General features: G+C 38.5%; 1 protein-coding gene and 1 long non-coding RNA gene across 2 annotated transcripts; one reads left to right on the forward strand and one right to left on the reverse strand.

Moving 5' to 3' along the window:
* The first annotated feature begins 15,993 nt into the window (after positions 1-15,993).
* susd2.S (sushi domain containing 2 S homeolog) lies at positions 15,994-92,159 on the forward strand. Its single transcript, XM_041580402.1, has 27 exons — positions 15,994-16,161; positions 34,341-34,545; positions 36,981-37,132; positions 38,555-38,722; positions 40,139-40,313; positions 40,690-40,894; positions 41,705-41,790; positions 44,461-44,729; positions 44,844-44,978; positions 45,404-45,631; positions 50,834-51,082; positions 53,269-53,523; positions 53,836-54,012; positions 54,425-54,629; positions 56,522-56,673; positions 58,366-58,533; positions 59,988-60,162; positions 62,275-62,476; positions 65,068-65,153; positions 66,111-66,379; positions 67,707-67,850; positions 68,789-68,944; positions 69,226-69,474; positions 70,085-70,354; positions 71,224-71,400; positions 89,885-89,981; positions 91,945-92,159. Exons 1-27 carry the CDS (start codon positions 16,044-16,046, stop codon positions 91,994-91,996), a joined length of 4,824 nt encoding a protein of 1,607 aa, XP_041436336.1. The 5' UTR covers positions 15,994-16,043; the 3' UTR covers positions 91,997-92,159.
* On the reverse strand, positions 44,985-120,314 carry LOC121399500. Its single transcript, XR_005965085.1, has 3 exons — positions 120,147-120,314; positions 101,056-101,102; positions 44,985-45,576 (listed from the first exon to the last, which is right to left on the reverse strand). It is a non-coding gene; the product is annotated as an uncharacterized LOC121399500 (long non-coding RNA).
* Positions 120,315-144,179: the final 23,865 nt, after the last annotated feature.

Raw genomic sequence — 144,179 nt, forward strand, 5'->3', positions numbered from 1 at the left:
CTTTTTAAGTGGCTTCTGTGACGTTAGATATCCCAAACCCATAACAAAGCCCAAGGTCCGGGTCACGGCTCACTGTTCTGCCTATAACAACAGTGCCGGATTTCAATGTGCGGCGCCCCTAGGCCGCGCGGTCCAACCAGGCGGCCGCGCGGTCCTAGTGCCCACCTCACCTCCCCTTCCCAGCACGCACGCGTCCCCATAGTGCGGCTGGGCGGCATGCCGCCCCTATTTTTTGCCGCCCTAGGCCCGGGCCTATGCGGCCTTGCCGCAAATCCGGGCCTGTATAACAACCACCTTTCGCTTCGGGAGGAGCCCTCCACTACTCGGATGCTGCCAGGTCTTGGTGTGAGGGGACCAAGGAAAGAGTACTGGGCAAGCAAGGGAACTGTACATGCAACAGAGATTAGAAGCGTGGTCACAGGACAGGTAAGTAATAGATCTGGTAACAGATTTTTGAAAATCATAGCGGTCATTTTTTAAAACACACATCTTCACACACAACGTCATCTTCAGTATGAAAAACTGCATCAATTTTCGACTTTCACAATGTTTTTGTGAATTTTCTGCAAATTTTTCGCCGTTTCGGCGAGGCAAAACGGGAGAAATTCGCCCATCACTAAGCAGGATATGTTTTTATCACCTTTATGCACTGGGCTGTGCAAGAAGATGGTAAGACAAGCTGTTAGAAAGTGTGTTATTTTGATGCTTATTCGCGAATTAACTTTATTTTGTAAAATTTAAAAAAAAAAAACAAATATGAAAATATTGTAAAAGCTTTATCTTTTGGAAATAAGAATATGGTTGAAAAAAATTGTTGCTCGTTAAAAAACCTCGCCCATAGACATATTTGGCGAATTTCAAATTAACGAAAAAGCAAAATGGGTCAGATTAGCCCATCACTAAAGAACATTAATAAATATAGTAGGGAAATTCTATACCATTTATGAACTAATCATATTTATCTTCATTCAATATTCCTGTCTCAAAAACTGTCACTCTCTGTCAACTGACACTCCTTTGGGTGGTGGCAGACGTGGCTACTGGGGGAGATTAGTTGCCCAGCAACAAATCTCCTCTTCTTCAGGTGACTAATCTCCCCTAAATGCCTTTCCGCCAGCTAGAATATAAATCGCCATCCGGATCGCTTGCTCTCCAAAGTCACCTGAAGTTTCCTGGTGAGGCAACTCAGGCATCTTCGGAAAACTAAGCGTTCCGAGTGCCATCCCGCCGCGATTTATATTCAAATAATCAAAATATTATTGACTCCTGTGGGGTGCCCTTTGCCCAAATACATTCTGTATACAAAAATATCCCTAGTACAAAGAACGAATATCTCTCAGGGTACATAAGTATTTGCGACCAGATACACAGTTAAAAAATAGACAAAAAACCTACTGTATTTCTGCTGAAGAATAAGAACAAAATCTGCTTTGTGCAATAAAGGACACAAGCTCTATTCTGTAAATTTTAACAAGCAATCCGTCTCACAAATGTATAACATCTATTTATAAAATGAAGTTATGTGTTACGTTATTTACAGAAAGCATTATGTAAAAAACATACTAACTGGCGCATACCAAGCTAGAGTTTAACAACACAATAGATGTCCATGTCTAATAGATGTAACAGAAAACAATAAATTCGCAAAACTGTTGCGAAAATTCGCCAGCTTCAAAAAAAATGGACGCCGGCGTAAAAAATGAGACGCCGGCGCCCTATCACGAATTATTAACCATTTTGCAAATTCCGTGTCAAATCTCGTTTTTGACGCCGGCGCCGTTTCTCGAATTTTTCACTGGTTTTTTTTTCGGCGAAACGGCCCAAATTCGCCCATCACTAATCATTATTCTATCATTAAATTATGCAGTAATACAATATATCCATTTTCACACTAAAGTGTATTGAACTTTAATCATAGAACAATAATGACTTTCAAGTTGCAGTGGATTTAACAAAGAACTAATCACAGGTTTGTTATATGAGCAGGTGGTGGGTTAGTAGCTGATTAATACATACAATATTGCAGAATCTGTGCTTATTAGAAGGTGGTGCTCTATCCGGGAATCTTGCTACAGTCCTTGGTATCCACAATCAATATAATTATAAAGAACGGATGGCACACACAATAGCATTCGTGCTAAAAGGTGGGAATTAGTGGAGATCTCAAATAAATTCCCACCTTTTAGCACGGATGCTATTGTGTGTGCCATCCATTCTTTATAATTACATTGATAGTAGCTGATTAACAATTAAAATCTAAGACAGTTTCATATGCAAAGTTGCTGTTGATAATGCTTTCCTCCTGTAATAACTGTACTTATATGTCATACTTGTTAAAGCAAGACTTGGAAAGACTGTGCATACATCTTTTTGGCTCTTGATGTGGATTTGAGCAGTGGGGATGCTGACTGAGCACACAACATGGAGCAAAAGGAACAGCTTAGTGGAAGGTGAGTTTAGAGCGGTCCTTTTGGTTTGAGTGAGGCCTTTTCAATTGTGGTGATATAATCAAAACTCTTGAAAATAGTTGATGAGTTATTTAATTTTACAGAAGATTCTGCTGCTGAGGTTTATTCACTTACAATGAGGAAAATTCTGAGCAGAGAAAGAAAGGGCCATAATATACCCCTTACATCTGAACCCATTGATTAGGGATCCTTGACTGGTCTTAGTACCAGATAAAGGACAAAACATGCATCATGGATCTTAATCCCTTATCTGGACCCAAGCATTCTGTATAAAAGATCCTATACCTGTAATTCTGTTTAAATTCTCAATTGAAATTCTCAACTCAATACACAAATCAGCTGCCATGAAACATGCAGAAATATTATGCGATGTGTATGTAAGTGTTTTGTATTTATTTACACTCACTAGAGGGCAGTAGTAAAATAGTTCAGTGTATTAGGTTTATTGCCTGAGCATAATATAGCTGCGATGTTTTAGCCATGATTTTTCCATGTCCTAGAATAATTAGAAAACTAATTAAGCTTTACAACAGAACACAGATTATGATAATATAAAGAGATGTGTATAGATACCATTGTTAAAATGATAAAAAACAAAATTCCATTGTTAAAATGGTAAAATTTCTTACAAATGTCTGGAAAAATAAACAAATTGCAGCTTGCATAAGGCCTTTATAGTACAACATTGTAAATACATTTAATATTTTCATTAATATATAGTGATGGGCGAATTTGCGCCGTTTTGCTTGGCGGAAAAATTAGCGAATTTCGCGTGAAATTCGCGAAACGGTGAAAAATTCGTGAAACTGCACCGGCGTCTCATTTTTGATGCCGGCGCCCATTTTTTGACGCCGGCGCCCGTTTTTATGAAAAAAACATTTTTTGACGCCGGCGAATTTTTGCCGCAAATTTTCGCGGGCGTTTCGTGAATTTATTCGTTGGCGGCTAATAGCACAAATTCGCCGCAAATTCGCCCATCACTATTAATATATACATCCATTCCTGGGCCCGTCTCCTTTTCTAAAAGTCACTGTAAGGATACTATCATACAAGCCACAGCTGGTGCACATATCCCGACTGTATCATCAGATCCCAAATTTCCCAGGCCAAAAGGACCAACCAGAAACTTAAATGTAACCCTGCACATAAATCAGTGGATGGTCTTCAGCAATAGGCAGTGTGTCCTCTTTCATTCCAGATTCAGAAGAGGTTGCAGCAAGAGGTACAAGTTTCTTGGATGCTTATCTTGAAGGAACTGATGCTACTGAAAATGCTGCAAACAGTGTGCACAGCAAGTTAAGCAAGGAGACAGATGAAAAGCCTTTCTCCTGAATATAAGTACCATCATGGATATCTCGCTAGGGTTTTTGAGCTGGCCATAGATGCCAAGATTTATTTAGACAGTGTGACCAACATGTCACTTTGCGGGAAACAGTTTAGACCTACTATCATATCACGAAAATGAAAATTGAATATAAGCTTCATGATACTGAAATAAGAAACTTCCTAAATACAATCAGTTGTCTCTTCATTCTCTCAATTCGTGCATTTGTTGGGTGTCAGATATTCATTGACAGTTAGATCCAATATATCTTATAGGGGGACTCCCTTTCCTAGCAGATGTATTAAAGCTCACTCAAATAACTGATTCCAGTATCTAACAAAATAACTGCCTTTTGCACAAATTCTGCATGTAGAGAGACACGGTGTCTGGTGATTATAATTGAGTGAGCTCTAATGCATCTTCTAGGCAAAAAGAGCCCCCCCAATAAGATATGGATGCCTGGTCAGTAGAACATTACTTTGTGCTTTGTAGCTCTCTTTGTTTCCACTGATTGGTTGCCAGGCACAGTGGCGTAACTAGACCCCTATGGGCCCTGGGCCCCCTACCCCCCCACGCATTGGGCTAGAATACAGCATTACTGGGTTGGGACAGCAAGTAGTAGGGCGAGGATTAGCATTGCAGTCACTCGGTCAGCTCTATGTCCTGTTCTGTAAAGAGGGACTTGGTGGCATTGCGCAGAGGAGCCATGCACCTTCTACATAGATGCGCTGAATGGGGACAGCCATGTTACCGGCACTGCTTCAGCTGCGAAAGTGACAAGCAGCATCAATGCTGCACAGCGTCATAGGCACCATCTCTTCCTACTATGCCTGCTATCCCACAGTCACAATCCCTTCCCAGAGACTATTATCCCACTGCTACTATAGATACCATATCTCCCTACTATACCTGCTATCACACAGTCACACTCCCTTCCCAGAGACTATTATCCCACTGTTACTATAGGTACCATCTCTCCCTACTATACCTGCTATCCCACAGTCACAATCCCTTCCCAGAGACTATTATCCCACTGCTACTATAGGCACCATATCTCCCTACTATACCTGCTATCACACAGTCACACTCCCTTCCCAGAGACTATTATCCACTGTTACTATAGGCACCATATCTCCCTACTATACCTGCTATCGCACAGCCACAGCTCCTTCCCAGAGACTATTATCCCACATTTTACACTGAACTATTCCTTTAAAACAATGTCATTTAACAAAGCAGTTACAATGTTAGGTGAAAAATATGTCATAATGCAATAATTTTACCCCTATATCCCCTTCTCTGTTTATAGTTAAAGTCCCTATTTAAGGCCTAAAAATTGGTCTTGCAGGTTCCTCCTTTGTAATAACATGGTTTTTAGTATCAGACAATTCATACATTGTGTAATATTTTGTTTTAATCTTTTGAGGGGAATGGCAGGAAAAGTTTGGTCATCATCATTTCACTCAAACTCGTCATAAACTAGGGGCATGCCATCTCTGGCATAATGTGTTAAGTGATGCCACTTTAGGCCAGCCAATCATTGTGCTAGTTTTATCATTTCCTTGAGTAGTGATAGAACCAACAATAATCTTATAATATCCAACTGAGGCTAATAAGATATTGATCAAGAAGGATATCATTTTGGCTAGATACATGAGCAAATAGACTGTCAACTCAGCCCAGGGTAGCTGCACCTGCAATAGATATATAAGACTAAATAACTGCTATGACTTTCTGGTACATTTTTACAGTGCTAGTAATAGAACCCTGTGCCTAGCCGTATCTGCATGAGTACTAAAGTAATTTATGGTCTCAGTAATTGGGTCAAATTATGAGCTAAGCATACATGGCTAACTTTGTACTCCACTTTGAATCGATTTATTTTATTTTGGGCCAGAAGAGAGCCTGACAATTGCTGGACTGGAAACACGCTTTGTTAGGGACTCACGTTGTTTTTCAAATAATTCAATTTAATTTAGTGCCTATCCATATAGGCAAATGTGTGTGCTTTGTTTTGCCCCATATCTAAAGATATGAATCACTATAAATAGAAGCCTTACACAAATCGTAAATCGCCTATCATACATCATGCCTCATATATTGCAACAGCCATGTTACTGTTTTAACAGGAGACGTCAAGTAAATATTCCGAAATATCATTCACAGGACAAGATGCAAAACTTCCACCAGGATCTGGAGAAGATGAGGAATGCTTATCACTATACACCATAACAGCTCAATTTTCCAGTTCAAAAAATCTCGCTTTGACTTATTGCAGAATCAACCCTGTTTTAATCTGGAACTTACAAAGCTGACTGTGTGGTCACTGGCCCAAGCAGATTGACTGTGAGGCTAAACTGAATGGTAATACAAATAGTTTTTGTATTACTTAGGGGCAGATTTATCAAGGGTCGAAGTGAATTCGAGGGAATTTTCGAAGTAAAAAAATTTGAAGTAATTTTTTGGATACTTCAACCATCGAATAGGATACTACGACTTCGAATTTACTTCGACTTCGATTCAAAGTAAAAATCGTTTGACTATTGACCATTCGTTAATCAAAGTACTTTCTCTTTAAAAAAACTTAAACTTCAATACTTCCCCAACTTAAACCTGCCAAATTGCTGTTTAGCCTATGGGGGACCTCCTGTGTGTTTTGCTAAGTTTTTTTAAGTCGAAGGATTTTTTGGGAAAATCGTACGATCGTACGATAAAATCGTTCGTATCGTTCGATTCGAAGTACGATCATACGATCGTACTACATTCGGAATACGATCGTGCGATGTATAAAATCCTCCAACTTCAAATTCGAATGTCAGAGGATTCTATTTGATGGTCGAATTTCGAAGTTTATTCTACTTCGAAATTCAACCCTTGATAAATCTGCCCCTAAATGTTCATGTCCATAGTTGCATGTATTTTTATAGTGAATGTCAACTCACTATAAAAATAAAGCAGACAGCAAAACAAAAAAAATACAATGGAAACTGCATCATAATAGTAAATTTAGTTACTAATTCATGATATTGATATTGTATTTTAATATTTATTCGAAATATACCATGTAGAGCTGTGCTGAAAACTCTGTAGCCCCACATTAAGTACAGTATATGCACTGCAACATCACCTTTACATAGGTACACTTGTACAGGTATGGCACCTGTTATCCAGAATGCTCGGGACCTGGGGTTTTCTGGAAAATGGATCTTTCCATGATTTGGATCTTCATACCCAAGTCATGCTTCCAATAAGGATTAATTATATCTTAGCTGAGATCAAGTACAATGTACTGTTTTATTATTACAGAGAAAAGGGAAATCATTTTTAAACATTTTAATTATTTGATTATAATGGAGTCTATGGGAGACGACCATTCTGTAATTCAGCACTTTCTGGAAAATGGGTTTCCGGAAACCATATCCCTTACCTTGTCAGTGATTGTGCTTACATTTCAGTGTACTTCTTATAAAGATATCACGCTCACACCTGCCTGCCAGCTAGTTTGTTATAATGTGTTATAAAAAAAGAATAGAATCACAGTGTTAATTCTAGTGACCTTTCCATGATTGAATATTCCTATTACACCAAATGGAAAAATAAATAAATAAATGATCTCCATGACAAGAACTGTCTAGATAAATAGATTCTGGAATGGAATTAAATTGAGCTTTGTAGTCTATGAAAAGTAGAAAAGGTAAGGCAAAATGGGATGAAAATGAAAGGCAGCATGAATGGTGGGAGGAATGGCAGAGGAGTGGGAGAAATGGGATGCAATTACCATCAGGAGAAACATATAGTGAAAATGGTAGCATGTAAGGTGTTAGCAAATGTTCTTTTCTGTATTTACACACAGTATGTATTTTTGGTGAACATAAGTTGGAACCTACAGTATTTGTGTGCGTGACCAATCAAAGCTTGTATAATTGACAGGTTGCCCCACACAAAGACTCAGTATCAGTAACCTCAGTCGGATATGACAGAATTAGATATTAAACAATTATTTATTTTATCACCAACTTTAGTGAATTGCTAAACTATTATATAATTTTTGCATTGTTTTTTTTTTGTTTTTTTTATAAATATTTTCTTATTATAGATCTTCCTCTTTAGGTTTGTAGTTTTGATGTCTAGGAATCCACAAGACGTGATGAAGAATCCTAAGATTCACATTATTATGGACAAACTTGAGAAGTTAGAAGAGAAGCTATTTGTCAGAATACGACCCAATGCTTTCTTGAGATATTTGTATGGTCTTTGCACGTGGGGAACTGTGTTCTCCAGATATCAGTGTAACTATTGAGTTGATTATTTTATCTAATAATTCCCCTTGTGTTTTTTTTTACTCATATCCCATAATGTAAGTGCCAGGGGTGGAGGGGCAGTGAGGGGCAGTGAGACTTGTGGAAGGGTCCAAGGCTTTGAACAGGGTTTTGTTCTTCATTAATATGGACAAGAAGAGACGTGGTTGGCTCATTTTGACTTTACAGTCCAGTTATTGATCACTTTAAAATTATATTGATATGTTCCCATAATTGGTAGGTATAAGTCAATATTTAATTAATCGAGGTCTGCAGTGTTCTCTTTTAATAAAACTTCCCAGAAGCCCCTGCCGGCTCAGTGGAATTTAAGCTGCTTTTTTGGTCATGCTGCTTTAACACAAATATATGGAGTACATATTTGAGTCTGAAAAGTAAACTTCAAAGCAGCTTGAGTGCCCTGACTTTAAAAGTTCTGGTTTATAGAATAAGTGCATTGTATAAGTTGTGCGTGCCTACAGCCAATATGATTATGTAAGTTGGGGCATGTTTTATGCATACTATAACTGTCTTTATAACTCTATTGTCACTAAAGGTGAGATTTTATTGCCTGGTCCCCCTGTTCCCCATTTCCACTTGTTATTTTCTTAATTTTAATTGCACCATAAACCTGCCATTGCCTGTAATGTAATAAGTTTGCAGTACAAGGTAGCTTTCTTCTTTGCTTGGCTCTTACCACTGGAGCACAAACACACATTGTCAGCGAGAGTTATGGGAAGGAAGTAGATGGTTTATTACATATTGCTAGTGCATTCCTAAATTTAATAAATGACTGCAAACCAAAACACATTCTCTGGACTGGCAAGTGTACATATAACTGCCAGTTGTAATGGAAAAACACTTTATATACCTGCTGCCTATAGCCCTAAAGCTGTCGCTGTGCTACAACTACAGACACATCATCCAGAAACTTATAGAAAATGTTGCTTAAATGACTGCACTTGCAATTGCAATTGTGTTTAATTTAAACAATGTGGCTCAGTAATGAGCATTTATTAGGTTTCCTTGATTTCTCATTGATCTGATAGAAAACTCTTACAAAGCTTTATTGCCAGGACTTTGTTGGAGCTCAAAGTAAGACAATTGCTACTCAACAGCCCACCACAATATTCAAACCATTGGGCTTGGTACTGAGTTGATTATTGTGTAAGGAGCACCAGGTAAGGTAGGTAGGCCTATGAACAAACACAGAGGATAGTTTGCACCGTCTTTTTCAGGTTGTCATCATCACATGTTTTGGTGCCAACGTCTACAAACATCTACAAAGACACCAGCATAATCTCATTATGTGTAAAGTTGCCGGGCTGTCCAAGTACATCTGCAGAACCTTCCATTTTTTGGAAGTTGCTGCCAAAAGTTTGTTTGTAATACCTTTCTAAAAATGCCTCATACGCTGAGCTGTCATAAGCACTGATTTCAACTAGGCAGCACAGTTTTCAGACAAGTCCTCAGAGGCTCCAAGCTATGCACATTACCAAAAATACACGGTTAAGACACATCTTTCATTCTCTGTAGCATGCATGCATTTGCTTTTGCAATACAGGTATAAGACCTGTTATCTGGAAACCCGTTATCCAGAAAGCTTCTGAATTACAGAAAGGCCTTCTCACACAGATTCCATTTTATCCAAATAATCCAAATTTTTCCTTTTTCTCTGTCATAATAAAACAGTCCCTTGTACATGATCAATACTAACATATAAATACTCCTTATTGGAAGCTGAACCAGTTTACCAGGGTTTATTTAGGGGCAGATTTACCTAGGGTCGTATATCGAGGGTTAATTAACCCTTAATATTCGACTGCCAAATTGAAATCCTTCGACTTCAAATATCGAAGGATTTAGCGATATTCCTATGATCGAACGATCGAAGGAATAATCGTTCGATCGAACGATTAAATCCTTCGAATCGAACGATTCGAAGGATTTTAATCCATCGATCGAAGGATATTCCTTCGATCAGAAAATTGTTAGGAAGCCTATGGGGACCTTCCCCATAGGCTTACATTGGCCTCGGTAGGTTTTAGGTGGCGAACTAGGGGGTCGAAGAATTTTTTAAAGAGACAGTACTTCGACTATGGAATGGTCGAACAGTTGAATGATTTTTAGTTCGAATCGTTCGATTCAAAGTTGAACGTCGTAGTCGAAGGTCGAAGTAGCCAATTCGATGGACGAAGTAGCCAAAAAAAACTATTTTTCCCCTATTCCTTCACTCGAACTAAGTAAATGGGCCCCATAATGTTCAAATCAATTTCGCGTAGACTTAAGGTATGAAGATCCATATTATGGAAAGATCCCTTATCTGGAAAACCCCAGGTTCGGAGCATTCTGGATAACATGTGCCATACCTGTATATGCATATGCTCTTATGGCTAGTGGATCTTGAATTTTGTTATCCAGGCAGTGAGAAATATTTGATGCAGCCCATGTTTCACCATCTGTTTGGCTTTTATAATATATAAAATAGGACCAAAACATAATGGTTTGTAATCAGTTATCAAATACAATACACAGTTAAGACTCACCAACTTATTAAAGAGAAATGAGCCTTCAAACTTACACAGATTCATGTTTATTTACAGTTTAATTATAAACTCCTGATTGTTTTCTCCTTGGCATCACGCAGCAGCCTAGAAACTATGATTCACAGCTCAGATTAAAACTCAGGTTGATTTCTTTAGTGATTTTTATGAAGACTTTTTAGTACACACAAATGTTGTGCTTAAACACATTGATTAATAGCAGCAAGAATAAACATTAAAAGCAGGAAAACAGTTGAAATAGTTTCTCACATACAATAAAAAAAGCAGGAGTGGTTATTTGGGGCAATTTGCCTTTCTAATATACAATATTGGAAGGCATATTTAATGGCTTGTGTGCTTGCACTATAAATAGCAAACTGGTCCATTAACTTGAAATGTCAAAATAGCTTATTTTCTATTTTATTATGTTATATAACTTAGTTCTGAGAAATCCGTTAAAAAGCAAACAATGAAACTGTCTGGTTGATTTGTCTGATGCTTCTTTTAGTTGAGTTCCCACTCAGCAATTTCTTTGCCAGGTCTGCTCAGATGCTGAAAGTTGCAATTGTCAACACACAAAACTGTCAATTGTGGCATTTTAAAAAGAAATTTAGACAAGAAAAAACAGGTTCTATGATTTTCCTTAAAGTAAAAAGAAGTTTCCTAAATGGCTATTCTTTGTGCCATCCACAAAATGTCCTCTTCCCGTATGTGTTGTAGGTTTATTCAGAAAGCAGTTAAGGTAAAGATATTGTCTCAGGCAGGCCCGGATTTGTGGAAAGGCCACCTAGGCCCGGGCCTAGGGTGGCAGGATTTTAGGGGGGCGGCATGCTGCCCAACTACACCCACATTGATAAAAAAACACTGGGAAAGTGCTGGAGATACAGTAATTTTTTACATTTCCCGTGCACCAATCCCCATTGCTCCAGTCCAGATGATGAAAATTTGCACGATTAAAGGGGAGGGGACAGGGGCGATGAACGGCAGTGGGCCTAGGGTCGACCACTATATAAATCCGGCTCTGGTCTCAGGTGGCAGATTTTAAGGATTGGCATTGGCAAATATTATTATCCTATACTTATACATAGACTGGTCATCATTCACAGTCCTTGCCTTAGTGGAGCTCTACCATGAAAATATATTATACAAAGAGGGAGAAGTCCTGTGCCTATAACAAAACCATATGTAACATCCATAAGACCGCAGCACACTGGCAAAGTAAATCCGTTGTGCTTTGATAAAGGGTCCTGTGAGACTCGAAACGTTGCCATTTTTGTCTACTTAAGAAATGAGCCAATAAAACTCACAAAGCACAATGGATTTACTTTGATTTACTTTGTGTGCTGAGGTCTTATGGATGTTACATATGATGTACTAACCTGCGGCAGAGTGGGTAATTGACTGCTGAACACCTGGTCCCAAGGGATAAGACACAGAGGTAGAGCACTTCACTATCGTGTGGTGTAGCAAAACTATAGCCTCATTATTTAAGGAGAACTAACCCCTAAAAATTAATATAACTAAACAATCTATATTTATATAGTGAACTTATTGAACCAGCAGGTTCAGCATCTCTATAGTAGTAATGATCCAGGCCTTCAAATTTGTTCCTGGAGCAGGGGAGTAACTTTAGAGGAAGCAGACCCTGAGGCTGCAGGGGGCGCAGGAGGTATAGGGGCCCCATGAGGCCATAATTCATATATAGTTTCAATAATTATTGGTAAAACAAGTCAACCTGTATGCATTTTGAGGCCTGAAAAATAATTTGCTGTGGGGCCTTGTAATATATAGTTAAGCCACTGTCCTGAAGTTTCCAATATCGAATTTTGCTAGGAAAGTCTGCGACATATACATGCTCAGTGGGCTCTGATCAGCTGTTGAGAAGCTAAACTTGGGGTCATCACAAATCATCAAGCAGAAAATGTATCATATAAGCTGATGCTACATGGCTGATTATTAAATTCTAATGCTAATTGTGCTTTTTATGAGCTGCAACGTACCAATAATTATTTACTAATCAGCCTTATATTGTGACATTTTTATTGTATGTATTCAGTATCCTGATAGTATCCTATCCCTAAGCTCAGTAAGTGACAGCAGCACAGAGCATGTACAGTGAATCAGCAGAAAAGAAGATGGGGAGCTACAGGGGCATCTTTGGAGTCATATATCTTCGCTGCTAAAGGGCTGTTGCATTGGGCTGGTACAGAAACCCAAAACCTATAATTTTTCTGCCCTACGTCTTTGGTTAAGCTTTAGTTCTCCTTTAGCATGTCTCTTAAGAAAAATAATATGATGATAAACCCAGGTTATATTTCCCCTTTAATATGAGGCTCCCCCTCAGACTAGACCTTATTTAATTTATGTGGAAAGATGACACAAGGGAAATACCTATGGGTAAGGGCACACCTGGCGATTTGGGGAGATTTAGTCGGCTGGCAAATAATCGCTTCTTCTTTGGGGCAACTAATCTCCCCAAACGGCTTCCCCATGTCTTCCGCCGGCTATTATGAAAAAACACCTGTGGCATGGCACACAGGGCGCTTCGTATTCCGAAGTCGCCCGAAGTTTCTTCGTGAGGCAAAGTCCCCCAAGGAAGAGATGATTAATCTCCCCGAATCGCCCGGTGTGCCCTTACCCTAAAGATTTTACTCTGAAACTCTCAGTGCCATGTGTGCTCTTGACTCTTACCTTTTGATTGAAAGACTGAGGAGGAGTTGCTATTTTATGTAAAAGTACAATTTTATTCTTAGCATGTAGTAGTATACTAGGTCTAGGCTGAAAGACTAGGCTGATAGTGGGAAGTTATGTTTGCTTTCAAGATACAATTACTGTATGGTTATCTATAATACGCATCACATACTGTGCTCTTTGTTATCCAGTTTGTGAGGGAAAACCTGATACAGATGCCCTTGGAGGATTATACAGCCTGGCTTAATGCACAACTTGCCGGTTCATCTACTGGCCGAGTCCAGAGTGCACCTCCCGGCAGATGATTGCTCCCTGTTACCTTGTTCTGCTGTCACAGTCAAAGAATGAACCTGGGACCTGATGGAAGTTACTCTTATTCTCTTCATACTTACATTGGTTTACATTCCTGTTCTGTAGAGTTATTATAGAATAACTATAAATATGTCCTGTTTTTCATCTAATTTTACTTTTTTGTGCTTTTTTTACCTGCAGCATTGTATTTACATTATTTATATTCCATATTATATCAAACTGGAACACTTCAAACTCACAGATCATCCTCAAAAAATCTGTACTGATAAACTGGCATAGTGTAGCTTTTAGAATAAGCACAAGTATCTTTTATCCAAATAAATCTGTGTATTTATATTTTTGGCTTGCTGTTATTCTATTTATATAATGCATTGTACTTAATTACATGGTAGATGAAGCACATAAATGTAACTGATATTTACAGACTGCAAGGATGGTCCCTCGGAAGAGGCAAAGCAGAGGATGGGGGCCCAGCTGAACGCCAGTCTGGGTGAGATTGGCGGCTAAATTGTGTTTGATTCCTAGATATTCAATGAAATCCAGGATATTATTTGGGGATAAGCAGTTTATTTAGCCTACCTATTGATACCTGTAACTATGCAAACATTCAGTATTCACAAATGCCCCAGCAAAGTCTTGAATGGTGGACTGACACTGAACAGGGCATAACATTAGCTGGAGAAGGGTTTGAAGAGATCAAGGCAAGCCTGATCAAGTATTTCTTTGGTCTAAAAGGTCCACATTGGTAGATTAAATCTGCCAGTGTATGAGTCACCTTTACTCAAGATGTCTTACAAGGTCTCAAGAATAAATAAGTAGCTTTTAGCAGTTTAGTTGATCTCTATGAAAACTTTGAACAATACAAGTTCATTGGACACCCTGGCTGATATGGCCACAGACCTCTCTGTTTTTATTGCCTGAAATAATTTTTAACTACAGCTCCCATAATCCCTTCTTAAACGGCTTCAGTCTCCTTTCAGTTTGTTATCCTTTGCAGATAATATTTGTTTGCAGATAATGTCCATGTTGTATGGCAGTCCAAATGAAATATCCATAAGCAGACAATTGAACTAAAAATAAACTGGAATCCAGGATAAACAAGATGATTTGTTAAAACTTCTGTTTATTTAAATACAAAAGTATCTAGTCCTTTATCAGGGAACACCCTATGTTCCTTCTAGCGACAGCACAAATATCCGCATGTTGTATATTAACATATTAATATATTATTTGCCAAACTCCCTGAAGTTTTATTCTTATATTACCCTTCTTTGGGCCAGTTATTACATCAATGAAACTTTTACTTATCTGCAGTGATCAGTAAAAAAGATAGTTCTTAGAATTCTGTTTCCTTATCTAGTTCTCAGTGTTGAAAAGAATGGCAGATATACTGTATGTGTTTTAGCTTAGGAAGATGAGACACCCATACACCCAGGCAGGCATTTGTATGTATCTATACATTTTTTTTTTATAGAGCTCTAATCAGGCCTGGACTGGCAATCTGTGGATTCTGGTAAATGCAAGATGGGCTGCTGTAAGATGCTTAAGATGATAGGCTGAAAAAGAGCGTAAATTTTTTTGGGGGTAACCGGCTTCCCCCCTAAATTTCCTTACATTTGGCACATAAACTATACACTGGGCTTATGTGTAGGGCAACAACTTTATTTTATTAAGGTTTTCCGGGCTTTTGTAGTGTAATGTATTTGCTGCAACATATACGTCCATTGAACTTTCCGCCGTATGCAAATTAGGCGTTGTAACACTAGTGCAACTGCGCCAGCGTTCGGCGCCCTGGACACCACTTCGGATTTTAGTGAATTAGCGTTGTCCTGGCGAATCTATACCTGGCGAAGTGTTGAGCTGTTAGCGAAGCCGTCACTGGCGAATTTTGGGAGGTTAGTGAATTTGCCCCATAGTGTTTAAAAAAAATGCAGTGTACATGGGCCATCGCACAATGTCAAATGCAGTTTTAATTATTTAAAACTTTGTTTTTAATAACCCAATCTTAGAATGATGTATGTTCCTGTATTGGTAATACTTTTACCCATTAATAGATAAATTCCAACTGCTGCATGGAACCAGGGACAAGAATGAGGAGAAGGAACGGCAGCAGAGTTTGTTTGTAGTGTCTGGCTTACAGTGTCTATTGTGATTTGCTTCTTGCTTGTAGTAGTACAAAACCTGGAACTTTTCAAGAGTTAGTTCTTGTCAGTTCTGTAGTACTTTACAGCTGACTGGGGCCACTTCTCTGCAGGCAGGATCTGCAGCACAAAGGGAAGGCTCTGCTTGCTCCTCCTTATCTGTGTGCACAGGGGCTGACAGTGTATGTGTGTGTGTGTATGTGTGTGTGTGTGTGAGGCAGTAACAGCTGGGAGAGTCCCAGTGTGTCTCCTGGCAGGACAGAAAGAATATGTGTCACACTGGCACTCGCTCACATTGTAGCAGACAGCAGGCACCAGGCACCATGCCTGCATTACTTCTCATCTACATTGGCCTCCTTACACTCACTCTCATGCCCGGGGTCTCAGGTAAGTCTACACAGTCCACATTATCCCAATGTGATTAATGAAGCTGACCAACTCTTTGCCTCCAGGCTGGCTGGTGTGAACTTCTCCCATGCCCAACCATAAAACATATTTTCATTTAGCTATTGGCAAGGTTGATGAGCTTAAATATTTAATTTATGACAGCTCAAAGGTTTTGAATCTGTCCTTTCTGCTGAAGCAAACTTCCAGGAGTGCGGAGAGCTTTATAGAAATAATGCTGGGGACTGCAGCTGCCTGGAATGACTACCTCTAAAACTTGTAATGGACTGTTTTAAAATGTGGCCATTTGTTGCACTAGTGAAAGTACTGTCTCTAGAACAATGTGATTTGTAGGCTTTATCTGGGAATGAATGTTGATTTAAATGGAAAATATGTACAGTAGTTACAGCAGAGAAGTAAATCTTTTTGGTAATGTTTTGGTGAAATAAAAAATGAATTATATTCAGAAAATTAAATAAAATTAAAAATCTAGAGAGAAAAAGTATTTTACAAAAACTATTGTTCATTACATTTAAGGAAAGCAGTTTGAGAGTGGTAACAGCACCTCCTCTGATGAAGCGCCTAATAGCGTGAAATGTGTCAGGAGGTAGTGGCTGACATGGGGTAGGAAGACTGGGGGGAGACGCTGCATTGTGGTGTGTTAGGCTAAAATGCTATGTTTGGATATATTAATGTGAATTTTTACTATGGATGAATTGCACAAATAAATGCTATAAGTGAGACACTGTGCATATCTTTAATTTATAAAGAGTGGAAACAGTACACTATATTGAAAATTATGCTCACATTACTGTCATAGGTTGGTTGCCTACTTCATGCACTACTATATGATCCACCTGAGTTGCTGTGATGATATTAATATGCATTGGTTTGATTGCTAGAATGGACTGAGTGCTGGGCTGGTTACTACCAGGACCATTGGACATACATAAGAGTGGCCTAGCAAATCATGATGCACTTACAGTACATCAGCAATCCTTATATATGCAGTACTTTGGTTCAACGCATTCTGGTTTGTTTTGGAAGCCCAGATTTAAGGTGGCCATAGACAAAGATCGCCAATTTTCCTGCGATCCGACAAGTCCATCAAATTACCGTGAGGTTAATGGGCACCGAATGATCGTGCATCTAATCATTTTCGTCCGACATCAGTCAGAAAATTGATCAGCCAGGTTAGAAAATTTCCATCAGTCACAGGGAAATGTATCCATTGTCAGCCAAGCAGGCAGCTACCCACAGTTTTTCTAGCTTCAACTAGATGATATCACTTCCAATGAATTTGAACCTTGCTGCAGTGGTGCATGATGGGGAATGAAATGCTGCTTGCTGTCAACACACCACATGTAAACTGTAAGGCAAGCTTTAAATCTCTGACTTTTAACCATCTCCACAATGCTTTAAATTGAAGCAGAACATGTTAGTTGGATCAGTGTCGGAATGGCCCACCGGGATACCAGGAAAAGTCCCGGTGGGCCCAGGTGTCAGTGGGCCCTCATGCTGCTAGACATTTGGCCTATTTCATGGCCATTCCCTGAGAACAAAGTGGTTAAATAGATGGAATAACATATTATAGTATGTAAAGAAAAGAGAATAGTAGAGGAAGAATAATAGTACTAAGAGTGGGCCCCTTGTCTAAGATTAATTGGTGGGCCCGTGGTCAAAGGTTTTCAGGCAGGCCCCTGGTGTCCCAGTCCGACACTGAGTTGGATGATGATTTTGCACCTCAGTTTTGCCACAGGTTTGCAGTTGGATTGAGTTCATAGGCTTAGTGGGACATTTGAGCCAGTATAGTGTTTCCTTGTATTTGGAATAATTGTGTTTGGAAATAGATTTTATCTAAGGTTTGTAGTTTATTCTAAAAGACTGAGGTTGTCTCTTTTAGTATCGGGCCAAGTCAGGAATCATCTCCAACTGCGTAAGGGCAAATTGGTGTTGAGACCCGGGTTTTTTTCTAACTAATGCACAACGCGGGGAGGTAGAGGGGGACAATGCCAGAAAGTTTAGGGAGGTGAGTTCTCCTTTAATTTTAAATGATACTCACTACCTTTTGATGAAAAGCAGCCCCACGGGATCATGCTACTATTATAAGCACACTTCACTCTAGGTTTTGTGCTACATCACAGCTGTGACACTATTGTGCTTTTTATCAAATTCCTTATGTTTTTGTTTTATATAATGACTTATTTTGTACCACCCTCCTATACAGGCCTGTATAATTATAATGACAAAGTATTATTGATCCATAACTACAGTGAAGTGGTGGCAGCATTGTATGGTGGAGCTGCTTTTCATCAGCAGAGACTGGGCACCAATAACCATTTCAGTGTTTTAAACAGCTGAGCCTTTTGGCTATTGATTTAGTGGTGCTCAAGGAATGCTGATGTCCCTTTGTTTATGAAGCACTCCATATATACAGTATTTGTATAGCTCTAAGATCTAGAGCAGTTACTTGTCAGACTGTTTCAGTTCAGGCACTCATTGAAGGTCTTTTTGGTCAGGGTCCCCCTTAGTTCATAACAAGGTTAGAGATATAGAATCTTTGAAAAGCAGTCAGCACATCGATTATCTCTCCTGTAGAGAATTGGTGCATGTTCCTCAGTGGCCACTTTCCACTGATATCACGACAACCTTTGTTTGCAGAACAGCACCAGATTGTAAAACTTTATGTTTAAAAAGCCTTTATTTCAGCTTTGGGCATCACTGCAGCGCGGTGATGCCCAAAGCTGAAATAAAGGCTTTTTAAACATAAAGTTTTACAATCTGGTGCTGTTCTGCAAACAAAGGTTAGAGATATAGACATATAGAGATAACTTATATGTTAATATAATAATGGCACCTGAAGCTGTTAATTTATTGCAGTAAAAAGCTGTGGTACCAAATCTTAGCTTGTAACCACCAAAATTGTTATGTCATTCAGTTATTTCCAGTTCAGTGGAACATTTACTGTAATGCTGCAGTGCAACCTTCAGCAAAATTAAAATAAAAAATGTAGCTTTCAATTAATTTGCATATAACAAACCAACATGGTGGTTAGAGTCTGGTACTAGTGATGTGTAGGTCAGGAGTAATTTAACCTGTATGTTAACTTAGCCCACAAAACCTTTTCCTGCATTCTACATTAACTTGCAAAATATTGGCAGTGTAGGACCCGCATCTTTCTGTTCTGTAAGCTTCTTTTACTCACATATCTGGATCCAAGAAAGGGAATCTTCAGGGGTGATGAAAGTACTTCCCCAGTCCAACCAGCTCCCAACCTTCCCTGCAATGGTCACCCAAATTTCTACCTGAACCAGTCTAACCTGTGGGTAAACCTAAAGGTCCCACAGATTTCAGGTCATCACTAGCCAGTATCTAGGACATCCTATACATATTGAGCTAAACACATTGGTTGTAAGCCAGAATATCACACATAGCATTAATACTAATCTTTCCATTATTGAGCTGCTTATACTGTATGCTTGGTGCTACTGTATAATAATATGAAGAGGATGAAATTGATTAGTAAGTAAGTAAAACGCTATACCTGTGCTACTACTTTAATAGGAATTCGGTACGCTGTAGGGAATGCAGGTCTCAACATGTTTAAGGAATTGAAACAAAAGATCTTGCTGTCTAGGAGCAAGGCAAAGTTTTCTCTAAGGGAACTTTAGCCCCACACTCTTGATGTATTTCTTGACTGCAGGTTATGTTGTATACATGTCAGGATCATATAGCCTATTTGGAACAGAAGCAGCTACTGTCTATGGATGTGCTTCTGTTGCCCCAAACACTGCAGTGTGATGTTTATAAGACACCAAATACATGCAGTTTATGGGTATTCTTTCCTGCCTATCCCTAAATGGTACCCTACCCAAGCCTTTATAGATATGCAAATTATATTAAAGTGATTGGGTCAAATACACTCACCTAGTTCTGAATGGACAAGTAATTAGGCTCAGTTTTAAAATACCAATGCTTTAAAGGAGAAGGAAAGGTAAATTTCATACACTACCTCCCTCTATAGTACTCACATTGTTGTCCTTAATCGCTATATTTTCTCCTCACCAATGCGCATACAAAAGCAGAAAATGATGGTCGATCTTCTGCTCTGCTGTAGAACTGTAGAACGCAGCGGCCATCTTGCTAAATGATTTGAGACAGCAATGCGCATGCGCGAAAAAACTTCCCCTGAGCGCGTCACATGACGTAGCAGCGTTCATTAGCAATAGCGGCACGAGCGCGCCATCTGGGGAGAAAGGCTGCGCCTCTGACATGCGCATTAAACTATAATTGATCCCAACGCGCCTCAAGGCTGCCTCGGGCAGCAGGGAGGAAGCTGCATTGAAAATTAGTGACGTCACCCGAGTCCACTGCTAGATTCTCTGCAAAGCGCTGTTCCTTCTTCTAGACACCACGGAGAAAGCATTAATTAAGCTTTGTAAGTTATGAATGCACCAGTCTTATTATAGAAATCTACTTAAGTTTAACCTTTCCTTCTCCTTTAAGGGGTTGTTCACCTTTGAGATAACTTTTAGTATGTAGAGAGTGATATTCCGAGACAATTTGCAATTGGTTTTTATTGTTGAAGGTTTTTGAGTTATTTACCTTTTTATTCAGCAGCTCTTCAATTTGCATCTTAAGCAATTTGGTAACAAGGGTCCAAATTACCCTAGCAACCATGCATTGATTTGAATAAGGGACTGGAATATGAATAGGAGAGGCCTGGATAGAAGGATCAGTAATAAAACGTAATAAAACAATACATTTGTACCCTTACAGAGCATTTGTTTTTTAGAAGGGAGTCAGCGACACCCATTTGATCGCTGCCAAGAGTCAGAAGAAAACGGCAAATAACTATAAAACTATAAAAAAATAAAAAAATTAAAACCAATTGAAAAGTTGCTTAGAATTGGCCATTCTATAACATAATAAAAGTTACCTTAATGTTGAAACTAACAAAAGCACAGAATTGGGTGAAATAGGCCATATCTCTTTCCCATGGAACAATGTTTTGTCGACTGTCTGGTGTAGGGTGCATTTGGAAGTTTCACGTTTTCCAATATAAAATTGTAACATCACAACACATCTAATATCTCAAGATTATGAAGTAAATGTGATAAAAGTTGCAACGTCTGCCCACTTCTGGTAACCCATAGCATCAAATCTTTGTTTTAAACAGGTGACCAGTAAATTGCACCTGCCGATTGGTTGCACTAGAGTATTAAACTAATAGTAAACTTTGCACCTTTTATTACGTCTGCCTAAGTTTCAATCAAACGATCCTCATTCACATCTATACACCAGTATTGGACTGGCCCACCGGGATACCAGGAAAACTCCCGGAGGGCCCAGATATCAGTGGGTCTTATTGCTTCTAACCATTTGGCCTATTTCATGGTCCTTCCCTATTTCTTTATGGGAAAAAGGCTTAATAATGGAGGAATAGTAGATATAAAAGACTAGGAGAATAAAGAGGTTGAGTGAGGAGAAGAGAAATAATAATTTGGAAACTGGGCCCATGGTGTAAGATTTTCTGGTAGGCCCCTGGCATCCCTGTCCAACAGTGCTATATACTAATATAGTATCCTATATCCCCTAACTCATCATTATCTATTTTTACATCCACATCTGTTGTCTCAAATAAGTGCCAAAATCATAAAAATTCACTACGTTGTACTCGTGAGCATAAAAATGGGTTTCAATAGCTGATGAAGAGACCTCTCTTTTAAATAGAACAAAGGTCCTAAAGTGACAGTAGTCAGCACTGAAGGGCATGATATTTAACCTAATATGACTTGCAATATGTGGGCTGAGTCACCTACTGTCTCACCGATTCTCCTACAGGATGATCAGATGGATGTAGGTGAGATGTCAAATTTCATAGATTTGAACAAATTAAGAAAGTTGACTGGATCCTTTAGTCCAGTATTCTTTGAGCTTTGCTTGCTTGGTCCTTCAGAGGTTGATTGCTGAAACTGATAATCAGATATGTATTCCAGTGGTTGTCAGACTTTCATTTTTTGTTCAAGATCCATTGGAGGTCCAGTCTTTGGTCAGTGGTTAGCATATAAAAAAATATATCAGTTATTTAATCATAGTTCCAAGAATATCTAGAAGAGCAAACTTCACCTTAATTCTTCAAGTTGGGCATTCAGGTATATCTAGGAAGTAACTAGTAACTAGTACTAGTGGTCGGCATTAAACAAGTAACAACAGCATTATTATGCTTACTGAAAGCTCTCCTCATTTTTCTTTACTAAAAACTATATCTTCACAGTTTGGGAAGTACTGCTCCAGAATATTACTTTCTCTTACAATGAGTGTACTAAGGTGTAGGTAGGGCTGCCAACTGTTCTGGAAAAAAAAATACCGGCCTTCCTATATATTTATCTTTTTTATAAATAACATTGGGATCGGCCATCATTTTTACCGGCCAGGTGGCAACCCTAGGTGTAGGTGTTGACCAGTGTTCAAGTAAATTGTACTTCAGCAATACTTGGTTAAGCACTGGAACCAGGAATGTATAATTTTCATGTGGTAGAAATCCCCAAACTATTGTTTGTGAGCCCCGTCCTTGTGCAGCTGCTGATGTCACTACCCTCTGATATAATGGCATCTGTGTTCAAAGCATAATGTTTAACAGTGAAAACCTATTGAACACTAAGGGATACATGCATCTTTAGAGATCTGCTACTTTATGACTATGTTAAATGAAATTACTGCACGGGGAGTATTTTAGCCACTTAACGGTAAACGCTCAAAAGTCTAAATACTGTATGTCTAACAATGAAAGAGCACAAAGAAGGCTTTGTATTACAAGACCAGTGATCATTGTGCGTTTGCCAATGCTCATAAATGGCTCAGTGGAATATATGTATACACAGCTATTCTGTGCAAGCAAATCTGTTCTGTCCCATTTAGTAACAGGACAAATTCCATATTCTTAAAGGTAAATCTAAAGTTATGGCATGCTTGTTTACCAACATTAAAAACATTCTCCAGACTATTTTTTTCCTCTTTGCCCCACATGAATCTCTTTATTAGTCTGCAAAGCAGAGATACTAATTGATTATATTATACCCACACTTTATGATCATTTCATAATGAACGATTCATGATTAATTTATGACTGAATCCATCTCTGCCCAAGAGATAATGACATTGTGAAAAATACATATTGTAATTAACAGTACAGCACTAGATGTATTTCAAGAATGAAAAGGGAATGTTTAAAAAGGGAAATATTGGGTCAGCTGTATCCTGTGTATGACATTTAACTGCGTATGACATTTCTGCAACTACATTTAAAGAATGTGGCCAGTGCAAGGTGCATAGAATGTGAGTGTAAGCTCTTGGAACATCAACTGCTCAGTTTGGATGACAAAAATACTTGCTGCAACGAGTCAAATATACTTACGCTTTCAGTATTTAATTAATTTACCGAATGCAATAAAAATTTGCAACACTTTTATATCTTTTATATTTTATATGATTTCTAAATGTTGTGCATATTCTTTTCTTTTTATCAAAGATGTGGGCTCACTGCTTGTACTTCACAGTAAAGCTAACAAGGGAACAAACTGATTTTCTTTTTACACATGAGTTATGTAAAACTGTTTCAAATGTTTATTTAATACAAAATGGTTTATCTTAAATCGGTGATCAGGAATATTTATCATTACCTCCCTTTTCAGTTCTGTTAGTCTCACCCATGGACTGAAGATGGCAAAAAGTATTAGGAACCTTGTTGGAGAAGCAAACACTCAAGGCTCATGTGACTGAAGCAGCTTGCAATGTTTAAACTTGCAAATTGTGTAAATATGTGGCACGTGGTATTTAGCAAAGAAAAGAAGATTGGCAAAGAGATGGAAATGGGTATGGGAGGGAAGTCAGGTTACTAGAAAGGAAAAGGAGGGGGAACGTTTTAGAGGAAAAACTGTCCAAATGGCTAATTGTATGCTAATTTGCCATGGTAAATGGCTGGCAAAGTAGTAAATGGATTCATGATTGATACAGAAGGTATGAGATAACCGGTGATTGGGCTAACAAGAAAAGACAATTGTTCAAAAGGGAACAGGGCAATACAACTGTGCAAATATGTGATGGGAGTCTAGTAAAGAGACAAAGGGTTTGAGCTACAAGGGTTCTAGTGGCACAGATATATATGAATAAAAAGAATATGTTCCAGGGTTCCCTTGTGTGACTAGACACACTGCCCTCAATTTGGAATAGCAGGAAGGGCACACAGAGTGCGAGGAGAAGCGTTTGACACTTTTACTGAAAAGTACGCAACAACTGCAGGTGATTTAGCACAACCGCAACTGGGCTTGTGTACAGTTGCTTTCAGGTTGCAACTGCAGATATTCTGCTTATCTAGCCAGTGCTGATGGTTCAGGGTCAAGTTATGTATATTTTGGTTGGAGTGTGTGTAAAAAGCTGGCCATAGATGCAAAGATTTGATCGTACAAATATCTCAACATTTTTCGTGAGATGGTGATCAGCCGTTCAGTTGATCGGACAGTTTAGAAAATTTCTGTCGGCTACCGATAATATCTCTGCATGTATTGTCGATCTGACGATATCAGTGGGAGACTGTCACCAGCTTTTGTCAGACATAACTTTCATACGATTGCTGTTAGGGGCAGAACATCATCTGATCTTTCACTACTTTATTTGATCTGAATGGTTAGTGGCAGGACAGGAGATAGCACTGAATGATCCGATATGAAGGTAAATCTGCACGTCTATTGCCACCTTAAGACAGAAAGGAATTTCTTAACTTTCTCTTAGTGACCAAGGTGGAAATCAGTTGTCAGAGAGTGAAACTATAAACAGAGATACAGGGAACTCTTGTGCATTCCAATATCATGATAAATATGTATAAGGGTAATGCTCTGGAGTGCCAAAGATTGGCGAGAGGTCACGTACTCTAATGGGGAAAATCTAAATTACCTAATTATGCAACATATTCAGCTTTGTTTACAGAGCAGGAAAGTCCATTCTGTGATCCAGACAATTATTCGAGTTTCATGTTGGATGTACCTTGAACTTCTGAGACAGTGTTTTTATCATTTTTATCATACATATTACACAGTCACACAGTTAACAGTCACTTCCCACAGTGAATACTGGTTATAAATCAGTCCCATTAGAAATTGTTCCTTTAGCAAATCAAACAAGAAGCGTTCTGTCATTGACATGAAATAAAGATGTATTTCGGTGACTGAGCCACCCCATAAAACAGAGCAATTACTTTATATTAGTAAATGATACAGCTATAGTACATATATAATCTACTACAAACACCTGGCACCAAAGGGCCCAGCTTCATTTGTTCAGTGTTAACTATACTGACACCCACCATGTAGTATTCCTGTAAATATCCTGTAAGGGGCTTAGGCCTGTTTTATTTATTTAGCAGATAACATTATGTAAAGTATACAAGTCTTATTACTAGGCAATTACTATTAAAGCTTACACTGCAATTCAAGAGGGATTAGTTTGTGTGTGTTAAGGATTACTATGAAGAGAAAGGAGGGGAAGGTGTGAATCATTCAGGTGAGAACTGATATTGTGCATTTCTGCCATCAAAGTGCATATTGTTGCATTTATCAACATTGAATCTCATTTGCCAGCTTGCTGCCTCTTATATTCTTCACGAGTCACCCATATTTATACTCCAGTGCGGATGGTCAGTGCTCAGTTCAGGAGACAGCCATCTTTGTCAATTTCCCAGGCCACCAACTATTATATTCCTATGCATGAAGAAAATAGCATGTCCTTAATCGAAATGTAAAGCTCACCTACCCTGTGCATTATCTGAGCTGTGTTTTTTAGGTTAGTAAGATAATGCTTGTGTCTCTTACTTTTCAAAATGATTTTAATTACATATTTACTTTCTTAATAATACTTGAGTACATGCTACTCTATGCTCAAAATCTTGGAAAAAGAGCCAAGTTGGTTTGGGATGAGATTGAAATATAGTTATACAGTATATTAGGCAGCAAACTGGCAAATGAGGTTCAATGTTGATAAATGCAACGTTATGCACTTTGATGCACTTTTTATGCAGCCTTTTTTAAGTTTTTGAGAAGGATCTTGGGATTTTTGTGGATAACAAGCTGTTTACTTTTAGGCAGTGACATGCAGTAGCTACTAAAACAAATAAAATACTGCATACATTTTTCTTATTTCTACTAGGGATAGGTTAATTAATTTTAAAGTTCTCCACCTCTATTACTTTTCACCCCTCAAATTGCATAATATATTCCCCGACAAATCTCCAGCATGTCCCAGATGCCAAGACCAATCCGCAGATTTTTTACATATTTTGTGGTCCTGCCCCAAGATTGCTCGATTTTGGCGTGCGGTGGTTAAATGTATGAGTGATGACTTGGAGCTGCCTCAAGTCCTCTTTACTGAAGCCTGTCTTTTGGGAGTAGTGGGGGATATGGTTCCACAAAATCACGTTAGAATTTTGTATCGTACTTTGCTGTTCTATGCTAAAAAAGCCATCATACTTCATTGGCTTCAGCCTGCACCTCCCTCAGTCCAGTATTGGATTGCCTTGGTTAACCGCACCTTACCACTTATTAAACTCACTTATGAAGCGCGTGGCTCCTCAACTAAATTTGAGAAAATCTGGGAGAGATGGCTTGAGGTATATCCTAACCCTAATGTTCAGTGATTGCTTTGTTTCAAACCTGTCCTTGATGACCGTACTGTTTTATTGTAATGCCTGCTGACATATATTGTGTGGACTGTATATTTTTGATCACACGTGTCTATTTGATATGTACTGATATGTCAATTTGCCTTTTGCTGAATAAAAGAAAACTTTAAAAAAAAAAAAATACTGCATACATTTTAGACATGAAAACATAATTTTGCCTTTTTATAGATCTCTGGTTAGACCTCACCTTGAGTATGGAGTGTATATATGCTGAGCTTCAATTCTTATGAAGACCAGTAATGAGTTGGAGAGAGTGGAAATAAAAGTAATGGGCAAATTAAACTATGAGGAAAGAATGTTAAATTTGGGGTTATTTTCTCTGGAGAAAGGGTGCTTGAGATGGGACATGCTAAATATGCTAAACATGCTAAATCAGAGGTTGAACTTGGTAGACCTTTGTAGTTTTTTTCAACCTAAATTAACTATGTAACTATATGATGGAGTTTAGTGTTGTTGGAATATTGTAGGTATTGTATTTTCAACTATTAAAATGTACTGAAACTACTCTAGGGCTGGAATTATTTTTTTCTATTTGCTTTAAAGAACAACTTTGACTCAAATTATTTAAAAAAATACACTGTAAGCACTTTTCAAACGTAGATTAATTTGTTTTATTCCAAGATATTAGCAGAAGTAAGTAATTCTTTAATTATAAGCATTGTATGACTTGGGGAGGGTCAGACATGACCTTTTGGGACTATGCAATAAAAGGACAAACTGTCCTAGGTCAAGTACCCTATAAAACTAAACAACATTTTGAATTATGAAAGTAAACAATCAGACTAGTAAATGGTGGCTCAAAACTGGAAGAAATGCACAAGAGACCTAAACCGGTGTGGTAAAAGGAATCATCTGGTACATTTTCTTAACCATTTTATAGATTAGACTTGGAATTTATTTGCAAGTTATTTTACATAGGCGTAACTGACAATACCTAGAAATGAGACAAATGGCAAACAGTGAAAGCTCTGAAGGCTTTGGCTGAGTTTCTAAGTGTTTTTGTTTTCCAAATTAACTGAGGGCAAAGTAACTTTGCACTTAAAGGTTTCCTGATCTGATGAATGAAAGTTCTTTTCAGAGCAAACAGAACAAACTGTCTGTGGAATGAGTATGTCTTCGTTTATTTAAGACTTAATCAAAAAAACTGGCAAAGATTTCAAGCAGGAGCTTTCATGCCTGGGGTCAGAAAACCCGGCAAATTGTATTATAAAGGAAGAACCTGCTGTAGCATAAACTAAAAATATCCTATAATACCCACATTTTAATTAGAGTGGGCCTTTAGGCAAAGGTGACTGTTAACCAGTCACTCTGCCAAAGTAACATCATAAAAGCATACTATGCTGAATTCTTTTCAAGTGCTTGAGGCCAAAAAACAGCTGTAACAAAATGTTCAGGGACTTCCAATTTAAATGCATGAAAGCTGCACGAGTTGTTTGTGGTGTTGTTTTAAGCTGGATAAAATGTACCTGGCATAGTGTCATCAGGAAGATAGAAGGAACTTCATCATAGATACTAGATGCATTCATACCTACTAACATTTCAAAATTGCCATAAAGTACCACTCTTGCATCTAAAGGTGGTCATAGACTCAAAGATCCGCTCGTTTGGCGACATCGCCAAATGAGCGGATCTTTCCCCGATATGCCACTAACGGCATGGCTATATCGGGGGTAATTCTAACGTTCGGCCGTACGGCCGAACGATCGAATTACGATGCGACAAGGGGCTCCGATGGGTCGGTCGGGTAAAAATCCAACCTTCCCAATCGATATCGTGGCCAGATATCGATCGGGAAGACCCGTCGGAAGCCCCCATACACGGGCAGATAAGCTGTCAAATTGGTCCAAACGACCGATATCGGCAGCTTTATCTGCCCGTGTATGGCCACCTTAAGACCTCATAAGAGTCCTACTTTCCCTTACAGTGTATGGGAACCAATATCTGGCCGAAAATTTAACATATGTCACTCTTTGGATGGCCTGCATTATCTTCATTATTATCTAATTACTGTCCCCAAGGCTCAAGGTGAACATATTGGGAAAGACAGGCTGATTTGGCAACCTCACCAAACAAGTTAGTATTGAGGTGTTTGGCCAATTAGATATTTGCTTTTGTTTTCTTCAGATGGCCATACACTTACAGAAACACTTCTGATCAAGCCAATGATCAGATGACACTGGAGGCCTACAAACCTGCCTGATATTGAAAATGGTCTTGTTTTTTGGAAACCATTCAGTTGGTACATAATAAGGGTCTCTATATAGTATGGGGACATACAAGCATTGTTTTTCTATTTCTTTGTTGGGAACTACTGGAAACAGAATTCTTCAAGATTCTGGTAGAGGTTGATCTTGGTTTCATCATCATGTTTTTCCAGAACTGTGCTGGCTTTTTTTAGATGTTTTTTAGCAAAGACCAATCTAGCCTTTCTATTCTTGATGCTTATGAGTGGCTTTCACCTTGCAGTGCACCCTCTGTATTTACTTTCATGCAGTCTTTTCTTTATGGTAGACTTGGATATCGATACGCCTACCTCCTGGAGAGTGTTGTTCACTTGTTTGGCTGTTGTGAAGGGGTTTCTCTTCACCATGGAAATGATTCTGCGATCATCCACCACTATTGTCTTCCATGGACGTCCAGGTCTTTTTGCGTTGCTGAGTTGGCCAGTGGTTTCTTTCTTTCTCAGGATGTACCAAAACATAGATTTTGCCACTCCTAATATTGTAGCAATTTCTCTGATGTTTTTTTTTTTTTGTTTTTTGCAGCTTAAGGATGGCTTGTTTCACCTGCATGGAGAGCTCCTTTGACTGCATGTTGTCTGTTCACAGCAAAATCTTCCACATGCAAGCAACCACCCCTCAAATCAACTTCAGGGTTTTTATCAGCTTTATTGATAATGACATAATGAAGGAATTGCCCACACCTGCCCATGAAATAGCATTTGAGTCAATTGTTCAATTACTTTTGAGCCCCTGAAATTAAGTGATTGTGTTAAAAAAAGGCTTTAGTTCCTCAAATTTTTATGTAATCTTTTTGTTTAACCCACTGAATTAAAGCTGAAAGTCTGCAGTTCAGCTGCATCTGATTTGTTTCATTGAAAATTCATTGTGGTAATGTACAGAACCAAAATTCGAAAAAAGTTTTCTCTGTCTAAATATTTATGGACTTACCTGTATCTGCCAGATAATGGTTGGTCAGTCCTTAGACAGGTCCCCATAATAGGCTAATATGCTGCTAAGTTGGTCTGGAAGAGCTGAGTTGGCAGCTTTTATTGTCCCATGAAGTTGCCTCACGAGTAAAATGAAGCGCAGTGAGTGTTGTGCCGCAGGCGATTTTTTAATCTAGCAGGCGGAAGACAGGGGGAAGCAGTTCAGGGAGATAAGTCGCCGCAAAGAAGAGGCGAGTAGTCAGCCGGCGACTAAATCTCCCCGAATCTCCCAGTATGACCTTACCCTTAGACTGTTTAAAGTCAACTGCCAATTGGTTGCTTTTAGTGACTGCACTTGTGTACTTATTACCTATATTACCTATACCTATATGAGCCCTTTAGGCACATTTTGCATGTCCTGGAAATAACACAAGACATTAGCAAAAAGGAACATCAGATTCTGATAAGGGAAAATTATCAAACTTGGCATGAAAAATAGTATTCACCAAAAAGTGAATGTGGCATTGTAAACTTCTGTGTGTAAGGAAGTAGCGAGCAGCACTCATACAGTGGTACTGTAAAAATATATATAGTAATTTATGTAAAGTTGGCCTCTGTCCAGTCGCAATTTATTACCCATAGAAGCAAATTGCTATCCAACTTCACACATACATTATATATTTACATTCTCCATTATCACTACCCCACTAAATTATCAAGTCATAGTGAAGTGCTTTACTCGCAGGTACAGAAACAGCTGGAAACGTGCCCCATTAAGGCTGGACAGATATGCCGAATGCTTTTCTTCAGCTGCTGAGACCTATAACATTTTGAGAAGCCATGGGTAGTGATTGCGGCAGCTCCAGATAACTATAATTGTGTGCTAATGAAATGTGTACCCTATTCATAAAGTGGCCCAGTGCTTAATTTCACATCATTAACCATGGCTCATGCTATAAACCCCATAGCATTGAAAATAAACCAGCAATTTCAGGCTTTTGTACCTTGGATACACAGTGCAATAAACAGACATTTAGCCATTGGAGAAAGCAAGTAATTGTTTAACAGACTCCTTACAACTTGAGTGCTTTCAGAAATGCTGTTTAAATTACTAAACCGGAAATTCAGCTCTTCTAGTGCAGAGAGCACAATTGCGTTTCACTGCACTAATGTTGTGGCCCCCCTGGAACTGCTTTTTTGCAAAAAAGGGAAGCGAGGGGGGGGGCGCATTGCAGGATCCGCCTCAGGTGGCAAGAAGCAAAGAATGGCCCCTCTTGGGAACAGAGGACCCAAACTGCAACACAACAGGAACATGTGCATTCGTATACATAGTGTGTGTGTTGTGTATATCTAGGAATATCTGGGAAAGTTTGCACCTGCAAACTGACACATTTGTCAGAAGGCTTGTGCAAATACCTAGGACTGAAAGTTTCAGTTACAATATGCACTCTGTAAGCTGTGTTCATATGCCTCTGCAAATAGATTTTTCTGGTAAAAACAGCAATGAGAGGTGAAACACACCCTAATATGCTTAATAAACCGCACAACTAAATGAAGTAATTTAGAGTAATTGTACATCTCTATTGTGTACAAGTAGCACTAAATAAATCCACATATTATATCCACAGACATTTATTGCCGTGCCCTATTTATTTAAAGAGAATATTTTAAATAATAAAATATTTAGTAAAAGATGCATATTACACGCATTTATAAGGATGGTCTCTATCCCATATCTTTGAAAGTTGACTGCACCGTTACCCTGTACCGCTTTTTGGTGGCTGGTATTTATTACAGTGCTTCTATGAATTAGAATACTCTGCACCATGCATCTAATGCAGCAAATAGGTACAACAGGCAAATCACAGAGAGGAACTCAATTAGACAAATATACTGTATGTCAATGGATGAAAATTCGATGGGCACAATTCTTCACTCACTTTTCACCCAGTGATGCACTAAATGAGCACTAAGGTGTCACTGCTAGAAGTACAGTGATCAACACAGCTGACACTTCCATTAGGAATCGTAAAAAGCAGGGACATAGGCTTTTCCATTTTCTACTGGTATCTAGTGATTGGCGAATTTGCCCCGTTTTGCTTCGCCATGAAATTCAAAGTTAATGCCGACGCCCATTAAAGTCAATGGGTGTCCCTTTTATCATAAAAACGGAATCGTCGCCCATCACTACTGGTAACGTCTATGATACAAACATACAGTTATTAGCAAAGGGAACACACTGGTGACTCCTACTGATTCCCCAGGCACGAATTTGCAGCAAATTTCCATATTTCGCTGCCGGTGAATAAAGTTGCGAAACTGCTACAAAATTTTGGCAACGTAAAAAAAAAATCTGTACTCATGTCGGAATAGTCGCTCGCATCAAAACTGCTGCATGTCAACACTATTCGGATGCCCATTGACTTTAACGCAGGCGTCAAAATTGCTGCGTGTGTCAATGTTGCCGCAAATTGACTCAGACGTCATAATTCGTGTTTCCTGAATTTTTCGCCGTTTCACAAATTTCCCGGAAAATTCACCAATTTTTCGGCAAAGCAAAACGGGACAAATTATCCCATCAATCTGTGCACATTCTCACTACTATTATTAGCAGTGATCAAAATATTTTGTGTGCCATAATGCTGAAAACCCCCACCAGGAGGAATGTTCTGCCTTTGTGCTTTCTGCTAATACAGGTTTTTTACATCATAGCAATATACTGTAAAAAGGTAATTGTAGGGGTTGGACTTTATATGATGAATAAGAATACAGCTCCCTGACCAGACGTTCCTGTTTCGTGGAGATTAATAGGATAGGGCAATACACCACTCTGCTGTCATTTGTAATAGTAAGCTTATGGTCTGACAGTTTATACATTGTACTGTACAGTTTTCTGTGTTCATTGCCTCTGGCAGCAGCCTGGCAAAACAATAACATATAAAAAATAGACAATATAATTCATCATGCAATAGTTGTTGAAATATCTAAGACAATAAGAATTGACTTCCAGTTGGATGTCCTGCTCCCCAACCACTGACAAGCATTCAGGTTTATAAATCTTTTCATTTGTTACTACCTATTTATACTACAATGTTAAAAAATTGTATGTTGCCAGTAGACATGTAGGGGCTGATTCACTAAGGGTCGAATATCGAGGGTTAATTAACCCTCGATATTCGACTGGGAATTGAAATCCTTCGACTTCGAATATCGAAGTCGAAGGATTTTGCGCAAATAGTGCGATCGTACGATCAAAGGATTATTCCTTCGATCGAACGATTAAATCCTTCAATCGAACGATTCGAAGGATTTAAATCCAACGATCGAAGGAATATCCTTAAAAAGTTAGGCAAGCCTATGGGGACCTTTTAGATGGTGAACTAGGGGGTCGAAGACTTTTTTAAAGAGACAATACTTCGACTATCGAATGGTCGAATAGTCGAACGATTTTTAGTTTGAATCCTTTGATTCGAAGTCGTAGTCGTAGTCGAAGGTCGAAGTAGCCCATTCGATGGTCGAAGTAGCCCAAAAAACCTTCGAAATTCAACGTTTTTTTACTTCGAATCCTTCACTCGAAGTTAGTGAATCGGCCCCGTATTGTGTTTAAATTAACAAATTGCTTTATTAGAAACACCCCATTGATCGGCACCCAATAAAAAAAAGAATTGGATTTGTATGCTAAAGCAGAATTATCAAATGGGATGACGTGTTACATGTAAGGGTTTGAGAAATGTACCACTTTGTTAAAATATACTCCCGACAGTTGTGAATTTCTAACCTTCAAACTGCTTAGAATTCCATAGGAATTTTAATAAATCTGCAAACATGTACTGGTATCGTGTACAGGTTATCCAAAATGCTCTGGACATGGGGTTTTCCAGATAATGGATCTTTCTGTAATTTGGATCTTCATACCTTCAGTCTACTAGAAAATCATGTAAACATGAAATAAACCGAATAGGCTGGTTCTGCTTCCAATAAGGATTAAGTATTTCTTAGTTTGGATCAAGTACAAGGTAGTGTTTTATTCTGCAGTGAAAATCATTTTTTAAAATGTGGATTATTTGGATAAAATGGGTCTATGGGAGATGGACTTTCCGTATTCCGAAGCTTTCTGGATAATGGGTTTCTGGATAACAGATCCCATATATGTATTGTAATTGTTCCATGATATCAATTATTCTTTGCTGTATCCATTGCTGTACCTACTACTTTATATTCTGCTACTAAACACTACATAATGTCTTTCATAGGAGAGTTTCCAATGACTGAATGCCAGCCTGATATTTTGTTTTTTCCTAGGAGCGTCGGAGTCGTGTAGCTCACAGTGTGGGGAGAGACTACAATCCTGTTCCTGTCACACAACCTGTGAGAACCTGGGAACCTGTTGTACAGATTTCCACCAGTTCTGCATCAGCATCAACCCACATTCTGGAACCTTAATGGGAGGCAAAGATTTCAGCATTCTTAATGTGACGTTTAGTCCCAACTCGAGCGTGATCTGCAGGTTTGTTCCTGATTGTGTGCCATTGTATGTATTTAATATTATTAAATGGTTGTATTAGGCAGCAAAACTGAGGAAGAAAGTTATGGCACATATAGAGGTGGTTTTATGTTAACCTCACTACAGCTTGCCATAAAATTGTCTCAGAAATCATTTTTAGCATTATGTCCTGCTTACTTTTTCAACCTGTGTGAATATGCTCTTGTTTGCTGGCCAATTAGACTTATAGGAAACTGACTCAAATGGGGGAATGTAACTGAAAAATATTCGCAATGAGAAAAGTTATACCTTTGTGCAAACAAGTTTTCCTATGCGTGAATTTAATATAGCTTTTGCGAACCCGGAATCTGTTTAGCGATCACTTCCAACACTAGAAGAAGGTTTGTGAATTTTATAGTTTGCCACAGTGCACAGTGAATGTAATAAAACATTTTACTGAAAAACTTGTTACGTTTGCTCCAAAAGATTACGGCACCTTCAAGCACTTCTTAAAAGTGCGCAATTAAAATTTGCAATGTGCAATACAAATTTGCAATGCAATAACAGTTTAAGGGAGAGTATTTGTGAATACTCGTCCAAAATAATGAACGCGGACTCCGCCGGATAAAGTTAAATCCACGTGCGAACCAATGTATTAAAATAAATCCATCTTTATTGTGTAATATTTCAAAATAACGGGCAGGGGAAGACAAGGTCACTTGTCGTCACGAAATGCATCGAGCAATCTTCCCCTGCCCGCTATTTTTAAATATTACACAATAAAGATTGATTTATTTTAATCCAGTTTGCACATGGATTTAACTTTATCCGGTGGAGTCTGTGATTATCATTTTGGATTGTTGTTTGCCGTGGCCAGAGCAGATCCTGTGGACGCACCGGTGGGTGATTGCCTGGGTGCACTCACTGCTCCTATCTTGCAACGCTTTCCTTCTCCCCCTATTTGTGAATGCTCACCCTGGTGGTCTAGCAGGCCATCAGGGATGCCCACCGCGTTGATCCTCTCCTTCTTCTTGCTGACTTCTCTATGGCGCGTGTGGCGTGCACTTCCGGGTTTTTGTGCATCTTGAATATTTAAAGGAGCTCTGTGCACAAACTCATGGCCCGTTGTAAGATTAAGAGAGGAGCCAAGGAAGAGTTCTGGACTGGCAAAGGGGCACGATCATTATCAAGTTTTTTGGACGGAAGGCACAGTTCTTGAAACAGACAAAAGCATCGTCAGACAGGCCGGGTCGGTGCTGGCAGAGTTCAAGCAAGGTCAGACAGGCCGGGTCGGTGCAGGCAGCAGTCAAGGATAGTCAGACAGGCAAGGGTCAATACCGGTAGAATCGTCCGGCAGGCAAGAGTCAGGATATCAGAGTTCAGGATAGTCAGGCAGGCAAGGGTCAATATTGGCAGAGTACAGAATAATCAGACAGGCAGGGATCAAAACCAGGAATTAAACAGTAAATACACACTCCCAGGACACTAGCAAGTAGACCTTACAATAAACCATGAGTTTGTGCACAGAGCCCCTTTAAATATTCAAAATCCGTGCCACTGCAATGATTGTGATGCACAAAAACCCGGAAGTGCGTGCCGCACACGCCATAGTTAAGCCAGCAAGAAGAAGGAGAGGATCAACACGGTGGCACTGCTAGACCACCAGGGTGACCCTTCACAGTATTACATTGTAAAATGAGAATTTTTATCCTTATTTGTGTAAATTGTTTTGCAACTTTTATTACATTCCCCAATAGTCTCTTTGTAAAGTGAAGCAAACTTTAAAGTTACAAAAGGAAATGCTGGTCAACTCTCTTTCTGTATCTCTCTGTATTTGTTTGAAACTGTGAGTATGTTTATACAGATCACTGACCAAAAGGGTTGGAGTGCAAAATACCTGGGACCTGGGATAGGGGGTCTTTCTGTAATTTGGATCACAATACCTTAACCCAACTAAAAGTAATTTAATCATTAATTAAACCTAATAGGATTGTTTTGCCTCCAAAATTACTCCAATTATTTGAGTATAAGGTACTATTTTTTATTACAGAGAAAGATTAAATAATTTTTTTTTAAAATATTTGAATAAAATGAGAGATTGCCTTCCTGTTATTCAGAACTTTTAACAGATCCCATACCAGTACATTATTTTTACTACACACAGGTTTCTTGTGTGGGGTACAGACAGCTGAAAGTGGGGGGAGCTTGGTGTCACAGAGTTGATAAATAGTATTTAGAACTGAACATTTCATGCCTGTCAGTTACGGCTACATTCTTGAAGATGGACAGGATCTCAGCGTTGCCCATCAATGTCTAAAAGAGGTATAAGGCTAAATTTAGATTACCCAAACATACCATAAAGCATTTCAGAGGCTTTGGTTGTCAATTGCGTCCATACGGTAGGGCTGTGTATCTGGAGGAAATAGATCTGGAATTCTGACTGGCATTGCTATCCACAGATTCAACAATGAGACAAATACAGAAGGTTACATAGATGACACTGGCATTGCTCACTGCATTTCCCCTCTGCTGCTGGAGACAGGGCGCATCTCCTTAGATGTTTCCCTGGATGGAGGCAACACTTTTACAAGATCAGGAACATGGTTAGCGGGTAAGTTAAATGGAATACAAGGATCCAACTTTAAACAGCAGATATTTCTGAGATCTATCCATTCTAATGTTGTAGATTTTGGACAGGATATTATCCCAAGATAACTAATACAATTGCCTTTTCTCAGTTTACTATAAATTATTGGAGAGGGTAATCAGATTTCCTGTGCTATAAACCATTTTAATTCAATTATTAATTAAGTTATGTCTAATCTGACTTGATGCTACATTTCTGGATATGAAAAACCTCCTAACTTCAGATACTAAGGCTAATGTCATATGAAACATTCTGATCACTATTATACTCACCTTCCCCAAACATCAATTGAAACAATGTGGGATTGTCACAGACTCAGTATTATTGCCTGATGTATGTGCTGGTGTTGCTGATTCAGATGGCTTATAATTTCCCCTTTAATATAAGGCTATACTGAGCATCAATATAGTATCATAAATTATGCCCGTATGCGTTTCAAATATAAAAACATTTAAATGTTAAAAACGGATACATACATTCAAGTACAGGCAGCAGAAGCACAGGAAATATTATTTAGTCTTATAGATATTGCTTGCACTAAAAAGTGCCGAAAAATGACATTCAACTCTATTTCATTTTACATTTCCACATGCCTCCATGGTTCTTCAAAACCATTGTGGTAGAGGAGAAGGCAGGTAATTATCTTAACCTTTTGCCACATAATCACCTGCAAAATTAACTCCTCCTTACCCATACACCTGAGACATAACCACTGGGAAAAGGGAGAGGCTCATTTGTACAGAGCTCTTTATCTAATGAAGCAAGGGTATAAATAAAACAACAAATAATTAGAACTTTATAAAGACAAAAAAGATGAAAAAAGGAAGAAAGCATATCTTGTTTTTTTAAAAAAAAAGGCAAGACATATTTTCAATGCACACAAACACACTGCCCTTTAAAAATGCCAGTGTTGCAAAAACAATACCAAAAATAAAAGTTGTGAACTCTAAGGGGGTTATTTATCAAAGTCCGATTTCTTCTGGTCAGACTTTTAAAGGGGAAAACCACCAATTTTTCGTAGATAAAAAAAAAAATCTATTTTTCGAGGTTCATGTTGAAGTCAATGTTAGATGTCTCATTTATATCCTGATCTGCGCTGGGTTTCATCCAATAACCTGAAGATTTTGTCGTTTTCGGGCATCAAATCCAAAAAGTCAGAAGTTTTGGACGTCAAATCTGAAAAAGTCGCAGGTTTCAGGTGTCAGTTCGTATGGAAATGGGGTCAAAAAATGTTGCTGTAAATGTTCAAATAAAACTAGAGAAATTGTGTTCATAATGTATATGTTACAGAAGCAAGATGTTTGCTCAAGTCACACAGTTTGAGAACTGAATTAGAGTGATCCAGCAAAACCAGAGAGCATTGTACTGCTTTTGTTTTTTGTTCAGTTCATCACAGCAAAGCATCTGTGGCTGAAAAGAGTGTGCAGCTTGAACCCAAGAAATGGCAGTATTACGGAACCCCTGGATACAATGGAACTCTGGCCTTGACCTGGAATGCTAAAACTCTTCCTTCTGAGAACATCAGTATAGAGATCTGGGGCTACAATGAAACAGGTGGGAAGACAATGATGGGGTTCTGTGAGTACTATAGCCCCATTCCCAGATATTCAGATCATTGCCCTTCTGTAATAAAGATGAGCCACAAACTTACCTCCCTGGGTAGAAATTTTGCAATGCCTCAGTCTAATCAATAATTAGAATAGGATCCTGTTTGCAGTTCCATTACATCTCATACTGCTGTTATTAATAACACAGAATCTTTTGCAACCTTTAATATTTCTCGCTCCATTTGTATGTAACAGATCAGCCTTGCTCACTACCTGACTTTTGTCACCCTAACCGCAGCTTTTTGGGGTCACCCTTGGGAGTGCAAATGAAGCCCCAGGCAGCTATTACATGGGGAGGAGCAGGACCTGAATGCAAGGGAAAAACTGCCATTTAGCAAAGCAGTGCAGTCCTGTGCCATGCCCACAGATATACTGATGAACTTAGTGCCTGGGCAAAGGCCAAAAATAAAAAGGACAATGCTATAAGTATACTTCAAAGTTCAATTATAAGACAATAGAAATAAATATCTTATAAAAGAAATTGGACCAACTACCAAAAAGGACCTTTATATTTCAAAATATAATATATAATAACAGTAATAAAAATGACTGGATTGCATAGTAAAACACTTCAATACTTGAAAATGTTCCTGTCTATATCTCTGGGGCCAATACAGCCACCACATCTGCTGCTGTATTACATAATTCGGCTACAAGGCAAGTTCTTAAGGAGAGCCCTGTATTAGTTCTAACTAGGTTGAAAGCAGAAGTGCTGTTGAAAAGAAAGTTAAATCAAGAGTTAAACAGAGTTGCTCAGTGCCAGGGTTATGTGTGCCCTAACTCAGGTAATATCCTGGGGCTCTCCTAAAAATGGAAGTGCAAATAATATTGTATAAAGAACAGGTTGGCATAGGTTGGACTGTTTGAGCTGTTCCATCAGGCGCTTAGGGAGAGAAGCTGTGTGGTTTTGTAGCGATGAGTTGGAGAGAGAAGTTTTGCTGGTATTGCGAGATGCAGTGCTGATGCTAATAGGGATGTTATATGAGAAAAATCATTTTAATCCATTATGGCAGAGGGTGATGAAGCAGAGAGGTAATACTGTTTCAATACAAGGGGTAGAAGCAGAATGTTTGTTATCTGCACTTGATGAATGAATAAGTACCTTGCACAATACATTCGCCCACATGGTTGTGACTTCCATCTTTAAATAGGCAGCTGTTTAGAGACCCAGAAAGTACAACAGCTCAGGTTTTTTTTTTTAATAATATAAATGAAAACTCAGTTTTAAAACTCAATTACAAAGAATGCAGCTGTTCATACTCCACAGAACAGTAAATGATCATTTGTCCTAAATCTTGGGGTATAAACACATATTTTAGGCATTAATTGCTATCTTGCTTCATTATTGCTTCATTATTGCCAGGGACTCCATACAGTGACACCTGGGGGGCGGACTGGACATATCTCTACACACTGGACCTCACTTATCCCAACAATGGCAGCTTCATTTTCACCCCATCTCCTGCCAAAGCGCCATATAACCAGTGGGACGTGGGGATGCTGAGGATCATTGCAAGTGATAAATCTCAAGGAAAGAGGTACTAACTTTAAATTATAAAAATAGAAGTGTACTGTAGGTGTTATGTGCTCAAAAAATACATGTGAAGTAGGATAAAATTCTATGGACTAGTAACATATTTACTTCTCACTATTAAGTATACAGATTTCAGAATTCTTTGCATGTTATATTTATCTTATGCTTAGTAATAAATCATTATTAGATTAATGAAAATTCTATGTCTTACATATTCAGGAAAAAAAAAAGATTCTGGCTGGTATAGACCAAAAGAAGCAGCTGATTTGCAGAGATTCCATATATGTGAAGATATTATTGACAATTTTATCTTAATTCCTTGTGTCGGATCCAAATGTTTGAATCTTGCAGTGCCACTTATTTCAGTGTTTTTGTACCAGGAATGTGCACGCCATCTGGAGTCCTGTACATGCCTTAGCCTGGCACCTAGAAGAAAGTTTCAGAAATGATTCTGCTGCCTGGGCATATGGCAAGTGTATAAACTGGCGAGATGCTGAGATCCATACTCTACCCAACTTCCTGAAAGAGACCCCAGACTGCCCTTGTACTCTGGATCAGGCCAGAGCGGATACTGGTAGATTCCATGTGAGTAACTAGTGGGAGGCCTTATTGTATGAGCACTTGAGTAGGTCGGTATTTCATTAACTAACTGTAGAAAACATTTCTAAATAGCTGTTATGTGTGAAATACAAAACAACATTAATTCCATCATTTAAGGACCATTATGCACAACGTTTCAGGTATGTGGGCTTACTCTACTGTTTCCAAGCACTTTACTGAAGTAATAAAACAGTACTTTGTACTTGATGGTAACTAAGCTGCATAAATCTATATTGGTAGCAAAATAATCCTATTGGGCTTTTCAAGGTTTTAGTGGCTCCAAAATAAAAACATATGGTGAATTACTGTATGTACCAACATCGCACCTGCTGGACAATTTATCTGCTGTCATCCTGTTGGGGGAATGTGTAAGAAGGAACAAATAGAACTATTCCAATGTTGTTGTGTTTACGGAAGACATGAGAAAAGTTCTCTTTCTTTTGACACATTGTGGCAACTGGATCACAGTTGGAATACTGGCCAGCAGGCAGTGCTGTTGGAACACAATTCTTTATGTTAGCAGTTTAAAAACATTTTTGCTAATATTGTTGAATTACGTTTTACAGGTTTAATTTGTTTTGAGGGCTTATAATTCCTTTAATTACAAGAAAGTGTATTATCTTTGAATGTGTTCCTGTCCTGAGTCCTCTGGTACCTTTGTCAAAAGTTACCAACAAAGTCTGCTCCATTTGTACAACAACAGTGCATTATTTTGTCCTATGCATTGCTCTGGGATAAGAGTAGGATAAGCAGAAAAAATGATTGGCACTATTCTGAGATTTCTCATCCTTTCAGACGGATTATGGATGCGACATAGAAAAAGGCAGTGTGTGCACATATCACCCAGGGGCAGTCCACTGTGTACGGAGCATCCAGGCAAGGTGAGAAATAGACTCAAGCACTGCTTAGCATTATATTGATTCTGAAATAAAAAAATTATTAAACTTTCAAATACCAATCTGTGGAAACTTTATGGAGGAGTGATATCAAAGTGTTGGTAGTGCCCTTCCTTTCTGCCTGACACTTACATAACACTTGCAGTCTAAGGGTGAAAAGCTCTGCATGAAGGTCATTGCAAAGGAACTAAAGTTCTCTAGTTATCTAAAGTGCACTAGTAGGGATTTTTTCACTGAGTTTCGCCGTGAAAATTATGCCCACAGACTCCAATGGGTGAAAAACTGTGTTGTGCATAAAATAAAAATTTGTCCCCTATGACTTTAATGCTAGTGATGGACGAATTTATTTGCCAGGAGCAAATTCGCTGTGAATTTTCGAGTTTCGCCGCCTGCAAATAAATTCTCGAAATTGCAGTGAAAATTCAACATTTTTTTTATGCCGGCAACAAGTCTGATCCCGGCGACAATTCTGATGCCGGCGACAATTAATAGGTGCCCATTGACTTTAATGCAAGTCGTAATTGTTGACAGCATCCGAATTGTCGCAGGCGTCAAAAAATGTTGACGCCAGTGGCAAAATTTGCGTTTCACAGCTGAAAACTCACGCATTTTTTTGAGAAACATGGGAAATTTGCCCATCACTATTTAATGCATTTGGCAAGCAGTTTTGCGAATTTTCAGCAAAGCAAAACGGGTCAGATTTGCCTATTCACTAGTAATTTAGGTACATAGTCAGGGAAGTCATTTTAGCCAATCAATGTAAAGTTAAATTAATCAGTTTTATCATACAGAATGAGTACAGCTGGGCTGAAAGTTCTGGGAGAGAGTATACGCGAGATAAGAGATCATTCAGTGGAATATTGAATGATCTAATAAGAGTCTAGATTTTACTTTCATCATATCATGCTCTAATTGACTCAATGTATACATATCTATAGTAAGTTGTGTTCCCAAATGAGAAATCCAGCTTGATTGAGCTACTCCAGCCAAAGTTCTTGTGTTAAAAAGTTTTCTTGCCCTTTACAATATGGATATGCAGGACTTCAGAACTCAAGCTAAAGGCCTATGTGAGATGGCCTAATGTATATATTTATATATGGTTAAAGTGTTTGTTCACATTCCAAACACTTTTTTTCACCAGAAATATAGACATTTTTCAATTGCTTTCCATCTATTCTTTTTTCTTTACAGTTTTTCCAAGTTTAAATGAAGTTTAAATGTTCCTGTCTCTGGTGTTTCAGTCTGGCAGTTTAGTAATCCAGGTGCAGATTCGATTCTGAACTGTAAAATTTGCTACATTTGTTGATACTTTTCTCAGCAGAATCTGTGGAATATGAGCAACAATTGTATCAACTATAACAGCTGCTTTTAATGAAACTGAGAGATTCTGTTTAGCAGAATTACCAATACTAACTGTAGATTTTAAGATTACAAGTCTTGGATATTCAAGACACACTTTATTCTGTCATGACTCGGGTGCACTTAGTCACATGACTGAGTGCACCTAGGAAACTAAGAACATGTCTACATTTCAGAATTAAACTTAAAAAAATATCTTTGCTCTTTTGAAAAATGGATTCAATGCAGGATTCTGCTGGAGGAGTGCTATTAACCAATGCATTTTGGAAAAAATTCCCATGACAGAATCCCTTTAAAATCATTAACAGAATCTGCCATTACAACATCACCTTGCAGGATATCAGAGCACTAGTCACCTGAGGGCACCTTGGAAACTAAGAATATGAATAGCTCCATGTCAGATTTCAGAATTAAACATAAAAAAATCAGTTTGTTCTTTTGAAAAATGGATTTCAATGCAGGATTCTGCTGAATTAGTGCTACTAACTATATGTATTTTGTAAAAACATGTTTTTTCCGCGACAGAATCCCTTTAAAGTCATTAACAGAATCTGCCATCACAACCTCTATAGTTACACAGATTGTTGTCCACAAATATTCCCAGATCTTCAATTCAGGATACTCCTAACACACTACCTGTGTATAACTCACATTTATGTTATTTCTACCAAAGTACACAACCTAGCACCAGTTTGCTGCCCAGATGTACTAAGGGTAATTACTGGGCCGTAGCCAAATATGTGAGTGTATTTATTGTAAATGTAATACATTTTTGCCTTTTAAATTTGAGTGTGCTGTCCCTATATTTAACTTTTGTTTGATTCTTTCTTGGAGACTTTATTTGGGCGGTCTTCAGGGGACAAGCACCTCGCTATTAAATTGAAATTGGGTGTGCGCTTTCTAAAAAACTAATTTGTACTAAGGGTAATGTCTTCCATTCAGCCTTCAGTACAGCTCTGAGGTTACTTTAGCAATAATCTGTAGGTTTCTTTTAAAAAAAAAACCCATAACATTAAAACTAAAGACCATCAGAAATGTAAACATTTAGACTACTTTTAAAAACACAATATTAAAAGTTAATTTTAGTTTAACCATTTGTTTTGCTCATCATTACGGCATGATCTAGCATCTCAACCTTTGAAACTGTAGATGTTACTTTAAGCTTTAGCGTGGAGCTGTAGTTCTGGAACATCATAACACATGTACAGTTTATGCCCTGTTGCAAGGAGGCCATGGAAATGTATTTTTAAAAAGACAGGACTAAAAGTCTGCATTTTTTCTCTACTCTTCTTGCAGCCCTCAGTTTGCTTCAGGGCAGCAGTGCTGCTATGATTCTGATGGCGCTCAGGTCCTCACTTTTGACTCTATAGGGGGCAGCACACCTGATCGTGGACATGACTGGGGTTCCCCACCATACAGAAAACCCCCCAGAGTACCAGGTTTTTCTCATTGGATTTATGATGTGATTACTTTTTATTACTGCTGCCTATGGTCTGACAACTGTCAATTCTACATGGATTTAAGACCATCCAGTGATTGCCGCACGTACACGCCTCCAAAGGCTGGTATGTAATCATTTCTGGTTTTTAGCATTGTCATTTGGGAATGGTTTCATTATTTGTGTAACATACTTACAAAATATCAGCAAAATATATTTTTGACCAACTTTTCCTAAACAGCCTCTGGATTTGGTGATCCCCACTTTGCTACATTCGATGGGTCCACATACACATTCAATGGAAAAGGAGAGTACACACTTGTGTCTTCTCCTCACAAGTCATTATCCATTCAGGTTCGGACAAAGGCTTTAATAGGTAAATTTGTAATTGCTTTCAATAAATACCAATTTTTCTTCTGCGAAACGGCTCTAGAGAAAGGTAAAAAAAAAACACTTGAATCCTCTCCAATACTGTATCTTCTCTCATCAGAGGTGGACAATTTTCTTGCCTGACTTCAAGATGGCAAGTAGAATAGTCTCTAGACCCACTTCTACTATGTTTTCTAATCCATTCTCTAGATCATAATTTTGAATAAAATCCCTAAACACACTTTTAAATAACGTTCCCACTACAAATATCACATTATGGGTTAGAAATACTGTATATTCTAACAAGGCCAAATGCCATTTATTTCAGACATTATCATTTGCACCCAATGTAGAAAGCCAAATTGTGAAATATATACCAAGAAAATGTCTTTTATTGATTCGTCTTCCTTCTCAACACTGGATTTGTTTCAGTTACTAAACCTTCTGCTGGTAACTTTGGCCAAGTAAGTGGGATAATTCATGATGATAGAGCCACCAGTTCAGAGATAAATGTAGCCAGCATCTGTTCAGTGGCTATGCAAGAAGATGACTCAGATGTTATTGAGGTGCGTCTGAAAGATGGATCCACACACGAGCTGGAGACTCTGTTGAATCAAGAAGTGATAGGTTTTGAGGAGCAGATCTGGATGGACTTAAGCGGTAAGCAGTGTAATCTTTTTTAGTAAAAATTTTGAAGTTAAAATGTTGAAAACAAAAACCACTTTCTGCTAGCCCTGCCTAAAACCAGTTGCCATGGGCAAACCTTTTATGTTACATGGTGCTCTGCCCAGGCCTGTGAACAAGCATGAAGGGTCTTAGTTTAATTACTAACAATTTCCCACCTCTAAAATATACATTGATTATCTGGTAAATTTACTTGACAATCATTGATTATTTTAAACTAAGATTCTTCATGTACGTGTGGTCAGAGACTACCTAGTCTCACAAGTAGGTACAAACCATTTAGATAAATGACCATTGTATTTCAAAGCTTATAAATACAAACATTCGAGGTAAGCATGCGTTGTTGGCTAGATAGAAATAACTATCCTATGGCATTACATTTATATTGTGGTGTTGTCAGACATTACTATTTTAAAGAATTAGTTAATATATACAGTATGGCTGAGGTGTACTTCTTCAGATTTCATTTTCGAACCTCCCCATTTCCAAAACTGACCAATATTCACAGTACACAGATATATGTTCGTTAGGGCACCATATGCAGTGGCGTAACTACCGGGGGAGCACCCCCTCAGGGCCACCCAGCAGCTCACGCGCCACTGACTCTGGCTGAATTCTGGGAGGTTCCGGGCGTACGGAGGGGGGCGGTTGGGGGCGGCTGCACGTCCCGCCCCCTCTAATTACGTTACTGACCATATGTGTTCCATTAATCATACAAAACAACACAAGAAATAACCCACAGGAAATGGCGTCATCAATGATGATGCCATATCCTGTGGGTTATGTCCTGCGTTACCCTTTAATAATTTGTAATGTTGTACAACTGAATGTGATCTTGTCACCCTATGCTTGAGAAAGGACAGGGTTCTCTGAAACATTGCTTTATGGGCTTTGTGATTTTTAATCTACTTTTTTGCATTTAATACTGTGAGTGCTGTGTAATTTTTTTAATATTTTTGATATTATTATTATTGTGCGGCTACTTTGTTTTTGATATATATACCTTGAGAAAGGCCTTAGGGTAGGCCGAAACGTCAGGCATTAGCCATTTTATTAATAAATATTTTTGATATTTTAAAGACCTGAGCGAGCTGATATGTGTATATATATATATATACATCATGATAAATGGACCCACACTCCTTTCCTTGAGAAAGGTCCGAATGGGGACCGAAACGTTGGATATGCATTTGCGAATAAAACACAACACGATTTTCACGAAAAAACCTTGGAGTGCGGGTCCATTTATCATGATGTATCATTAAGCTTTTGACCAAGGCACCCACTTCCATTAAATCCGGTAAGAGTGCGTTCACCTATATGGACATTAAATATATATATATATATATATATAAATCCAAATGTTGCGACACGCACTCCGATTATTAACAATGATTTTTATTTATACATCATAAGAAAAGGCATCAACGTTTCGGTCCACGGTCTAGGACCATTATCAAGATGCATATACTCGTATTACAAACACAAAACAAAGACAACATTTATAAAGATTTAAAATTCCCGCCCTCATGGTGACATCACACTTCCTTTTAGACAAATTTAACCCTTTGGATGTATAGGGTAAATGGATAGGAGGAAAATGGTTTAAAGAAACCACTAGAGCACATAAATAAGTTACTTAAGAAATATATTTTATCGTTTTGGAAGAAAACAGCTATAGGAGCAGTATTCATTTAGACCCTTTGGAGATATTGTATCCAATGTTTTTATCCAATATGTTTCGCGCTGGAGTAAAAGACGAGAGCGATCCCCTCCACGTTTAGGTAAGGGGACATGATCAATGGCTGTGAATTTGAAAGTCGGCAGTCGATGCCCAACCTCCAAAAAGTGCTTTGCCACCGGTTTAGTGGTGGTTTGATCGCGAAACGCCACTTTGATCGCCGACCTATGGGCATCCATACGGAGCCGTAACATTTGGTCTGTTTTGCCAACATATGACAGTCCACATGGACATGTGATCAGATATATCACATGTGTGGTAGTGCATGTAATGTGGTGACGTATCTGGTATCTGTGTCCAGTATGAGGGTGCACGAAGCTAGTTGCTGGTGACATGGATCTGCAAGATAGACATGTGGGGCACTTGAAACATCCTGGTTTTTGTGTAGATAACCACATAGCAGTGGTCTGTTTAGTACTATAGCAATATACTGGGTCGTTTAGAACTAATAGATCCCGGAGGTTTCGACCCCGTCTAAAACCCAACATAGGCGGCTTGGGACAGAGGCGTCCCAGTGATTCATCAGCTGTAATAATTTTCCAGTTACTTTTGACTGCATGCTTAATGGGAAATGAAAAGTTATTAAAACATGTGGACAAAATCAATGAGCTTTTTTTATCAGTCATGTCTATATGTGATTCCGACAACTTAAACCTAGCTCTTCGAAGTGCATTATCCAATGTCTTGTTGTCATAACCACGTTCTCTGAAGCGCTCCCTCATTTGTGTCAATTGTAATTCACATGTGACAGGATTCGAGTTATTCCTTAATACTCTACAAAATTGAGACACTGGTAAGGAGCGCTTCAGAGATGGTACATGACAACTTGTAGCATGAAGGAGGGTGTTGCGGTCTGTGGGTTTGCGGAAAAGAGAATATTCAATTGTGTCCCCCAAAAGATTTAAATGCAAATCCAAAAATTGTAATTGGCTTCCACAATTGGCTGTGAATTTAATATGTTGCGAGGTTATGTTTATTTCATTAACCATTTGATCAAAACTACACTTGTCACCCTTCCAAATTAGTATGATGTCATCGATGAACCGTTTGTACATCATAATATTCTCACCGTATTTAGATAATATATGTTGTTTCTCAAATTGGTACATGAATAAATTAGCGTATGAGGGCGCCATCGGCGCCCCCATTGCGGTCCCCGATATCTGTTGGTAATAGTCGGTTTCAAATCGGAAGTAATTAAAAGTCAAACACATTTGTAGTAATTCTATTACAAAGTGAATCGGTGGGCCGATGTAATTAACATGATCAATGAGTGACTTTTCGATAGCCATCAAACCCAGGTTATGTGGGATGCTGGTGTAAAGACTCACTACGTCTATTGTGGCTAAGACTTTTGGGACATCATTGGTCAGATGTACATCAGATAAAATCCGAATGAAGTGTGGGGTATCACGTAAATATGATGTGGTAGATTGAACAATGGGTTGCAGCAAATTATCCAAGTAAATACCCAAGGGGTGCAGTAAACCATCCCTGGCCGAAACTATCGGTCGCCCTGGTGGCGCAATAAGACTCTTGTGAACCTTGGGTAGAGAGTACAAGACCGGACATATTGGGTGGTCTTGGGTAAGGTAATCACATAAAGATTTAGTAATCCACCCATTAATTAGTGCCATATTTAACAATGAGTCAATTTTAGCCTTAAACGTCCAAACAGGATCGCCCGAAAGTTTCTTGTATATAGTTGTATCAGCCAATTGTCCCAATACTTCCATTTGGTAATCTTTATAGTTAAGCAGGACTATACCACCTCCTTTGTCCGCAGGGCGGATTACAAGTGAGGAATCTCCACGTAATGTATCAATTGCACTCTGCTCACTTTTAGACAGATTGCTATGTGAAGCGGTTTTATTTTGAGTCAGTGAATCCACCTCTTTATCCATCGCTTTTTTAAAAAGCTTAATGGCCGGATTTTGTGTGGGGGGACAAAAGTCACTCTTTAATTTCAAAGTTTCCCCAGGTGTGGAGGTAGATAAGGCATCGTTATTATATTTCCCCATTCCAAAATGATCCCTCAGATTTAATTTGCGTGTAAAGCGGAACATATCTATATCCCATTTAAATCTGTCAAATTTAGTAGTAGGTACGAAAGTCAAACCTTTGTGTAGAACCGCTGATTCCGCATCGGTGAGGGTGTGGGACGATAGATTAAAGATTGGGGTGGTCACTGTTTCCGAGGCCTTCCTCTTTTTACCCCTTCTTGTGGGATACCTTTTCCTCGTGTGCTTACTGGAGGTAGAGGCGGTCTGGTGTCTTGTGTGCCTTTTTCTAAAAAATCCACTCGTGTATTTGTAGCAATCTCTGATGTTGGATCACGTTGATTACCATGCACAATGTCGTCTGGCTCAGACTCGCCGGAGCTTGTATCTACTGTGAGGAGTGATTTGTTGTATGGACGGCGTTCCCTCCAGCGGCGTGTGTTTGATTTATAGCTTTGTATCTTTTCTCCACTTAACCATCGATAAACCTTGTGATTGGAGTAGTCGACTTTTACTCCAGCGCGAAACATATTGGATAAAAACATTGGATACAATATCTCCAAAGGGTCTAAATGAATACTGCTCCTATAGCTGTTTTCTTCCAAAACGATAAAATATATTTCTTAAGTAACTTATTTATGTGCTCTAGTGGTTTCTTTAAACCATTTTCCTCCTATCCATTTACCCTATACATCCAAAGGGTTAAATTTGTCTAAAAGGAAGTGTGATGTCACCATGAGGGCGGGAATTTTAAATCTTTATAAATGTTGTCTTTGTTTTGTGTTTGTAATACGAGTATATGCATCTTGATAATGGTCCTAGACCGTGGACCGAAACGTTGATGCCTTTTCTTATGATGTATAAATAAAAATCATTGTTAATAATCGGAGTGCGTGTCGCAACATTTGGATTTAGATTACCTCAACATTGACACGGCACCCGGCAATTGCTTTAACCAGATGAGCGAGTGCGGACGCCAGGGACAGAGTATATATATATATATATATATATATATATATATATATATATATATATATATATATATATATATATATATATATATATATATACTTCATATACAGTCTCCCAAACACTACATAAAGTACAGCAAAAGACTTACTTTCAGCTAAATTAGGTGATCAAGGTTAAACTAGTAAGGCATAGGACACCACACTATTTATACCATAACCCTGTTTGCATTTATTGTAATTCATTTGGTGACTGTGAGGGTTAGAATCTCTCATTTTGGTCTTTTGGCAATGCTGTCTATGTAGCATGTGCATAACTCGTGTTGTAGGAAGGCTTTTAGTATATTTTAGTATATTTTTGGCTCCTTATCCTAACCCCTTTGGTTCATCTGTTTTTTCACATAGTAGATTATTGGAAATGGGAGGAGTGGTGTTGAATATAAACATATTTGATCTGTTTCCAATGCAGGAGTTTTTGTATACTCTGCTATCAACTCAAATGTCACTGTAATGTTCCCTTCTGGAGCCGGAGTAGAAGTAAGAAGGCAAGAAGGTTTCTTGAGTATAAATGTTCTTCTTCCTGATGATTTCATTAACCAAACACAAGGACTTCTGGGACAGATGAACAACAATCCAGCAGATGATTTCACTTTCAGGAATGGCACATCCTTACCACCTAATGCCACACCAGAGGACCTATTCCAGTTGGGTGCTGACTGTAAGTAAACAATATGGCATGTTAAACTGCTAGCTCAAAAATAAAGCAAAACAGAGCAAAGAGAGTATCTTTGGGATCTAGAGCAAAGTGACGGCCACAGCCACAGGAAAAACTTAAAACAGAAACCCTTATTTCTCACAAAGATTCAGAATGCCAAAAGACTTGCATATATTCAGTAGACTTGAACTCATCTTAAAATTACAGTTTAATATTTGGTATTATGTAGCCATTCATAATCTGAGACAAGCTCCAGTTCTTTTTATATTGTATTAATGTTTTGATTATTTGCCCTTTTATTCTGATTTCTAAACAGAAATAAAATCCTGAGCAACCAAAATCCTGAGCAGCCTGGCATCTATCTGACTATATACAGTACCATGGGTCTGGTTTAGGTAGCATCCTTCCTGGATACACTGGGAGACACCTTAACTTAAAGGCTTCTTTCACATGGATCAATTTGATTAGATTAGATGTAGTAAGAAGCTGAGGTGGCTAATTAATCATGGACCTTGACTGGAACTAGTGCTTATTGTCTGGTATAGAGTGTCAATAGAAGTAACACAGTTACACAGACCCCTGGACAAACTGTAAAGTCTCTTAGGGGTGCAAAAGTACAATGTGTGGAATCATGGCACTGCATTAGATGTGCAGCCTTATGACAATGTCAGAGACAGTAGTTTCCCATGCTAGTGATTAATTTGAGCTGAATTTCCTGGTTTCATCAAAACATTTTGGATGCTAGTTGGAAAAGTCACTTGCATCAAAACCGTAGCGCGTCAACATTATTCAAACAACCATTGACTTTAACGCTCATTTCAAAAATGATGTGAGCGCCAGAGTTGACGTGGGCGTCAAAATGCACGTTTCGTGAATATTTCAGCAAACGGGACAAATTTGCCCATCACTTTTTATTAACATGTATTTATATAGCGCCAACATATTGCGTAGCACTGTGCTATCTCATACCAGTGGGCTACAGGTTACTTGTAAAGCAGGTGCCATATACTGGGATGGATGGTACATCAACATACTGTACACTATTTAGGAGCACAGTGGAAAGTCCAATAGCTATGTGAACTTACAATAGTAAATACATGTGAAACCACAAGGCCTTAGGAGTTTGTGGCAAAGGGGACATGCAATTGCTATAGGGAATGAGATTTTTTTATTTGGCCAGTCTGATCTAAACTGTTCAGTCTGTAGAAGATTCCAGGGTTGGGTGCTGCTACTGCTGGTCACTGGAGCATTTGGGTTTAGCTGTGGTGATTAAACCTGAGCAGTAACTTTTACCTGTATTACAGCACATTCTGCTGTGCTATAGGTTGCAAAACAGCATATTGGCCATATTTATAGGCCCTAATGGTAAATGAAGAATAGGGTTTGATTCTTTATGCAAACCACCAGGGCAGCTACAGGGTTAAACATGGCATTCTAGGTGGTCCTTCACAGGGCCCATTCCAGCTCTGGACTGTAAGGAGGTCAGTCATAGCCAATACTGCTGGGCCAATAGGAAACAAGTATTTTCAACTTAGCATGTAGGATCCAGCCACAGCTCTAAAAAGTATGTTGGCAGTGGTGTAACTATAGAGAAAGCAGACCTCGTAGATGTGAAGTTCTGCTTCATCTATAGCTGAAAAGAAAACCTACAATACCTCCCCAGCCACTCTCTTACATGTTCTGGGACCCTTTGCTGGTGCTCAGTAGGAAGCCTGAATGTTAGCTAGCTGCAGAAACAAATTTTATCATTTTCATTCAATTTGCTGCAAACATTTGGAGTTAAAGTATATGGGTATAATTTTAACAGATACCAGTGTAAAAACATTTTCTGCAGAGTAAAAATGTTCACAATATTTTTTCCACTTATCTCAAAATAGTCTAGGTGCTATTATAGAAATGCCAGTGCTTGCAAGTCGTGGCTGGAGAAGAGCTGACATTTGCTTAATAATTGCTACATTATTTCACATAGTGCAGAAAAGAAAACGTATTGCTTCAAATTACTTCTTTTTAAGCAAAATTTTATTTTTATTTTAAGGTTGTCTATTAATATAAAGAACAGTAATTGTATTCTCCATTTTGTTAATTTTTTTTCTACCAACGTCTGCCTCATTCAGAAATTGGTGCTTAAATCATTTATATATTTTAAAAATATATATATATATATATATATTTGTTGTGTTTTGTTTCAGGGGCAGTAACAAATGAGAGCTCACTCTTTACCTATGATTCACAGGAACTGATAAATAACTATCAGGTCAAGCATGACTTTACTTTCCTGCCTACATTTTCATTTGAAGAAAATCCAAGTGAGCCTCTTCTGGAATTGTGTGGTGATGATGAGTTCTGCAGGTTTGATGGCCTTGCCACTAACAATCTCAATGTTGCAAATGCTACAAAGATATCTTTTCTCAGCCATTCAAATTTGGTGAAGAGTCTTACACCAGGTAATAAAGAAACAGGCAGGTAGTCTACATGAATACTCTTTGTTTTAATTTGCTGTGTTGCAATGACCCAGCCATTTATGTTTTGCTTTGCCTTTTTGCTGACGATCACTGGCTGACAGGGCACAATATGGAACAGGGGTTAAAAACATATGGTTATCTCTGTAAAACACGTTACATACAAATTGTGCTAAAGTGATCATTTTCAATAGGTTCCCACTGTACTGTATTATATAAGACTCTGTTTACCCTAAGGTCCTGCTTGTTATGCAGTATTATAGAAAGAAGCTAACTCCATATTTTTCTTTTTATAAGTGGTCTCCTGTGGTTGGCTAGCTCCTCCAGAAAATGGGATAAAGATTGGCACCACCTACCTAGCTGGGTCTGTCATTGAGTTTAACTGTAATTCAGGGTTAATTTTGAATGGTACCAAGCTGAGGACATGTCTGCCTGATGGGACTTGGTCAGGTGATTCAGTTCAGTGTCTTGAAGGTATGAAAGCCTTTTATTTTCTTTGCATCTTCGTTATGATTTGTTAAAAAAAAGAGTAAGAGGATGTATTGTCGATATTATTTGATATTGGTGATTGTTCAAATGGGCTTGTTTCAATAAATATATAAATAAATAAATAAATAAATAAATAAACATTATATTATGTAATATATTATATTATGGATATGTTATGTATTTTTGAAGACTGATATACCGACAAAGGTGCTAAACAACAACCAACAACCAATAGATTTTCATGCTACAATTTAGAAAATGAAAGCAAATATCGGATTGGTTGCTAATGGTAACTGCACTGGTCCTGTTTAGTCAATCAGCCGCACTGTCCTCTAATGCAGCTAAAAAAAATGACATTCTATTGATGTTCACGAGCATGCATATTTTATTCATCCAGGATTCAAGGATTCTTGTTCAAGTCAGTGTGGGGTGATCCTGCAGGAATGTTCATGCCATGTGACCTGTGAGAATCTTGGAACTTGCTGTCCAGATTATCGCACCTTCTGTATCCGCATTGCACCTGAGTCTGGCCTGCTAATGGGTGGCCGAGACTTTATGATTTTAAATGTTACCTTTAACAGAAGTTCTGAGGTAAAATGCAGGTATATGTCATATTACATTCATTTATATCAAAATCAGTAGATTTAAGAACCCTCATAGAACTGTTATCTTTGGATCTATGAAATGATGTCCTGTAACAAATGCGTTGATAACTAAAACACGTGCAGCAAATCAGTTATGTTCATTGCATCAAGCAAAATTCAAATTTTCCTCCACGATGATAGAGGTTTGCCTTTAAATTTCCAGTTTTCTAACAAAAGCTATAAGGCTAGTGCCAGACGGGGCTGATTATCAGCTGATCCGCTCGTCTCTCTGCCTGCTCCTGTGTCTTCCCAGAACAGCAGCAGATTTCAGTGTAAAATGCATAGGTATATGCTACGTATTAAACATCCACTCACTAGGTCTTATACCAGGCCAATGCAGTGCTAGTGAGTGCACACACAGGAGCCTGAATGCTGAGTATTACATGTGACACTTGCCTAAAGGTGATGCCAAACGAGCGGATCTTTCCCCGATATGCCATTAATGAGCATGGCTATATCGGAGGTAATCTGAACGTTCGGCCATATGGCCGAACGATCCGATTACGATGTGCAATGGGCTCCGGCGGGATCGGTCTGGTCAAAATCAAACCTGTCCGATCGACCAAACGACCGACCTCCACCGGACGCAAGATGTCAGCACTCTCCAAACATGATCCGAAAATCGTACGAATCCTCGATTCGTACGACAGGATCTGTGCGTCTATGGCCAGCTTTAAGGCATAGACAAGTGTGGCGATTTTTAAAACAAATTATGTTGACTGATTGCCATACCACAAACTTCACACCATTCATTGCAGTGTCTTGTCTATTAATCTGTCGCCACTTGTGTCTTCAGCCTTAAAAGAGAATGAAAGTGTTCTTGCACTTGGGGTGCCAAATGTTAGGCACCCCAAGTGATTCTATTGACTTACCTGAAACCCCAGGCCAGCAGAAAACTGCACCGGCCAGGGGTTATACCAGTGAGCACCACGGAGCGATCCTCTTCCATCTTCCCCTTTCTTTGCACGGCTGTACATGCGCAGTAGAGTGAAAAGCTGAACTTTAACTAAAAAGTTGGCTATTTCGTTCTACTGCGCATGCGTCTGCCCTCGGGAAATTGAAAGAAAGAAGAATCCGGGAGAGGATCGCTCTGTGGTGCTCGCTGGAATAACCCCGGGCTGGTGCAGTTTTCTGCTGATAGGAGCACCGGCACTGGGGTTTCAGGTAAGTCAATAAAATCACTTGGGGGTGCCTAACATTTGGCACCCCCAAGTGCAAATAGACTTTCCTTCTCTGAAGGCAAGTGCTATATATTCTAAAGGAAGCAAATCTCTATTTTCATAAAGCATTTTCTATTGTGGGGCTTTGCTTAAAGCAGGCAAGAGTCAGGACAGGGATGCCAATTTTCTGTGTAAACAAGATTTTCTCTGCTCTTTATTATCCACAAAGCAGGTTTCAAACAACACAGAGTAATAAACAAAAGTTAATTAAGCAGACTCATCAATTTGACATAAAAAGGACCCTCACTCCTGTGTATCTTAATAAGGCTTTCTCCACCCCAACCAAAGTAATTCACAGTACATTAGTGCCTTAGCTACAGTAGTTTGCTCTGCAGCAGCTTTTCAGAGAGACACACAGACTGAGAAACCAGACTTCCCCGAGAATGAGCCAGCTGAGACTAATTGTACCTAGCCTGGAACCCCTTTACCATTATAAGTGAGAAATCTCTGAGCAATGTATACCCCATTCACTTTCCCAGTCAGTGGCTTACACTATGCATCTGCTGCTTTCAATATTTACCTCAGGGGATCGGTCTGCCCATGGCTGAGTACTGCCACAGAAGTTCACAAAAAATTCATGATTTCTATTCTATCTATCTTAATACTACAAACTTGACTCTGCTGTCACAGGTTCAGAAGTGAAATAGTCACAGATGGGTATGTGGATGAAGCTGGGCTTGCCCACTGTATCTCACCGCTCCTTTTAGAGACTGGCCGTATTACCTTTGAGATGTCTGCAGATGGAGGCCACAGCTATCCATTTTCTGGCACATGGCTTTCAGGTAATTTTAATAATGAAATGTTCTGCATGCACAAGCTGTTATCATTTGTTTCATTTTAGTGTAATGTAAATAATGAGTTGTGTGTAGTAATAGATGACTCATTTAATTGTGTGGTATAATTAATCTAATATAACAATATTTTATTTCTACATAGAAATTTGCCTCCAGCAAAATCTAGAAGTGACAGTCCTGAATGACAGGTTGATATCTGCTCTTGGCTTTTTGCAAACACTGACAGATGGACAGGACTGTTATTCCCGTCCTGTTGTTTTCTGTTGAATGGTAGCGGAGGGCAAAACCCCAATGTGATATTGCCCTTATGTCTGCAGATTGTAGATATATAAAGAAGAGCATCCCAGGCTACTGTTGGTGATTCCTATGATTATCAGTTGAAAGTGATCTACATTCTGCATCAATCGACTGTTCTTCAGTATATCTGAGAAAGTATATATTTATTTATATGCACAGGGCCCACCAGGATACCATGATGATGGGCCTGGAGCCATTGGCAGGGAGGTGGTTGTAGGTGTGTAGCAGGGATAAATGTATACAGCAGCCATAATGTTTGGAGGAGGAGGTGGCAGCTACATTGGTGACAGTGGGAGGGTAGGCGGCGGCTAGTGATGAGCAAATTTATTTAACAGCCATAGAATTGTGCAGAAATTCCGAATTTAGCCTTGAGCAATTTTTTTCACTAAACTGCAGGAAAATTTGACGCAAAAAAAGGCCAAGAAGAAAAACGCCTATTGACATTAATGCATTTGGAGAAAAAAGTCGCTATAAGAAAAAACGTACATTGGCCTTACTGCATTAAGACAAAAAAGTCGTCGTAAGAAAAAAATGCCCATTGACTTTAATGCATTAGGGCAAAAAAGTCACCATAAGAAAGAAAGGCCATTGACTTTAATGCATTAGGGCAAAAAAGTCACCATAAGAAAGAAAGGCCATTGACTTTAATGCATTAGGGCAAAAAAGTCACCATAAGAAAAAAAGGCCATTGACTTTAATGCATTAGGGCAAAAAAGTCACCATAAGAAAAAAACCCCCATTGACTTTAATGCATTAGGGCAGAAAAGTCACCATAAGAAAAAACACCCATTAACTTTAATGCATTTGGACAAAAAAGTCACCATAAGAAAAAAAGCCCATTGACTTTAATGCATTAGGGCAGAAAAGTCACCATAAGAAAAAACAACCATTGACTTTAAGGGTGGCGGCACAAGTGGTGATTCTTGGGATATTAGTCGTCCAGCAACAAATCTCCTCTTCTTTGTGCGACTAATCTCCCCGCTTTAGATTCACATTCATTGACTAATAAATTAGGACAAAAAAAGTTGCAAAAAGAAAAAACGGCCATTAATAATCCATTTGGAGCTAGAAAAATTGTTGCACTCGAAATTTCACAGTTTCACAGATATTTGCGCAGTTTAGTGAATTTTTTGGGCTGACAGATTCGCTCATCACTAGTGGTGGCTGGAGGGGTGGGATCTGGAAGTTGGGTTCTCTAGTGGGCCCCCGGTACCCAAATCAAATACTGTTTCTTTAGCATTACACATGAGTACTGCCATGATTTCAGGAAAGCTGATTCAATCTGTTGTGTTCATTTTAAATGTTTTCATTAAATTGCTAATTTAATATATTTCATTAACTAATGAAATCCTGCACAATGTTTTGTCTTAATTTTTAACATAGTGCACCCTGGAAAGGTTATGGAATCTGAAAAATGTACCTTGGTGAATGAAACAAAATGGCAATATTATGGCACCCCAAATACTGACGGAACATTGACTGTACAATGGGATCCAGACACTTTTGAAAATGATGCTCTCAACATTGAAATCTGGGGATATGAAGAAACAGGTAATGCTACTCAGAATATACATGTTCAATATGTTTCTTTTGTATAAGATGTGTGAAAGTCATTAAATAAAATTTGAAACCACAAGAGATATATACTACATGCATAGCAGTGTGCAAAGTGCACCAGGTATACAGAGATGCATAATGCAAACTTCTTTTGCCATGATTTTTTGCAACCCCAACAAGCATATAGATCAGCAGGCTCCATCCCATCCCTCCACAACAAGACATGGAGTCTCCAGTTATCAAGTTCTTCATCATGATTTGGCCAGTGGACTGGGGGGGGGGTTCTGTTGTCCATAAGTTTTATATCATTGGCCGGCATGTCAGTCATTTATGTTAATTGTACACATCACAAAGATGGACAGCGGTTGCCAGTGGAGGCTGACAGTTGTCAGTTGAGGAAGGCAAAATACCTACCTCAAAATTGCTACAGAACTGTTTCTCCATCTCATGAGCTAATATTATCTAAATCTGTACAAATTTATTGTATGGCTATAATTCCAAAACCATTTACAGAAGCAGTCAATATACAATGGTATATTTACCCTTGAAGCTCAAATTCTAGTATCCCAACACCTTGCTTCCATCCAAAGCAATCAATCCATAAATCCAATGTGTGGGTGTAGATACAATGAAGCGCAGAATTACTGCTGCAAAAAGTGCCTTTATTCAGAAACACTTGACACTTCAGTGTTTCTGAATAAAGGCACTTTTTGCAGTGCCCCAGCAAAGCACTGTCTTATATAGGCTCACTGCTGGACTTGGCTCCATCTGCTGACTACAGCATAGCTTAACTATTTACATTATAAAAATGAACTCTTTATTTCTACCCCTCTACAGACATTTTACCTGCTTTAGAATTTCTCCTGTTAATCTTGCAAGACCCTACCCAACATTTACCACACTAGCAATGAAACGTTTTAATTCAAAAGTTAAAGTGTCTGCAATTTGGGCTTTTGGTCATCTTTTTGTAGACAATTTGATTATATGCAATGCATTGTCTACTGTACAGGGGGAAACTCAAGCAACATATTAATAGACCTATTCTCAGACAAAATATAGTAGAGCACTATAAGAATTTTGTATACACTTTTGAAGACTATACCCGGCCTTTAAGCTTCATAGTGACTCCAACAATAAAATGGCACAGGTTTCTCTATTTTTAGTGGACTGTGAGCCTAAGTTTAACATGGTAGTGACCACCAACTGACATTAAATAGAACAGTGACCCTTAAGGTTAAAACTGTGACACCCAGCATTAAATGGAGGTTTTCCCAATAAAGATGCATGGACCTTTTACAACAATGGGACATGGACCTGCAGCTCCATATAATCCAATTTTAATACAAATATATAATTTTTTCTTGTATGTTTATAATTACACATTACTAAATGATTATGGCATAAATTATAAGAGCTAATGATGCTTTCAAATCTATTCACTGTACCAGGAAACCCTTATTCTAACTCCTGGATTGGCTCTTGGAAATATCTATACTCACTAATTCGGGAGTACCCCAATAATGGGTCGTTCACCTTCTACCCTCAGCCGTCCAAACCAGAACATAGTGTGTTTGAGTTTGGAAGCCTAAGACTTACACCAAGTCAGTATGAAGAAGGACAGTGGTAAGTTTTGCTTTCTCCCTGACCATACTGTATAAATTACTGGGGCGGGAAAGTGAAAGAAACAGGGTTATAGAGATATTAGAGAGGGCAGTACGCACTTGCTCCTTCTGTCAGACCATTTAATATGAGATAAATAGATACACTTTGTGTTTCAATCACTCACTGAACTTTATTTTTAATTTAAATATTAAAAGGCCTATTTAGCTGAAGGAATGATGAAAATGTTTTTTTGTGAAGTCCTATTCATTGACCGTATGTTGCACAACAGTGTATACTGTCCCTTTAAAACCACTGTGCCCACTGAACAATCTTACATAGTTACATAGTTACATAGTTAAATCGGGTTGAAAAAAGACAAAGTCCATCAAGTTCAACCCCTCCAAATGAAAACCCAGCATCCATACACACACCCCTCCATACTTTCACATGAATTCTATATACCCATACCTATACTAACTATAGAGTTTAGTATCACAATAGCCTTTGATATTATGTCTGTCCAAAAAATCATCCAAGCCATTCTTAAAGGCATCACAACTGAATCAGCCATCACAACTGACTGTGAAGAACCACCTACGTTGCTTCAAATGAAAGTTCTTTTCTTCTAGTCTAAAGGGGTGGCCTCTGGTACGGTGATCCACTTTATGGGTAAAAAGGTCCCCTGCTATTTGTCTATAATGTCCTCTAATGTACTTGTAAAGTGTAATCATGTCCCCTCGCAAGCGCCTTTTTTCCAGAGAAAACAACCCCAACCTTGACAGTCTACCCTCATAATTTAACTCTTCCATCCCTCTAACCAGTTTAGTTGCACTTAGTCTCTGCACTCTCTCCAGCTCATTTATATCCCTCTTAAGGACTGGAGTCCAAAACTGCACTGCATACTCCAGATGAGGCCTTACCAGGGACCTATAAAGAGGCATAATTATGTTTTAATCCCTTGAGTTAATGGCCTTTTTATGCATGAGAGAAATTTATTTTCTTTAGTAGCCACAGAATGACACTGCCCAGAATTAGACAACTTGTTATCTACAAAGACCCCTAGATCCTTCTCATTTAAGGAAACTCCCAACACACTGCCATTTAGTGTATAACTTGCAACCTCATTTTCCAGTTTGCTGCCCAGTTTCCCAACTTAGACAAATCACTGTGCAAAGTGGCAGCATCCTGCATGGAACCTATAGTTCTGCACAATTTAGTATCATCTGCAAAAATAGAAACAGTACTTTCAATGCCCACCTCCAGGTCATTAATAAACAAGTTGAAAAGCAAGGGACCCAGTACAGAGCCCTGCGGTACTCCACTGACAACACTGGTCCAATTAGAAAATGTTCCATTTACCACCACTCTTTGTAGTCTATCTTTTAGCCAGTTCTCTATCCAGGTACAAATACTATGTTCCAGGCCAACATTCCTTAATTTAACCAGTAACCTTCTGTGTGGCACTGTATCAAATGCTTTAGCAAAGTCTAAGTAAATCACATCCACTGCCACCGTAGAATCCCTACTTACCTTCTCATTAAAATAAGGTTACGATGACTGTGGGTGATGGACAGGTTGGCTGTACAAGCAAGTTTTATTATTTTTCTAACCTGCTAAATTATTTGGTCCCACTCAGTTAATAATAATGGCCTCATTAAAGGAACAGTAACACCAAAAAATGTAGCAATGAAGTAATACAAATATAATAGTGTTGCCCTGCACTGGTAAAAGCTGTGTGTTTGCTTCAGAAACACGACTATAGTTTTATATAAATAAGTTGCTGTGTAGCTATGGGGGCAGCTATTCAATCTGAAAAGAAGGAGAAAGGGCACAGAATACACAGCAGATAACAGTTAAGCTCTGTCAAATACAATGGTGTTTTATCGGCTGTGTATCCTGTGCCTTTTCTCCATTTTTTCAGCTTGAATGGCTGCCCCCATGGCTACACAGCAGCTTGCTTTTATATTTCTAAAGCAAACACATACCTTTTACCAGTGCAGACAGATCAACAGTACATTATATTTTAATTAGTTTGATACACTGTTACTGTTCCTTTAAGTTCTGGTTATATAGTGTATGTGTTTGTGTGTACTGCTTGCCAATTTATGCTGCTCAATGCTTCCTTCTGACTAGGAATGTCCATTCACTGTGGAGTGTGGACCATGCCATGGCCTGGCATCTTGATGAAGACTTCCGCAGGGACTCCAACGCATGGGCACAAGACAAATGTTTTAATTGGCACCAAAGTGAGAAGAATCTTCCTGATTTTCTCTCTGAGATTATCGATTGCCCCTGCACATTGGCACAATCCAGAGCAGACACCGGCAGATTCCATGTACGTTGAGTAGATGATTTGATACATTCAGACCCAGCATTGAAATCAAAGTGTGGCAACATCAATATCCAGTCCAGGTGCTTGATATTGTCATGAGTGCTCCTTCATAAATGCCTTTAAATACACCCCACTTTTTAACATGAATTCACTCAGCTGGACTTATGTAGAAAAGGTGTATAAACACTCTCTGAACTTTTATATGACCTTTTATATGAGCTTTGTCTCCTGAGGCTGCTCTCTTCATGGAGCACCAGATATTTGATCCGACAACTTGGGGGGCACAAGTGCTAGTAATGGGTGTGCTCTTGCAGGTCTCTCAGGTCTTAGAACCTGTCACTTCACAACAGAACAAGGAAAGGGAGGGCATAGACCACTCTGCATGTGAGTGTGGGTGGGAACTGATGCCTGCAGTACAAACAGACCATTCTGGTTTACTTTCAGTCTATGAAATTGGGTATCTCTGATATTCTAGTAGTTTTTATGTACATTTTCTACATAAGCCCAACTAACTGAGCTCCTGGCAAATTTGGGGTATATTCCTTCTTTAAGTAGTACTTGCATGAAAATGCCTATATTAACATAACAATGAGTATTCATTGTAATAAATGATATCAGCCAAGTCAGAATGTTCCAAAATAAAAAAATATCAAGAATAGAAAGAATTTGAGGGAAGCTGAGGAAAATATTTCTTATAAATACAACTATAAACTGTTGTTTATTTTTATAGAGTACAACAGCTCCTAGCACTGTTAGAAGGACCTGTACAGTACATACAATTACACAGAGATATAAATGATACAACCTTGCCATTCTTCAGCAGAGAAAATGGGTTTTCCTTGCACTTCTCTAAATCATGTACACAAGCTGATAAACCGCTCTTGGAGGTAGCATGCTAGTGATTACTTTTTGAAATGGAACTGATTTATTTTAAAGGCTAACTGCAATGGAGTAGAGGTTATAGAACAGTACTCAACCAATTGAAACTGTGCTTGCCATAAAGCAGCCATTTGAGGAAAGCAACTGCCAACTTGAACATGTTCTCCTTCATTCTCCTCACATGTGCGATAACCCTTATGCCAGACCATGATTTGTCCATCCAAGAATGTGAAGAGCATTCGGCCATCGCTGTGTATGGATAGTTGTACAGTATCTTCTTAGCCTTTATTATATTCTGTCAAGTACACTGGGTCAGCCATGGCATTGCCACCTTTAGTCATTCGATTTATTAGCAAGCCGTACAACTGCAAAGTAGACAGCAGAGATACATATCCATTTGCCTATAAAGTTCATGTAGGCATGTAACTCAAATACTATGCTGTTACCATTTTACAAAGGCTAATATCAATAAAAGTTTTGTCAGTTTTGGCAGGAATGCTTAATATTCAGCATTTCCTATTACCAATTAAAGGAGAACTCTAAAAATGAATATGGTTAAAAATGCCATATTTTACAGTATATACTGAACTTATTGCCCCAGCGTAAAGTTTCAGCTTGTCAATAGCAGCAATGATCCAGGACTTCAAACTTGTCACAGGGGGTCACCATCTTGGAAAGTGTCTGTGACACTCACATGCTCAGTGGGCTCTGAGCAGCTGTTGAGAAGCTAAGCTTAGGGGTCGTCACAAATTATCAAGCAGAAAATTATGTTTGTCTGTTATATAAGCTGATGCCACAGGGCTGATTATTAAATTCTGAAATTGCACTGATTTCTGTGCTGCCATGTAGTAATTAAATGTATTAATTACTAATCAGTCGGATACTGTGACATTTATATTCTATATAATACACAAAAGCCATCAGTAACGGAACTAGGTGGGGGCGGGCCCTGTTGCGGGCCATGCAGCCGGGCCTGCCCCCACCCTCCTCCGTGTGATTTTTCTCTGCGGCTGCAGCTGTATCCAGCCGGCTGCAGCGCGCGTAATCTGCACCCCCTGCTCCCTCGGTAGTTACACCCCTGAAAGCCATGAATATCTTGTAAATTATATCCTAATAAACGGTGAGTTCTGATGTCATCATTTACAAACGGTGAGTTCTGATGTCATTTCTGTCACATGACTCACTGAAACTTGTGTATTATAATAAATCAAGTACCCCCAGTTGCGAAATATGAGGATATTAGAAGTTACCTTCGGCCTCGTGTTTTTATATGGTCATGAAACGCCTCGGTAACTTATAATATCCTTATAATTTACAAGAGGGGGTACTTTATTCACTATATATACCCTGTACAATATATTGTGAGTTGGTCCCTAAGCCCAGTAAGGGACAGCAGCACAGAGCATGTTCATCGAATCAGCAGAAAAGAAGATGGGGAGCTACTGGGGCATCTTTGGAGACACAGATCTTCACTGCTAAAGGGCTGTGGTTGCCTTGGGCTTGTACAGAAGCCCAAAACATAATGTACAACATTTCTACCTACTTCTTTAGTTAGGCTTTAGTTCTCCTTTAAGATGGAAGTATACCAATGAGGAAATATAGTATAAGTTTTAGGTCTAGTAACTTATGGCTGCTGCCTGCTGATTTGTTGCTATTTGTTACTGCTGCAAAGTTTGTGATTATTAATACATGATCCTGTGTGTTTTGATTTGCAGCCAGACTACGGATGTGATATTGCTTCGGGTAGCGTGTGCACATACCATCCTGGAGCTGTTCACTGCGTAAGAGGGATCTATGGCAGGTAACACTGTTTTAACTGTAGACTTTAGGCAAAGGTTATTTTATCCACCTGTTTGTTAAATCTTTGAACTCATTATTCATTCATTGTATCTAAAATACAACATTTGTTCTCTGGGTTACCACAAAGTCTTTTTATATCCAACAATGGACCTATATAAATAAATTCAGGGCCATTCATTTATAGATCTGATATTCTGGAACTGAGCCCAGCCCTCCTTGTAGTTGGTTGCATGAATGAAAGTTTTAATTAAAATTTACTTAAATGTCACAGAAGTGAGTGATTCATGAAAGAGACATTTAACAAGGTAAGTATTCTGTAACAACAGCCTGTGCTCCTTGTGTAGGCGGGAATGTTAGTGTACTGTATGTCTGGGGGAAAGGCTAAGCCTTTGCTGTAGAGCTGCATTTATTTATAATAATGTATTAGTGGCATGTAATTACTTGGCCATGTACACTATCTGCTTTGTGTTGTTACAATATTAACATTGTGTTGATGATGTGAAAGGCTACATATGTTCATTACTGTTCTTTTTAAGGTCATAACAGGTACATTATTGCCTGTAAGGTTGGTGGTGATATGGGGGCAGCAGAGATTGCCACAAGTAGTTTTCATCTGATTACTAAGTAAAGTGCTGACAGTAGCCCACAGCTCAAGACTATTGCTGGAGGTTTAATAGCTCTTTAATATGATCAAAGAGCTCTGTTGCTTTTAGTAAGATGTAAGAACAGTGAGGGAAAATGCTGGCTGCTGGCTCTATGGTTTGGCACCCCAGCTCCTATTTCACTTGGCCTGCTAGATACAAATATCACATCGTTTTGAAAATGAAAACAAGTCTAGGGCATAAAATGTCAATAAAGGCTACTGATGCTGGTACTGTGAACAATAATAAAATATTAGGAAGGCTGCAACATCACATATCATTGTGTTAAAGCTCTATATTTCTCTGTTTTTTCCCAGTCCTCTATATGCAGCAGGGCAACAGTGCTGTTATGATTCCAGGGGCTTTCAGGTCCTTACAAGTGATTCTGTAGGGGGCAGTACTCCTGATAGAGGCCATGACTGGGGATCTCCCCCATACAGAAAACCCCCGAGAGTTCCAGGCTTCTCTCATTGGTTGTATGATGTCATAAGCTTCTACTACTGCTGCCTGTGGTCAGATAATTGTCAGAAGTACCTAGAGCTCAGACCATCCAGTGACTGCCGCACCTACAAGCCACCCAAAGTTGGTATGTAAATATTATGCAGGGTACTGTGCACAAACTGTACTAGTCTGGGATATTTAGGAATGGAGAGTGAAAACCAGTCTGAAATGTATTATGCAGAGTGCTTGGGACCTTGCGTTTTGAGAATCCTTTTGTAATTTAGATCCGCACACATTAATTCTGCTAAAAATGATTAAATAATCCCAATAAGATTTGTTTTGCCACCAATATGGATTCGTGCATCTTAGCTAGCATCAAGGACAAGGTACTGTTTTCATTTTACAGAGAAAAAAAAAGGAAATTGTTTCTTAAAACTCAAACTATTGGCTTAAAATGGACACTGTAGGTAGGGTTGCCGCCTGGCCAGTATTTTACCGGCCTGGCCGGTAACAATGATAGTTGATCCCAATGTTATTAATAGGGAAAAAAGATAAATATATAGAAAGGTCGGTATTTTTTTCCAGAAAAGGTGGCAACCCTAACTGTGGGAGATGGCCTTCCCGTCATTCAGAGCTTTCTGGAAAATGGGTTTCCGGATAAGGGATCCCATACCTGTACTTGCATGTACCTGTAAACTGTGCTTCACCTAGACAATGCCACTGAGCCTTTCCTCTCTAAGTATAAGGGCATCCACACACGGTCCAAAAAGCATACGAATTGGATCTTTGCGTCCATGACCAGCTTTATAGCCCATTTACTCTCCTCATGCTGTATTTGTCTGTGCATGAACTGCCTGCTGTTTGCAGTACAATAGCGCCATCTGGTGAGGATATGACAAACTGTATTGTGATCTATTATGTACATAGATTTGTAATCCAATATATTGTTATGTATTTATAAAGCCCAACCTATTCCACAGGGCTGTACATGGTGTTTACATCATACAAATTACATACTGATACGTGAGGAAATAAAAGAGCCTTGATCATTATAGTTTCTCATTTATTTTATAATCTAGATGACTACTATAAAGTCAAAATAAACAGCTTTTGTATAATAATATAACCTCTAAAAAGCTAAAATATTTTTTGTAACATTCCGAAATCAGTTTGTAAAAGTTCTAATTGTTCTATTCAACAGTATTTGTTTGGCTCAACTCATAATCTCCTGTATCAGCCTGTATTTGTATATAATCAATGTGTATGCTGTATACATACCTTCTATTCCAGATTCTTCCAGAAAATATTCCGGCGCTTTATGAATACTTATAATTAATAATAATACATATAATGAATAAAACTAAAGCCAAAATGTCAGCTGTCAACTTTTCTGACATGTTTAAATCTATATATTTGCCTGTCTCTATTTATAACACTGAGATTTTTTTTTGTACCTTAATCCTCTGGTCTAGCTTCTGCTTTTGGGGATCCTCACTTTATAACCTTTGATGGTGCCAATTTTACTTTCAAGGGTAGAGGAGAGTATATTCTGGTCACATCTCTGCACAACTCGCTCAACATTCAGGGCCGAACACAGTCTGCACTTCTTTCAAATGGTACGTAACACACATTACTTCTCAGCACCGTCTTCCTATTCATGGGTGCATTGTGACAAGTGCCATTCTGGTTTAGGAAACAATGTAGGCAAAGCTATACTGCTTGCATCCGAGCACAGCTGAGCTCTCTCTTCAGGGGAGGGACTGGATCCTTAAATGCAATGGTTTAGTGCCCTCATCTCAGGTGGGTGTCAAAAGGGATCTTGAGACAAAATCACATAATAATTGCTAAATAAGTAATAATATGTAACCAAACATAAAAGTAGATGTGACTTATTAACAGAAACAGTAGTTGCATCACTCCTGGTGTGTGGTATCAATAACAGCATTAGCATCCAATGCAGTTGGACAGTTATGGCCATGGATACAAAAGGCTAAGGGAACCCTAAAATTACCACTATGTCTAGGCTGCAAGTAATTCCAGTTTTCCTATGTATCCATGTGTGTAATTACATGCAGTTCATCCAAGTAGAATCGGTGGCCGCATACAAATTTCTAAAGAGCACAACATACATTCAGGTACATTTGTGTATAGTGCAAAAGTACTCAAGTTTGTGTCCATTTTAGCACTTTGTATTTGCAAATAAACTCTGGAAAGTCCACATGCAATCTGGAAAGTCCAGTGCAGTGTAAATCCAGGTACACAGCATGTTGGTCATAAGATTGCCTTGAATCTATGAGTGGGTGTACATGAGCCAATAAGCCATTGGTAATTACACTTTGTTGCATCCGTATCTCTCTCTCAGTCCTGGGGCATCTGTATCTCCCTGCCAAAACTGTTCAGTCTTTATAATGCTGCAATCTATTCATGTCGTTAGTTCTTCACCAGTGCAAGCTGCATCGCATAGGGAAACATTCACAGAATTAGAGACTGTGTGCATTTATAGATTCCTGGAAAAGTACTTAATAATATTAGTGAAAACACTATTCTCTTGCAGGATCCTCTGTGCCAGTAACAGGGTTTTCCTCCATTGCCATGGGAGAGGGGGAGTCCGATGTGATCGAGGTGCGCCTAGCAGAATCTTCAGAAAAACTAGAGGTTCTTCTAAATAGTGAAGTGATCCACTTTGATCGAAGCTGGATAGATCTCAAAGGTGAGTTCTAAAACTATATGAATGCATGGTAGAAGTGGCATTACAGCTAGTACTCTGCCTTGTAGACCACCTTCTGCATGGCAAATTCCAGGAAGGCCTATACTGAATTCCATACAGTACCAGAATAACTATAGACTAGATAACTCAAGTAAATCACAAGGTATATGCACACTGCTGCTACCAATTAATGCTGTTTCTATGATGAATGTGATTGGCATTGAGATGCTACTAGGCACAATACTGTTGGCACATCATCACCTTGTTCTTTATTTCATATTTAGGAGTATTTATGTTTTCTGGAGTAAACCAGAACGTAACAGTGATGTTTCCATCTGGTGCTGGAGTAGAAGTGAGAGGAAAGGGGAGCTTCCTCGGTGTCACTGTGCTCCTTCCTGAGGAGTTCATGAACCAAACCCAAGGTCTTCTGGGTGTCATGAACGGCAATCCCACAGATGATTTCACCTTTAGGAATGGTACTGCACTGTCCCCCAGTGCTACCCCACAGGAGCTTTTCCAGCTTGGCACTGACTGTAAGTCACTTATTACTGTTACAGGAATAGTAATAATAATAATAAGGGATCCTAACAGACATTAAAAAAATGAAGTGAAACTGACCCCTTCTGCACTCTAGGCTGGAGCTGTTACAAGGCTCAAAATGTTACTTTAGCCAATTAGAGCTTCTTTTTGCCACTAACATTGCAATGGGATACACAGCAAAGCCAAGAAAGTCAAAAGAGTGTTGGGGTTCAGCACCAGAGACATAATCCCAGACTACAGGACGGAGAAATTATCTATTATCTAAATGTATAAGTAGAAATGTATTAGTATCACTTTACATGACAAATGTAATGAGAGTTTTTGGTTAACAAATACAAGTAAACTAAAAAAAAAAATTCAGAATAATGGCATTAAGGAAATATTAATCCAAATTATTTTGGATTTTATATATTATAAACTGATCTGACTCATTAGACACTTGCAACATCTCCTACAGCTGGTTATTGTTATTGTTATTGTTTGCACTAATATACAGAAACACAAGGCACATCCCAATAGCACCTAACAACATCAAAGATAAAAGTAGAAGAAGATTACTCTTCACTATTATGGCTATTTGATTTTATGGTTATTTTTTCTCAGGGGCAGTAACCAAAAATAGCTCTCTCTTCACCTATGACTCAACGTTTTTGATCAAAAACTATCAAGAAAAACCACATGATCCAGATTTTGTGCCGATCTTTTTTGTGACCGAAGATCCTACTGATCCATTGAAAGAGCCAGTGGACAAGCTGTGTGGTTCTGATGCATTCTGCAGGTTTGACGCCCTCACTACAAGAGACCTCTCAGTTGGGAATGCTACCAAATTATCCCATGACAGTCACAAGGACTTTGTGAAAAGCCTGCAGGCAGGTGAGTCAATAGCAGAGGTCAGGGTGGTTACAGCTGGAAAGAGAAAGAAACAAGAAAGTAATCCTTAAGCAGATAGAGTCTTGTAGGTGACACAAACCATTAGCCTTAAGTTTATATTATTATAGTAAATTTACTACTGGGTGCTAGCAAGCTTGTTCTTTGACATTAAAGATTGGATTAATTTCAGCCTTTATCCCGCAGTAAGAACATACTCTGACATTTATTTACTCACAGTTGGCACATGAATGTTTGACCTCCAACTGTAGCATAATAAAAACAAGACACGATAACATTGCCGCTTATTAAGTTTCTGCTTTAGCCGTAGGGCAGAACAGGGATACACACAAGGCCACTGAAATCAAAGCTACATTGTAAGTGATATTTGAAACTAAACCTCCCTATAACTGAAACACATTAAGATGTATTTCCTGGATGGTTTTTAAAGTACAGGAAAGACACAGTGCAAAACTATTCTGCTGCATTGGATAAAGTGGACTTTATTGTGTTATTAGGCAGCTCACAGTGTGGCTTTCAAGTGGCAATAGCAAAGGATTTGAGGTGTACTGTTTTGTGCCTTCTACTGTATAAAAATAAGCAGCTTGCTATAGGATTCATTGCTACATGTGTTATAGGGGTCGCATATCCTCTTCTTCATTTTTGAGAGATTAGCTTTACTTCAACATCACTGTGTTGTGGCAAAGCACTATAATAGGATAGGCCTTTGTCTGCAATAACTTTTGGTTGAAGCATCTGACAAACCATCATCCAGCGAAAGCAGCTTTAAAACATAAAATACCTGTTTTATGGGGTGAAAATATCACAGCCAGCACATTCCCTTTAAGCTGAATATGCTTTTCTTTTATTGCAAGTGGTCTCTTGCGGGTGGATTGGACCTCCATCAAATGGAAAGAAAGAAGGAACTAGTTACCTAGAAGGCTCAGAGGTGACATTCTCCTGTAACAGAGGATATATGATATCTGGATCATCAACAAGGACCTGCCAGCCAGATGGGACCTGGAGTGGTCAGCTCAGTCAATGTGTAGCCGGTATGTTCAATATTTCTCATCCTCTTTTCTTATTGCTTTTTCACAACTAGTAAAAGGCGGCACTGCTACTTTTCTTAGCTAAATAAAAATGGCTATGGATAACGAGCACTTTGCAATAATATATCTAATGGCATTTCCTGGGAACAACAAAGCAATTATCACATATTACCATGGAAATCCTTTTCAGGGCAGACTGCAATCTATGATACAAGCACTGAACTATCACCATAACGCTAGTTTGTTTTATCCTTTTTTTTGTAATCCTGCTTCTTCTCAAATAGTTATTTTTACAAGCATTTGTGGCAATCTATGTAAACAATATCAGTTTATAGTGGTGCACACTTGAACTATGGGCAGAAAAAGTGGTGGGTTGTTTACTGGTGTCCATGTTGATGGCTTAAAAGCATACCTATCAGTACCAATATTCACCCAAATATCCATTTTCCTAGCACAGAGGGAAGCTTTAGTGGCATAAAGAAGATGAATGAAAAGCAGGTAATTCAACCATGAGCCTCACTAGCAGAGCTGAATTTCTGTGTTAAAAAACGGAAATTTGGCTCTTAAAGTTACCAGAGGCAGCTTTTTGCTGCCCCTGCTATCTGGCTGCTCCATGCCGCCTTAGACAAGTTTCGTACCTTGTACAAAATTGGGGGGTTGTGGAAGCACTCATAAGGCTAAATCAAAGTATATTTAAGTATAATGGAAGTGCTACTTACAATGCACTTCCCTGGGCCCCTGTCTCATAAGCAATTCAGTATAAATGCAAGTGCATGTGTTTACAAAAACAGGGGTTTTTTAGTTACAAAGTTATGATCATAAAGTTGAAAAGCCACCATACCACGTCAAGGTAAACCCCATATGGCGGTCCCTAACTTGTTTATTCTCAGGTCATAATATAAAAAGACAATTCTCTGCATAATAGCATTACCTGTATTCAGTGTTTGTGGAACATTGGTTTCAATCTGGAGCCTAGATCCTCCCCCGCCAGTTAAGGCTTTTAAGAGAGAGAGATTGCCCAAACCAACGCCCATATTTAAAAGCATAGGACCACCATTAGTATATAGGGGTGGGTATGGGGTGCTATTAAAAACCACATGAAGCTAAGCCACAGCTTCAGGCTAATACAATGTACAAAATTGGGGGGTTGTGGAAGCACTCATAAGGCTAAATCAAAGTATATTTAAGTATAATGGAAGTTTCGTACCTTGCCTCATTGCAAGAATGGCCCTGGGTCATTGGTGAAATTCTTTAGGGCTAATTGAGAAAAACAATTGAAGCTGAGTTTAAGTCATGTCAAAATCAGGTGTCATACTTGCAGTTGTGTAACCAAAAATATTTGAGATTTTCCATCTTCTATGAATTTTTATACCTCCAAGGCTCTTGGTTTTGTGCATAGAAATAGTGATGGTGTGTGTGTGTGTATATATATATATATATATATATATAAATATATATATATATATATATATATATATATATATATATATATATATATATATATATATATATATAGTGGTGTGAAAAACTATTTGCCCCCTTCCTGATTTCTTATTCTTTTGCATGTTTGTCACACTTAAATGTTTCTGCTCATCAAAAACCGTTAACTATTAGTCAAAGATAACATAATTGAACACAAAATGCAGTTTTTAAATGAAGGTTTACGTTATTAAGGGAGAAAAAAAACTCCAAATCTACATGGGCCTGTGTGAAAAAGTGATTGCCCCCCTTGTTAAAAAATAACTTAACTGTGGTTTATCACACCTGAGTTCAATTTCAAAGGTTATAACGCCATTTCTAAAGCTTTGGGACTCCAGCGAACCACAGTGAGAGCCATTATCCACAAATGGCAAAAACATGGAACAGTGGTGAACCTTCCCAGGAGTGGCCGGCCGACCAAAATTACCCCAAGAGCGCAGAGACCACTCATCCGAGAGGCCACAAAAGACCCCAGGACAACATCCAAAGAACTGCAGGCCTCACTTGCCTCAATTAAGGTCAGTGTTCACGACTCCACCATAAGAAAGAGACTGGGCAAAAACGGCCTGCATGGCAGATTTCCAAGGCGCAAACCACTTTTAAGCAAAAAGAACATTAAGGCTCGTCTCAATTTTGCTAAAAAACATCTCAATGATTGCCAAGACTTTTGGGAAAATACCTTGTGAACCGACGAGACAAAAGTTGAACTTTTTGGAAGGTGCGCGTCCCGTTACATCTGGTGTAAAAGTAACACAGCATTTCAAAAAAGAACATCATACCAACAGTAAAATATGGTGGTGGTAGTGTGATGGTCTGGGGTTGTTTTGCTGCTTCAGGACCTGGAAGACTTGCTGTGATAGATGGAACCATGAATTCTACTGTCTACCAAAAAATCCTGAAGGAGAATGTCCGGCCATCTGTTCGTCAACTCAAGCTGAAGCGATCTTGGGTGCTGCAGCAGGACAATGACCCAAAACACACCAGCAAATCCACCTCTGAATGGCTGAAGAAAAACAAAATGAAGACTTTGGAGTGGCCTAGTCAAAGTCCTGACCTGAATCCTATTGAAATGTTGTGGCATGACCTTAAAAAGGCGGTTCATGCTAGAAAACCCTCAAATAAAGCTGAATTACAACAATTCTGCAAAGATGAGTGGGCCAAAATTCCTCCAGAGCGCTGTAAAAGACTCATTGCAAGTTATCGCAAATGCTTGATTGCAGTTATTGCTGCTAAGGGTGGCCCAACCAGTTATTAGGTTCAGGGGCAATTACTTTTTCACACAGGTTTGGATTTCTTTTCTCCCTAAATAATAAAAACCCTCATTTAAAAACTGCATTAAAAACTGCATTTTGTGTTTACTTGTGTTATCTTTGACTAATAGTTAAATGTGTTTGATGATCAAAAACATTTTGTGTGACAAACATGCAAAAGAATAAGAAATCAGGAAGGGGGCAAATAGTTTTTCACACCACTATATATATATATATATATATATATATATATATATATATATATATATATATATATATATATATGAACAAAAGAAGACCAACAACACTGGGATTTTTCATGAATAAATTATTATTGTATGTGTAACCGACATGACGTTTCGGTCCCAAATGGGACCTTTCTCAAGGCAAACATATCCACAATAGTACATACCTTATATACACCCCTCCTCAGTGTGCACAGGAAGTGACCTATTGCTAGGCCAAATTTAAAGTGAACAGTGCAATAAATATTGACTAAAAACTAGTCACTATAGATATAAACATAATCGCCACAAATATATGATAAATATAAGTATTAAAAATTCACTGTGTTTAAAACTCAACTGTGTATCGTGTTAGTGTCTAGTGCTCACATTAAAATTACTATGTTAATAATTCAATATTTCAACAATCACAGGTCTTAAAAAACATAAATTTGGTATATCTCCAAGAAATCAGTCATAGCAAATAAATTTGGCCTAGCAATAGGTCACTCCCTGTGCACACTGAGGAGGGGTGTATATAAGGTATGTACTATTGTGGATATGTTTGCTTTGAGAAAGGTCCCATTTGGGACCGAAACGTCACGTCGGTTACACACAATAATAATTTATTCATGAAAAATCCCAGTGTTGCTGGTCTTCTTTTGTTTATGGATTTCCTTACCGTGCACCTGGGTTGACACAAGCAATGGAGTGCTGTTCTTTGCTATGATATATATATATACACACACAGACTATATATGTTTTCATGCTGCTCATGAAACCTTTTTAACACTAACATTGATCACCCAAAATATGCATGTATATGAAAGTATGTTTGCATCTGTATGTTTGATTATACATCCATCATTGTTCAGCACTGAGGAATATGCTGGCACTTGATAAATACATGTTTATACTAATAATAATACTAAAAAATGTCAAAGGGATGCTTTCCTATAGTATTGTGAGGTGTTGCACATACAGTAGTAATGCCAGCTAGCCTGTGTACATTCAATGACACTCTGGGTCATAATGGGCAATCACTGCCCTAGCTCTAGAATAAAGGTGACACTAGCCATATATATATATATATATATATATATATATATATATTATATAATTATTATATAAGTATAAAACATGTCTGGTCACATACATAAACAAGGATAGATACAAGAGGGAACAGGACAGGAACATGATCACAACTCAGGAACAAAATCAACATGACGGGAGGCAGATTGGCCAAGGATCCAGCAAGGGTACAGTCTGGGAAGAAGGCTTAAATAGCTCGCTAACAAGCTATTGCCCACAGATAGACAAGGGGCTTGACTAAGGGAAGATGGACATGGAGGCAACATCACAGAAGGCACTTTGTCAGGTTGATGCCACACTGCCTCCTGTGGCTCAAGCAGGAGGAGCAATGGCAGGAATACAACAGGTCCCTGGTTCAAAGTTAGGGAGTTCCTGACAGGCTATTTACTTTTTTATGGATGTAGACTTCCATATCTTTTTCCCTGTCTGCTTCCCTATACTTATACCACTTTGAAATGCTCCATAAGGATAGGGAACAGACTGCATAGCGGAATTCTAAAATATGGCCTGTTCACTCAGCCGTGATATTCCCTTCTGGTCTGGTCTGCTACTTCTATGACACCAAAGTGAAACAGTGTCTGTCCCTTTATAAAATCTGCAGCTGTCCACTTTGCTCAGGCAGTGGGTTTAGAAATAAGCCTGGCTTGGCTTCAGTTTAAAGGGCGGCCTATGTCATTCATTTCTGCTTCCAGACACTGGACTAAGAGTTTATTTTTCAGGATCTGCCTAGCCATAAAAGTTCCAAACTTGTTGCACGCCTTTGGATGAAAACAGGGATGGGAAACCCATGGTCTTCCAGATATATGTGCCTATTCTTAGGCAGCCAACATAAACCTGTCAGTGTATGCTGGAAGTTCAGGAAAAGTCTATAACTGCTAGGAATACAGCAATCTTTTGGGAAATAATGCACAAAACAGATGCCATTTTCCTAAGGAACTGTGACCTTTTTAGAAGACAGTCAACAGTTGCTAAGTACAAAGCCACAAACATTCTGTTAGCCAAAAGAATTATTTACAAGTGTAAAATTGTAACTTCCTTTTCATAATAATAACAATAATAACCTCTTGGTGTGGCTCATTTATCAACACTGGGCAAATTTGCCCTTGGACAGTAACCTATAGCAACCAATCAGTGATAAGCTTTTTAAAGCCAGCTGCAACTAAAACAATGAATGCAGCAATTTGATTGGTTACTGGTTTTGCCCAGTGTTGATAAATGACCCCCATTTGCCAAGGTCTGACATGTAGGTAGAACGTGTTAGTAGCACCTATGAGGGAGATAGAATAATAACAGTAGATGGAGGGAAAAAATTGCAGTTTCAGTTAACAACTGTTCCCTCTATGACTTCTGTATTAAGAGCTAACATTACAGATGGTTTTGGAATTTTTATGGATCAAAATCTAAAATGTACGACAGAAAATATGTGCGTAGAAAAGAGCTAACCAAAAGGGTGCACAGAATTTGGGAACTTTGTACCTAAATACCAAAACCCATATTTGTAAACAGGCCCGGATTTGTGGGAAGGCCACCTAGGCCCGGGCCTAGGGTGGCAGGATTTTAGGGGGGCGGCATGCTGCCCAACCACACCCACATTGGTTCAAAAACACTGGGGATGCGCAGGAGATACAATCTCCATGAAAATTTGCATGAATAAAGGTTAGGGGACAGGGGGGACAAACGGCAGTGGCCTAGGGGCGCCCGCCATGTAAATCCGGCCCTGTTTGTAAATGAAAACAGGATCTACAGAAGCTATAGAAAACTGGCACATAATTTAAAATAAAACTCTTGTTATAGAAATTTTAGGGCTCATCAACTATTGTAACCGCAGTTCAGTTAAGCAAGTTTTGCACCTGTTATTGCATGAATCTGCACCATTCATTAAAGGGGACCCGTCACCCAAAAAAATAATTCCAAATCCTATTTTATCATGTTAGTCAAGCAAAATGAACTTAAATTACATTGTAAAAAAGATTTTGAATCTTGTTTCCTTCCGTCTGAGAATTAATAATTATAGCAAGCACCCAGGAGCCATTTTGTGGACACTTATTAAGACAAGCCTTGCACCATCTCAAAATCATATTTGTGCACCAGAACAGGGGACCTGATGTCCATCCCCATGCACTGGTTACACAATTATATGGTAAAGAGAGAGGGGGAATGTGGGAAGTGCAGAGACATCTAGTAAGTGCTAAATGGAAAGTGAAAGTAATTTCCTGCCCCGCCTCTATGCCTAAGGCATAAAAAAAACATGGTAACTTGCACTTGAAATGCACTTACACTATGTTTGTAAATGAGTCCTTATATTTTTCCATGATTAAATCATTATTCCGGATTTGCAAACCTAATAAGTGTTCTAATCAGTAGCATAAGATGTTACTGGAATGACCTAAGGAACTGCTAAGGCCAGTCTTCTGCTCTTATATGAGCATTAAGTAAAGCAGTGGGTTGCCAGGGGTACCACAAAGGCATTGTCGAGAGAGTTTGGCTGTTCTTGCCTGTTGTTGTAGGGGAACAGCTGTGGGATGAAAGATCTAACAATACATTCCTCCACAAAAAGATAAAAGTGAAGGAGCAAGCAGGGACGACAGATGCTTTGAAAATCTCACCAAATCTTCTGATTAGCTGTGAGCATCTCAGAATAGCATTTGATGGCCAAGAAAAACAAAATGCCATTAAGATCTGCACACATATGTGGATTATTTATATATATATATGAAGCCAAAGTTAGGTCTAATTCTGACTTTACTTCTCTCTAATCTCAGTAAAAGTAATTGCATAGCTTCCCTTTTACCAGTAAAGTAAAACCCCAATCCTACTTTATGGTATATCCCCTTACTAGTCACAATTAAACTTGATGTATTTTTTAACTATAATCAAATTTTTTGTCTCTAGAATATGCAAGGATAGAATCAGTTTGTCATAATTGTGTTTAGTTGTGGAAATAACTTGATTCATTTTTAATGAGGATGTAAAATCTTAAATATTTTAATACGTCAGCTTGCTTGATTGCCTCAGATACTCTCCACCATTAACTGCTATAGAAACGCTACAGCTTTTAATTGACAACGTTTTCAATAGAATTTTCGATAATGTGTTTTGCATTTGATAAATCTAAAAATTCAAGTTTGAAAAGGGTTGCTTTTTTACAGTATTTTTCTAAGTGTTAGGAAAAAAACTACTAGCATTGTGGGTGTCTCTAGAGAGGGTAAAGTAGTGGAAGCTCCTAGGACAGCCCCACCTGTCATAAGTTTATGGACCAGAATTATTAATACTTAGTAGTTTTACCCAGTGGTAACAATGATTAGCACTCAGTAAAAAAATATTGTAAATTCCAGATGTCACTTTAATGAGAAATTATTCAGATGCGTAAGTGAACTCACCATAGGATGGTGTTCAACTCAAACTTGAACACATGATTATCTGTACCGAGCATGCTCGTAAGCGCGTCATCACTGTGCATGCGACGGGGGAAGTTGGGGCGAGCAGGCCAGTTGGGTCACCTAGGGCACCCGGCTGGCCTGCATCTGGTTGCATGCGCAGTGATGTCACTCGCTTACACGCATGCTTGGCAGCATTGTGCGCTTACGCACATGCGCAAGACAACACTCTCGTATCTGCAAGTTGAGTCTTGTGAGCCAGTGAGTCTGGTCTAGGGGTAGGCAGAAGAGGTAGTTGCTGAACTATAGTACTGTACTATAACTCACATGCTAGCAAATCCGAGCAACACTGATCTTATGCTGAAGCATTTTGGATATCAATACAAGAGCCACAATGGGAGTTATTTTACAAATAGGAGACTTTTTTTTATACACAAAACATTACTTGTGACTTATATTGAACACTCACCCTTGAGGAAGCAAGCTTGATTATGATAGTGCAAATATACTTAGTCTGCATCTCTCTTTTGAAACTCTCTCAATATACATTTTCAGGTTTATCAAGTAATAGTGACAATATTATGCAGACGTACTAATTTTTGGTGGACCTTTTAGTTCAATATTAACAGCAGTTACTATTAGTCACAATATCATGATAACATAATACAATACTTTGTAATTGAATTGCTTGTGCCACAGAAGGGAGGGACCCCTCCTCTTACAGGAGTCTTATGGTTTTTAATATGTATATAATAAATATCGCCATTTTAACTATACTCAATATTATAAGTATTAATAAGTATCTTATTATTTGTCTTTCTGGAGATGAAGTCCTATTTTGTTTCTTGTTCTACATTATCTGTACTGATAACACCTTCCTGAATGTCGGGAAAATACCTCATAATTGAGCTAAAATTTGACCTTGTTGGGAAATGTCCTGGGAAAGATTACCCAGCTTGAATTTGAATAAATTGGTTTCTATGCTCCTCTACATTTTATTTACTTGTGAATTGAAAGTGAAAAGTGCTAAAATGGATGCCCCTTCCATGCTTTATATTGTGCTAGTGGCAAAGCCCCTGTACAGCCTGTTCTGATGAGTTATGCAAAAGGGCATCCATTGATGCAAGAAAACCCTAGAATTTCTTCCAGGCACTAGTTCCAGGGCTCCACGTGCAAGTTGTATTGCTACAGATTCCTGCCAAACAAATTGATCACTTCCAGCACTTCAAACAAAAATACATGGGAAATAGTTCCCATTTGTAAACAAGGCTTTCTTTCTCATAAGCAACCAGTGAATTTGTAAATACTTATGATACGGTTTTGGGGGATAAAATTGTTCATATGCAAGTTTGGGTATCTGGCTGAATATAAAAAAAAAAGACAATAGGTTCTCGTTATGTGGCAAGAAAATGAAAAATTCACAGTAACTTGTAAATATCATATCTGCGATCTCTCAACAAATCTTCATCCATTTTCTAAATTTGTTTTATTTCAGTATATAATGTATAGAGTAAATATTATCCAACAACCAGGACTCTGGTCATGGGTAAAAAACAGCTGAAAAGTGAAGAATGTCTTGGTGTAGTTTATTATCACTAAATCTGAAACAAGATAAACTGCCTGTGTCTTGTCAGATTAATGTGTGTGGCTGCAACAGATGCTACTTGTGCTGCTTTCAACTTCTGCTGCATTAGCTTTCTGGGCAATGACAGACAGGATAATAAAGGGCCTTATTATTTCTCTCTGTGTTTGCAAACACAGGAAAATCAAATTATGAATGCTGACAGGCTTAATGTACAAAATAGGTCTTGACCAATCTGTTAATGTTTCCCATGTAACCAGACACATAAGGATAGAACAAGAACTTAATTAATCCTTTAGCTATATGCAGGCCAAAGGGCAGACGCAATGGAAATTGATCAGTACATGATTAGTCTAAAGACAGACATGAGTACACACGGTCACAGGGTGCATCTAGACATACTTTAGAGCAGTGAAGGCTTGAGAATACAGACAGGTGCTTCCATGTTTCACTTTTAAAGGATGCTGTTTACTTAGAGACTTTACATAGCTTACCGTTATAAACATTGTTTTTTTTTTTTATCTTTCCCCTGAAAGAGAACAGGGCCCTGTGTTCCCAATTTTATTATACAGGTATGGGACCTGTTATCCAGAATGCTTGGTTTTCCAGATAACAGATCTTTCCATAATTTGGATCTTCATATCTTCATAAGTCTACTGGAAAATCATGTAAACATTAAATAAACCCAATTGACTGGTTCTGTTTCCAATAAGAATTAATTATTTTTTTTTATAAATCTGTTTTTATTGATTTTTGAAAAGGAGAAAAAGAAAACAAAAAAAAGAACGGTATACAACAGCACAGTCAATACAGAGATAGAGCACCAGGAACAATACAGAAAATAGCATCAGTCAGATAGCCATGCACAAATGCAGAATGACTCTACATCAACAATCTCAGGAGACCAGACCGTAATGAGCAGCATGTCGAGTCTCGCTCGCCACAGGTACATGGTTACGCATGGTGATGGCCATAAAAGCATAAACAAAGGCATTGTAAATAACTCATGAGACGATGGAGCTGTTCAATCTTCGCGTTATCAGGGCTACGCAAAATAACATATAGCCTGGGGTGCTAGAAATTTGACCATAGAGTGCCGATGTATCCGGTTTTGGAGTCAGTACATAGAGGGTACAGTAAGAAAGAGGTAAGAAAAGAGAGAGGGAAGAGGGTCTGGGTAGAGGAAGGTGAAGGGAAGGTAAGGGGGGGAAAAAGAAGGGGAAAAAGAGAAGAAGATAACAGAAATGGCATACCGGCCTGGGGATATCCAAAGTCGTAAATGGCGTGGTCGAGCTCAAGTCCACTGATCACTGATTGGAACCTGCTAAGGGTGAATAATGATCCAATATAAGCATGATAACAACGCTACTAGTCTGGATGGGCCACATGGGCAGATACTGCTGGCACCCATCGCCTCCCCAGGGAACTCAAGAAAGAGAAAATAGAGAGTGATAAATAGAATAACAGGTCGAATCTCACACGGTGCACAATTGGACATAAGAATCTGAATTGGAAAATGCAATCCAGTGATACCATTTAGCCATGAAATTCTGGAAATCACTAGCAGTTTCAGTCTGCAGCTCCTCGAATTTATGTATCTCTTTGATCTTAAGCAACCAATCTTTCACGGACGGACTGTCTGTCTGTCTCCATTTAAGGGGAATTAATGCCTTGGCAGCGTCTAGCATTATGGGAACAAGAGACTTCTTGTATGTCTTTAGTGGCAGTGAGGTGTCATGTAAAAGGACGGCCAAAGGGTTATCAAGGATTTCTATATCTGTAACAGTTTTGATAGTGTTGCGTATTGAGGTCCAAAAAGAGTTGAGTATAGGGCAATCCCAAAAAATATGCGTCAGGGTACCGAGATGTTCCTTACATCTCCAGCATGTAGGGGAGACTGCCTTGTAGATCTTGCTCAACTTGGTAGGGTAACGGTACCACTTAGTTAGTAATTTATAGTTAAGTTCTTGGAGTTTAGCACATTTAGAGGATTGGTGTACCAATAGAGTAATTTTTGCCCATTGGGCGTCCGAGACAGGCACGGTCACATCTCGTTGCCACTTGTCTTTTAAGATAGAGAGTGGGGTTGGTTTGAGGTCTATAATGTGTTTGTATATCCGAGAAATCGCACGGCTTGGTGGGTTTTCCAGGGACCAAATATGTTCCATGGGGGTAAGAGTAGGTCTATCTTTATGAGGTGGAAATGTTGCCTGTAGAAAGTGCCTGATTTGCCTATACTTAAATCTATCTAGGTCAGTCGGCGTGATATTAGGCAATAGTTCGTCCAGGGTTTTCAATTTGCCACGACGGTAAAAACAATCAGCTCCTGCGTGTAAGAGAATGTCCCAACCCCTGTAGCTATCTAGATTCAGGCCTGGTGTGAAGGCAGGATTGCCAAGAACCGGAGATAAAGGGGAGGGGGAGTTAATCCATTTGCGTGATTTAGCTAGGTTGTCCCAGGTGTCTAACGTGTATTTAAGTTTAGCATCTGTTCTATCTCTATACATTCTACTAGCCGGAGATAACCAGGGAGCCGCCCACAAAGGGGTTACCAGGGATTCCTGCTCTATCTGTATCCACAATTTGGTCTTCCCATAAAAGGCCCAGTCTAGGCATCTGTTTATAATTGTGGCTTGATGGTATATCTGCCAATCTGGAAGACTTAAACCACCCTGTGTTTTAGATGCTCTTAGTGTTGACCTCGCCAATCTCGGGTTTTTATCCGCCCAAATGAACTGTTTCGTGAGAGTATGCAGTGTTTGTAAGGTCCCCTTGGGAGGGGGGTATGGGATGGCCTGTGAAACATATAGGAAGCGGGGGAGAATGTTCATTTTAAGGGAATTAACGCGGCCAAACCACGATAACGTTTAATAAGAATTAATTATATATTGATTTGGCTCAAGAAAAAAGTACTGTTTTATTTATAAAGAGAATATGGAAATCACATTTAAAAATTTGGATTATTTGGATTAAATTAAGTATATGGGAGACGGCCTTTCCATAATTTGGAGTTCTCCGGTAACTGATTTCCAGATAATGGATCTCATACCTGTTACCTTGTTTATTAAATTATTTTAAGAAAGCCTGTTTGTTATATGTTATATTTTAATGTAAATTAGTAAATTGCTGGTGCTATATAAATAAATAAATGATGACAGATGTTCTGATGGTATGAGTCCTCCTACCATTAGTGATGGGCGAATAAATTCGCCTGGCGCGAATCAGCAGCGAATTTCCGGACGCGAGTCCGAAAATTTGATTGGGTCAAAATCGGCTCGCATCAACACTATCCGGACGCCCATTGACTTTAACGCCGGCGTCAAAATTGACGCAAGCGACTTTTCGGATGCTGGGGCACAATTGACGTTGGCGTCAATTTTCGAGTTTCACTTATTTTTCTCAGTTATGTGGGAAATTTTTCAGCAAGCAAAACGGGAGAAATTCGCCCATCACTACTGACCATTATCTAAAAGGTCTGTTTTATAATTAGCAAGAAAGAAAGACCTAAAAGCCAGATAATAACTACTGTACATGTCCTATTTGGCCTGTTCTGCAAGACTGCAAGATAAAATGTAATAGTTTCTCCTTGAATCTTCCTTAGTTCAAGATCTACATACATTTTAAGTTCTCATACTTAGTTACTTTTCACAAGTGCATGGTTTCTCTATGGTTTCTTTCAATAACAAATACTAATATGGATGAAGTGAGATTAGCACAGACCTTATTCATATGTGAGGAATGTATGTTCCTTTGAGTTGGTGGATGTGGAATGGGGGGCCAATGGAAGGGTCTATGCATTCCTTAATTTACACAAGACAACTGTAGAGATGCATTGTGTGCTGCTGTCAGGAACATACCATGAATGTTATTTTCTCACATTAGTCAGGGATTTCTCTAAGCTTGATGAAGTTTCTAAAAGAATGTAAACAATTCCACTATGAAATCTCAAGTCTGTTTTGAGGGTCCACCTGTTTGAGCATTGGAAAAGTTACAAGAATCCAAAGGTGGTTACACAAAATTGTTATATGGGAAATAAGTGGGTGGACACAGCACATAGTAACCATACATTTGCTGGCATACTGCTCTCCAATAACGACAGATAACTGAATGCCAACAAAAGGCGCCCTGGGGTAGCTCAGAGATGCTTTGTTATAGGATCTCTGATTTGAAAACCCTTATCCAGAAAGCTCCAAATTTCGGGAAGGCCATCTCCCATAGATTTCATTTTTAAGCAAATAGTTATTTTAAAAAATAAAACTGGACCTTGTACGTGATGGTATCTAAACTGTGTGAATTCATAATCCTTTACATCAGCCATTCCATATAACAGATCCAATACCTGTACTGCCAACCAGTTATTTTGCAGCTGCATTCTCATAAACGAAAGTGCTTCAAATGAAGAGACCTTTGTAGAGACATTAAGGGGCCTATTTATTAAACCATGTTTTTCGAGATTTATTTTGCTCTGAAGCTCTTAAAAACCTGAATCTGAAAATACTCCAGCTAAAACCTGTCAATATCATGTAGAATTGAATGGCAGATGGTTCCTTAAATAATTGGAACATGTTTAAACCTTCAGAATGATCAATATCAATAGTTTTGGGCTGTTTGACACTGGTTTTCATTTGATAATATAAAAAATTTGTCTCCAGGCTGCAGCTACAGTGGGACCTGGACACCCCAGTCCAACACTGCAGATTTGTTGACTCACTTGGATTCTACTGAACTCCGGCTTCACCAAATCAGCTAGTTCTTTGAGCCAACTTTCTTTAGTCCATGTTACAATGGCCATGGGCAAAGCATTGACTTTACTAGTGAATCTACTATAGCTTCCCCCTTTAATATTGTGACATGTAGGCTGAGAAGATCAGTAACATAGGGTAAAAATAAGAAGATAAATAGATATAGATACATATTTGAGGAGTTCAATCTAAAATTAATATAGGTGAGTATTTTTCTATAGTTGGTTAAGGTGCATTTGATATCTGTGCACTGGATTTCCCCATCTGTATAGATCAGGTCACTGTTGTTGATCTAGTCCTGTTAGTTGTTCGCAATTAAAAGGAGGGTGGGGAAGAGTGTGAGCAGGTCAGAATCCTCGAATTACTGTGAGGTCTCCCAGTGTGTTTCTGGTGCCATGATGCCTTCTGCAAATGCAAGTTCTTGAGACTGTAGTGTAAATTCCAGTAATGAGAGAGCACATAAATATCACATCATAGACAATCAGGATGGCAAGTGGTAGTGGCAAGTTTGAAGATGCATTTTGGCAGAGTTGTAAGTAAAGTTTGTTTTTGATTATATGGGAAAATAAAAACAAGATAAAACTCTGCAAAGGATATATTTTTGCCTTGGAGTCCAGATTATATCAATTCATCTACAACCAAAACAGCAGTTGTGGCCTCACAAAAATAGATACAGCTGATGTTAAAGGTACGTGCACCAAAGTATATCCTTGCACTTCTTTAAAGTTGAGCTTAGCAGCAGTGTGTCCTTCCCACCTAAAGAATCATGTGCAAGCATCATAATGACACCAACTGAACTTGGGCAATTTTGAGCAAAATTTCATCAGATCACCAGCATATTTGTGCACATATTGCCTTATTGGGTATAATTTAATGACAGATTGAAAGGTCTACACTACTGTGTTGAGCCATAAGGAACTAAGTGACTCCAACTCCCCAAACCAGATTTCCTTGAGAGCAGATCAGAGGTAAGGGTGTGCTTTTCCCAGCTGGAAAGCTCCTGACAGGTTTATTTGCCATGAAATATTCATGCTTCTGTGTCATTTATGGGAATATAATTCTGTCATCTCATCACATTAAAGAATAAGGACTTCAACTTCAAGAATTAAAAAACATTTTTCTTTTACAAAAATGCCTACCATAGACTGCTGGAAGGCTATTTGTCGGGTTTTTTTTGCTTTTTGTGAAGTTTTATTTAGTTTAAGGAAAGTTTCCATGGAGCTTCTCTGTTGATGATTACTTCTAATATGCTTCTAATTATAAGAAAAGTGGATTGGCTCGCCTGTTACAACTTCTTACGCTTTTTCTCTTGCTGAATCAAGTGTACAATAGTTTACATTCCAAGCGTCACAGTTTTAATGTATAATGAAACCGACACATAAAGCCAAGCTCATTCAACTAAAGGGATGCCAAACAATAACAGTAATTATCATTTTACACAGCCTACTGCATGCATGCAAATTACTCCTATTATCCTATGTATTTAAAAGTATGTGCTGATCTAAATGTTTGTTTTTCCACATCTGTTGGGCTTAGATTTTTAGATTCAGGTGGATATGTGCAGTATATTTTATATAAAAAACTGCTATTACGATAAGATTTATTGTATCTGAAAAATACTTTTTTTGTGATTTGCTACCTTATGTTGCTTTCAATTGTAATATTTTGAAAGATATATTACTTAAACTGTTTATGGTATCAAATAATCCTTCCTAGGCTGCACAGCAAATATTCATAGTAGGCCATTGGTTTCTACCCATTGGAATTGTTTATCAACCTGGGTTTTAGAACCATTAGCATTCTTGTGTCGTCACCCTGCAGAACGGCAACCTGGCAAGAAACCTTTAAGGCTCCTCGATTGTTCTCAGCAAGTTGATATGAATTGCAGCCTAAGAAAGAGTAATATATTCCCTATGCATGTCTATAATTTAGCAGTCACTGTTAAATGAGGTTGTCTTCTGTGACTATTGGCAGCATCTTTCCCTACTATTATTATTATTATTATTATTATTAACATGTATTTATATAGCGCCAACATATTTCAAAGCGCTGTACGAAATACCTGCTATCCCAAAGTCCCTTCCCAGAGAGTATTATCCCCACTGCTACTATAGGCACCATCTCTCCCTACTATACCTGCTATCCCACAGTCACAGTCCCTTCCCAGAGACTATTATGCCCACTGTTACTATAGGCACCATCTCTCCCGGAGGAGATGTTACAAGAGAGTATCAGATTTCTGAATGATAGGAGAATGCCTAGAAAATTGTGGGACATCACATGGCTGTCATTACAAGGCAAATTATTTGTGAGGAGAAATCTGAGTTATTTGAATATTGTAGACAGGGAATGTCCTTGGGGATGCAGAACAGAGGAGTCGCAAGAACACTTCTAACTGGATTGTCAAGTTTCACGCTCCCTGAGAGAAAGTGTGGCTAACCGGCTCAGTCTGAACCTGATTAAAAGTTTAAGTTTCTCTGAGTTTTCCTATGGAATCATTGGAAGTCACAGAACTGGGAATCAAGATAGGATGACCCTGTATATTATTATAGCGATTATACGATACCATCTATGGCACATGAGGTGCAGGCTAGTCAAATTCATCTGTCAGTTGAGACTGTAACCGAGGCGATATACAGAGACATTATGTTTATTAAGACAAGAGAATGTAGATCTTCAGAAACAGTTAAAATAATGTGGGAAGGTCTTTAATTTTTGTGATGTTTTGATTTTTTTTCTGTATTTGATTGTAACAGTCTGACTGATTGTTTATGTTCATTGTAATTTGAATATTTTAAATAAAATTCTCTCCCTACTATACCTGTTATCCCACAGTCACAGTCCCATCCCAGAGACTATTATCCCCACTGTTACTATAGGCACCATCTCTCCCTACTATACCTGCTATCCCACAGTCACACTCCCTTCCCAGAGACTTTTATCCCACTGTTACTATAGGCAACATCTCTCCCTACTATACCTGCTATCCCACAGTCACAGTCCCTTCCCAGAGACTTTTATCCCACTGTTACTATAGGCATCACCTTTCCCTACTTTTTTGCAGCCTTTGTACATTATGTTCTGTGAAGTAAATGATCCCTCTTGAGTGGCTTACCATCCCTTTTCTTTCTTTGTTGAGTGTGAAGGTTCAGATTTCCATTCAGCAGTGTCTTTAAGAATTCTATGTATCCAGAAGGGGTGAGTCCAACTGCTGATCACCTTCTTTGACTTTTATTAAGTTATGAATGGACACACTGACATTCTGTCTAGGATCCTTTCTCGCAAAACACACATTCTAGTAATATAAATTTCCTCATGTAGCAAAAGAATATGATATGTACATGTGTCCAAAGGCACTTGGATTACTTTTACAGGTAAATAATTAAAAGGATTGAGCAATTGAACATGGGTCCCTCAGCCTGTAAACACACCAGTGTCACTAGTGAAACTTATGGAGTATATAAAGATTGTCAATGTGGAAAGGTTAAACTTCTTGTATGCATCTCTGATTATGGCCAACTTTGCACACAAGGTGACAGAAGTATTTCTGTACTTGTTTGTGCAATTTGTCACTCAGGACTGACATAATGGGAGCTCCTCTACCTCTTACCCACCGCCAGACTCGTGAACTTTGCACCCTCACATGTTTATGTAGCGTTGCTTCCACCTGGGGCAAGATACGTGAGATATGGGCATGCTGAGTGACCCAGTTCACTTGCAGTTTTCTAGCCAAGCATATTCTCATTTTCAAGGATCTGGTTCTTGTCCTATCAAATGAGACAATTTTGAAGATTTCGGTTCATAGAGCGAGATTAAAATGTAAACTTCTTCTCCTTCATTGACACAAGAAGTAGGAAGCAATCTCTTTAAAAAAATATACACTGATATACTGTTTAACCCAAGGCAGCCATTCTACAGCTACATGCTTTGCATCTGATTGGTTCTTTTGGACATTGAGCAAACAGTGTTTCTGCTAACTACATATTGTTTCTTTTCTTCCCATGTGGGCCAATGGAATGATTTATTTGCAACAATGATACCATATAGTTACATAGTTACATAGATAGATAGATAGATTGATAGATTATATTGGCATGGGATCCATTATCCGGAAACCTGTTATCCAGAAAACTCCAAATTAAGGAAAGACTGTCTCCCATTTAAGCCATATAAACCAATTTTTTTTTAAATTATTTCCTTTTTCTCTGTAATAATAAAACAGTACCTTGTACTTTATCCAGACTAAGATACAATTAAACCTTATTGGACTGAAAACCAGTCTTAAGATATGAAGATCCAAATTACGTAAAGATCTGCTATCCAGAAAACTGCAGGTCCTGAACATTCTGGATAACAGGTTCCATACCTGTATATGTATATATATATATATATATATATATATATATATATATATATATATATATATATATATATATATATATATCATCTCTCTCTCTCTCTCTCTCTCTCTCTCTCTCTCTCCACCCAATCTTTTCTTAATTACCTTCCCTACCTGGTTTATAGTGGAATTCTACTGTAGCTTCGTTTTTCAATAACCCATGGACATCAGCAACCATTAACCCAAGACTGGAACATAACTAAATGTAAAAAAAAACGTATTGTTAAAAAAGCCTGAAACATAAACCAAGCTGGGCTGAGTACCATAAGTCTCTTTGGAACATGTGTTCAAGTGATTGTTGCTATTTTCTTTAAGAAAACTATGCTCTTTGTTTCATTCTAGATAATACCCTTGGTATTGTGCTTGGCAGTGTGTTTGGATTCCTGACTCTCTTGATCCTAATTGTATTGATCGCCCTACATGAGAGAAACCGCAGTAGGTAAGTGGATAGAGATGTTGGATACAGCCGAGCACTAACATTTATTGCAGGTGAACATAAACATTTTTAAAACATACTTTTTAATATCACTAATCAGCAAGTGATTTTTATAAATTTCATGGCAATAATATTCATTTTCTATTTTCTTCCCTTCTATATTTGTGATTTATTTTTACCGTATTGTGCATAAATAGAAGAATTTCCAGCAGTTAAAAATGAGAAGCATCTTTATTATACATCAAGGGGCATATTTATCAAGGGTCGAATTTCGAATTAAAAAACTTCCAAATTTGAATTAAAAGATACCAACCGAAATTAAGTCGAAGTTTTTTTTTGGGCGAATAGGTCAGTTTTCGATCAAATAGGTCCGTATTCGGCCGAATTAGAATCCTTCCAAACGAAGGAATAGCGCATTTGATCGAATTAGATTCAAAGTTTTTCCAAAAAAAACCTTAGATTTTTCAAAGTCCAATTTTTCAAATTCTAATCGAATTTGGACTATTCCCTTGTCAAAGTACACAAAAAATAGCTAGAAATTCGCCTCGACCTTTGATAAATCTGCCCCCAAATGTCAGTTGCAGAACAATCTCCTTTAACTCACGTTTTCTGGCATCAGTTGCTTTTTTTACATTTCGGTTGCAATTTTTTCAGAATAGGATTTTTTTTAAAAAATTAACTGATCGGGTTTAGTTGGTAAGCTTTTATTTTTTTAAAAAAAGTCATGCTGCAATGTATATTTGACCCATAATAATTTGTACATACTGAAGATAAGTGTTCTTTTCTTTATAATCTGCAGTTTGGCAGCCATGATATCCTCATTTTCAAGGCAGGTACAAGCAATATCCTTACAATGGAGAATAAAAACAGTCAGAAGGTTGTTGGCCAATTAGTGGGGCCAAACAATGACCTGCCATACATATATCTGGCCAGTACTGCATCTGTCCTTTGTCAATGGGTCTGCCTAAGCCAATAATATAATCTAATTGTTATGCCAATGGTAAAATCATTGGTTCAGCCCAAGCTGGATCCTTAACTGGGTGAGCAGTATAAGCAAAGACCCACTTCGATAAACTCACCTAACAAGTATTCTTTCTATGGCCAGCTTACATTTGCCTGGTCATGTCTCAATGATGTCAGACTATTTCCTGCTGGTCTTCTAGACCAGTCATTCTGGCTTCTTGTTAATGGTTTTTCAACAATAGGAGGACTATGGTAAAAGGTAAATGTTGTGGTCATCCAGCCTTAGAGACATTAACCACTCAACATTTTCATTTGACAAATTCAAAGGGATCAAAGGAAAAACTATGGTACCATGACCCTTTAAATTAAGGATACCATCTTTATTTACCGTCCTTGAATGCTTTGCATGATAGACACCATTTTTTTGTTTGTTTGCCTGCTGCAGTCAGTCGGCAAGAGCTGAATACATAACTATAAAAGGTGAGTTTTGTTTAACCTTGTATTGAACTGTGGGATATTATTTTCAATTCCCAAGACTACAGTTTGAAAATATTAAAACCAAACATTCTCAGTAAAGGCAATGAGTTATTGATCAAGTCAAACAAGAAGAGCCTTAGAAGTAGATGCGTCCTTTCTTTGAAATACTTGACCTGTTTGGGATAGTTCCCAGTTGTGTGCTGTCATATTTATGCACCTGCATAGATAAAAGTGTCACATACAGTGAATCCTAAAAAGACATAATTGATATTATGTTTGTGTTGGAACCTTGATTGCCTGTCTCCTGTGGTTTACAGAACAAGACTTCTAGCTTCCAAATGGCTATAAATTGAATAATTTATAAAAAAAAAAAAAGTGTGTAGTAAGTAGTAGCTGTCAGCAGGCACAGATTAAATCACTGGTGCTTCTTTTATTTTATATTTAGATATCACTCATTATCCACTGGCAACCCAACACAGCCAACTAATTTTGAATATTAATAACCAGATACTTTTTATTTCTACAGGAAGAAAATAATTATGCCTCCTGTGGCATTCCAGCCATCCAATGAACCATAGGGAAAGCCATCCAATGAAAATGCTTTTGGAACTTTATAGCAGACTCAGCTTCATCTTTTTTTTTTCTTATTTAAATGTGCAACATTTCAGGGATTTTTCAATGTGCTAACAGCAATGTTGTCTTTAATATTCTGTTATAATAAAAGCCACACTCCAGTACCAAGCAATGACTTCAGCATGAAGACACATGAAGACAAATTTGAACTTAGATATAAAGAAATCATAAATACCTATTTTAAAGAGCATTTCTCCAAAAATTATGCACATGACTTGAAAAGATATAGAAGAAAAGGCTATCAATCAAAATAACAGTGGGCAAAAAGTAATGTAATGTTAGCTTTCACCAGTGGTTTTTATTTGTTTCATAATTTTGCTAGTTTATTTGCAATTTTTTTTAAAATGTGCTTCTAAAGCTATAAATAATATCTAAAAGCCTATCTTGGTATTTACAGTGGGTATTATGACAGATTTACAGTGGCAGTAGGAGAATAATTTGATGCAAATTCATGATTTATTATGATTCAGTTGTAACAGCTACTGAGGAATACTCACGGTTCCTACATAGGAACCTTATCCTTTGCTTCTGGGGCCAAAAGCAAAGGATAAGGGGACCAGCCTATAGCCCAGTTTGGGTAGGATTTGAGGAAAAAGATTGAAGCCCATCTTGAAGGCCAGTTAGGTTTGAACACTTGTTTAGTGTCCTGTATATTCTTGGAACAGATCCAGCAATATTTTTCTTATAACTGTAACTTTGTTAATAGATAAGGGGCCCTGACCAATTATTAGACCATAAAGGCTGGGTGAGAGGTATTACTGGAATCAATATAGCCCAAAGAGTACTGGCCTAAAGCATTGTACACAAGTTATGCTAAATAATCAGTTATGTGAGGAATTACTTTGGTTCCATTTGTTTTTCGCATGGCAGGTTAAATATATATCCTAAGTGGAACCACTAACGTATAGCTTTGTAAGTAAAAATGTTTTATACATTTTAAAATGTAATATTAATATTTTTTCCTGAACAACTGTCATAATTTCCAGATCACAACCTAGGACAAGTTTTGGCCCATACTCAATGCAATAACACAATTCCCATCATCCTCAAACACCACATTAACTTCATTATTCTACAGTAATTCCATCCCATCAAGCTCCACTATGTTCTGGTACAGATTCCTAACCCGGCAAAGGAGGCTTTTAATTTCCGGGCTGAGTTTGTTACAGAAATACTATCGAACTCTAACAGTATTTAACTATTAAAGAGATTCTAAACCCAAACAATCAATTGATGTATAATTGCTCAGGGTGCTTCTGAGAGCTTTCGCAATTTACATTAATTTCTGTGATATTAGCATTTTTAGACTGCTAGGGGCAGATGTATTAAGGGGCAGATGTATTAAGGGTCGAATATCGAGGGTTAATTAACCCTCGATATTCGACTGGCGAATTAAAATACTTTGAATATCGAAGTCGAAGGATTTTGCGCAATTCGTTTATCCTTCGATCAGAAAAAACTTGGAAAGCCCATGGGGACCTTCCCCATAGGCTAACATTGACTTCGGTAGCTTTTACGTGGCGAACTAGAGGGTCGAAGTTTTTTCTTAAAGAGACAGTACTTCGACTATCGAATGGTCGAATAGTCGAACGATTTTTAGTTCGAATCGTTCGATTCGAAGGTCGTAGTCGAAGGTCGAAGTAGCCAATTCGATGGTCGAAGTAGCCAAAAAAAACATTCGAAAATCAAACTATTTTTCCTCTATTCCTTCACTCAAACTTAGTGAATGGGCCCCTTAGTGTCAGGCTTTTAGCTTACCTGAATGTCTATAAACCAGGAGCTAAATGAATCCAGGAAGTACATTTAGCCATAGACAATACCTATGTAGACATTCTAGTCCTTTAAAAGCCTAATATAACACTGTGTAAAACTATGCTAATATCAAAATAAATGTAAACTACGAACGTGCTCAGAGGACCACTCTGAATAAGTTTATAATAATCAATTTTTTGGGGGTTTACATTCCTTTTAGCTCTATTACAACTAATATCAATATGTCTGTGTAACAGAGTAACGTTTCAATTTATTTTACATATTACTGACTGTTTACCATGTTCTAAACAACATGGCTCCACATTTAACAATATAATTCTTCCTGTAACAACATGGTAATAGTATTATCACTTAGACCATAGTAATGTCCACAGTAAAGGTACATTGTTTGTTTCACAGCATATCAACACTGACATGTTGAGTTTTCAGTATTCGTAGAATGCTTTCTGTGAGCAAAGACAAATTGCACAGCATATTTGCACTCACTTCACTGTGTAAACTGGAATATTTTTCAGCAAATTATTTAAACATGTTGGGTCATGATCTCTATTAGCAAAAACTGTGTAATTTATTTTCTGTATTATTTAAAATCTCTCTTGATGATATTTTCATACTCAGACCAAAATATGAACACATATTATATGTAAATCATAAAAGTGCATTCTTTAATATTATGCAGATTATGTTGAAGAATAAATGATGGCTAAAATGCACTAAACCTTTCAGAATTCAGCTCCAACTGCTGTATTTAATAGGATGAAAGGTTAATGAATAGATGGTATTAGCCATGGGATACCAGCATTTGGGGGACATAACGTTATATACATCAGTTATGTCCAACTTGCAGGCCTCCAGCTTCTGGTCAACTGCAATACATACAGTATCCCACAGACAGGATGCAGGGAGTTATAGATCAGCAATAACTGAAAGTTTGCAATTTGGACATCCTAGATTTGTGTCATTTTGCTCCACATTGGATGGGACTGAAACTTCCTTCATTGTGGGGCCTCAGTTTCCATAATTCTGCCCCTGGATCTGTTATGGAAAAACATAGCCAAGAGTGAAAAGAAGAGTCCAGTGACTTCATAAGGAGCACCTCTGACATTGACTGGAACTATTTGACCACAAAGAACTACAAAGAATGTCTGCATTGAGGCACACTCAACTCTAAACCAACCTCTCTTCTTTGCAGTTGTCCTGTCCATATCTGATGCCACCCATTGAATGTATGTTCTGCACAAGTTTAGTGTATGCCAGTGCATTGGTGACATGGCTGGACTGCCGCCAGAGCAGATTGTGCTCAAATGTGGCAAATATTAAAATTATATAATTTGTATTGTTTTTGCCAGTTTGCATCTTTCATAAATACCCCAAATAAACTTAAAAAGGGGTATATAACTGCATTATGTTTCACAATAATAAAACACCAGAACTCACACCAAAAGTCTTTTTTTGTAAAAATTAATATATCATATAGTAGTGATCGAAACAGCAAAACATTCGCGAAACACATTTAATTCAATGGGTGTCAAAATATATATTTATTTTTTACTAAAACGTTTTATTCATTTTTTAAGCATACAAGGAGAAACCAACATAAAAAATACAAAAGAAAAAAAATACAATCCCCAAACAATACAAATCCATATCAAGAAAAAAAAAACCCTTATTAGCGTTCGGGCTAAATACAACTATGGACCTCTTAATATGTTCAATGTTTCTTAGCCCATAATTCTTAAACATGTAGGGGCACATTTACTTCGCTCGAGTGAAGGAATAGAATAAAAAAAAACTTTGAATTTCTAATGATTTTTATGGCTACTCCGACCTTCGACTACGACTTCTACTTCGAATCGAACGATTCGAAGTAAAAATCGTTCGACTATTCAACCATTCCATAGTCGAAGTACTGTCTCTTTAAAAAAAACTTCGACCCCCTACTTCGCCACCTAAAACCTACCGAGGTACAAATTTATTAAAGTCAATGGGCATTTTTTCTTATGGCTACTTTTTTGTCCAAATGCATTCAAGTCAATAGCCATTTTTTCTTAGGGCTTCTTTTTTGTCCAAATTTATTAAAGTCCATGGGTGGTTTTTCTTATGGGTGTATTTCTCTGCAACTCTTTTGTTGTGGCAAATTTATTTTTGCCTCAGTTAAAAAAAATTGCAGATGGCAAAATGCGGAATTTCATCGCAAATCCATGGCAAGCGAAAAAATTTGCCCATCACTAATATTGTATCAAAAGTTCTATCTATTGATGGATTTAAAGAAAATGCCTATGCCAAATCCAACTTTCAATAACACAAATGATCAGCAATTATACGGTATATACAAAATGTCAAATAAAATATTTACATTATTTTTGACAATTTAGTAATTTAGTCAACAAACATTAAATATATATCAGAGATCCGTTTCAAGCAAAATACTGGATCTATATTTAGCTCACGTTCTTATTTTTTGTTTTAAATAAATGAACTATAATAAGACTTGAAGAGGGTCTCCGCCCTGAACCCTCAGCATGGGGAGCGGACAACCAAAAATAAATGTGGAGCAGGCACTCAAATGAAGGCAATCTTCCACCAGGTAGTTGAAACAAGGTAAAAAGATTTATTGTGTCCTCAACCTTACGTGTTTTGTGTTACAAACACCAAGTCATAGGCTCAATGAACTAGAACCAACTTGAAATAAAATAAACTCAGAAGGATGCTGAGAATGAATGGCAAGTTTATTCAACCTGGGTCTTGACTTATTTTATATGATATTTTTGGGCTCATTGTTGGATATTTGACTTCTTTGCTATTTGAAACCATAATACCATGCACTGATTAAAAATGAGCCAGCTTTTGGATGGAAGAAATTTCAAGTGCTGCACTCCCTGTTCCTCTTAGGAGCAGCCATTCAAATTTTCCTTTCCAAATTCTTGTCATGCCTTACAGTTAATGATCTTTGATACAATAAACATATGAAGACAAAAAACACCAGGCTATTCAGGAATGTTGTTTCAAAAATTATATTTTACCACATAGAATTTTGATCTTCTTTTTTTAAGACCACTTTATTTGTTGAATGTGAAATCTCAGTCCATAATGAGGGTGGAACAATTACACATACTGATCATTCATTATCCTGCCAGGAGAAGAGGTTTTAGTATCTACTGGATACTATAGTATTTTAAATTAGGGGATGCATGTGTTTTGTTCAACTCTGCAACTGGGGGCCAGGGTGTGGTCAGTCACATGAGTTTTGTGGTTCCAGTCCGGCTCAAGAGTTCTTAGACTTCCTCATTCTTCATTTGATAATCTAGCTGGCTACTAAACACATTTATTTTTTTTTTATTAATGGACAGGTTCTTCTGCAGAAATAACTCCATCTCCTGGCTTTGAGTCATCAAACGTCAAGGGCACATTTATTAAAGGTCACATTTTTCTGGTAGGGCTTTTTGTCTCAACAAAAAGCTAAATTGTTTCGGGATTTATTATGCAACAAAACTGCAACAAATCCAAAAATACTCCAGCCAAAATCTGTTCAAGTCATTGGCTGATCTCCCTTTTACAACTGCAAGATGTTTCTTGCCTTCATGATCTTCGAGGGTTTCAGGCATTTTGACTCTGGTTTTTGTGCGACAAATTAGAAAAAGTTGCATGATTCGAATTGTCGCACTTTTTCTTTTATCGATTTTTTTAGTAAATTAAGGGTATTCGTTGTTGGGCGTTTGGTCAAATTTGTTTTTTTTAATAAAAATTAGTAAAAAAATCATTTTGATAAATACCCCCAAGTGTGTGCTTACTAAATAGAGTAAGGGCACTGCCCCAAAACATGAAAACCTACCTTATTCACAAAGGCACCAAACCTTTTCTAATTATTGAACTCCCCAAGTTGCAACACAGGGCAATATTGTTATGCTGTAAAAAACAGCATCAACAGAACTTTATATGCCCATCAACGATTTTGCACTTAACAGAAATATCGTAATTACTATCCCGCATGTGGAAAACAAGGGTGTAGAGAAAGAGAATTTTAACAGGGAACATTGTATACTTATTTTAGCTGCAAGACATGTTGGTTAGAGGATTTCATTGCAGTGGTCACTGAAGGCGGCACAATGTTTATTATATTTGCTGCAGTTAAGTGGTCAGTTTATTGATAGAACAAAACATTTTATTCTAATATCCCCTGAAACTAGAACAAAATGAAATTCCAGCTGCTATTTTTAAATGAAACTTATCAGGTACATGTGTGAATATTTCAGCATGTGTGTATTTTGGCCATCACAATAAATAGATAGATATTAATTTCAAAATAATATCAAAATTTTTAAATTTAAAGGGGCCCCTGTCAATTGTTCCTTGCCTAACATAGGTCTGTTTTCAATAGTTCCTGGGTGTGATTTATAGTCTTTCTTCTCTGTTTTTGACCTAGCCTGTTCCTAACCAATCCTAGTTTGCTGCTTGTCCTGACCTTTGCCCATTTATTGACCATTCTCTCAAATCCTGTTTCTGTACTGTGATTCTGTTGGTTTTGCCCCAGCCTTTTGCCTCGACTATATTCTAGACTCCTGATTTGTATTGCTCTGCCTGTCCCTCGACCACACTTCTTATTTCCGGTTCCTCTGGTTCATGTTTGGTTCCCTTGCCTGCCCAGAAACCTCTCCTTGGTCCTCTCACTATAAGACCTGGCGGCATCCAAGTAGAGGAGTGCTCTTCCTGAAGCAAAAGGTGGTTGTTATAGACATAACTGAGTCTGGAACCTTGGGGTTTGTTCTGTTTTTGGGAAACCTAACGTAATACCTGTCATGTTCCAATACTCCTGTGTCCCTCCTCACCCTGCTCTTGGATTCCCCAGTTCTGATGCCTGACCTGTCCCTTGACTTTGTTTGTCTGCCCTCAGCCTTGACTTTTTGGCCAGATTCTAGGATTGTGTCTCTGCCTGTCGATTTCTACTATTCAAGTCTGTATATCAATTGAGAGCACGGTTATTTGTGTAATCACTTCTCTGAGTTTAATAAAGTTTACTTTAATGGTTTATCATGGCTTCTGACCTCAGTACTGCTGTATATGGTTATACTCGGGGTTACCCAGTCTTAGGCTACCAACTTCCTGGTACTCCACAGCATCTGCCCAGGGAAGACATGTGACAGATTCTCTTGCCAATTCTGGACTGTGCTATCCCTTTTGGAACATTACACTGTGACATTCTTCAGCCTCTACCTTTCATACAGTAACACCATTGCTTCCAAACTTAAAACATAAAACTTTTCCTGCATGTCATAATAATCAGAGCTAGGGTTGCCACCTGGCTTGTATTTTACTGGCCTGGCCGGTAAAAATGATGGCTGATCCCAATTGTATTAATAGGGAAAAAAGTTAAATATATAGGAAGGCCAATATTTCTTTCCAGAAAAGGTGGCAACCCCAATCAGAGCAGTCTGTTTGCAGGACCTGAGCTGGCTTTCTCCTTTTAACCTTATTTTTCTGCATTTGCAGAGGATCTAGCTTAACTGTTTGCAATTATTTTTGCCACATCTGTAAGCTGTACCAGACAACTGAAGTGTTGAGCACGCAATTTGGTATTATGCCTTTAAAATATGTGTGAAGCCAATTTTTCTTCCTACAGAATCCTCGTGGTGGTTGTTTCTCAGTTCAGAAGTCATTTCTTAAACAGGGGTTGATGCCCAAACTCCATTTTCTGTAACATGACTACATTGATTGGAAAATGTGTAAGTAATTTTCTTTATCCACCCACAGCCTGCTCCCAGTTCTGCAGAAAAGGTGGGTTTGGCTATCTGTCAAGGAGAGCATTGTAATTCCATGCAGTGTGTGTCAATCATCATGTTGGAGTCAAGTCATTGCAATACAGCCACATCAAGCCTGACAAACAACCACAAATCCAAAATTAAACACATCTTGCTTGCACAGATCAACAGGCTAAAGCAGCTGGATGTGCGGCCAATGATACTATTAAAACATAAAAGGAGATGTCAGAATCAGTATTTTACAGTACAGTGAGTTGGTGATGGATTGCACACGCTTAATTGCCATGTAGGATTTTTTTTTAACCTTTTAAGAGATTTTCATTTTCTGAACCTCGTGAAGGACAAAGTATTAGAGTATTTCCGCTTCAAGCGCAAGAATATCACATCATTGCTGCAAAACTAGTTGCATGCCCTTACCTGCAACTAGTTTGCCATAACTAATCATTTGACCAGATCTCGAGTTCTCAGTAACTTTCTTCTGCATTTTTCTAACTGTAAAAAAAAATTCAAATAATTGTAATCCCTTTGGGGAGTGAGAATAGCATGGAACAAGGAAAAATTGTTTTGGTTAGCATATTTTGCAGGCTTTACATAGCTATTTGCAGTTTGTTATTGATTAAAAATAGCTGCTGCATAGTACAGCAATTGTTAGCTTTATGTTCTGTGCTAGTCATTATTTCTTGTAAAAATAAATACAGATAAGATCCCAAGTCATGTTAAAGGGGTACTGTGATTCCAGAATCTACCCTTCCGAATTTTTTCTGTTTCAATACTTGGCTACTAAGCAGAAGACTCACAATCCCGCACAATGTAAACAATGATAGGGTCTCTGACCACTGCAGTCTCTTTGAGAGAATGTCTTAATAATTTTATGATAGGCAAGCACTATATTCAGCTTAAAAATCTGCTCTTTCAAAATACAATGATATCAATCACATATACTGTACTGTTCTACCTTTATTTTCCCATTGATTGTGTCTCCTTATAGAGTACAAACAACCAGTTCAATGGGAAAATGTATTATGTGTGAGTAAATTTCTCTTGCCATAGCCATCAAAGCAAAGAAATAGAGATACCACAAAAAAACCACCACACCCACAAATTTGCACAAATTTATTTGATTTATACACTGTCATGGTTTGCATGGAGGCACCACTACAGCTTTTAGCAATGCCTTGGAATTGGAGAAGATACCCCAAATCTGCAAAAGTCATAAACCCCCTAATCATACTGTAGGAAGGATACAAACAAAGGAACACATAAGAATTGCTTTAATGCCCCAGGGTTGGAGAACACCTGAGTTTGCATAAGAGAAGCAACTGATAAACATGTGTTATTGTTACTGGTCATGTCCCGCCAATAAACATAGGAAAATAATAAACAATAATAAACAACAAATAAAAGAAAATTTTAAGGGTCAGGATTAAAAGTAGGCATCGTGTGTAACTAAGTACTGATTACAGTAAGGTACTTACTTCTATTTCTGCCTCTCGGCTGCAGAACACATTTCCCAAGGGTGGTGCTGTAATAAAATAATACAGTTTATATGCCAACATTAGTTGTGAAAATGCTCTTAGCCATGTTTCAGTCACCATTAATCTGAAAGTTTGGAATGTAAGAAAATTTAATTTAATTCTGATAAAACACAAATCAATATACATGACGACATCCCTTCTGATGAATATGGTATTGGTGTATATTAGAATTAAACACATAAATAAAATTGTCACACGTCAAATGCAATTTAAAATAACCTGTGTGACACTTTGACACAAAAGACCCTGGAGGGAAGTTATATACTGTACAGTATCTCCCAGAATGTTTTATGAGAGAAGGCAAAAAAAGAGGAGTGACCGTGAAAGAGTAAATTGCCCTGTAAGTGGGTGAAGCCTTATGAGCAGGTCCTATATAGGCAGACTGATAGTGATCCAGTCTGTGCTGGTTAAAGAGGAATAAACCTGTTTGTTGTACATGTTATATACTGTTAGAACGTACTTCATGAAAAGATATGCCATTTGAGTGTATTCACTTACCTGCTGGGAAGTTTACCAGAACTAACCCCATATAGATTTCTATTGGCAGGTATGAACTAACTGGGACATTGGGGACCCTCCTGACATTGGGGACCCACCTAGCAGTCGCCGGGGCCTCCCTACTGACTTCCAGAATCTGGCCTCACAGTGAGCATGCGCACACATCGTCTTTTATTTAGGGGAGCTTGTCTGGGCTGGCAGGGGTGCCACTCAGTCTGACCCTGTCTATAGGGCTCATTAATCAATTGCCAATGTTCACTCTAAGCTGTGTGCTTTTGTCACCCACAGAAACGTTAACACCAGCGCACGCAGAATTTGGCATTTCGTCTGACCTGAGCACACAGTTTTTAAAATGTACACACAAGTTTAAAATGTGTGCACAAAATCTTTTTTTTTTTTTTTAACAATCCGTTTTTATTAAATGTAAATGTGTACATATTATTACATTGCATAATAAATGTGCAATTGCCTGTTGTACAACATATTGATTGTAATTAACATTTCAACCCCAGTCAAAATAATAATAATACAAATAATAAAAGAAAGAAAGACAAACAATAACTTTGCAGTGTATCCGGTCACATTTTCCATAATGAGTAGTTTTTTTCCTACCGTTAATAAAACAACAGATTTCTATGAACTGTCTATGTCATTCTACGTGAGATGAGAATCAGAGAAATGTTGGCAAATAAGTCTTAAGAGGGTTCAAAATCCACCCAGGATGCCCATATTCTATCAATTTCTTGCGGGCAGCCTCGTCTCATATACGTAAGCCTATAAAGAGGGATAGCTTTGTCAATCAGTGCTTCCCAAGTCGCCAGCTTTGGGCCAATAGAAGATTTCCAATGGATTGCTATAGTTTTTTTTTGAATGCATACACAGTAATATAATCAGCATTCTTTGAGCTCTTCTAGGTGAAAGATCCTCAACCTGATTAAGCAAGATTACTAGGGGGTCCAGTGGGAGGACTAAGCCTGTCCTATCTTATATACTCATCGCCACTTTTTACCCTAGAGCAGTTCCACACCAGGTGAAAGAAATCTGCTGGAAAGTATTGACATCTTGGACATTCTTGCTTAATCTCTGGATTCATTATGTGCAGCCTATGGGGTGTAAAATATATGCGATGGAAATATTTTAACTGAGTTAATCTATCCCTGCTGCAAATAATCCCATCAAAGGTGGCTTCTAAGACATCTTCCCATTGTTTAGGGGAAAGATGTGGATGTCTCGCTGCCACTTGCTATACAGTTTGGGTAGTAGAGTGCTACCTCCTAGCAATAACCTATTGTAAAATGTTGAGAGGGGTACAATATCGTTTTTATGAGCACATAACTGAGAAGGTGTTAGAGGAAACATTGCCAACTGCCCCAGGTACAGATGAAGGGGCACTTAGGGGTACAAGGTGTAAAAAACATATTGTCAGATGCAGGTGAGCACTGTAATTTATACCTGCCATCTCTACATGGTAACCCTGTGCTACTGAATAATACTGAAATTAGGGGCTTTTCACATGCCACTTATGTGTTACCAACCCAATGTTTCTAAATGCAGCTTTGAGGTCCAACCTTGACCCAGCAAAGTAACAAAACAGAGTGCTTTCAGTCCTTTTGCCCAGTATTTATTTCTGTTTACAAGATATTTATTTCCAGCCCAGAATGTGCCTTGTGCAGCATAGGGTAAGATACTGTTTATGATTTGGGTACTGATGTTAATCTTCATTTTGTATCTATAGAATGGCTTCCTTATTTAAATCATGCTGGACAGAGCAGACACATTTGTCATGCTTCAGCATCATAGGGGTCCTCTGAAATGGAGGTAAAATGCAAAAGTACATATAATATGTAGTTAAACATATTCACATATGTTGCAAGAGTGGACTCCAATTGTAACGCTGTTGGGGATTATGTTTGCTGAAAAGGGAACAGCCAGATTTTTACTCTTCTGTAAATAGACAGTTTTCCTAGTGCTTCTATTTTGTAATTTAAAACCAGACAGACTGTGCCTCTGTACTGATTGCAAGGTAAGTAGAAAGATATGCTTTAGACTACACTGATATGTATCTGCAATCCGGCAAATGCCATGTTAGTGGAAGTACTTGGCCTTACAACAAAATCATTGTAGGCCACCCATCTTCAAAACCAAGGGGTTCAATATCTTCTCCACCCCTATTCTAAATCTGCTCAAGTACAGTTGTTCCTAATTGCAACAGTGGGTACCCTCCAGTTCTTCTGTTCACAAGGGCCCCCAGTTATTTCTGGGTATTTTCTTATAATTCCATTCCTATTACATAGCCGATGTGAGTTGTAGTTCAACTGCACCATACATTTCACATAGAGAAGGCCCTGCCTCGTGTGTTAATGTCAAGTGTAACCCTTGCTCTGTTGTTTAGCTGGAAATTAACCTTTATTGGTTAATATAGCCCAAAATAGTGTTACGTGTTTTTCAGGTTGTCACATATATGGATTATTGAGTTACAAATGGTGTATTGATCTATGCATACATTTTGCTAGCTAGGGCTTAAAGGGCATGTAAAGCCAAAAAAATAAAATCCCGTTTTTAATGAAAAAGAAACCTATCTCCAATATACTTTAATTAAAAAATGTGTACCATTTTTATAAGAAACCTGACTGTATGCAGTGAAATTCTCCCTTCATTTACTGCTGTGGATAGGAATTGTCAGACGGTCCCTAACTGCTGAGCAGGGAAACAATCATACTTATGAACAGCAGGGGGAGCCCCCGCCTTACTTACCAGCCATGCAGAACTCAAGCAGCTTTGTTTATGATGATCCCTAAGCAGCCCAGACCACACTGAGCATGTGCACTTAGTCTTAGTCTTACAAAGATGTTTAACAAAGTTATAAGATGGTGACCCCCTGTAGCCAACTTTGAAAGCATAAATTATTTGTTTGATTAGGCTTGTGGTGCAGTAAGTTCATGTTTATATTTAGTATACAAAATACAGCATTTCTAGCCTTATTCTATTTTAGACTTTACATGCCCTTTAAGTGCTCAAGATGAGGAAAAAGAAGTGAAATGTCAGAAGGAACTGCAGGAATAATGTTAACATCATATTGTAATGACTGTATGAGTATTCCCTCTGTAAGTCAATACATGGTAGCAATTACAGCTCTGTGGCTTTTTGGATTACCTTCTGCCAGCTCTGGATGAAGAAACATAGTAGTTTTGGTTCTTCTTTAAAAATCTTGCCCAAGCCTGATCAAGTTGCTTGTATGGTACATTTTTGATAGACTGTAATTTTCAACCCCTGCCACAGATTTTGTTTGGATTTAAGTCAGTAGGCCACTTGAGATCATTCCTTTTCTTCCCGTCAAGCAGTTATAGTGTGGCTTCTGATTTGTATTTGGAGGCATTTTGTCTTTTTTCACCACAAAACCCTTTACCACATGTTTGCAGTATAGCTAAATACTTTGTGGCTAGCTCCATTACGGATTTTTTTTAAGTATTGCCTACTTGCCAATCCCTCCACACAGGCCAAACTTGTACTGTATGTAGCATGTAATGGATATATATTATTATCATCATCCCAAATGCTTCATTCATTCCATTTGCCATTGTCATCAGCATTCTGGCAAGTTTCTACCTTTTGCCATTAATCAGTCTGAATGGATAGCAGGGCCTTGGCTTCTTTTCTATACCTTCATGTTAAGTATTTGTATTAAAACGCATGTCTACTCATACAAACAGATTACTGTGCACTGTTATATTTTAATAAAATAGTATATATAATAATAAAAAAATCAAAAAACCTTTTGGAGAAGGCACTCAATGAAGGCAAACTTCCACCAGGCAAATAGTTCAAAGTGAAGAAAGTTTATTGTGTCCACAAACTTACGCGTTTCGTGTCACAAACAATTAATCATAGGCTATAATTAAGTGTTTGTGACACGAAACGCGTAAGGCTGTCTCAGACAAGGCTGTAAGATCAATTATCTTATCCTGAAGGGAAAAAGGCTGCAGACTACTGATGGGCGAAAATATTCGCCTGTCACGTATTTGTGGCAAATTTCCGCATTTCGCTGCCGGCAAATAGTTTCACAAATATACTGCGAAAATTCTGCATTCGTAAAATTGGCCTGCGTCAAAAATTTTTGGACGTGTGTCCAGAAAGTCATTCGCGCCAAAATCGGCACGCGTCAACACTATTCCGATGCCCATTGATTTTAACGCCAGTGTCAAAATTTGTGTGAGCGACTTTTCGGATGCATGTCCAAAACTGGAGGTGGGCGTTAACCTTGATTTTCACCATTTTAAGGTGTTTTGCGAATTTTGCAGGAAGTTCGCAGATTTTTCGGCAAATTCGAAAATGGGAGAAATTCGCCCATCACTGCTGCAGACATACATGGCAACATATCTATTTGGGCAAAGGATTTGCTGCCAACTTTTACCTTATATATATAAAAACTGCAAATATGAAATTTTTCAGCATTTTTCTGCCAACAGGGTGCAATTCACAGCACTTCTTAAGAAATCTCAAATACACTGATTGGTATTTAAATACCCTTTTGCCTGCTTATCCTTATCCTTTTTATAAACTCTCCTGTTCTGATTTATATTGATGATAATGATGAAAAAGGAGTGCATTTTCTGCTAAGAGATGGCAGTCAACCTTCACCAAAGGGACTGTTTTTTAGAAGTTCTTTACTGAACTTTAAAGTGGTTATTCACCAAAAATCCAAATTTTTTTGCTTGGGGTTTTCAAATTGTTCATGGAAAAAAAAACGAATATTTTTGGAGATTTATTATACCCCAAGGCTGTACAAATCCGAAAAGTACAAGTCCAAAAATACAAACCTGCAAAGGTCATGTAGAGGTCAGTGGCAGATGTCCCTGTTACTGGAAGATATCATGATCCAAATATCGGCACTTACCAAAACAGTAGCCTGGTGCTAACCAAAAAATAAATACAAGCACCGTAGGAAAGCACTCACGGCAAAAATATGAAAAGATTCGCCAGTCTTTATTATACCACGCACTCATCTGTGTGATGTCTGTGTGATCTGATGTGAGCATGGTGTTGTAATAAAGATTGGGGAATCTTTTTCACTCACAGGAATAGCTTAAAAATGAAAAAAATCCTTTTTATTGTGCAAAAATCACCTTTTTGGACGTTTATCAAGATCAAGGATTTTTTAATTTATAAGCAAGTCCTGTGAGTGCTAAGTCATTGCTGTGGATGTGTTTGGTGGATTTTTTTAGTGTGTACCCTTCAGTACTATGGGGTAACATGCTTTTAAAGTTTTGATAATAAATTATCATTTTTTTTTTTTAAATGTCCATTGTGCTGTGCTTAGTACCCAAGGACAAGTGTATGTGTGTGTGTGTATATATATATATATATATAATACACAAAAGCCATGAATATCTTGTAAATTATATCCTTATAAACGGTGAGTTCTGATGTCATCAGTTATAAACGGTGAGTTCTGATGTCATTTCTGTCACATGACTCCCTAAAACTTGTGTATTATAATAAATAAAGTACCCCCAGTTGCAAAATATGAGGATATTAGAAGTTACCTGGGAGTTCCATGGCCTGTATAAAAAGACTCAGCCTTCGGCCTCGTGTTTTTATATGGTCATGAAACTCCTCGGTAACTTATAATATCCTTATATTTTACAAGAGGGGGTACTTTATTCACTATATATATATATATATATATATATATATATATATATATATATATATATATATATATATACATTCCCCACAGTCTCACAGCACTCACGTTTAGAAGTATCTTGTTGGCCTGGGTGCGTGTATCCAATGTTGTCTGTAATCCTCCAAAGTAGAGAACGCACTCACAGGACTTACGAAAATATAAAGTATTTTATTAAACTTAAAATTTAGAAGTATTTTTTTGGGTACTTCGACCATCGAATAGGCTACTATGACCTTCGACTACGACTTTGACTTCGATTCAAACTAAAAATCGTTCGACTATTTGACCATTCGATAGTCAAAGTACTGTCTCTTTAAAAAAAACTTTGACTATGTACTTCACCATTTTAAACCTACCGAGGTAAAATGTTAGTCTATGGGGACCTTCCCCATCAGTTTTCTAAGGTTTTTTTGATCGAAGAAAAATTGTTCAATCGATCGATTGAAATCCTTCGAAGCATTCGAATCGAAGGATTGCATCGTTCGATCGACCGATTCGATCAATCGTAGGATTTGCAGTAAATTCTTCGTCCTTCGAATTCGATATTCAAAGTATTCCCGTTGAGTGCGGTACTATGTCACTATATATATATATATATATATATATATATATATATATATATATATATATATATATATATATATATATATATATATATATATATAGATACATATACACACACACGTATATGTATAGATGAAATGGAGTCTATGGGAGATGGCTGACCTGTAATTCGTAGCTTTCAGGATAACATGTTTCTGAATAATGGATCTTATGCCTGGATATATCTAAAGAATATGTGTGGGTGCATATTGTATTTATATGATTTTGACAATTAAAATGCTTTCCTTTCCGTACTCCTGATATGTGTATATCAGGGAATGTTGCACAATGCTATTTTTTAAGTAGATTTTCATGCCTTCATTTGGTGTGAGTAGAGTGAGAGGAGATGAGACTGCAGCCATAAAGATGTGGTTACCCAATACTCTTTGATAACAGCCTGAGGAATTTCTAATTATAGTGTAAAAGATTCTGAACTATTCTGGCCACATAAATAGTTTGTATGCCTTTGTATCAAGACCAAATATTTTGAGGCAAAAAAAGATTACTAACCAATTTTCTCTTTGGTTTTCTTTTTCTCCTCCCTTCATTTGATGAACACAATTATATTTGTCATGTTTACAAAAATCAATATTTTAGATGAGCATATGTCTTTTTTAAATCTATGTGATATAGATGTATATATATATATATATATATATATATATATATATACTGTATATATATATATATATATATATATATATATATATATATATATATATATATATATATATATATATATATATATATATATATATACACACAAGACATGGCAATTGATTCCACACGTAGTAATTTCTGTTATGGAGAACAAGATTCTTTAAATTTTTCAAGGCACTTTCCTTTATCCTACAATTATTGACAAATACAAATATACAGTATGAGTCAAATTTGCTTTACCTATCAGTATCTAGTATCAGTATCTAGTATCAGTATCTAGTATCTATTGGATGTGCCAGAATACTGTATATAATAACGCCTATTTTTCAGATTCAGCATCCAGCCTGCTAGTTTGCAGTCTGATATTTTCCATCAAGTAAAGATGGTTGTTAAACAGTAACCTGCCCCAGAGTTCAATGGCAAAAAACTTGAGGGGTCATTTATAAACACAGCTGAAGTGCAGTAGCAGTGATATAGATTGTTGTGTGTATTTACAGTATTTTTTAAAGGTACTTGCGTTCAAATACCCTCTTGCACTTCCGTATAGCTACAAATCTGGCACGATGGCAGTGGACACAACTATTATAATTATAATTGCACTCAATTAATTATAATTGTGCAAAAGATTGTACATTGTGGGTAAAAAACATGGCAATTAGCATCTAAATTTGCTCTTTGCACACTGCATTTGCTGTTGTAAGTGGCTTCATTTACAGTAAGAGCTCATCTTCTGGATTTAAATGAAAGGTTCATCTCCAACAATTATGCTCTCAACAGGAGTAAATTCATCATTCCGGAGGGAAATGTAATTGCTGGTAACTCCTGGTGCAGGTTATAAAAAAATGTAAATACTAATTATGTATAACAATCTCTAACCCCTACGTTTATCTAAGACTGCAAAGCATATGATATATGATAAAATACAGATATTTTTCCAATACAAAATGGATACAAAACTATATGAATACAAGATGATCAATGAGGGGTGGATTTTATCAATAAAACAAATAACACATGTATTTAGTTATTCATATTCTTATATTATGGAATTTGAATGATTTTTCCAGAGGAGGGTAAATCCTATCATAGCTGTAGGATTTTTTTTTATACTTTTAATTAGTTATTTATTTAACAGCTTGTGTTTTATTTGCATGATGCATGCTTAACAAAGGGGATCACCTCGAAAACGTTGCATCATGCAAATTAAACATAGCAAGGGTCGTCCCTGTTTGCAACTAAGACCTGTGTACCGGTGGAATTTATTTACTCTAAAATCTGGAGGTTTCCCAAGCCTTCTCAGCCGGGCACCGGGCAATATACGACTTGGAGAGCCAGGGTGTGCAAGCTGGTAACTATACTTGATTCCAAATATTAAAGGTGGCCATACACGGGCAGATTAAATCAGCCGATATCGGTTCTTTAGAGCAGCTTATCTGCTCATGTGTGGGGGAGCCTGATGGGTCCATTTCCTTTGTATAATGCGATCGTTTGGCCGTTGGTGGGCATATTGGGGAAAGATCCACTCATTTGGTGACCTTACCAAACGAGTGAATCTTATCGTGTATGGCCACCCAAAGGCAAGCAGAAGATCATTTAAATTAGAGCAGTGATCCCCAACAAGTAGCTCGTGAGCAACATGTTGCTCTTCAACCCCTTGGATGTTGCTCTCAGTGGCCTCAAAGCAGGAGCTTAGTTTTGAATTCCAGGCTTGGAAGGAAGTTTTGGTTGTATAAAAACCAGGTGCAATGCCAAACTGAGCCTCAATGTAGGTTGACAAACCACATAGGGGCTACCAAATGGCCAATCACAGCCCTTATTTGGCACCCCAAGAACATTTTTCATGCTAGTGTTGCTCCCCAACTCCTTTTACTTCTGAATGTTGCTCACGGGTTAAAAAGGTTGGGGATCCCTGAATTAGAGCATACACCATGCGCAACTATAAGGGTAAGGACACACGAGGAGATTCAGGGAGATTTTGTCGCCGGGCTACTAATTGCCTTGTCTTTTGAGCAACTATCTCCCTGAACTGCCTCAGCGTTTTTCCCCATAGGCTACAATGAAAAGTTGCCTGCGTTAATGCACACACGGTGATGCGTTTTCAATAGTTGCCTGAAATTGCCTCACTGAGGCAACTTTGGGCAACTATTGAAAACGCATCGCCGTGTGTGCATTAACGCAGGCAACTTTTCATTGTAGCCTATGGGGAAAAACGCTGAGGCAGTTCAGGGAGATAGTTGCTCAAAAGACAAGGCAATTAGTAGCCAGGCGACAAAATCTCCCTGAATCTCCTCGTGTGTCCTTACTCTAAGGGGATGTGCAACACACAAGGGATTCCAAATCCCAAAAAAACTGTATAGGTAATGTATTCAGTGTGCGCTTCCTAAATGAGCAAAGATATAAGATAAGCTTCATCAAAGTTATTAGATCTAGCCTGAAATTCAGTAAAGGTGGATACAAACTTTCTAATGTTCTGAGAAAACACTGGCATGTCTTACAGATGGATAGGGATGTAGCAAACCGCCGATAATGTGTTCGCGAACGCCGTTCGCGAACACCGGCAAAAATTGCGAACAGTTCGCGAACTTCGAACATCCGAAAATCGTTCGATTCGAACGATCGAAGGATTTTAATCGTTCGATCGAACGATTTTCGTTCGAATCGAACGAAAATCGTTCGATTTTAGCGATCGAATGGTCGAACGATTTTGACGCGAACGCCTATTGGCGAACGTCGCGCGACGTTCGCGAACTTGCGGCAGACGCGAACAGCCGATGTTCGCGCGAACAAGTTCGCCGACGAACAGTCCGCGACATCCCTACAGATGGATGAAGAATTGCGAGAGGTGATAGGAGAAAAACCATCAATTATTTTTACTCGCCCAAGCATCTTGCGACAATGCTTAGCACTATGCTATTTGAAAAAAGAGATTATTGGCCCAACTTGGTAGGGAAATAGTAAAGGCTTTGCAAAATGCATGAAATGTAATCAGGTCTGGACTAGGAGTCAAAATAGGCCCTGGCATTCCAAGTATACATAGGCCCAAATAGTCCACCAGCCCACTAAATAGTGACTGTCTATGGGATCTTACAGCAGCCCCTCTGGCGTTTGCCAGAACTCACAGATTGCCAGTCCGGGCCTGGATGTAATGCATGCAAAACATTGAAGCACAAACAAAGGCAAGTAAGCCAGTTTAAATCTAATCAAACAAACGGAGAATATAAAATCAAACAATTGATCACTTGTGACACAACGAATGTAGTTTATCTGTTAGAATGCCATTGTGGCAAACAGTATGTAGGCAGGACTACAATGAAACTGTAAGTGAGTATTGGCGAACATATAAGGAATAGCAAAAAAGGTGTAAAAATCAGAAAATTTTTTGCACCACCAAATAGTGACCTGAGTAATTTAAAAGTAATAGGCATTTCCCTTAAATCAGAAGGTTGGAGGGGTGGAAACAATACACAAATAATATCCCACTGAAAACATTAGTGCTTTTTGTCTTAAAGGGCATGTAAAGTCAAAAAAATAAAATCCCATTTTTACTTTCTGTAATGAAAAAGAAACCTATATCCAATATACTTTAATAAAAAATGTGTACCGTTTTTATAAGAAACCTGATTGTATGCAGCGAAATTCTCCCTTCATTTACTGCTGTGGATAGGAATTGTCAGACAGTCAAGCTAAGGGGCACACCTGTAAAGCAGAGTCTTTTGGGCAGAGGGTCACGGTACAAGGTGTAGACAGAATCGTAATCAGATCAGGCCGGGTCGGGGCAGGCAGAGTACAAAACGGAGTCAGGCAGGCAAGGGTCAAACCAGAAGATCAATCAGCAGGGATATAGAATAAGCGAAGTCGGATATCAGGCAGGGGTCAGGATACAGAAGTCAGAATCGTCAAAAAGCCAGGCAAGGGTCACAACAGGAATCAGAATCAGAATTACAGATATCTAACAGCTCAGAAGCACCAGGAACACAATCCTATAACAGGCAATGAATAGGACGCCAAGTCCCCTTTAAATAGTTTTGAATTTGGCACCATTGCACGCTGGCGTCATTACACCAGCTCCAATGCGCCTATAAATACAGGAGATGTGCGTCGCGCATGCACTAAGGAACCGTCATAGAAGAGGAGGAGGACATGACACGCAGCGGCGTCCCTGCTGAGGGGGCGGCAGGCAAAAGAAAGCGTGTGCTTTCTTTTGATGGGATTGTGAGTATATTCCAATTAAAAAAATTCACATGAATTCGAAATTCGACCTTTGATTAAAGGGCCTCTAAGTCTAAGAAAATAAAGAAAATAACATTTCTGTGCAATTTATATCTTACTCCTCTCAAGTAACCACTCAACTCAAGTAACTGAATAAATGCAAACAACATCAAGGCTGAATATAGGAATACTAACCAATGTTTCTTGTAAAAAAACAAAACAAAAAAAAACAGCTACCTGACAACCTTTAGAGGAATTATACTTAACTTACCTAATTATATTATATTAAATCAGAAAAAAACTAAAACTCTGTTTCCAATAAGCCCACATACCTTGCTAGACAGCATAACAAATTATCAAGATTTTGTTGTTAAAGGCAGAATAAAAATCACTTATTGCTTGCAACCATCCATAGACAAAATTTTTAAACATTTAAATATCTTTTTTTTAAATAAAGAATGGCAGAACCCAGCATGCCCCAACATAGTTGTTATTGCATTTAAAGTAAATGTTAAACTTTAGTAAATTATCATTCAGGATATATAGAACATTCCAGACAGAGATGTTTGATGGAATGCCATGCTGGAGCATGTATAGCAAATGTGTGTATATCTTGCAAACATTATCACAATCAGTACTTCTATACATTGATACAATTTATTATGACATACATTATGCATAAGTCTATGTTATTATACAACAGTCTATGTTAATATGCATAAGTCAATGTTATGGGGCAAATGAAAAATTTCAGTATTGTATATAATATAACATCCCTCGTTGGCTAACTTAAGCTGCCCCTGTAATGACAATTACCTTTTGCCACTCACATGGGGGAAATTTACTTACCTCCGAAGTTAAGCTAGTGTTGGCTTTGCCGAACTTAGCCACACATTCGCCAGGGTTGCACAAATTCCCGAAGATCCGAAGTTGTGCACAAGAACTGATTGTGAAGTTGCGCTAGTGATGTTACGACACCAAGTTAAAGTACAATGGACGTATATGTAGCAGAAAATACATTACACTACACAAGCCTGGGAAACTTTCATAAAAGAAAATAGAGTTGTTATTTTGCCCTATACATGTGCCCACTGTATAGTTTAGGTGCCATATGTTAGGAAATGTAGGGGCAAAGGAGGGTATACCCAAAAAAACTTTGACTGGCGTAAGGGTAGGCAACTTCGACTGGCGTAAGGGTGCGAAGTAGCGATTGAGTAGGTCTACTTCGCTAGCAAATTTACGCCAGCACCTGTTAGTAAATCGGTGAAGTGGCAAAATGACGTCAAGCCACTTTGCCCTTTAGAAAATTTGCCCCATGGCATCAGTGGACCATCAAAATGGTCTTTGTTGCTCTGTTGAGAGAGATGAGGAGCCTCTTAACATTAAAGCATGGACACTACTGTAACTATCAATCCATGCCAACAGGGCATGGAGTAATTTCCCCCCAAATTCCTTCCATCATTCCTGCAAAACAGCTTTAAAGAGTATCTTTAAAGAAGGCCTTAATATATTTAATAACTGTGTCATAAGTGAGCCCTATCCTCATTCTGGTATACTTTGAAAATGGTGGGGGGCAAGTGGAAATAACAGGTACCTTCCTTCCAGTATTCAATGAATAAAATACAAAAAACTATTTTCCACTTTCCACTTTTTTCCACTCTAGTACATACAGTACATTAGATATGGATAGTAGGACATGGGGAAAACCCCTTACTAATGTTTGTCCCTATAAATTATTCTTCCCAAGTTTTATTTCCAGCTTAAAAAATGCTGTCTGATTGTAAGGGTCACTGACCCTAGCATCCAAAAAAATCAACTGCAGCTAATTGCTATAATTGTATCCTTAAAAGGCATGTAAAGCCAAAAAAAATAAAATCCCATTTTTACTTTCTTTAATGAAAAAGAAACCTATCTCCAATATAGTTTAATTAAAAAATGTGTACCATTTTTATAAGAACGAAGAAATACGATGTGGCTAATGGCGGAGCTCTACCCTTGCACGCCAGCTCCTGCTGAACTGCTGCTCTTGCGATAAATCGGCTCCTTCCAGCCGGCTTCTACTCGCACACTTCTGTCATCGCTGTGTAGCGCTGTTCAAAGCATTATCGGAGTCTGGCAGTTTAGTATCAAATAAATGGCTTTATTGAGCGCTTTAAAATAGCTGAGGAGGGGGATTCACATCTAACGCGTTTCGTGTCAGTAAACCTGACACTTCATCAGATGAAGTGTCAGGTTTACTGACACGAAACACGTTAGATGTGAATCCCCCTCCTCAGCTATTTTAAAGCGCTCAATAAAGCCATTTATTTGATACTAAACTGCCAGACTCCGATAATGCTTTGAACAGCGCTACACAGCGATGACAGAAGTGTGCATTTTTATAAGAAACCTGACTGTATGCAGTAAAATTCTCCCTTGATTTACTGCTGTGTATAGGAATTGTCAGACGGTCCCTAACTGCTGAGCAGGGAAACAATCATACTTATGAACAGCAGGGGGAGACCCCGCCTTACTTACCAGCCATGCAGAACTCAAGCAGCTTTGTTTATGACAATCCCTAAGCAGCCCAGACCACACTGAGCATGTGCACTTAGTCTTAGTCTTGCAAAGATGTTTAACAAAGTTATAAGATGGTGACCCCCCTGTAGCCAACTTTGAAAGCATAAATTATTTGTTTGATTAGGCTTGTGGTGCAGTAAGTTCATGTTTATATTTAGTATACAAAATACAGCATTTCTAGCCTTATTCTATTTTAGACTTTACATGCCCTTTAACAAGAATGAAGAAATTCTGAATTTGAGATTTTATTTTAATGAAGCAATTCTAAGACTTTTTGTAATTATAATCAATAAAAAAATCCTATTTCGTTCCCAAGATATTAATGCTTGCTAACACCGTGCCCAACAGAAGTGCTGAGCCATTCTGGCATGCAGCTGCTTGGAGCTGCATTGGAGACAGACAGTGCACAATGCTTTGAAAGAAATCTGTCGCAGCCAAAGCATGTAAGAGGAGCGGGGAGTAAAGCATTAATTGTTTTATTACAATAATAAAAAGTAAATTGGTTTTATGAATATCGTAAAAAACTGAACAAACATTAGTTCCTTGTTAAGTGTACTGTAACTCTTTATCTAAATGTGATGGTATTTCTATTTCCTATATAGCCCCCCTGGGTTTCATTAGTATGGCGACACCTCACTGACATGGGAAGGTCTATGACTGCAGAAGCTAATTTAAACTCTAGTGCTATGTCTATATACAGTAAATAAAGTAAAGGTTGTGTGTATGTATATAATGGGGCAGCTACAGTGAAATGAATTAGCCGGCAGATTAGCACAAATGTGTATTAGGAAACCCACAAACAACTCCCATGGTTTATTAGACATCATAATTTAGGCAGATGGGAAGTTCATCACTAAGATTACACTGCCGTGTAAATTAACACAATTCATATGATATTTACACCACCATTAAGTAATAGTTAAATTAATTCCAAACTGTGCTGCACTATTAAATCATGCCACAAATTGATACTCAAGTTCAGAAGCCGTAATTAACAGAATGCTTGTGCCTCTTCTTAATCAATCAACACAAATTATAGAGGAAAGGATCTCACACAGTTTAACTGTTTCAGTGTCTGATGCTTTGTGTTTTATTCGGTTCTAAAATGTAGTGGTTGTTGAATAGAGGCAAAAAACACAAATTCTCCAGAACTTAAGAACAAGTCTAGGAATCTGTTATGAATAAACTGATAATTACTGATCCATCCTTCCAAAACTATTTGGGCATATTGTAATGCTTCTCACATTTCTTATATATTCAGAGGGGCTTCTGGTTTCAGACATGCATGGACTAGTTTCCCAGTAACTGTTCATCGGGTGTAAAGAATAACTTAAGCATGTTTTTCTGCTCCTGTAAGCCAAGTATAACAAAACAAAGGAATAGCAGGAGAGAGTCAAGGAGCTACTGGTCGCAAACAGTGGGTGACAGTAAAGTAGGGCAGGAGGTCATGTAAATGCAATTAACAATGTAAGAAGCAGCAGGTACAACAAGTCAGAGAATACCATAGAGAGGTTCTGTTTTGAGCATGTGACCTTTGACATTGTCTTCTGACCTGTGTTTGTCTAAGAGGTGAGCAGGTTATGAGCCTAAATGAAGTGATCACTAAACTGAAGAGACTGTAAGGGTCACAAGATGAGCTGAATTTTATTAAAATAAACCTGCTTTCTGACATGTAATTGTCCTGGCAGACAGAATATAGGGTAAAAGTCAGCACAAACAAGTAGTGGGTAAGAATTTACTGAAGCAAGATAAGTATCTGATGGGGAATGTATAGAAAACCCGCAGAGGGAGAGAGAGAGAGAGGACATTTGGGAAGCATGAACAAAAGATGAAGTTAATGAAAGACTGGCTCTAGTGACAACCTTGTCTGAGAACTTCTGACATAAGTTGACCTTGAGAATCTGAAATATAAGCCATGGAATTTTAATTGTAATAGCGTTTTCTTAATTTTAGGGATACCTAGCCTATAGGTCAAAACTCATATACAGTACGTGTCCATATGTTCTTTAACACGGCTCACTACGAAAAACGCAGACAGTTGCTATAATAAAATATAGCAATTACAACGAGTCGGTATAACTTGTTTTAAAACAGTTTTAGGGTCATAAAGCTGATTTCCAGACCTCCTTGGGTACCCCGAGAAAACAGTTACTAAAATGGCTGCAGTCACTGTTATTCTCTTACTCTTATTCTGTTTTTCTTCTAGAGTCTAGTTGACCATTCATTTTACAGTTATGAATATATTGTTTTTATCATAATTAGGCTCTAGTCTATAAACATGCAACATAGTGGATTATTGCCATCAAACAAGTGATTATTTATTTAGTTGCAGTACATGTTTCGGATCTAATCCTTCCTCAGGTGCCAGTGTTCACCTGAGGAAGGATCAGTTAGATCGGAAACATGTAATGCAACTTAATAAATAATCACTTGTTTGATGGCATTGGGTGATTGATTCTGATTGTGAAGACAAGGAAGTGCAGGCGGCTCCTAAACTCTGTTTGAAGAACCCACAGTGAGAACACAGAAAAGAAAGCCTTTTACCTACGCCCTACTGATCTACTTAACATTATTGTCTCAAATGCATGGGAAAACATGGACAGAACATTAACAAACATATTGGTTAGATATTGTAAAGTTTACTTCTATGCAGCAATTAAAACACCAGGAATAAATGTGGGTCACTTTCTTTTGACAACACTGAAGCATTTTAAGTGACTAGAATGCTTCACATAGAACAAACTACAGTGCACACCACTAAAGCACAAGCAGCAATGCCCCATAGAATTCATTTCTAAGTACATGTGTTAATGCACTTCATGCAGTTTGCAATAAAGGTTTTACTCTCAGCAAACCCCTAATACTATAATACAGTTATGATTTAGATGGCTGCTACAAGTACCAGAAAGCAAAACACTGATCAAATGCATGCATTAAAAATAGAATATATTACATCAAATATCACTTCTATGATTTCCACAAAATTATTCTAGGTTGTTGGGATAATTTACAAACACAAGTGCAAAGTGCTGAACAAAATACATCAAATTATATGCACATTGACACTATTCAGAAATATACTTGCATCCATATATGATTCTTTGCAACTTAGAATTTGCTCCTTAAGCCCACTCTGATGCATAACAGGCAGGTGCATGCACTGAAGCAAGGGAACCCTATTGAGTAGCCAGCATTAAGAGGAGATTGGCAGCATCAAAAGTGAGTAGCTTCTGTGTTTGGACACTTTATGGACAGGTCTTGAGTTTGTATGCACACATTGCAAGATAAGATGAAAAATGATTTTGCAGCATCCATTGTAATGTATAGCATAGCACAATTTTGTAATCTCTTCTAAAACCTAATTACATTACAAAACACTAGATCCATCCAGTAATCATCCAGTTTCTGGTGCAACATTAAAATGGCGCTCCATTTGTAGTTTTATAAAGTCTACTTGTCAAGCTTTAAATAGAGGTAAGTTTTCATCAAGAAAAATTCTGTTTGCCTTTCCTTGAAATAAGGAAACAACTTTTTTTCCTGTTGTGAAGAAATATTTGGAAGACCGAAAAAAATTTTTTGCATGTGTTTTGACTCATCAGATGCAACTGTGCCAAGCACAACCGCCATCTTGTGCCGCAATTACTCTAAAATAATTTGGTGAAATGCTGCATTGTGGCTAAAAAAATACGGAGTTTGAATCTGAAATTGCACTTTCAATAGTGCACTTGTGCCCATAAATGAGTCAACTTGTGTTTCAAGTGTCATTGTTTACTTTTATTGTTACCTAATAGCTTTAGATTCTGGTATGGGATAGCTTCCAATAGCTCTGATTTATGGAAAGACTATCTCCCACAGAGTTAATTTTAATTCTAAATTTAAAATTATTTCCCTTTTCTCTGTAATAGCAAACCAGTACCTTGTACCTGATGGTAACTAAGCTGCATAAATCAGTGGCAAAACTATATTATTGGTTTAATGGGTAGAATTAAGGCAGAGTGATAGCATTTACAAAAATAACCAAATTTTAAGCATTATGAACAAAAGGCCATATACTGTATCTTAACTGACAAAATAACTATAGATATTAGACATGAAATATGAACACATCCAAATTATTAAAATTGATATAAGCTCATATATGGCAAAGTTCAATGAAATGCATCTTTACATTTACATTATTATGTAAAATAAGCCTTAAATATAATCATAATATATTATCCAGTATAATGAATAAGTAGCACAATATTCTCACTTAATCTTAATAATTTGCTAATGAAATTGACTAGAAATAACAGATACCCCACAAAATAATCCAAATGTTTACTCAAATTGTTTACTTAGTGTGCTAGGTAAAGCTGGGCAAAATGGGCAGATAATGAATGCCAACCTTTTGTGACCTCACTAAATGTTCCCATACACTAATCACCACTATACTCAGCTTAAAGAGATCCTTCAGCTCATCTAGTAAATAATAGCCATTTCCATATCATGTGACTTTCTAAGCTTCTTGATAGCGTTACCTTTCTTTCATCAAATATTCTATATCTCCTCTCTCTCTCTCTCTCTCTCTCTCTCTCTCTCTCTCTCTCTCTCTCTCTCTCTCTATATATATATCTATATATCATCTATCTATCTCTCATCTATCTGCCTATCTATATATCATCTCTCTCTCTCTCTCTCTCTCTCTCTCTCTCTCTCTCTCTCTCTCTCTCTCTCTCTCTCTCTCTCTCTCTCTCTCTCTCTCTCTCATAGCAGCAGGGGAAAGATGCCTATCAGCAGATACATGAACAATAAAAGATAAGGTGAGAAAAGTTACCTGAAAAGAAGGCTGATGAAAACCAAGTGAAATCAGGGAATCAGCTCTGGCACTAGCAGACCTACACAACCAAGAAAAATCCTCCATGTTTCATGTTAGTAACACAATGTCAACCTCTGAAGTCTGGCAAGACCAGACAGGAATAAAATAAACAGGGCCAGCTGTGTAATTATGCAGCTCCTTTTAGACGATGATCTGAGCTTGTGTGTCACCTCATCTGCAGTGACAACTGGGATATTTGGGGCAGTGATGGGACAACCTTTCATTTGATAGATTAAAAAGATAAATCCACTTATAGGAAAAGTAAACCTTTAATGTAAAATTTCTCAGTGTGCCATAATAATCACTTCACATTTCCTTGAACTTAGCCTTAGCCTTAGGTCAGTGATGTAAAACACCAGAAAACAGGTATGTCACACAACTTGTTTTGCAGTATTTGTGCCATCATAGTGAAGTTAATGTTAAATTTGTATTGCAAATCATATGCAACAAACAGACTGGACAGCCTAAACGAGCATGGAGACCCCAGGGCCACTCTGTGGCCATGAACACCTGCTCTACAGGAGGTTATAAAAACAACCTCATACCCTGACTGTCATGCCTCTTTCTGGAATGCCTCAAACAATGACACTCTATTATACCTAGTTGGCTTGGAACTATATAAATACTTTTGTTATAGACTTCAATCAATTTTTAAGAAAAAGGTGATGGACTTAAAAAAGGAGACATAAGCAGTACAAAGGCTGCCAAATTGAGCTGCTGTTTCCATTACCACTGGAAAGCCAAATTGTTGAATTGTAGACCTACCTCAGAGGATTAATAAACTCTTGTGTTTATTTACCTTGGACTGTTACTGTGTATTGACCTGTTATTGATCAATAGATACACTGCACAAGAAGGGTCATATAACATCAGCTACAGTAATAACATTTCTGTCTACAGTCTTCAGCAGAGAAGGTAATCCAAAGGAGTTAATATCAGACAACGGACCACAGTTTGTCTTATCTCAGTTTGAAGAGGAATATTGTGCATAGGAAATTTTCAGTGTATTACCCACAAGCAAATGGAGAAATTGAGCGATTCAACAGAAGTCTGAAAGAAACACTACAGACAGCAAATTTTACTGGGAAATCTTATTTACAACAGAGTTCCTACATAACTACAGAGCAACGCGCCATGCAACAACCCAATCATCTCCAGCTGAATTATTACATGGCAAACAGATGTGCACTAAGTTACATGTTGCAGGCATCAAACTTCCACAAAAATACTGTGCCTACACAATCATCTACTGCTGACATTGTGAAATGTCAACAAGCCAAATGTAAGGCTTATACTGACAGAAAATGTGGTGCAAGAGAAATGCATTTTCAGCCTGGAGCTTTAGTCAGAATTAAGAAACTAGGAATACTGAAACAAGGACAATCTAAATTTACTACACCACTTGAAGTGAGACGCCAGCAAGGACCATACACATATGAACTGTCTGATGGATGCATATGGAATGCAAGTCATCTTGCTCCTGTTAGATATGACTTTGGAGAAGCTCTATTTGATGAATGACATTTTCCTACTCCTGATGTCAACTGCCTGAAGAAAGTGAACTTATAAGGCGTACTGAGAGAATACCTGCATGGACCAAGGACTTTGTTATGTGAAGAATGTATAATATTGTTTTAAAATGCATTCTGTTTAATTGCTGCTGTTATTATAGTTGTTCAGATGCTTTCTTATTATAGGGGGAATATGTGGTGTTTATACAAATGGCCTGTAGATGTCACTGTCAGTTAAAAGTGAAAATGAAAGTTATTGTTGTGTAATGGCTGCATGAGTCTCTGCTAATAAAGCACTGTTATACTCTACTCAGCCTCAGCTACCCAAAACATAACAATAACTATATAACTTCTTTGGATAGGAATGGACTCGTTTTGACGTTTACAGGTATGGGTTCCATTATCCAGAAACCCTTTATCCAGAAGGCTCTGAATTTTGGAAGTGCCATCTCCCATAGACTGCATTTTATCAAAATAATTCCAAATTTACTGAATACTTATTGTAAGCAAAACCAGTCTATTGGGTTTATTTAATGTTTACATGATTTTTTAATAAACTTAAGGTATGAAGATACAAATTACGGAAAGGTCCATATCCAGAAAACCCCAGGTCCCTAGCATTCTGGATAATAGGTCACATACCTATATATGAAAAGGTTTTGGTAATCACTTACATTAGAGTAGAGACAATTACACCTCCACCAGAAAGACAATGAGAGGTGTCCCCTCTCAGTATTTTGCACTCTTCCATGTATATCACTTCACCCCCTGCTTGGGAACTACTGGCCCTGGCCGTTAACTTAAAAATCTGAATCTTCGCTATTGTTTTCAAAATAAACTCAAAAACAGTAAATATGTATTTCTAGTATATTTATTAAAGAGTTAACACATAATTCACAACAGCTCTCCAGAGAGAAACTCACCAGCTCTCAATTATACAGTATTTGTATCAAAGGGTGAAAGAAGAATTCACTCTTAAAATTTATATAGCGCTACTATCAAATGTTTACCCATTGATAAATATGCCCCTTTAAATCCTATACATGTGAATAGAGAACAGTGACATTTTACACTGGTGAACTGTGTTGAATTCTGATGAACTTGGATAAGTATGCCACCTTAATCCAGCCCAGCTCAATCCAGAATAAGCAAAAAAAAGCCAACCCTTGCCCCATGAGCCCTATTTAATGAAAAATAAAATTAATAAATTATGCATTTTTAATTAAAACCATATGCCTAGCTAATGTCCAAGGTCTTATTTATGTGATTCATGTTAAAAATAGATACATACTTCCTTGTCGATCATTCACACCTTTGTTTCAGATATTTCCCTGCTTGTGGGAGCTTTTATCTCTTAGAGAGTTCCCTGCACTTCTCAGTTATCTTTTCTTTCCATGTGCTGTCTTTCACACGTCAGTGTCTCTCATTGGTTCCGATGATCCTCTTTTGTTTTTCATCCGGAACATACCCATTTCCTCAATCATACCGCACATGACCTTTTAGCTCTTCTCTAAGGAAGTATTTATGTTCCTAGTGTTGATATATCATCACATCAGATGCTTCACAAACCTGCTATGGTCCCTTGCACACAGCTCTTTAACCTTAACTCATTTACTCCTGTAGCTAAGGAAGCACTGCTCAACCTCCTACCTCAGAGCCACTCTTTTGAGAAAGCACTGCTCATCCTCCTACCCTACAGACACTCTTTTGAACCCATTCACCCGACACATCTTAACCAGCACACATTTACCTTTCTTCTTTGGTACTGCTTCCTATAAAAATGTAAGCTTATTTAGCAATTTCCATCACAGGCAACTTCCTCTAATTATCACCCTATCTCACTCCTCCATGCACACAGGAACAATTTGTGCTCCATCATTTCATTCTCCGTCTGTCATCTAATTGTCACTTTTTACAATCTGGCTTCAGCTCAGTACCCAGAGACTGCAGCTCTACATCTTGCCAGTACTGTTATGCAAGCTACATCCTGAAACATTTTCTACTACAGTATATAGGTCTTTTTACATTTTTGCTGTCTCTTAGGCTGTTGTTTTACAAGTTTATGTTTCTGCTGAACCATATCAACATAATATACAGTGGACAACAATATAGTATAGGGAGAGATGAAACTTCATTTGCAGTAGTAGAATTCTGTACATGTGGCATCTCTTTCTATACTACATTGTTGTTTAGTTGCTGCCTGTGAATGAAAGTAAGGGAAGACCATACTGAAAATGAAGATTAACAAAAAGTAATAGGAGACAAATATTTTATAAATAAAGCACCAGTAGCATCAATACTCTGTAAGAGCATCAAGACATAAATGCCTAACCAATGCAACTCCTGTTTATATAGTTTGTTCCTGGCAGGCCTTGTATTTTGAAATGTAGAGTTAGATATATGAACTATGACAACAGTTTATATTGTTTTCTCCCTGTATAAAGTAATCGGTGCATGGATACATGTGTGAGTGTTTCCTTTCTCCAGCACAACAAAACAACAGGAAGGCATTTTCAAGTTCAGTGCTGATGTAATGGCAGATAATATTTCTCCCTTCTTTCTGCACCTCCTGTTGTCTCTTGCCAGAGGGCACTGCAGTTTCTGTCATGTGTAGGAAAGAACTTGTGTACAGGATCCCTTCCACCAAGTGTCCAAACAGAATAATCAAGGCTCTATAAGTGCAAGGGGATTTTACTTATAATGATAGATGCTAACTGGAAATATTCAATTGTAGAACTAAAGGGCATGTGTTTTTTAAGACTTATGCTTAAGAGATCTGTAAGTATTAATGATATGGGTGTGGTGGGTATTTGCTTTCATTGGGATCATAGTGAACTGAAAAAAAGCTTATTTGATATCAGAGAGCTGCAATATTTAAACAGAAAATTGGTTAGTTTCCTTTGTTTGGGTATTGGTGACTTTGTTTTTTACGTGCAACGTTTTTTAAGTATTGGCATCAAGACACTGATAAAGGATGATGAGTTGCCTGCAAATAGAACCACCCCATAGCATGGCACATCTGAGCAACTTCAGAGTAAGTAATTAAATAAAATAAAATAAAATAAATACTAAAACCTTGCTGTATTTTATTTGCGTGATGCGACGTTACGGGGTGATCCCCTTTGTCAAGCTTGACAAAGGGGATCACCCCGAAATGTTGCATCACGCAAATAAAATACAGCAAGGGTTGTCCCTGCTTGCAACTAAGACCTGAATTACTTACTCTGAAGTTTGTGGGTTTCCGAAGCCTTCTTGGCCGGGCACTGGGCAATATACGATTTGGAGAGCCAGGGTGTGCAAGCTGGTAACTATACCTGTTTCTATAACATCTGAGCAACTGTCTCTTGAAAATTCAGTCTGGCAATGATTGCCTTTTCTGGAGAGCAGTTGCTGCAACATAATGTCACATGACTGGCATTATTGTGAATTGTTGCATTAGATTTTATAACTGGCATAATATACCACAATCTTATATTTTTTGCGTTCTTTGCTATTCCAGAATTCCAGTATGTATCTTAAAATAAACCCTTAACAGCAATAAAATAGAATTTGTTTGTGTAGTGGGGGGTCTCTGTGTGATTTGTGTTGTTTTGAGAAAAACGCACTATTACAAAAACAACATTGTATGTGAATCTACTGGAAACGTCTGTACGACCAGTACATTTTTATATAATAGCAATTAGAATCCCAGTATGACAAACATTTCACCATCTGCTTTACATAACAATGGAAGCCCGTTATAAAGTGTTTTTTAACAATTTACAAAACCTTGTGGAATTCATTTAATATCATCCTATTAACATGTGAAGATGCCATTTCCTTGGGCAGTGAGTAGTCTCCCTTAGTGTTTAATTATCACACCAAAAATAAAATATCACATTGAAGGCAGATGCACTTATTCACCACTAATATCTCGTATAATGTGACGCTGCCTTGACCAAAAACCCCACCATTCAGCCTTGCACTTGGATGAAGTGAAATGGTGTTCCACCATATTATATTTGGTATCAGTTCTCCAGTAATTCTAAATTGAGGAACCATTAGCAGAACATATATGGTATAATATTTTTACTTATAAACCTATACAATGACCTCCATGCCCTTATGCTCTGCTCATAAGGGTGAAGAGAACTTTCCTTAAATGAGTTGTCCCCTTCATCTTGATGTCCATAGCACATCTAGACAACAATCACGTTTAGTTGAGTTACCTTCCAAGCTTATCTTTCCTGTGCCTCACAAATGCCATCAGTACTTAAGTTTTATTTTGGTCATTGACACTGACTTTTGTTTCGAAACAATTCCGACTGTAATGATAGCTTACCCTGGTGGTCTTGTTGTCAATTTTAATAATTGGGAAGAATTCTGTAAAAGAAGAAGAAGTTTGGTACTTTTCTATCAGAAGAGGTGGCAGCCTTAGCTGAAGCTTTCAGTATTTTGTGTACGTCTGATATATATTTGTCCCAATACAATATAACTTCTTGCTTGTTTGCTTTGTTTTTATTTACAAGGTTTTATCTCTTCCACATTGCTGAGTTGCTGGAAATGTCTTATTTGGCAGCTGTTATATAAACAGAATGTCTGCATATTTCCAGCAGGGATCCATTTCAGAAACAGACATTGACATTCATATTTTTCCACTGGCACAGCTCAGACATGAAACCTACTCTGCTGCTTTTTGATCAGTCAGTCAAAGCCCACGAGCAGCAACAAGAGCATTTTACTTGCTCTCTATACTAATGTTGGTTGGTCTTCCCTTTAAGGAAAATGATACCCCTGAAGCATGTAGGTCTCCATAAAATATATATTATATATTGTAAAATCCTGCTTCAAGTAAATAAACAATTTTCATAATAATATAGTTAAGGATGGACAAATTTTTAGACTTGTATGGCGTTGTGCGTCCATAAAAATTTCACCGCATGACAGAAAATTTTTGACGCCGATTGACTTTAATGGCCGTCTTCGACATTTTGCTGGTGGAGAATTTTTGGTGAAATGAAACGGTTCAAATTCGCCCATCCCAATATTTTAGTAATCTGTGCTATTTTATAATCCTAAATACAAAATTTCCCCCTGGGACCCTAAGATTCACAGTGCACACAAACAAACCAAGCAACCATACATGTTAGTTCACATGAGCCAATTAAAGGACAAAACAAAGTTCTGTTTTTTGCTCCCACACTTCCTGTTACGGTTAGAGCTGCAGTATTTCTGGTCATGTGATCTCTGAGGCAGCACAGAGAATATCATAAAATGGAGGCTCGAGGGAAAATATGTAAAATGGCAATATTTACTTAAATATAAATATAGTCCAGCTTTGTGAGGTTTTTTAAATTGACATTTAATATGATACAAAATATCTGTTTCATATTTTTAAATATTCATTTTGGGGGTAAGTAGTTTTCCTTTGAATAGGGCTAGTATTGCAGTGCTTTAGCTTTCTGCATTTTTATTAAAAACTATAGTTATAGAAATGCAGGTGTTTTTTTTCTTTTTAATACTCTGTCCCTCACTCCGAGTGAGTGGCCACTCAAAGAATTAGTTTGATTTTCCTCCTCTCTCTTGCTTGTATATGCAGGACTGCACATTTTTACAATAGAGTAATAAGAAACAGACAGGGCAAACATTGCAATAAATAAATATACACAATTACAAAGATTAAGTGCCATGTGCTGGAGCAAGTAGGAGATCTCTAGCCTATAGAGTTTATAATCCAGATGCATGGGTAACAGTCACAAATAGGGGAGTAACGTGCTTCTGTGTTTGTCAGTCCCTTTAACTTGGTCAGAGTTTCTGAGGCCTCGCAAAAAATGGCAACGCTGTGGATGTTTTTCATTTTAGTTATTTAGAGAAAGCTGCATGGCTAATATATATACTAATTAGCAGATAATTTCATCGTCCTGTTCGGTAAAATATTACAGGTATGGGATCTGTTATCCAGAATGCTCGGGACCTGGGGGTTTCCGGATAACGGATATTTCCGTAATTTGGATCTTCATACCTTAAGTCTACTAGAAAATCATGTAAACATTAAATAAACCCAATTATCTGGTTTTGCTTCCAATAAGGATTAATTATATCTTATTTTGGATCAAGTACAAGCTACTGTTTTATTATTACAGAGAAAAAGGAAATCATTTTTAAAAATCTGGATTATTTGGATAAAATGGAGTCTATGGGAGACAACCTTTCCGTAATTCGGGGGCCTTCTGGATAATGGGTTTCCGGATAATGGATCCTATACCTGTATATTTACTTTCAATAGAAAATGTGACATTTTCATATAAATCATTTAAGATATCGTAATTTAGTCTGTTGTGCTAGGATGGATTATACAATGCACTGTGTTCCTCACATATTTCCAGCAATTATGACTTTGTAGTTTATTCTATTCTAAGCTGTGTTCGTCTCTGTCCTCTTAACAGTCTGCTAAAGGCAGGAATAGATTAATCTGCTTTATAATGCAGCAAACATGTCAAGACTCCCAAAATACCATCACACGTCCTTTAATGCACTTTTATTTGTCTGTCTCTATGGTGAGGATTATACTGTACACGCATTTGGTACTTCAGTTTTGAATTGTAGAGTGGAACTGGAACAGCTGGAGTGGCCCTAGGCCTGTTGGCTCTTGTTCCCTGTTCCTGCAAAGAAAGCAAACAGAAGGATATGGACACAAGGGAAGATACAGACAGGACTCATCTGATTAGAAATATGGCATGCTATCGTTTCACTTTGATCTGAAATAAGCGAATTTCATAAACTGTATACAAAGAGGTTTTTTTTAAGTTTAATTTAAAACAGTTTAAGTACAATTTAACCAAAAGAGATGTTTTTCCTTGGCAGTATTATTACTTCATTGCATAGGTACTGCATCATAACTCATGGACCATTTCAAAAATGAAATCGCTAATACCATGGGACTTTAAAATGCTGTGCACAGATCATGCAATTCATTTAGAGCCCTAGTTTTTCAAACTTGAGAGAGAGAGGTAGAAAACTTGGGTCATGGCATATGTATATACAGTATGTATGTATATATGTATATACACCAGGGGGCACATTTACTAAGCTCGAGTGAAAGATTTGAATGAAAAAAACTTTGAATTTCAAAGTATTTTTTTGGGTACTTCGACCATCGAATAGGCTACTACGACCTTCGACTTCGATTCGAACGATTCGAACTAAAAATCGTTCGACTATGTCTCTTTAAAACTACATATTTCGGTAGTTTAAACCTACCAAGGTACAATGTTAGCCTATGGGGACCTTCCCCAGCACTTTTCTAAGGTTTTAATGATCAATAAAAATCCTTCGATCAATCTTTTAAAATCCTTCAAATCATTCGATCGAAGTATTTGCGCTAAAATCCTTCAAATTCGATATTCGAATTCAAAGGATTTTATTTCGAGGGTCGAATTCAAGTGTTTATTAACCCTCAAAATTTGACCCTTGATAAATCTGCCCCCAGGTGTGTGTGTGTGTGTGTATATATATATATATATATATATATATATATATATATATCTATATATATATATATATATATCCATATATATATAAATATATCTATATATATAGATATATATATATATATAGATATATATATATAGATATATATATATAGATATATATATATATATACTGTATATATATATATATACAAATACAAGAGTCCTCTGTACTCAACTCATTATCAATATATTTAAGACAGAGACATTTTGTGCATACTGCTACTAAAAAATGCCTTACCCTTTAAACAACACAGGGATTGTTTGTCCATATATTGCAATATATTTAAGCTGGCCAACTACGTTAAAGTCATCCCATATCTGGTCAGTCCTATGCTCAATTTTCATCTGATTCATTAAGAATTAAATTGCTTAATTATACATTTTACAAAGGGACTAAGTTTTACCTGCAACTTACTTGCTGCTTTCAAAGTAAAACTCCCAAACTTGGCTGCCCTTTTATTAGACACCAGTCGGATCACCTGACTATAGCTGGGCTATATACTGTATCTACATTATACACATAGGGGCATATTTATAAAGGGTCAAATTTCGAATTGAAAAAACTTCGAAATCTAAATTTAAAAATTCCAACCGAAATTAAGTCGAAGTTTCTATTGGTCGAATAGGTCAGTTTTCGAATCGTACGAATCGAAGTAATAGCGCATTCGATCGAATTCGATTTGAAGTTTTCCCCAAAAAAACTTTGTGTTTTCCAAGTCCACCAATTGACTCCAAACAGGTTCTAGGAGGTCCCCTATAGGCTAAAACAGCAATTCGCAGGTTTTAGATGGCGAATGGTCAAAGTCGACATAAAACATTTTCGATATTCTAATTTTTGAATTTCAAAACCCTGGTTTGGCCCCTGTGTCTGAGTATGTTTTGATGTCAATCTTATTAGAACAGCATCTTAGCCTCCTGACAAACGAGAGCTGTACCTGTATAGTTTATAAATGATCATTAGTCATAGTAGTAATCATTCTGGTGCTCTTTAATGACACCCTTTATAAACCTATAAACTTCTTTACCCCCAGAGCCATACTTTAGGTCCCTGCAGTTTATCTCTTTGTTGTATTGCTTTGGTACTTTTACATTGCATAATGCTTCTTGCAGGTTTTTTACATGTAGGTATATATTCCTGTGTTCCTGGCTTCTGCTGCGTCAGGCTAAGCCACTGCTCCTGCTACATTCCTCCTACTTGAACAATGCACCAAGTCTTACTTATGGAACTATTTGCTGCTCTGCCTTCCCCAGCAATTAATGCCAGAAGGCTTGGCTGGGTCCTTGCATGCCCATTTCTCCAATCAATTATCTTGCTATACCCAAAGATGTTACAGGGCAACCCTTTTGAAATTAAAAATAACAGTGGTATAGTGGAATAACTAAAACTGTGTGGTCAGTAATCCTAAATTAATGGTGTTTGTCCAACAAGATTGTGTAACTGTATGTATAGTACTGAAACAAATTAATACAACAACATTTTAAGCTTTGTGTTAAAAAGTAGCTGTACAAAGTAGCAGCTGAAAACTGAAACCATGCAGCATTGTGATATATTTGCTAATTATTTTAACCTGATTGTATTTGATGTATTGAAGATATTCTGATCTGCGCTGGGTTTCGTGCAATCATTTGAAGATGGAAGATTTATTGGTTTACGGGCATAAATCCGAAAAAGTTAATCCGAAATAAGAACTGGACATCAAAGAGACCTAGGCTTGATATCCACTAACTTCTATACACTAGGAGCATCATATGACACCCCTTGGCCAGCAGGATCACCCACTGGCCTTGTTTTATGGGGTTATTTAGTAAATTCCGATTTTTTTTTTATGGTCAGTGGAAAATCACCATTTTTCGTAGAACTTAGAAATATCCCACCACATGCTATAGTTCCCATATCTATTCTCAAACAGTCAATGGATAAGAGTAATATCACATGAAAAGATGGGTAAATCTGCACACCTGTGGGAAACAAATCTCAAAAAAATGCCATGTCCTTTACTAACAGAACTGCTGCAAGTAAATTACATTATGGTGCAGATTTATCAAGGGTCAAATTTCGAGTTCATAGCAGTTTGTGAAAACTCCCATAAACTTCCATGAACACCCGTGAAAAAAAATTACCAATTGAAATTTTTACAAAAAATAATGAATTTTTCAAATTCGGGTGAATGGGATTGACCTGCAAACTTAAATTTGAAATTTGAATTAAATTTAGGTTTTTCACCAAAAAAAAAAAATATAGATTTTCAGGATGTCTCCAAACAACTCCAAATCGATTCCAGGATGGCCCCATAGACTAAAACAAAAATTTGGCAGGTTTAAGGTGGGGACTAGTCGATTTGAACTCTTAAAGGGCCAGTACATGATACATTTCGAAATTTGAATTCAAGTTTTTTTAAAAACTTGAATCGAATTGTAGCTATTCCCTAGTTACAGTTGTCCTTCAGAGTCATCTATTGTTCCGCCATAGAAATCCAGTTGCACATCAGAGGCAGTGTTAGGCATGGGTTAAAGGGACAGATGTATCAAGCCTCTAAACAGGCACAAAGATCAATAAAGACATGCACACATATCCCCAAGTTTGCAGAGTATTTTGAATTTTTTTAATTTATTTTTTCAAAATGATAAGTAAAATGTAAATTCGTATTCAAGATTTTTCATAAATAAGCTCATATTTGAGTTTGGTGAGTTTTCAAGGTTTTCTGATTAAAAAAAACTCACAAATTCAAATTTTGATAAAAAGACCTCTTAGTTTTGAAAGATATGATTTTATTTGTATGTAACCTTTGATTTAGTTTGCTGTTTCCCACTTTTATCCAGAGATCTAATCTACCTAAGCTCTTCTGGACAATCTCCCAGTCTTGGGACCCTTCTGAGAAGTAATTGTTAGCCTTACATGGTAATGTAATAAATTCCGTACTGTAAAAATCATCCAAAATGCACTGAAAGTACCAAAATACAGCCATTTTATTTGTCCACCCTGTCCTGTTTAAATAAAGAATACTTTGTTTTCGACTGATTTGCTTATCCTCTATAATAAAGCATTAATGTACTTGTTAATTAAGCTTCATGGCCACATTATACCAGGACCCTTTATACTGAAAATCTCAATTCCCAAGCAAGACACTACATCTGCACATTTTTTATTTTCGTTGATGTGCAGTGTTTGAGACCAAATGCTACTTGCCAACTCCACTCCAGGCAAGTTTTTAAACAAGTGCTATGAAGTATAATAATTGTGTATTAAAAAAATATTCCATTACAAAATTATTTTCCATTGTTAGATTTGCATTTTAATTGTGCTTATAACTTTCAGTAGATAATCTTACTAACTCACTGGTGCTTAAAGTATATTGCTTTCTACATCATACAAAAAGTTAATTCAAAGGTGAACTACCCCTTTAAAGGAATATTAACACTTAAAAACTTGTGTTCTAAATGACAATATAATGTATTGTTGCCCTGCACTGCTAAAACATGTGTGTGTGCTTTAGAAACCAAACTATTTTTTTATAAAAACAAGCTTCTGTGTAGCCATGGGGGCAGCCAATCCAACACAGGATACACAGTAGATAGCAGATAAGTTCACATTGTATACTGCAGAGTGAGTGTGTTTTTATTACCTGCTGTTTATCCTGTGCCTTTTCACCTTTTTCTAAAATATAAGGATCAACGCTTTTCAGCATTGAATGGCTGTTCCCATGGCTACACAGCTGCATGTCTATATAAACTATAATAGCGTTTCTAAAGCAAACACACCCAGATTTACTTTCCAGACGCCCCGGGGCCAGCTCTGCTTTCTCCGCCCCCTTCCCTTCTCCCCCCCCCGTCTTCTCCCCTTCCCTGTCTCATTCCCCTCCCCTTCCCCATCCCCTCTCCTTTCCCATCCCCTTCCCCTACCTGTCCCCTCCCCATCCCGTACCTTTAAGTGTGCACATGTGCACATGTAGAATGAACATGCATAGAATTGATCAGGCACTGGAGACACGAGTGAGATTTTCAAATATCCTGCACGCCAGTCTCCAGTGCTTGTATTTGGATGCAGCTGGGTGGCATGCCACCCTAGGCCTGGGCCTTTATGCCCTTGCCACTAATCCGGTCCTGAACATACCAGTTGTACCAGTGCAGTGAAACAGTGCATTTATGTTTTCATCACTTTAAAACACTTTCATTTTTGGGTGTTACTGTTTCTTTAAGCTAAATGTGCACTTATAGTTTCCCTTTGACACGATCCTTGCATATTTACCTGTGAAACTAGGGGTGTTATCCAGCCAATTTTAAAAAAAAAATTGTCATGCATAGACTTTTTATTTCTTTACATTTTTCAGACTGTACTTATAACATTAAAAAGGCAATTAAAGTAAACAATCTGCCTATAACTTTAGGGCAAGGTCACACATGGCGTTTTTACTTTGCATTTTTAAAAACGCATGGTTGAGTGTAAAAACGCCACTGAAACCAAACGCGACGTCAGCATACGTTTTTCAGCACGTAGGTTTCTTTTCCCAACATGCACTTCTCATTGTTCTCGTTCCCTATAATTTCACTGGCTAGAAATAGAAAATAGAAAATCTATTTACATGCAAAATGAATCTGGAATTATTGTCAGTACGCAACGTAATTACATGCGTATTGCATATGCATCATTTATCTCGCGAGAATTTGGATGCCATATTTAAAATACACTGCGCATTTATGCAAAGTGTGGTTTCAAAGAGCAGATCCCATAGAAAATTTTTATTTAAAAGATCACTTTGCTTTAAATAATCATCATTTCATAAGCAGTTTACAAATCATACAACAAAACAAAAATAACCAAAAATCCCACAAACCCACCCATACACCCTCCAGCCCGCAGAGTACATCCCTCTGTCCATTGGCAGCTTTTCCATCAAACACACCAAATCAAAGGCCAGTTTGCAAAGTCTTTGAGCAAATCCCGTAGAGTCTATGGATTTGGTAGTTTCTTGACATATTGGCATTTTTGCTGAAAAGCGCCAATACTGGTGTCCCCTGGCGGATTTTGGCTTGCAAACGCCCTGTGAGAATTGCCATAGTGCGTTTTCCATTAATTACAGTGGTAGTGCAGTTCACGCGTATTTACGCCCGATGGAGCTTTTTTAAAAACCCCACGTCTGGCCTTGCCCTTACTCCAGTGCCATATTGCTTGTGTGTGTGCATCTCTGGACACAAGCAGCTTTATAAGACTGAAAAAAGAACCATGCCTAAATAGCCAGTAATGCCTCTTTAAATGGGCAAACATTTAACATGGGTTAAAGCCATCTGGCTATATTATAAGAGCAATACATTATGAAGTCAGAATTCTCACGGAAGAAACTATGAACATAGCACACAGAATATTGGACAAGAGCACAGTGTATTTTGATAATTGTTATTGTACTATGTGCAGGGCCTCTTGTGTGTTGCTTGACTGTTTCAAAGATCCGGAAAGACAATAGGGGTTAGCAAGTGGCACATGAAAACAAATAAAATGGTAGTTTAATTGATTGCAGATAGAATCAGCAATTCAATTTCTCTGTGCAACAGTGTATGTGAATCTTATTACGCCCAGAGTTGGCTTTAATCAACTCCATAACCCAGCCTGTACCCCAGAGTAAGCAGGAATTTCAGCAGAATGTCTTCTAAAAAAATACACATATGATCAAAAGAAAAGAATCTGATAATCAGTTATTTCTTCATACCAAGTGGCTGTATTTGGACTGTGGAAGCTGGGGTGCTTAATTACATAATAAATCCATAACAAAAATTAAGCATGGTAGTTATTAAAGGGCCACTATATCCATTACATCCATTCATGCAACTCTCACAAGTAACACCTGTTTACCTGCATGACACATCGGATAATCCTATCACAGTAACTACACAGAAGCAACAACTCTGTGAATTTCAGATGTCACCTCTCTGAAGAGTTACAATGTGCCGTTGTGATTGGATTAGTGGAAGAGTCATGGAATATGCCGAAAACTTCCCACACCAGTCAGTTGAACTGAAGAAGCTGCTCGGATGAGTAGTGAAACGTCTTCAATAATTACTCAGCAAGTCCAGTGGTTTTTTAAATTACATGTATTAGATATAGCATGACCTGGATGAATGAAAATATTCATAGTCAAAGGGCCACTATATGTTCATCAGCTTCCTTGTATTCCTCTTATACAACTATTAATGTGCTGATATATAATTTCCCTCGTGGTTAGTGTTCCTTAACGTTTTTTATACCGTTTTATAAAACTGCTACTGATTCATCTAGCATTCTGAAAACTATTCCATTCTCTATTCATACCTGTTTTTATAGTAATATAACCTTCCTTCTTGTCAGGGAGCCGGGAGCTCCCTCCAGGGAGGTTGTCTGGATCAAGGAGGAAGCCCTCTTGAGGGAACAAGGTCGCGGTATCCAAAGGGTTAAACGGAGAATAGTCAGGATCAGGCAAGAGTACACAGGCAGGCAGAATACAAACAAAGTCCAAAGTCCAGGCAAAGGGTCAGGATACAAGGCAGGAACAAGATTAGGCAATAAGGCACACAGGAAACCCAGGATATGCTTCAGGAAAGTAATCCTATTCTTGGGCGCCATTCTGGCGTCTAGTTGGCGTTTTTATTTTCAAATTTGGCGCCATTCTGACGTCATTGACGCTCTTGCGCCGACGTCGGCGCGCTGACGTCATCGCCCGGCGCCGCTACCCACGTGGCGGCCATGGGCGCCGCCATTTTGGGAGCGACGCCGGCGAAGATGGACGCGCCGCCCGGAGCTCCTGGGCCTGCTCCGGGCGGCGATCGTTACAGTACCCCCCCCCTCACGGGGGGCCTCTGGACCACCAGGACTTGGCTTCTGGGGAAACTTGGAATGGAACTCCCTCACCAGACGAGGAGCGTGAACATCACGGTGTCCTTCCCAGGAGCATTCTTCAGGGCCAAAGCCCTTCCACTGAATGAGGTACTGAAGGGACCCTCTGGAGATTCTGGAGTCTAGGATTTTCTCCACCTCGTACTCGAGTTGACCCTCCACTGAGATGGCAGGAGGAGGAGACTGACCGCCAGAGAACCGGTTGGTGATGGCGGGTTCACCAGAGACACGTGGAACACGTTGGGGATTCTCATCTCTGGTGGAAGCTGGAGTCTGACAGCCACAGGGTTGATTATCTCCAAGATGGGAAATGGTCCCACGAATTTTGGACCCAACTTGGGAGATGGTATCTTCAACCGGATATTCCTGGAAGAGAGCCAGACATTATCACCCACCTTGTAGAGAGGAGAGGATCTTCGACGACGATCCGCGAAAGTCTTATGAACAAGAGCACTCTTCTCTAGGTTCAACTTGGTCGCAGCCCAAATAGCAGACATATGGGCTGCGGAGTCGTCAGCAGCCGGGACGTCAGATAGCACAAAGTCTTGGGGAAAAGCTTGAGGATGCTGACCATACACCGACATGAACGGAGACCTTCCTGTAGAGGAATGACAAGCATTATTATGAGCGAATTCCGCCCATGGGAGGAGATCAGACCAGTCATCCTGGCAGAGGGATACGTGGTTCCTCAGGAACTGCTCCAGGGCTTGGTTGACACGTTCAGCTGCCCCATTCGTTTGCGGGTGGTATGCAGATGAAAACTGAAGAACAATTCCCAGGTCTTTGCATAAGGAACGCCAGAACTTGGCAGTAAACTGGGTGCCTCTATCGGAGACGATCTCCACCGGGAAACCATGCAGGCGGAAGATGTACTGGATAAATAGCTGGGACAACTCCACCGCAGAGGGCAACTTCTTCAGAGGGATGAAATGGGCCATTTTGGAGAAGCGGTCAATAACAACCCAGATCACAGTATTCCCACCGGAGGGAGGAAGTTCGACAATAAAGTCCATAGAGAGGTGCGTCCATGGACGAGAGGGTACCGGCAAAGGCTGTAACAACCCACTGGGGCGGGAATGGCTAGGCTTAGAAGTGGCGCAGACATTACAAGCAGCCACAAAGTCCTTTACATCCTTGCGGATATCAGGCCACCAGACTAGGCGCCTCAAGAGTTCAAGGGTCTTAGCCGAACCAGGATGTCCAGCTTGCCTGGAGCAGTGGGTTTGTTGCAGGATGGCCAGGCGAAGTTCTGGAGGGACGAAGGCCATGCCAATCGGAGTATCTTGAGGAGCCGAGGACTGCCCAGCCAGAATCTGGTCGGCAAATTGGGGATACAGAGAGGCAATGATCTTGACTGGTGGAATGATTGGTTCCTGTCTCTCAGGGTCACGGTCCACCGGAGTGAAGCTACGAGACAAGGCGTCGGCCTTCAGATTTTTGGAACCTGGGCGATAAGTCAAAACAAAGTTAAATCGGGAAAAGAAAAGGGCCCACCTGGCTTGTCTGGGATTTAGCCTCTTGAGGGACTGTATGAACTCCAGATTCTTGTGATCGGTGAAAATCTGGACAGGAATTTCAGAACCCTCCAGGAGGTGACGCCATTCTTCAAGGGCAAGCTTGACTGCCAAGAGTTCTCGATTCCCGACGTCATAGTTCTGCTCTGCGGATGAGAACTTCTTGGAGAAAAACGCACAGGGGTGCAATTTTCCATCAGAGGAATGTCTCTGAGACAGGATAGCTCCGGCTCCGACTTCAGAAGCATCAACTTCGATGCAGAAGGGTAGTGCAGGATTGGGATGTCGAAGAACAGGAGCGGACGTGAAGGCCTCTTTCAAGGACTGAAAGGCTTCTATAGCAGATGGAGGCCACAGGCTGGGTTTACCCCCTTTTCGGATGAGGGCCAGGATAGGTGCAATGCGGGAAGAGAACCCCCGGATGAACTGTCGATAATAATTAGCAAATCCGATGAATCTCTGGATTGCTTTGGTACTCAGTGGGAGAGGCCACTCCTGGATGGCCGACACTTTCACGGGGTCCATCTCAAATCCCTCTGGAGAGATAATGTATCCTAGGAAGGGGATCTTGGATACCTCGAAAACACACTTCTCCAACTTGGCGAAGAGAGAGTTCTTCCTCAGACGAGAGAGTACCTCCTTCACCTGGGAGCGATGACTTTCAAGGTCCTTGGAAAAGATCAGGATGTCGTCCAAGTATACGACTACGAACCTTCCTAGGAGATCTCGGAACACATCATTCACAAACTCCTGGAAGACGGCAGGGGCATTGCATAGGCCGAAGGGCATAACGAGATATTCATAGTGCCCATCCCGAGTGTTGAATGCCGTCTTCCATTCGTCACCCTCCCGGATGCGAATGAGGTTGTAGGCCCCCCGGAGATCCAACTTGGAGAAAATCTTTGCCCCTTTCAGCTGGTCAAAGAGCTCGGCAATCAGGGGCAGAGGGTATCTGTTTTTCACGGTGATCTTATTCAGACCCCGATAGTCTATACAAGGCCGAAGGCCTCCGTCCTTCTTCTCCACGAAGAAGAACCCAGCCCCTGCAGGAGAGGTAGAAGGGCGGATAAACCCCCGCTGGAGATTTTCTTGGATGTACTCCTTCATAGCGGTAGTCTCTGCAGGAGAGAGAGGGTAGGTGCGCCCTCTGGGGGCATAGCTCCAGACAGGAGTTCAACCGGACAGTCGTAGGAGCGATGTGGGGGAAGGAACTCTGCAGACTTTTTACAAAACACATCGGAAAATCCCTTGTAAGTGGAGGGCAAAGTCTTTAATTCCGCAGAGGAGACATTCACCTTCTCGAGGGGTTTTGGCGGAAGGCAATGTTGCAGGCAAAATAAACTCCAACGAGAGATCTGCCCAGTGGACCAGTCTATGGTGGGGTTATGCAGACGTAACCATGGAAGACCCAATATCACTGGAGTAGAAGGACAGGGGATGATGAAGAATGAAAGTTTTTCTTGATGCAGCGCCCCAACTTGTACAGATAGTTCCGCCGTGAACTTTGTGACGAATTCAAACTCCAGGGGTTTGTCATCTATGGCAGTAATTCGCAGGGGAGAAGACAATGGAAGCAGAGGAATCTTCATGCGTTCGGCAAAAAAGGCATCCATGAAATTGCCATCCGCTCCGGAGTCGAGGAAGGCCCTTTCGAAGATAGACTTACTTGCCAGGTGAATCTGCAAAGGAAGGAGAAGCCTGCGTGAATTTTCTTGATACTTCTCCAGAGAACCTCGAGTGATGCCCCCTACATGAGAAACCTGAGACATACCTCGGGGTACAAAACTCTTGGCTTTGGCAGGACAGGCGTTGGCAAAATGGGAATGCCCACCACAGTATAAACAGAGACCTGCCATACGTCTTCGGAGTCTTTCCTGCTCGGAGAGGCGAGTCTTTCCTACTTGCATGGGTTCCTCCAAGGGAGATGTCGACACATGGGTCACAGGAACAGCGGGTGTTTGCAGAATCGGCCTTTGAAAGCGAGGGGCCAACATGGGAGAAAATCGTCTACTGCGCTCTCTCTCCACCTGGTGCTCTCTGAGACGAGTGTCCACCTTAATGGATAGAGCGATCAACCCTTCCAGGGTGTCAGGAGTCTCTCTGGAGACGAGATCATCTTTGATGCGGATGGATAGGCCTTGGTAGTATACAGCCTTGTAAGCATCATCACACCAGGAAGTCTCCGCCATCAGTGTTCGGAAGTCTATAGCATACTCATTGACACTGCGGCTTCCTTGCCGGAGCTGCAAGAGACGGGCAGGGGCGTTCGTAACCCGACCTGGAGCATCAAAGACTATACGAAAAGCTTGGAGAAAGTCTTTAACATCAAAAGTCAGCGGGGAATTCTTCTCCCAAAGAGACGTTGCCCACTCCAGTGGCTTGCCTTCCAATCGAGACATCACATACCCCACCTTGGAACGCTCGCTTGGAAACTGTGTGGGTTGGAACTCAAATTGAATTTGGCATTGCGTGGCAAATCCCCTGCAAGCTTGTGGGTCCCCACTGAAACGAGGGGGAGGTGGAATGCGAGGCTCACCTGTCGAGTAGCTTGTGTTCGTGGGGGCTGCCGCCATGGGGGGATCCCCAGTAGGTGGAGCAGTGGAGGACGCAGAAGGCACTTGAGCCAGCAGGACATCGAGTGCTTGCCCAATGCGAACCTGCTGGTTTTCGTAGTCCTCCATGCGGGATGCCAGTCCGCGGAGCGCTCGTCCGACATGAGGTGTGGCTTCCTCAGAAGGATCCATGGCCCAAGAATAATGTCAGGGAGCCGGGAGCTCCCTCCAGGGAGGTTGTCTGGATCAAGGAGGAAGCCCTCTTGAGGGAACAAGGTCGCGGTATCCAAAGGGTTAAACGGAGAATAGTCAGGATCAGGCAAGAGTACACAGGCAGGCAGAATACAAACAAAGTCCAAAGTCCAGGCAAAGGGTCAGGATACAAGGCAGGAACAAGATTAGGCAATAAGGCACACAGGAAACCCAGGATATGCTTCAGGAAAGTAATCCTATTCTTGGGCGCCATTCTGGCGTCTAGTTGGCGTTTTTATTTTCAAATTTGGCGCCATTCTGACGTCATTGACGCTCTTGCGCCGACGTCGGCGCGCTGACTTCATCGCCCGGCGCCGCTACCCACGTGGCGGCCATGGGCGCCGCCATTTTGGGAGCGACGCCGGCGAAGATGGACGCGCCGCCCGGAGCTCCTGGGCCTGCTCCGGGCGGCGATCGTTACACTTCTTCATTGTGATGGTGCAAATTGGGTACAGCACCGGGCAGGGTATATTGTTACCATAAGAATTCATAGCATTTTTAGGCTAAACAATTGAGCAGACTTATTATCTATCTTAATTTATTATCTATTATTATGAGGAATATCTATGCACACTGCTCATAAGAGTAAGATATAACCATTTATTCTCTGTGCTGGTTGCATACATGGGCAGATGAGCTATTAAATCAGCTGGAAGAGGTCAAATGTATAGCCAGCTTTACTGCAATGTCAAGTGAGTCTCTGCCTGGTCACATAATAGGCACAGTCTGCTCTACATGGCCTTCCAGGTCATTCTTTACCCCTGTCTGTATTTCAGCAATCAGTGGGAAGTACAAGATAGCACTGTATCTACAAGTGATCTCTTTGATATGCCCCAGTTTAGCTGTGTATGTGCACCCAGAAGCAGAAACATATATTTAAATATATCTGCAATTTGTATTTTATTAGTACAAGAAATTTGCAATTGTTTTACTATTATATAGCTGTAGAGGAACAGTGGATCAGTGTTCTATAGAGCTTTCATTAAAAGTTTGGTTCCGGAAGGTCTGGGAATTGTCCAAGGTCACAGGAGTTAATACGAGCAATCAAACTGAAGCTTCCCTAAGGGCACTGACACCCCGTTATTTGCTCCACTACTGTTCATATGCCTGCCTGTAGCTGATGTCTACCCTATGGTGTTAACTAGAAGAGCTGCAGGTTGTCCTACAATAGTATCTCCAAGACACTCACTAATTTCACCTGCACAGCAACTTGTGTCACTTTCCATTCATGTCAATAGCTAAACATTAGCGACAGGTAACACCTGGCATTTTAATTGCCTCTTCTAAATAACTTGTGTGCAAAAGTCTTAAACCAAAGCTCAGTGATATGGATCCTAGTCTTCCCAAAGCATGGTGCCTTGAAGGAACATATAAAGTAGATTGACCACACACTGCAGTCCAAAATTATATATTATATAATTATATAAACTTGATATAAGATCAAACTCTTCATTTTCACATTTAACTAAATATGTTTTGTTTTATAGCAATACATTTAAATAATGGGCAAAAGTTAAATCAATATCTCACTAATACAGAAAATATTGATGGCCCTAACAAAAATCTAAATCACTGAAAATAAATCCTCCAAATCCAATCTGTTATTAAGATTTGACAAATCATTTGTATGATTTAGATGTTATTAGAGAATATGTTATTATAGAAATATAGAATAGAAAATAAAAAGACACTAAATAGCATTTGATCGATTTAAACATTACAGAATAACAAATATAATGTCTTCAGCTACCATTTAACCCTTTGCATCTCACAGGTGTTTGTTTTATAAAGTGTTCTTTTAATATTCTTTTAAATAAAATTAAAGTAATTAACTTGCAAGGCAGTAAAAATTCTGTTATTCTGTTATTTGTAAATATAATTGCAGTTGAAATCAGTATATGCTTATCCATTTTGGTTTTCTGGTTCTGACGAATAACAATGTAACAGGGGTCGGTCCTTCTCTAGGTTTGCTGTTCTAACGGCTTGCAACACAGTTTCAAAGAGTGGTGAGTAGTGATGGGTGAATTTGACCCGTTTTGCTTCACCGAAAAATTCTTGAATTGACAGCGTATATTCACGAAATGGCGAAAAAAATGTGAAACACATTGAAGTCAATGGTCGGCAAAATAATTTTGATCCCCGTCAGTTTCGCTGTACCGCGACAATTTTTATACTCATGCCTATTTTGTCCAAATGCATTAAAGTCAATGGGCGTCCGAATAAGTTTTTTTTGACGTGGCGGATTTTTTTGCCGGCTAATATTTTCCGCAGATTTGTGAATTTATTCACTGGCGGTGAAATGTGAAAATTTGCCACGAATTCACGCCTGGCTACTGAAAGTTGAAAGTGAAAGTTGCCGCAAATTCAAAGTATATTGAAAAGTTGCTTAGGAATATATTTTCTTATGGGGAAAAAAAAAACTGTTTTTGGGTACACATCCCCTTTAGAGGAATGCAAAAATAAAGCTGACAATGGAAAAAATATTTGCATAACTTTAAAGATGCTTATTGATATGTGTCACTTTTACCACAAGGTAAATTCTCTGTTCTGTCATGTGACATAGCAGTGATAATTTTTAATATAATATGTGCACTAAGCCACTTTTAAATCTAAATATTTGTAGAGACTGGCCTGTTTGAGGTTCACTAGGTTATAGTGTCTGAAAACTTCTAATACGGAAAAAATACCTTATAATACCAGTGTAATTTCACATTTTAGAGGGCAATACATATTGTTTTAAATTAAGAGAAATTGTAACATTGTGCATGAAAAATTAAACAATGTCAGGCTTGGTTGTTTGTTAAATCCTGCTGGCTCATTCATACCATAGGGAACAAAATGAAAAAAACAACCAGGGAAGAGTGCTGTGAGCCTGTGCCTCATTAGCAGTTCTGTTTAAAGCTTGTAAAAGTCCTTTTACTGTCATTGCTGTTCTTAATTTTTTTTTATTTCAAAGAAAACATACCACTTTCTTAAACCAATGCCAGATATCTACATAATTGCTTTGCATACCTTTATACATGCTCATTCATATGTCTTAGCATATTTTATAGTAGTTTGGGGATTCCCTTTGCCTTTGGCAATATCATAGGTGCTTGTTCTTTTATCTTAAAAATCGAGGAGGATTGTATATAGAATGACCATGCATTTGAAAACATAATGCTCTTCCTTTCTGAATTTGAATAGGTTTTATAAAAATAACTTTTTACAAAACTTTTTATTAAATCAAAGAGGGAATGACAGAAACATGTGAATAGAGACACACAATGCAGAAAAGATAGCAACAGGCACATCACAACTGCTCACTGGCAAAGCTACAGTATATAGAAAAAAGCACTTTGTAGGGAATCAGAGGGACTTTATGCTACCCCCAGCTTCTGCCCATTGGAAGGTGCAAGGTGATCCAAAGGCGTATGCCTGGAATGATGTTGGTAGAATAACAAATGTGCGGCCCCTGTCTGAGGACAGGTCTTATGCTTCTGCTTACTACATAGGAGTAACTGCCTTTTGTCCAAGAAGAGGTACTTTGGTATAGGTTGCACTGCCTGTGGTATTAAATTACTCAAAGTCTGAACCTACCAAATCCACAAAATGTTAATCCGTAGTTGTCCAATGTAAATTGCTTTATACTTAACCAATGATTACCATTTCTGGGATGTTGGCTGCTCAAACGCAAGTGCATTTTTAATTTTATAAATTGACATCTTCCATTTTCATTAAGTTTCTGTGTGGGAGTGATTCCAGCCAACTGATTTATATTCTGTAGCTTTAACAGCACATGTGCAGAGA

This window comes from Xenopus laevis, chromosome 1S (genome assembly GCF_017654675.1).
Source record: "Xenopus laevis strain J_2021 chromosome 1S, Xenopus_laevis_v10.1, whole genome shotgun sequence".
Lineage (NCBI taxonomy): Eukaryota > Metazoa > Chordata > Amphibia > Anura > Pipidae > Xenopus > Xenopus laevis.

What these genes read in the sequence shown, in the direction of transcription:
- susd2.S (XM_041580402.1), top strand. Translation starts at nt 16,044, where the DNA reads ATGTGTCACACTGGCACTCGCTCACATTGTAGCAGACAGCAGGCACCA. An exon ending in CTGGGGATATGAAGAAACAG is followed by an intron (nt 58,534 to 59,987) that starts GTAATGCTACTC and finishes TCACTGTACCAG; the next exon opens with GAAACCCTTATTCTAACTCC. An exon ending in CTACAAGCCACCCAAAGTTG is followed by an intron (nt 66,380 to 67,706) that starts GTATGTAAATAT and finishes CCTCTGGTCTAG; the next exon opens with CTTCTGCTTTTGGGGATCCT.